Raw genomic sequence first — 143,763 nt, forward strand, 5'->3', positions numbered from 1 at the left:
ATCATCATGCCAATGTTGCAGTGCTTTTAAAATGTCCTGACATGTGCTTTACTATGAGCATCACTGGATTCTGGCCGGTTTCCAGGAAACGAATCTTCTCAGCAAATATTCTGCAGGGTGAGCATAACGTGGTCTGTAACACAAATGCAAAACACGGCTGTAGTTTACCCTGAGGGGGACACTGATGTGCTGATCTAAATGGGCCCTTCCAGCCCAAACTGCCAGGATTGTATAAGATCCTTGTGGGGAGGGCTGGGAGATGGGATGAGAATAATTGGGAAACAGCAATTAGCTTCAGCCAAGGCAATTAATGAGGAAAGAAAATTCTTCCTGCTATAACAGCCATGATCACCAGCCTCCCCTCCCCTCTCTCCCATCCCTCTTCAAGGAGACCCTACAACCCTGGCCCCATCCAATGACCCTTCCCAATGCCGAGGTGCTGGTTGCAGGACGGACCTTTTATTCTCTTCTACTGCATTATGAGTTTTGCTGTGCTGTGTTATGCCCTAGATTTTACTCCAGAGATGTGTGAGATAGACCTCTGCAATGTGGAGGGAGCCGCAGAGGGCAGCAGTTGCTGGCTGGGGCTGGCTGCAGGATTTGGGGCTGCAGGAGGGCTGAATTGCTCAGCCTGGAGAATGGTCAGAAAGAAGAGGGAGCCAGATCCTTTCTAGATGTGCACAGCGAAAGGGCAAGGGGCAACTTGCAATGAGGAAATGCTGCTTGGATATCAGGAAAAAAACTTTTTGTTCCAGGGTGGTCAGCACTAGCATAGGCTGCCCAGAGAGGTTGTACTGCTCCTGTCTTGGAGATACTCAAAACCCAGCAGGACGGTCCCTAAGAAACCTGCCCTAGCTTTGAAGCTGGTCTTGCTTTTAGCAGGGGGTTGGACTAGAGACCTCCAAAAGCCTCTCTCTCCCTGAATTATCCTCACCTGATTTTGCTTCACGCTTCACCTGGAAATATGCAAATAGTCAGGGAGACCCAGGCGGTTTAGTAAAAGACTGACTTGTGCTGGCTTGCTAGACGCAGCAGCAAATGTTTGGCAGTTTGTGGGTAAAGCTCTGTGAGCTACAGCATTGGTGTGGACTGAAGACGGAAGGACGAAGGGCAGAGTAGCTGGAGGCTGCACTTTTTCTCCTCTGAAAAAATGCATGCAGACCGGGGCCCTGAGGCCAGTTTCATGAGTTGGTTGTGTACCCACACAGTTGTCCGGTACCCGTGGGATGCCAGGTGCAGTGCTCAGCCCGTGCATCTTCAAGGGCCCGCTTCCTGAGCACCATGCAGCCAGCCGAGCATCTCCTCTCCTACTGAGTCCCCAGGATGTGTGGGAAACCCTGAACGAAGGTGGCTCCCACTGAGCACCACATTTTCCTCCTTTCTTCATCCTCTGTGGAGTGGCAGTTACACTGGGTGCAGTGACAAACCCCACGCAAGAAGAGCGGCTGCAGTGCTGTCACAGCATGGGCGCCAGAGGGTCCCCAGGGTCCCGGCTGCTGCAAGCAAACCCCTCTGGCCTGGATGCAGTTACAAAGCAGGTAATGTTTTTTTTTTTTTTTTTTTTTGCTTTTGTTGCTTCTTGGTGGTGATCTTCTCATTTCTGCATTTCTGTAACAGCCTCCTGGGTTTGTCACTAGGCTTGACTTATGGCCCACCTGTAGAAAACTACTAGGGGCAGAGGAGCGCAGTGGAAGGTATTTTCATTAGCGCACGCATGGCAAACGGCCAGATTTCACACCAGTTCCACCCACCGCTGTTACAGTAGGAGCCTCCTCCCTTCCAAGCAGAAAACTGCCGGGAATTCACCTTGAAAAGCAGCCGGGCAGGACCCTTTCTGCCGGGGGCTTCGAGCAAAGTAATGGGAAGCCAACGTTTCCCCGGAGCCGTGCTCAGCACTGCAAAGCCAAAGCTGCGGGGCGCCCGCAGCCCGCCCGTGCGGTGCTGGGGGAGCCGCCGTGCGCCCCCGCCGCGCCGGCCCCAGCCGGGGGCCTGGGCTCCCATCCCCGCCCCGGGCCCTGCCCGGCAGCTGAAGAGTGAAGCGGCCCGCAGAGGCGAGCGCCGGACGAGGTCCCGGGGCCAGGGCCCGGCAGCGGTGCCAGACGATCCGTCCCGCCGTTTTTTCGAGGGAGGCACGGGCAGCCGGCTGCAACGCGCTCGGCCTGCCCCGGGTTTCGCACCGGCTTCCCGGCCCGCCTCCCCCGCAGGACGGGGCCCCCCTCGGGCTCCCCCAGCGGGGACCGCACCGGGCCGCCGGGGCAGGCTGCCCCCGCCGGGCTCAGAGGACGGCGGAGGCTGGCGCGCGGCGGACGGTCCCGGCCCCGGCTCTCCCCGGGCTCCGCCTCCCGCCTCACACCGCCGGCTCCCCCGTGACGTCCGCCGTGACGTCAGCGGCGGGTGGGCGCGGCGGCCGACGTGGGCGCTGACGTCGCGGCGGCGGGCGGCGGGCGGGCCGGCGGCAGGTGAGGAGCGGCGGGGCGGGGGCAGGCCCGGGGGTGCCCGGGGGCAGCGGCGGGGAGCGCTCGGTGTGCGCGGTAGCTCGGCTGCGGGGACCCGCACCAGGCCTCCCCGGCAGCCGGGCCCCGTCGGGGTGTCCGGGCCCGAGCGGCCCGGTCAGCCCTGCGTGGGGCTGGGGGAGGCCCGGGTGCGGCCCGGGTGGGCTGCCGGTGCGTTTGGAGTGTCGGTGGGTGCCAGGGGGGCGAGTCGTGGGGTCTGTGCCTCGGTACGGGAGTGCTTGGGCTGCCCTGCCTGTGGCCAGCCCGGGCCAGAGAGGCCTGGTTTTGAGGTGGTGCTGCTGGTTCCTGATAATGCGAGCTTACGTGCTTGTTTTGAACAAGTTTATTCATAAAAGAGAAAACGAAAAGGCAATTAACAGGAGGACGAGCCTATCTGAAGCAAACAGGACGTAAACCCTCAGGATGGTCTAACACAGCAGCCACAGGCAACCCCGATGCAGCCTGACCGGCTGGCCTTGCCTGCCTCCCCGCCGCGGCCCTGCCGTGCCCCCGAGGCAGCAGGCCTGGTGTCCCCGACCGTTGCTGGCCTGGGGCTGCAGCAGCCCATCGCGCAGTGTGCATGAAGGAGGCAGGAGGAGGTGTCTGGCTCCCCGGCAACATTTTTGTGGTCATCCTTTACCCTGCATGTCTGATGGAGATGCTATCCGGGTAGGATCTGGCCTGGGCTCTTGGAGAACTGACTCCCCGCAGTTTGGGTGAGGTGTAGGTAATGTAAGTCTAGACAATGCCAGATTTTGGGATCCACCTCTGACTGCCATCGTGCTGTATTGATACTTTGCAAGTTGCTGCTTCTCTGCCTTAGTTTCCCCATGTGTAAAATGGGGAGTGCCCTCTGACAGAAGGATTGCAAAATCAAATTGGCATAAAACAGCACATGCTTGCAAGATTTAATCGTAAGTCTTGACAAGCAAGTGCCTGGCCCTTGATGTTCCTTGTTCCCCCACGGTTCACCCTCAGTGCGTCTCTAATCTTGCCAGTGGAACATAGTATTAATGCATTCTCAGCTCTTTGCTGGGGAATAAGAATGTTTTATGGGGGGGGGCAAAGTTTGTTAGCTGTTTCAGTTTTGCCCTTTGCTTTCTCAGGCACAGTGAAGCTTATGAAGGCCAAGCAAAGAGCTGAATGGTATTGTGCATGAGCAGAGGCAAGAAGCGTCCAGACGTGGGGAGCTACAGAGGCAGGTAACATGGCAGTCTGATACCTTTGAAAAAGTTAGGTCAGAGAAGGGGACTGTGTCTTGCACTGCTAAATCCACTATCTTCGTTTGAGCTGTGTTTGGAGTGATTAAATAATGATAGAGAAGATGTTTGAACTTGGTAGAGGCTTATAGTTACGGCCAAGAAAGGAAAGGTCACCTGTTAAAAATTATAGGGGGACCAGAGTAAATGACTACCAAAGATATGGGAGAAAATAGCTTCTCTTTCTCTGGAAATTGAAGACAATTTTATTGGAAAGTTTGTGAAGGTTTTTTTTTAAAGTGATTTCTTATACTGTAGGGGTTGTCTAATTTAGATGTTCTTCTTAACATGGCTTTTGTTGCTAATCTAGCTTTGTTGCATTTTTAATATTTGCAAGCAAATCTTTCAACAGTGAGAGTACTTATAAATTAAATTAATTATTATTTTTTTTTTTTAGCCTTGAGAGAATCTCTTGCTTGCTAAGAAAACTGTAGCTTGTCAGCAAGGAGCTTTATTACAAGGCAAAGCCTTGTCATTCCTTGCCTATTTAAATGAGACTTTCAGGCTTCTGGAGACAAAGTGCAGGTCGAGAAAGGAAGCTGTGTCCTTATGAGTTTGTAGAAAGGGATTTTTTTCTGCTGGCCTGTTGCTGTGTTGTTGCTCTCTCTCCTTTCTGTTTTTCCTCTGTCTGAACATAAATCAGCAGCAGTATTAGAGAGTGTTACAGCAACTTGTTACAACGGACAGACAAAACCAATCACAGTATAATAAAGTTCAGTGTAGCCTATGAATTTGTCCTGGAAATAAATCTGAGGTGTAATCTAATCCCAGAAAAGGCACTGGAGTCGAGATACCAGTTTGAGGATTTAGTGTATGGTGCCTTTTGTGCTTGTTTTGCTTCTTGTGGTCTGGGTTGTAAAACATAGTGCACCTGTGGGCAGACAGTCAGTCACAAGCCTGGTGTGCTCTAAACTTCCTGGGATGAGATGTGTGAATGGTGGTCTTGGGTTCAGATTTTTACACCTGAATGCATCAGACCTTGGTTCAGTTCCTGGCTTGGTCACAACGCTGCTGTGTGACCTTGGTCAAATCATGTCTTCCTGTGGCTTGTGAAATGGAGGCAGGTTTTCTGCCTTCTTGTGTAGATGGCAAACATCACAGGGCAGGGACTCTGCCTTATTGTGTTTTGGCATAAGACTGTAATGTCTCTTGGGCTTCTGGGTAGTTATAGCGGTATAAATAGAGTTAAGTGCTTAGATAAGCAAAAAATGTTTGAGTTTCATACTATTTGCTTCTCCCACCTATGATCTGTTTGTAGACATGGCTGTGAAGTGAGCTGTGGAGTGCACTGGTCAGAACAACATACTACATAGCTGGTGTTCAGGCAGCACAGAGCCTACCAATCTTGCCCTGGAAAGCGACAGCATTAAAGTTGTAGGATCCCAGCATGTTCTTAAAAATTTGAAAGGAATGGATAGAGAAATGGGAAGGGGAATATCCCACTTTGGGCACCCTTTGGAGATGTGAGTGAAGAAAACACAGAGAGAACCTCTTCTGAAGTTCAGGTTACTTGGTTTCCGTAGGCTTTCAGGCCAGGCCTCCCCCACAGCTTGAATATCCTCTGCAATCAGCTGGTGCCTTCCACTGCAGCCTTCATTCGCGCCAGCACAGCAGCATGACCTGATGCATCACTGTGCACGGTGCTCCCAGCGGGACCCAGCTATTGACGGTTTCTGGGTAGTAAATTGAGAGGCTGATATTCACTGCAATGCTAAAGATATATCTATTGCAAAACCACTGCAAGGGAGGATAATTGGCCTGTGCCCTTGTTTTGCCCTCTGATCTGCTGTCTTCATTTAGCCTGTGCCCCATCCCTGCCTGTCTGACACCAGCTGAGATCTGCAGAGCATTTGCCAAAGGTCTTCAGAGAAGCTTTCCTTAAGCATCCCTAGTTGTCCCCTGGCAGTCACTTGTGAGAGCTCAATGGGCTATTCTTCCTGCTAGGTGAACTAATGTGCAGCCCAGAGGTAAATATGGCCACTGAACACATCCCTGTGTATGTCCTTGGGAGTAATTTCTTTGCCCTGAGTTAGTCTGGTCACCAATCCACTATGAAAACCTGGGCTATAGTGAAACTTCTAAAAATCGCCACCTTAACTTGTCCGTTTCCGAGTCTTGATGTGCGTGGCTTGCTGTGGCGTATAAGCCACAGCATCTCTGCCCCCAGAGTGAAAAGACTGGACGCTGTTCTTTATGCATGTGATGGGTGGGGCTACTTCTGATCTGTGAGTATTTGGGACCATCGGTGTGACATCCCGAGACCTTTCCTGGCTGTCATAAGGCATGTCTGAGGTGCTCTGTTTCTTGGTGCTGCCCACGTGCAAGGAGGGTTGGCACATGTTAAGCTTGCGTGTCATTATTACTGGGCATGTCAGTGCTTGATGAGATGGGAAAGGTCCTTTACGGCATGGACCAGCTTTGTCTCTGTGGCCTCAACCTGATCCCTCATTCTCAAGGAACATAAGTGAAGTGATAGGACAGGAGAAATTCTTGGGTGGGAGGGATGATGTTGGCACACTTGTCCTCAAGGGGAGTTTTCAGTGGTGATGGCCTCCAGCCTGTGCGTGTGAGTGGCCTGGGATGGCTGGAGAAGCTCTGAAGTTTTGTACTTTATTTCAGTTGCAGGTAGGAAGATGAGTCCAAAAATTACAACAGAGCTGCTGAAGCAACTGCGGCAGGTGATGAAGAGTCCCAAGTATGTCCAGGAGCCTGTGCAAGCCTACATAGTGCCCTCTGGAGATGCTCACCAGGTATGGATGGATGGATTATGAGAATGATTGCATTTTCCTTCCCTACAAGAAATAAAAGCCAGGGATAACTAAAATCATCCTTCATTCACTTGCTTTAATGGTTCTAGCATAAAAGCTTGGGTAACCTGAGAAGCGTCATGTTGGAAAAAGTTTCTGGAGTCTGTTCAGGAGACTGGAGTTTTTATGTTCTTGTAACAAATCAGCATGGATGTTCCACCAGCAGCTTCTCATCAGATTGTCTCCAGGGAGCTCACGCTGTAAAAAAGGGAGCTTGCCAGAGCACTTGCTGTCCCCATCCTGGCTGTTGGGAAGAAAAGATTTACTAGGGGAGGAAGGGGCATTATCTGGGCTTTAGTTTCCCCATTAGCACTTCCTGATCAACGCATAACTCTTAAGCGAGGTGGCGAAGGACTGGTTGCAGAGCTTTCCCTTTGCTACATCCAGTTCTTGCTGGAATTGCTGTCTTATGCTAAAGCCCTCAGATTCCATGCAGAGGGAGGGGCCTTTGGAGAGCAGTGAGGTGATGTGTTGCAATGACACTTCTCTTTTGATGCTGCTCTGCATCAGCTTGTCTTGTGCACTAAAGACAGGAGGGAAGTCTGGGCCCAGGGTGGTAACCCGTGGCGGTAACTGTGTTGTGTGCAGTTTTCCACTGTTAAGATTTCTGTAGTCTGTAACATAAATTTTAAATTGCTGAACTGCCTTTTACCTTCCCCACCTGCTCATATGCTAGTTTCACTCTGCTGTTAGGAGACCCAAGAACTTCCAAGGGTTTTTCCCTCCTCAGCCATTTTCAGGAAAGAAAAGACCTGAAGCTTTCCTGGCTCACACCCAAAGCTCCCTTTTACCCCAGGGTGCACGAGAGCAAAATAAAACTGAATCAGGACCTTTGCCCTTGACTTTGCACTGGGGTGAGCTAGGTCCAGACTTGCCTGCGCCTTGGGACCATATGTGCAGCATCGTGTTTCCTCTTAGGGAGATCCAAACTTGGGCAGGTAGAGGGAAGGCAGTTTTCTGCAGCTGCTATTGTCTGCTGCATTCCTGCCTCAAGCTGCCTCTGTCCATATATAACTCTGGTTTCATTTCACTAGACGTTAAGTGCTGTCATGTGAGTTGAAGAATGTGACCCTCAGGACTTCTGGGTTTTTCTGTTGCTTTCTTTTCCTTGACAGAATGCAGTTAAGCAGAGAACCCCATGTTGCTATTTCCTGCCGGGCAAGTTGGTCAGGTTTCTCTGCAGAGCGAATCTATCTGAATGGAAACAATTACTAAAAGCTGATGATTCTGGCGCCTCTTGACTAGCTAGTGCAGGATTTTGTCTGTGAGGTTTGGGAATTGGTGCCATTTTAAGCATTGGTGGGAACCTGTTGATCCCGGAGCAGGCCTACTGATTCCAGGGAAACTGTCATGAGCTGAGGTTTGCAGCTTCCCCATCTTCCAGGAAAGCATTTGTTTATTGCATGCAAATAAAGAACTTTACAGCCCTGCAGTCAGATTTTGCTCTTAGGCAGCTTCCCTCCATGACTCAGAAGACTGTGGTTTAATGATACCCAAGCTTCTGGTGGCTTGAGCCATTTCCTCCCCACAACCCAAGCTACTTATTGCTGTCCTTTCCTCTCTCAGCTGTTCCTGAGGCTGTCCTGGGATCCACATCAGAGAACTTGTCAACAAAAAGGGCTTTCCCTCCTGTGGTGCTGACAAAGGGTTTAGATTGGGGGAAACTTTATTCCCTTCTTGGTTGCAAAGGAACCCCTGGATTGGTCCGATGCTGATACACTCTGATGCTGCAACTTGCTGACTAATTTCTCTTTGTAACACTGGGGATGTTTGGGGTTTGAGCTCTGAGCTCTGTGATGCTTTTCATATTGGTTTTCCAGCCAAGGCTAGAAGGCTTAGGTTGTAATACTGCGAGGAGGCTTGCCACCAGTTGTATCCTTTGCTTTCTATGCTTAGTTGTGTAAAGAGCTGAAAGACTTGCAGAGCTTCTCAAACACAGCTGGCTCTGACTCTGGCTTAACCAAGGCTCCTGTTACCTTGGACTTGTGGCTCTTGTAGCCATCCCTGAATGTTGGCTGCTTTGATTTTTGAAACTTTTGATGCTGGTGATAAGAAGTCAGAAGAAATGGACTGTTTGTTTGGGGACATGGGTGGTCCAAAGGCTGGTGAGAAAGGAGGGGAGTAACCAGCCAAAAGTAGGCTGAAGTCCATACAAAGAGCCCTGCTTCCTTACATGAGCGCTGGGTGGATCTTGTGGCTGGAGGTGTCAAAGGATCATGGAAGGGTGAAATGCCATGCTTTTGGAAATGAAGCACCTAAATCCGTTGTGGTTTGGTTAAAAATACCTGTCTGACCTTTTGGGGTGTTGCAGTGGTAAACACGGGATTCATTTTTGTGTTGAGTCACCCGGTTTACATTGAATTTGAAGTTTGCCCATATGGGAATATTCAGAGATTGGAGGAACTTTCTTCTTAATGGGAGGGAATGATGTTTGGATTAGGGCTTGGGTTTGGAGCCAGTCACAGCTTAACTGGGGCTGGCTTCTACCCCCAGGGCCTTGACTTGGTGAAAACAAATTTGGTCAGATCTGGCTGGTCTTCTGTATCAAGGAAGCACCTGCCCAGCTCAGGGCCCCATGTTTGAATTGGCAGAGATGCTGTCTTCTGCTCAGAGCTGGCTCCTCTGACACACACTTGTTCTGAGCCGAGGAATCAGTAGAGTTATAAAGCAAGAGACTATTTGTGCACAGGTTGCACTGACCTGTTCCAGTTCTTACCAATGCAGTTAGGTTCTTGGCAGTGAATACCGACCTCCCTCCAAGTACACAGCAGTGTTTGTTCTTTAAGGCATCAGTGTCATAGCTCTAAAGGCAGCAAGCTGTACTTTTCCTTGCTGATCTTGGTTAACCTTAGGATAGAATAAGCTTTTACATGTTAATGGCCCAACTGTGCAGGTTCTGGTGATAAGCACCACTTTTTTTTTTTTTTTTTTGTGGTTCCTCCTGGCTTAGCTGAGGGTTTCTGTGATGCAGCCCCCAGTTTTGTCTGCATGTCAAGGACTGACAGGTGTGGTGGAAAGCAGACTTGAAAGGCCTGAGGAGAGCCAGGGTGAAGGTCATTGGAGCTTCAAGACAAGCCTCAGGGTAATACCTTGCTCTGACTGTGCTGCGGCCTGTACTTTGTGTGGCGTGTGCAGGTGTTCCCCTTGTAATTTTAGCTCGTGCGAAACATGGACTTATCTTTGCACAGTGGGGGTTGCTGCATGGAACAGAACAGGTGGGCGTGCAAGAATTCAGACTGACAGATGAATGAACCATCTTCCTTTCCAGATCCCTCATACTCCCTTCTAAAGCCCATCTGCCTCATTGTAAACTCTTAAAACATTCCCTGGATTTGCCTGTGAATGGGACAGCATGAAGCATTCCCCATGTAGTCAAGGTCTTTGATAGTTTTAAATCTAGTAAAAGCTGACCTAGACTAACAGACTTTTTTTTTTCTTTCTTTTAGATTAAAAATTGTTTTAATCTATTTCATTGTTCTATGCTGTTAATGCAGCTAGCTCAGTGTTAACCCTTCCCGTGAATGTGAGTTTGCTTGTCTGCACAAGCAGACTAGCCTGTAGCCTCTGCTGCATTGGTCAAGAGAAAGGGAAGAGAAATTGCTGGTCTGATTTGAGATGTTCTTAGTGATACAATCCACAGTGGGAAATTTCCAGCATCCCCTTTAGGCGTTGGACCCTGGGAGATGGTATCCCAGCTTTGAGCTGAGAAGTGTAGGAGGAGGGGAGCTGTAGCAGTCAAGAGGCTGAATTAGGAGATGCTGAAATGGGGAATATTCCTCAGGTCCAGCATCACACTGCCTTCACGTTCTGTCTTACTGCTGACAGGCAGCCAGGGGAATGGGCGCTTGATTCTGCTGCTTGAATGACTTTGTCCTCTGTCTGCTGATGCCTGTGTCATTATTTGAATGGGATTGGTGGTGATAGTGGTGCTGTGGTGGGCTGATGTGGATCCACCCCATCAGCTAGAGGTATGCAGAGGGCAGTCATCCCTTCCCAAGGTGGGTATCCTGACCCTTCTCCTCCCCACAGTTGTTGAGCATGTGTCACAGCCCTTTGGGGCTGGACAGGAAGAGACACAGGGAACTGGACTGGCTCAGAGATGAGGGCACCCGTGGTCTCAATACCCACCCCATTTCTGCCAACTTTCCTTAGTGGTTGGATAAAATAGAAGATTTCTTGGGACCATATCCCAGGAATCTTCAGTGGCAAACAAAAGCAAAAACTACTCAGCCAGATCCTCTTTTGGTCTGTGGGTTTTTCTGTCCCAAGGCTTAGATTCAAAGTGTGGTGAATGGTTGGTAGCTGCTGCCTAGGGCATCTCCAAGGAGGGGAGAGATGTAGCTGTTCTGGAGGGGTGACCATGGGGTGACTGAGAACAGAAATAGAGTTGGTCCCAGGTGCTGCGATTGTGCTTCTCATACACTCCTGTGCTTTGAACCCTCTGCTGCCTTTAGAACAGTGAAGAGTACCATATCTGAAGGGAGTATTTTCTAACAATCAGGTGATTTGAACATAGCCCTGGCCAGAGACAGGGAAATGCAGTATCTATGGCAGTAGGAACTAAACCCACCTGAAAACTGGGCTGTGACTTCTCAGCTGGGTCCCTAAAATGTTTCTTTTGCCGCAACACAGCTGGGTACAGAGGAACTTTGTGGGCAGAGTAACAGAGTTTGGTTTCAGACCATTTGTAAGGTACAAATCCAGGGGTTTTGCAGCTCAAACATTGGCACTGTCAGCCTGGATTAAGCTGATTTGCTGAGTTATGCTAGTTAATTAACAGGTCTGCTCAGCAATTCTGACCTCTGAACTTGCCAGAATGGAATCCCATAAAAATGGTGTGTGGGCCACTTCAAGATACAGTTGTTCTTTTAATTTTGGCAGCTCCTGTGGATGTTAGGTATCTGTGCGTTGTCAGACTCTTCTTTAATGCTGCCAACAGACGTGTCAACAAACACAGGCTGTGATGGGTCTGAGATGAGGATGGACTAGTAGTCTTTGATTCCTGTTTACCCACCAAACCATGATCTGGTGGTTGCTGGTGTAGTTGGGTTTTCAGTAGGCAAGGAAGAAGTGAGAGGATCAGCATCTAATTATGGAAGGTCATAAGGGTTAAAGTTTTTACACTTTTATTATCTTGATGATTTTCTTTCAATGTCATTGATGTGGAAAACAAAGTTGTTTGTTGCAGTTTAACACCAGCTAGCAACTTGCAGCTGCTTACTGCCTCCCCTCACAGTGGGATGGGAGAGAGAATCGGAAGGGTAAAAGTGGGAAAGCTTGTGGGTTTGGATAAAGACAATTTAATAGGTAAAGCAAAAGCAAAGGAATTAATTCATCACTTCCCATTGGCAGGCTGGTGTTTCTGTTGTTTCCAGGAAAGCAGGGCTTTGTCGTGCGTAACAGTTATTTGGGAAGACCAATGCCATCACCCCGAACATCCCCCCCACTCCCTCTTTCTTCTCCCAGCTTTATATGCTAAGCATGACATCATGACCCCTTTGGTCAGTTGGGGTCAGTGGTCCCAGCTGTGTCCCCTCCCAGCTTCTTGTGCTTCCCCAGCCTACTCGCTGGTGGGGTGGTGTGAGGAGTAGAAAAGGCCTTGGCTCTGTGCAAGCCCTGCTCAGCAATAATGAAAAGGTCTCTGTATTATCAACACTGTTTTCAGCACAAATCCAAAACATAGCCCCATACCAGCTACTATGAAGAAAATTAACTCTCTCCCAGCCAAAACCTTAAATGTCAGTGAGGGGACTTCACTGGAGATAGTGAATTTTACAGATTTTATGTGCTGATTACTCTGGTCCCCAAGATCAAGGGGTGCTTCTGGTTTCTCTTCCTTTCACGTTGCAGCTTCAAAGGCAGCATTTGTTTGTTGCCTGAAGGGGAAGTTGAGTGTGAAATAAACATCTGCAGAGTACTTCAGTGTTTACAGATGTTTGTGGGAGAAAAGTGCTGCAGCTTAAAAAAAAAAAAAAAAAAAAAAAGACCCAGTTGGACGTAAATACAATATAATCACAGATGATTAAATGTTCCAGTGGAGTAGAGCCCAGAATTTTTAACTCCTTTCATTCTCTCTGTGGTGTCCTTTAGGAGAAAAAGCTTATCAAAATATTTTTCATCAGCTGATTTCCCCCCCCCCCCCCCCCCCCTGCTGCTATAAATAATTGCTGCCTCTTTTGTTTTCTAGAGCGAGTACATTGCACCCTGTGATTGCAGACGGGCGTTCATCTCTGGATTTGATGGCTCTGCAGGTACCTTTCCAGAACTTGGGTTTTTGCTAACATACATAATTCCCCTGTAAAGAAATAGTCTCATTCATGGCATAGAGGCGGTATGGAAAAGGAGACCTATCCAGCTTGTTTGGACTGTTTTCTTCTCATTTCAGCATCTGCAGAATTATGTCTTGGCTACCCACTGGAATTATGTAATATCAGTGCAATAACAAGTTTCCAGAAAATGTTTGACCCCTGCATGAACCTCTCATAAAGTAAAATCCTATTAACTCTTCAATGTAGTGCTTGTAACCTACAGTCATTTCTTTTGATGTGCAGCCAGTACGAATAGAATTTTGCATTGCCCATTTGGGCAGGATGAATAGTAAATGGACTTTAGCTAGCCTTTCTGTTTAAACAGAGCCAAGGCCAGTAACACTGCATTTGGAAACTGAACGCTGCGGAAAAGTTTGCTTATCTTGCCGAGACAGGATGTTTTCTTGGCTGTAGGGTAGGTCTGTGTTTCAAGAGATCTAGTTTTTAACTTAACTGTACCCTAAGCTCTGCAACTTACTCTGTTGTGTGATTGTTGGAAACTCACTTTAGTGTCTACTGAGGTCTTCCCCCTCCTGCCCCAACTGTAAATCAGTTTAATAAATACTGCTACCTATGTGTTTGGAGGGTCCATTCATCAGTTCCTGTGAACTACTCTGGGACCTCCTGTGGAAGGTGATAAAGCCAGGGCTGTGGGCTGCTGTTAATGGATAACATGAATCCTGTATTAATTTCACGCCTTCTGCATGGCCTCTTCATAACCTTCCTCTCTATTTTGAGCCCTTGTTATGTACTTGGAAGGTCTGTGTTCCCAGCCTAGTGCTCAGCATATCAGTGAGGCTTCACACAGGGGCTTATCTTGTGTTACTTGCTTCATCTTTTCAGGCTGAAGCAGTTTAAAATGAAGTTTGTGTTGGGGAGTTTGGTAGAAAACAGTGAATTCATATTTGAAACTCTGCTAATGTGGGCTCTGTCACCAGAGAGTATGGTCAAGATGCAGAGACTCAAAAGACTCGGATTCAGTTTCTGTTTGTGCTGTGGTGTTTTTGTGGGTTTTTTTTCTGAATCACTAGGGGCAAGGCAGCTAGAGTGCCTTGCTGAGATGTCACTGTCCCTCAGCTGTTTGCCTGCACCCCTCCATCTGGAGTCAGTGGAATGGGACAGGCACTGAAACCAGCAGAAGTTTATATTTGTATTTCCTGTCAGCCATCTCTGCTAGAGCTGTAACATTTGGGAAGGGGGTGCAGCTGACAGCTGGGAGTGATACCCATGTCTGCTAGCCTAGTAACAGCTGTTCCATGTGGATGGCCAGAGCCCAGGCTTCCTCCCCATGAGAAGATGGGATGGAGTTCCAGGGATGTCCAGTATGTGTTACTGTGACAACAGCCAAGTGGAGACCACAGTCTCTGTTACAGAAAGTCTGGAAGGTCCCATTTACCCAGTTCCACTGACTGGCTGAGATATGCTTAAGCTGAATTTATCTGAGGTGATTTGTTAAGCTGCATCCTTGTGCATACTGTCTCTGATAGGATTTGGAAGGTCATAGTGCAGGGTGAACAGTGAATATCTCCACTGAAATTGGACTAACTTTTGAACAGTGAGCAGAGCTGCCTTTTGGGGTGTTGGGGTGCATTTTAAACACTCGCCCTGCTGACTGTGGCTCTGCATGGTGACTGCCCACCTCTAAATGACTCCATCTTTCTGCCTTCCTGTCTAGGTACTGCCATAGTAACTGAACAGCATGCAGCCATGTGGACCGATGGACGCTACTTCCTGCAAGCTGCACATCAAATGGATAGCAACTGGACACTCATGAAAATGGGTACACAGCAGGCTGGGATACTGCTCCGCTGATAAACAATCACAGGCTATTTGGTCACTTTGCACATGTTACAACTTGTGCTGTAGAGATACCCTATCAAGCAGGGGCTTAGGGATATCTTGGGTACACTGCTGCTCCTGCTTTAGTGTCCTGTGACTCTTCTTACCCATGGGTCTAGACATTCATTAGTAGGTGTACCTGATGCATTAGCTTGGACTTTTTGGGTAGTGTGGGAATGCTTCAGTATGACTGCTTCTTTGAACCTCTTTTTTTCTTTTTTTTTCTTAAATCCCTGAAGGTCTGAAAGATACACCAACTCAGGAGGACTGGCTAGTGAGTGTCCTCCCAGAAGGCTCAAAGGTGGGAGTGGACCCTTTCATTATTCCGGCAGGTTGGTTTTACTTTATTTTATCTCTGGGTTGGGCAACTAGATTTTGCTTCCTTGCTTCTCTGGCTAAGCTGTTGTATGATGTAGCTAACGATGTTTCAACTGGTTTAAACTGTCAGGCAAAACAGGTTGGATTTTGGTTTGAGGCATGTATTATGAGAGCTCGACATCAGTGCATTGGCTCCAAAACACAAGAACTACTCTCTGGGCTTGCAGTGACCTTAGTTGAAAAGCAGACTCCTGAACTTCCTTTTGCCTGTGCTGTGGCTCGTCATGGGCACTTCAGTACAAAGTTGCTGAATGCCTTGGCCAGCTTGTAAGCCAGAACACCCAGGCAAAACTGACGCTGATACTCCTGCTTGGTGGTTTTGGCATCCCTGCAGCTTTCCCTGCAGAAAGCACGTTCCTGGAGTGGTACCATTCATATCAGACGAATGAATATCCATCTAGTCATGCTTCAGAACACGGAGCCCAATCCACAGGTCACTGGAGTCAAGGGGAGATATTTGCTTGATTTACATGGGCTAAGGATCAGTCTTGTGGCTATGTGGAAGCCCATCTCTTATCTTGTCTAGCTTAGGTCTAGTGTGGTTCTGCACTGGGGTAGAAGACACCCTTACAGCAGCCTCTGGGGTGGCTTCTTCCAGTAACTTCTGTCTCCCAGCTGGAGCACTTGTTCAGCTCAAGCATGAGGCTCCAGGTCTGCAAGGTTCTGTATGTGCTACTGGCTGTAGCAGCTGTGTTTGTGGAACTGTAATTGTAATAGCTTTTGCTTTGTTTTTAACGAATGGGAAGGAGAGGCTGGATGGAAAGAAGGAGACTCAGATTCTTGAGTATGCCCCCTGTGAATGGGGCTGTTGTTGAACCAGTGTGTGTTCTTCAAAGCCGTCACTCTTAATTTTTTTTTTTTTTTTCCCTTTGGTAGATCAGTGGAAGAGGATGTCCAAAGCCTTGAGGAGTGCTGGTCACGACCTTGTGCCCGTCAAAGAAAACCTGATCGATACAATCTGGACAGATTGTCCTCAGCGACCCTGCAAGCCTCTCATCACGCTGGACCTAAGTTATACAGGTAAGAAGCTTAACTCTCAGTAGACAGGAACTGTTTCTACTGCCCTGTCCCCTTTGCTTTCCTCTTACAAAGTGGTGAGAAAAGCACTACTGCAGCGCAATATGATCCACTATGAATAGGTCATGAAGGTGATCGGACCTCAGCTAATGACCCCATTGTCCTCAAAACTTCAAATAGCCATTTACTAGATAACTTCAAAATAAATCTATGGATGTGTGGAGGGCAGCTCGTTTGAGAGTTCGTATCGGTTACTAGAAAGAAATGAGGAGCACAAGCACAGTATGTTTTGGGTACCTCCAAAACCCAGTGCATTGGTTTGTGCTTACATCATCATCCCCAGTAAGGCTGGTGACTGTAGCTTTTCATACTGTGTTTTGCAGGGGTCAGCTGGAGAGACAAAATTGTAGCCCTTCGTTCAAAAATGGCTGAGAGGAAAGTCCTGTGGTTTGTGGTAACAGCCTTGGATGAAGTAGCATGTAAGTCTTTGCATTGCCTTTCTCAGTTCTTCCTACAAAATAAATGTCCTTGGAAAGGAGGAACCTTGCCAGGGTGAGAGGCACTTACGACAGCTAATGTGTTCGTTAGAGGTCACTTGTATCAAGTGCAGTGGTGGTAATGGGTCGCAGTGACCCTGTATTTCTACCTAGTGCCTTAATACACCAGTGCAGCTCCCGAGTACTTTCTTGGCCCAGGAAACACAGCAAATCACCACCTTTGAAAAACAGCCCAGGCAAAGGGAAGGGAAGATTATATATAAAGCCTAAGGCAGTTTGAAAGGGGAAAAAAAGACCTGTGAGATTTTCTAGCTGTAAAATATCCTGATGCTGCCATACCCTATGGGAAGATGGAGACTTTTCTGCTGTGAAGTCTGGGCTATAAACAAAGCAATGCAACATGTGGCTTTGTATAGGTAAGGTGAGGGTGGGGTACATGGCGTTCACGGTAGTCTTCCTAATTGTCACTACCCTTTAAGTCAGTCTCTACCTTTCCAGCGTTTGGCAAATGCTTTGGTTAAAACAAGTAAGTCAGGGCTCAACTTGTATTTCCAGATCGTTTCAACCCAGGGTCACAGAGTCCCACTGGAGTCCCCTCGGTGTTTGGGGCCCCAGGATGACCAGGTCTCCATGCCCTGGCTCCCAGCCCAGTGTGTAGGAAGCGAGAATGGCCAGAAACAGCAGTGGTTTCCCTGGGACTGTTGTTATTAGTGCTGTATATCCTTTGTGCAGAAATCACCAGTGTATAGACTGGTGCAGTGGGAACGTAGTGCTGGCAGGGTGTGAGTGCTGCTAATGCCTGTGTCCTGTGTCTGATCTGAAACGATAGAAATTAAGGTGGTGTGTTCCTAACTCCAGCACTGCCAGTGCAATGTCTCTGGTGCTGGGTGAAGCCAGCCTGCTGAGGTCTGCGGGCTCTCCTGGATCTGTGACACTGAGCAAAGAGCTTGTTTCATGAAAGAAGTACTTCTGAGAGTGGTGAATAGGACTCCTCCCTGGGGAGGCCTGTGTGAGTAGAGATTGTGTGTCTCACCTTTTCAGGTGCATCTCCAATTAAATTAATGATAAATTGGTGCCCTGAGGTGGTTTCATTTTCAGATGGAATGTCTACAGCAAAGCCAAGCTGGGTTATGAATCAAGGGTTTTAAGATGGACCAGAGGAGGTCATGAGAGAAGCTTATTGCTGGGTGCCTGGTTGATTTCCTGTCCAAAAGGGGGAGACGTTGCCTTTAATTTTATCTAATTCAATTCACTGTGTTAAACTCCAGACAAGTTTCTAGGGATATAGAGAGCCTCAGAGGAGGCTGTAGCCTCCTTACTGCATTGGGAGTCGGCTGAGAGAGGAAGTTTGTACCCATGCAGTAAAGAGTTCTTTGTGGCTCTTTCCTGCTTTCAAGTGACCTACTCCTTCCCTGGGGAGAATCAAACTCTATTTTTACTTTTGTGGCAGAATTTGCACAGTTCAATGAATACAGTGCTGGGTTGTGATTTAGGACATGTTGGTTCTTTTCCCAGCTGTCCTGCTGGCTGGCCTTACTGCTTTGAGTAACTCATTTCAGCTAATTGGATACCCTGGGGTTTTTATTTGACCCTAAAATCAGAGATTTGGAGATGCTGCACATCTACTTCCCCTCTTGACTTTGAAATTTTGTGGCATAAAACCTTTGTGAAAAACCTTAGTACTATGCAGTCTCAGCCTGAGACGTTGGAGGCACCTAAATGAAGGCTCTTTGGAGTATTTTAGTCTTGCCTAGGCTGTCTCCCTCTTCCTTCAAGTATCAAAAGGATTGGAATGAAATGGTAACTTGTAACATTGTCTCCTGGCTGTTGAGAAGTGAGCTTTTGCTGCATTACACAGACCAGAAAGGGCAAACACAATTTTTTTTTTTTTTTTTTTTTTTTTTAGCGTGTGTCCTTGTCTTTTTTTTTTTGCCTGTGTCTGGTTTCTTCCAAGCCAGCCCTCCTTTAGAAGTTAAACCCCATTTCTTTGCCCGATGGGAGAGTTTAAACTGCAGTTCTGGTGCCATCTCCTGGCAAAAACTTAGGATTGCGGGAAAAACAGCAGGACGTGGGACAGCTGGGTGGGAGCTGGACCCACGGCCTGTACCCGTGACGACTCATTGCTTGACTGTGTTTTGCTGAGATTATTTTTGGCTTTCTCTAATGTTACAAAAGATGAACCAGGACTGTGATTCTTGGCGTTCTTATTTTCCAGGGCTTTTCAACCTCCGAGGCTCTGATGTTGAGTACAATCCTGTGTTTTTTGCATACGCCGTCATAGGAATGAACACAATCAGGTGCTTGTATTCCCCTCTTCTGTCCCCCAAGATACGTTTTTCTGTGGGAGAGCTGTTCTAGCAAAGCATTTGTCTTTTCAAAACACCTACACTTGGGCACTTTAATGTCCTTTCTGAGCACTTTGTTTGAACATTAATTACTCTCCTCCCCTGAGCAGAGCTACAGAGGCAGCGAAGAGCTCTGCTGCACTCCTCAGCACCTTTGCTGTCTTGCTGGGTGACTGTGGGTATGATGGCTGAGCCCTCTGTCACCCTGAAATAATGCGGAGGGCCCTTGGAGCCCTGGGTGAAGTGTGGGTAAGAGCCAACACTGGCCTGGACATTGGAAAACTTTTCTCTAATGTCATTGATGAGTCACTTCAAAACTGCAGGGATTGTGTAGGAAAGTTTCAGGGCTGGCTTATGACAGAAGGCTTCTTTCCTGTGACTGCCCCATATAATGAGCCTCAGCAAGCATAAGTCTTTAGAAGAAAAAGAGATGAATCTGCTAGCTATATGCATCTGAGGTAAAACCTGGCTGGGTGAGTACCAGTTGTATGTGAAGGTGGAGCTGAACTTTCCAATCCAGTAAAAGCAAGAACAATGTGGTACTTGGAACAGTAGCTTTTCAATTTCCAGATGTTGCCCTTAAAAATTAGAGAATGGGCACCATTTGCCTCTCTTTATTCTCTGCTGCATGAAGCGCAATGATGGGATGCAGCCATTTTGAATGTGTCATACAAACAAAAATGTTACCAGCTCCTTTCCTCTTAGCAGGGTGGTATGTCTAAATTTCAAAGCAGGATTTAAGTTGTGTGAAGGGCAGTGGTTAAAACAATATAGGCCAAAGTATAGTGCATAATTAACTAACTCCTTTCTCCCTGAAATGTCACCAGAATGGTTTCTCCTTCCCTTCTTTACTCCAGTCACTATCAGATGTGGTCCCACCTATCTGTTCTGTCCAATTTGTTTCTCAGGCTCTTCATTGATGGTGACCGGATGATGGACCCAGCTGTGAGGGAGCACTTACAGCTTGACTGTACCCTGGAGCCTGAGTTTAAAATCCAGGTGATGCCCTATGGATCTATCGTGTCGGAGCTACAGGCTGTTGGTGCAGGCCTCTCAGCCAAGGAGAAAGTGTGGCTCAGTGACAAAGCCAGCTATGCTCTGACTGAGGCTATTCCCAAGGTTAGTAGCCCATGCAAGGGAAAATACTTCTCTCTGCTCAGCGTGGTCAGGAACAGTGTTAGTAAGGGCAGCTGGCCTCAGCTTCCCCTCTGCAAAGCATGGTGCAGGCTGCAGCTTGTGCAGAAGGGATCCAGCTATGCTGAGGTATCGAGAGGTTGTTAATCCTGGGGTTGCTCTCGCTGGAGCTGCCCTTCCAGTTTGCTAAGCTGATTTATCCAAAGAATTGTCAGCTTAAGATAAGACAAGTATAGTGAGAGAGGGGAGGGGGGGAGGAAACAGGGTGAATTTGGGTCATTCTGTCCATGGATGGAGCATCAGCCTTATGTGGACCAGCAGTGAGAGCTGGAAACTTGCAGAAACTGAAGCAGGGATGTTGAGCAGGATTTTCAGGAGGGGGCATCTGGCTTGATCTGAGCGTCCGAAGATGGTTCCCCTTATATCTTCAAGCCACTAAAGCAAATCAGGCAATATGTGGCATCCAGTACCGAAGACAGGAGGGACAGGGTGATAGAGCTGTTGCAGCAGGGAACCTTGCGAGGACACATACAACCTGCAGGCACTGGTTGCTCATGCAGTGAGTGTGTCTGCTGAGGGACAGTTGCAGCATCAGAATAATTTCTGTACAGCTTTATGTGCTATATCTTACCCTTGAACTTCGCTGTCTGGGAGTCATGCAGTCCACTTATTATTCCGGTAGTCATGAAAGGAGATACTCGGGGAAAGACACACCAGCAACTATGAGCAAATAAGCTGGTTTCCATGCATCTTGTGTACATCTCTTGTTTGCCAGAGTTCACGTTCCCTGGAATGCCATCCGGTTTACAAAGCTATTTAGTACCAAACACGTACTGTGAGTAAATATGGGTGGGAGTTAGGGACCAGTGAGTATTTTCCAGATGTTGCCTTGGAAGACCCACTGAACACAATCGGTGCTTGTGCTAGGTTACTAAACAGTCTGGGCTTCCTACCTGAGAATCGCAGGGCTCAGTTGAAGGAGTTGCTGAAGGAAGAACTGAATTGTAAAAAGTGTTTGGCTGTAGGTCTGCATTCACACACCACCAGGTTTCTGCTCCACCAGGCAAGCAGGTATCTCCTGCCTGTTTCATGTGCTGCGTGGTTGTTCTGCAGGTGTGTGTATGATGCAGCCATACCTGTGACAACAGAGCTAACTCATGAGGCCTGAAGGCTTTTTCAGTGCACAGGAATTCTAAGAGTGGTCTCAGCTTTGTGTCTTCCCTGCCTCAAGGAACTGTGCATTAGAAAGCAGGAGAGGAAGGACTGAAATGTCTTGATTAAAAATCACTTAGTCACTGAAAGAGCCAAACGTTTCCCAGTTCCTCATGCTGGGCCTTTTTCTCCAGCTGTACACCACTTTACACCAGCTGAAAAACTAGCCTGGGGTGCTTTGAAGAACCCCAGTGTTAGAAGTCCATCTACTGTCCGTCTCCATGAAAGCCAAATATTGACGCTGGCGAAAATCCAGTCCATTATTAACACAGATCTGCAAACCCTTTATAGATCTGCCTACAGCTGCATGTAAATATGCTTTTCACAGAAGATTAATAGAACCTACCAGACTCCAAAAAGCCAAGCCAATCTAAGAATCTGACTATTCAGAAGTTTTGTCCTGACTTTGATAAAAGGACTTTCCTGACTTGTGGCTTCTTCAGTGCTTTAGTTTCTGCATAGTATAGTATAATTGTCTTGCTATTTTTAAGAGTTTGGAAACTGTAAGCCGGTAGGATTTGTGTGAAATTGGTCTTTGCTGAGGGTCTGCCAGGCCTTTCCCATGAATTTGAGTGGTATTTATCATATGCCGGTGCATTGAAAATAGGAAAACAGCATGCTGCTTGGGCTGTGCTTGTGTAGATGCTTATCCCATCTCCTGATATATAATGGGTAGAGCAGAGAACTGTGGGGCAAAAGACATCGTTCTTGTTCCTTCTTCTGATGCTAAGGGTAGCGAGGCTTGGGCAAGTCATCGTAGTTGGTGTATTTCTGAAGACATGCCCAGAACCGGCTAATCTAAGGACAGCTGATGTTTGGGGAAGTGCACAGTGGTAAGGTAAGTTCTTAATGCAGGGCTGCCCTGTCCAGGCACAGGAAAGCTTTGTCTCGAACTGCTGATGTAAGTTTCTTTCAAAAGTGGATGGCATGTAAAGCTCATCTTTGCAAAGGCCTTTCATGTTTCTTGGGGCTTCAATGTGTTTGTCAGAGCTGCTGATCGTTAGAAGTGATGATGCTCAGTGCTGGAGAAGTCAGAGTCTTGAGGGGCCTGCCAGGTTCAATTCCAGTGCTTGGTACCCAGGCTGGGTTCCTTTTGCTCCTTGCTGCTTGGGGGTGACGGGTAACAAATGAAGGTGACTTTTTAGGTCTCTTTGCACAGCCTAAACTCCACCTTAGTCCCTGGGATTGGTGTTTCTTACTGGCTTTCTCTTGGCCTTTAGTGTACATCAGCAACATGAAACCCATGGCTCAGACATTGATATGTATGGTATTTAAGATATCCAAATCTTCACCCTGCTTCGTGGCAAGCTGTTAACTCTTTAGTTCCTTGGATTTCTCTGTGGCTGTTCTTTCTTCAGTCAGGGACTGTTTCTCTTTATTCCCCAGTACACTTTATCTGACTACTGGCAACCAGTATCTCACAGCACTGAAGGTTGAGAGAGACCGCCAAAGTACAAATTATGGCCAGGCTGAGATATTAAACCTCTAGGATTATGTAGTCTGACTAATCCACAAGTAATCCCTGTCCTTCTGCTGCAGGCTTACAGATACCTCACCCCATATACCCCCATCTGCATTGCAAAAGCTGTGAAGAATGCATCAGAAACGGAAGGCATGAGAAGAGCACATGTAAGTGAAGCCTTCAGAGCCTCCTTGCACATGACAACAGGTTTGCTTTATGTTTAGGGAAAGAGATTACATTCTCCTTTCAGTTTTAGTGTTTTGGATTAAAAAGCAGGTAAGAATTTGGATGGCAGGGTAAAAATGGTTATCTGTCAGACATCTGCCGTTGAAGCAGTTTTTTTGCTTGTTTAGCATTCCCTCGGGATGAAGAGCAACATTTGTTGCTGTGGGGTATTACCAACCATACTCTGTTGGAAGACTGTGCAGACTTGAGAAGTGTTGTTTAGATTATGGGTCCTCAAAGGGATGTTCTCTCCCCTTTGCCAGTTCTGTTGTCTTTCTCAGTGGAGCCTTCAAATTGTTATCACTTGAATAAACACAACCTAAAGAATGCAGAGAAATTCTTCGACACATGGTGCAAAACACAGGCCAAGATGTTCAGAAACAGACAGTGTTCTGAAAGCACTTTGGTTTTGTGTCATCATCGTGACGCTCTGGAAATGATGCTGATTTCTCAGGAGGCTTCGTATTTTCAAGCAAAGAAGCTGCCTGTGAAACAGGTTCATGGTGGGGCTGAAGTTTGTCTTGCTTATTTCCTGTTAATTTTCAAGCGGCAATTTTTGCAACACAAGAAGTATGCTAGTTAAAACAGGGCTGGCAGTTCTGAACTTGTCCCATGTTTTCTGCTAGCTTCTTGGGAACTGCTACTTTCAGTGCTTTTCTTTTCCTGTTACTTAAGGGAAGTAAAAATACTTGTACTGAGCAGAGACACTTCATTACTTGCCACCTGAGGACAAAATTGTGCCTTGCTCTTGTACACTTGTCTCTTGCTTCTTGCCTCTGCATGCTGCAAACGTGTAGAAAAAAGGAAGAAAAACAGGGGTTATCAGGCGAGAATGAAGCCAGGAGCTGTGACAGACTGTGGTGCCTGTGTGCCCAAAGGGCATGTTCCCCTGACACATCACCAGATGTGTTGTGTGGTTGCCTTCCACGATCTGAAATACAAGATCTTGTGTGTTAAAGCAAGAGAGACTTGAAAGTTGTGTAAGGTAAAGCCAATGTTTGCTAAGTACTTGGTAATTCTTCACAGTAAGATACTTCCCAGCAGTAAACCTTTATTAATGTTTATTTAGTTGTCCAGATACATTTCTAGTGCTTGTGTTAATTACAGGGTGCAGAACTTGGAAAGACCACTTAAATAATCTGTTAGTTTGTGTTTCTGAAACTTGCAGATTGAATTTTTTGCATCAAAACCTCTTTATACTGTGGCTTGATAAATCTTTATTCTTTCAATTCCCTTTTCTTGTGCTTATCTTAACATAGATTAAAGATGCTGTTGCCCTGTGTGAGCTCTTCAACTGGCTGGAGAAAGAGGTAGTGTATTAATTTTTTTTAACTTGGAGATTTTATTGCCATGTAAAACTCTGCATTAGCATAAACTTTTTGGTAGTCTTTATAGTGCCTTTGCTAAAAGTGGGGAAACAGTTGGGGTTTTACCTGTGTTTTTTGGGGGATTTCAATCATGCTTTCATCCAAAGCTGAATGAGTTGAAAACATACTCTCATTCATTTTACACAGACCAAAGCCAGAGCGTATGAGAAATGACCTGAACAGGCTTAATATAGTTTTAATACTATCTTGTGCTGGTTTGGTATTGTAAATCATGAAATAATATCCAATTTGATACAAAGAATTATTCTCATCAGTCAGTGTTGTCTGGCAGTATGGACAGATTTGGCGTTTATGAATGGAGAGGTGCAGTCATGCCCAGTGAAAATGCAATAAAGACAATTTACTCATGTTTTCTCTGGGTTACAAGTACACGGTGAAGGTGCAGAGTGCTAACTGTTACTCAGCAACTTAATAAGCTGTGCTCCTTCTGTGCCACTGCCTGTCTGAGTCTATTGACTTTACCTATGGAGATGGCTTGATGACTTCCAGAAGGTGCCTTTTTACATGTCTGAGTACCTCAACAAGTCTGCCTCAGGGATTATGAAACGTAACTCTTGCTCCCCTTTGCCTGCTGTCCAGTCCTGGGGAAGTTGTCTCACAGGTTTTAATTTATCAAATGCTGAAAGTAAAATTTCACATCCTTTTGTTTTTCCTGCAACTGCTTCAATTTCGGATTTTAAAGCATAAAAATTCTGCTAATACTATGGGCTGTTGGAGAGAACTGATTAAGCTTAGTGTAACCTGTCTGTGAAGAGATACCGCCTTATGAGGTGTTACCTTTGTATATATCTCAGTGAAGTTAATACTGCAGTAACCACTAACTGCTCCCTAGTCAGGGTTCAGCAGTCCTGCTTTGACCGTCTCTGCTTCCCACTTCTCACATGTGCTGCGAAGTATTGCTAGGTTTGTGTTTATCATTCCTGAGGAATGAGGACAGAAAACCTGGAAAGGCGCCACTTCGAGAATGGGTTTCATAATGCACAGACGAAGCCCAGTGCTTAAGCGTATAGCATTTTCTTTACTTGTTGGTGTACTAATTCAACCTACGTCTCTGCCCACTAGGTTCCAAAGGGAACGGTAACAGAAATAATTGCTGCAGACAAAGCAGAGGAGTTTCGCAGGTAAAAAGTAAATCCTCTGTGAGGGTGTTTTCTTGGTGGCTTTTTTATCCTTTTCTTTTTTTTTGTTTTAGTCTTTAGAAGTCTAGAACATGCATATATTTTACCTGAGGACAAACCATTACTACAGGATTTCATTGAACACTTAAAAGAGTTGTGGAAGAATTGGGTCTCTTGGGAGATACAAGCCCCAGCCCACTGGATCATACCTGCTTTCCTTTTGAGATAGCAATGAGAAGTGCTGCAGGTTAGGACACTTCAATACGAGATAGTTGCTTTCTTACTATGGAGGAATTGATGTAAGATTTTAGATTTTCTCCTCTTCTGATGGGAGAGTGAGCAGCATTTGTATTGAGAGATACTCCCATGTGTATGTCAATAGGACCTCTGAAAATGCCTTTGAGCAAATAAGTAACAAAGAAGAAATTGTTCAGGTCATCTCATCCCTGGGTGGTCTGTGGTGAATTTTTTGCTTGTAAGGAAAGGCTAGAGATGGAAGGCAGGTTTCCACATGGTTGGGATGACAGGGCTCCAATCTGTTCAGTTCTTCTACCTGAGTGCACTTGCCCACGTGGCTTTCAGGGCTAAGGGGAATGCTGAGGTGATGTGAAATTAAGGATGGGGCACTCCAGGTGCCACCGGTGCCTGGTGTACTCCTCTTGCTTGTGCTGTAGCGATGACAATCTTTTCTTTCAGCCAACAGAAAGACTTCGTTGAATTGAGTTTTGCTACCATATCAAGCACAGGTCCAAATGGAGCCATCATTCACTACAAGTAAGAGAAACGCAGCTTCTCCTTTCATCCTTCAGCAAACATAGTTGGAACGAGCTGTCTGGCTTCTTTGTGGAGTCACAACAGGGAGATGTAGTCGCTGTTGATTGCCATCTTGCTTTATTCCACCAGAGCTTCTGCACTTACTAAATAAAGATCTCTGCCTGCTGGCAGCATGCACGTACTATGATGCTGATCTGCTCAGGGGCCATAGAAAAGGGCTGTTTTGGGGGCAGAAGTCTGTGAAGGGTGAATATGAAGTCCAAACTGTTCTGAAATACATCCAGGAACAGATGTTGAGGGTTTTGCTGGAAGCACTATTTACTGTAGACAGATATATTCCTCGGTATGATACTTGGCTCAGCATGTGTGGGATTTCCATCATTGCCACAAGAAATCAGAGCTGACAATCTAAGCTGGCACTTAAGATGGTTTCTGGACTGCAGACGTGGGCTGGAGACCTTAAAACTGTGGAACAAACCCCTTTGTGTTTAACTAAACAGGCCAGTTCCTGAGACCAACAGAACACTGTCTGTGAACGAGATCTACCTGCTGGACTCAGGAGCACAGTACAAGTGAGTGGGATGAATGGTGCTGAACCTCTGCGTTTTCTGTTCCCAGTGACCACCTGCAGGGTCAACTCACAGCTGCAGGGGCAGGCATGGCAATGTTTAGTTTCGAGTGCAGTGCCATTTCACAGAGAGCCTGCTCACTGTATCCCCTCTGGAGGGCATTTGTGGGGTTCTGAATATAGCCAAGTGCATCAGTCAGTGGGTGACTGATCCATGACAGGAGGCCTGACCTAGGCTTAGGACAGCAGATGAGGGCTGCTGACAAGCCTTGTCTGGGGTAGGGGACGAGATCTAAAAGCACGGTTCCCGTCTGGGTCCCATTACCAGCATGATGGTAGCAGTGCTGTAGCTGGTGGTGCATGCTCCTGTCTGTTGCAGCTCTGCTCACCTGGCACATTGGTGTTAGAGCTGTAGGGAACAGGGAGCAGGCCTCACTGCCCTGGTTTAGCTGTGGGCTCCCTACACAGCAGCCTGCACAGCTGAGTGAGGCACCTACCCTGCCAGCATCTGCTCTGTGGGCAGATTTGACTGATGTTGAAGTCAGAACAAGGTGGGCAATGAAGCAGGACAGCACTGCCCTGTGGTGTTCTCTGCCTTTCCAGAGAGGCAAGGTTTCTCATCCCAGTGGCCACTTGGGTCTCAGGTGGTTTTGGAAAGGCATCACGTCGGTTGACTCATTCAGTGCTGTTTTGACAGTGCTATTCAGTGGCCTCTATCTCTGAAGCTGTTTACTGTGGATCTCTTGACTCCGTGGAAAATAAAAGAGGTGATGTTTTTAACCAGTGTAAATAGATGAGAAATGGCTTGTTCAGAAAGATGCAGGACAGGCCTGCCTGCTTCTTTGAGATGAGCTTTGTCTTTAGAGCTATGCCTTATTGTTATGTCAGTCAGTCAGTCAGAGCTTTGAAAGAGAACCATACAGACACTGTTTGGTAAGAATTTACAAGGAGATCAAGGAGATATTTTTTTTCTCTCTCTCCGCCCCCATCCCCCCCCCCCCACCCCCCAATGGCCTAATTAACAATTTCCTTAGTGGCACTATGAAAATCAGCCCTTTGAATACGATGTAAGCTGGACATCAATGGCACTTAGTACAACATTATGACGGGGATGTTCTACTTGTCCCTGCTGAGAAGTTAAACCATGAGTTCTTTGTGGCCGTGGCCTGTGTGTGCTGGGGAAAAGCATAGTCACTGGAGTGAGTGTTTCAAAGAGAACTCGGTATTTCCAGAGCCTCTGTTTTTTGACAGCAGGCTCAAAATGATATTTGTAGAAGGAACTCGGAGCCAATTTCTGACACCTCAGACTAACCCCTATCCAAATGTTGGAAAACCTCTAGAAATCTTAGCACAAGACATCCTGAGGATGAAAGGGACATTATACCCCCTTATGCTTCCCTTTCCTGAGCTGGTAGATGTCATTTGTGCGTAAGTATGTATTTTTAAGCTGCTAATGAATCATCTTCCATACAAATAGACTAAATATGATGTTCTGTTTTCAATGGGTAGGTATCAGTTGCTAAACCTTAAATTAGCAGCATTTTTATGAGCAGTTTAGATTCTAATTTGTGAAGACTTTGGGACGCTTATGGATGAAAGATAGCATTTTGAATTGTAAATCATTATTGCTACATCTGGGACGTGTGTTCAGGAATTTTGAGATTAGGAACTGTTACATCATCAGTCTTGTGTGGCACAGAGCAGATGACTTTACCCAATTACAAGCTAGGTTGGTTTGCTGCAGTGTGACTGGGTTTTCTGTGCATTCTCATTTTGATCTCTTTTCTTCCAACTCTCGCTCCCACCCCTTTGCCTCTTGCATCTTCGTTTGCCTCTGAAGGGATGGTACAACAGATGTGACCAGGACAATGCATTTTGGCACACCATCAGCCTATGAAAAGGTAAGTTGGCATCTCAGTGTGGTTTGCAATCTGACTCTTACGATTAGAGATGATTAAACAAATTAGTAATGTGCCCTACTGCTATATAGACAAAGTGCTTTATGGAATATCATGTATTTAATGATATGTGACAGCATTTTGATAAAGACTGGAAAGGAGGCTGTCAGACTTCAGACTTCCAAAATACAAACTAAGTGATTTAGGGAATGGCACCTTTCTATCTTAAAATGCACACCTCTCATCTGAGAAGTGGCATGTCTGCTCTAAGAAACAATAAAATCAGTGGGCTAAAGATAAACATTACTGGCTTGCTGAGAGTTAGTGGGGTTTAACGTAGTGCAAAGCTCAGTGTCTGATGCAAAGCTGCAGTGGTGGCTTGTGTCTAGTGTACCATATTAAAAACCAGTCTCAGACTTACCTGAGAAGGTAAGTGTTGGAAGTTCAGCAATGTAATTTTGTTGATTTGAAATTGCTTCTTTAATTAAAACTAATGTCATCATTATAGTTTGCTCAGTGATGAAAATATGCTGTAGGGTATGCTCAGGAAGTAAAACTACAGCCACAAAGACAATCACTCATGTAGGTCAGGTGAACCCTACTGCTAAACCTGCACTCTTGAGTTTGTGACACGCTCCATAATTAGCAGAGAAAGATCTTGGGAGTCATTTAAAATCTTTCTGCTCATGGTTTGCTTTGGCATTGCCAGCCATAGGAGAGCACGAGCAAGTCTTTCCAGATCCTCCACGATTTGCTACAAGATGCAGTCTTCCTCTCCATTGCTGGGGAAGGCAAAGTTTTTGCCTCTCCCTGTTTACTTATGGCACACATTTCTTTGACAGGAATGCTTCACCTATGTCCTGAAGGGACATATAGCTGTGAGTGCAGCCATCTTCCCAAATGGAACCAAAGGTGGGTTGGTGAGTTGGAGTGTTTTGACCCACAGCAGTGACCTCTGAAGAACCATTACGTGGTCTGAGAGCAACATTATGGTTGACAGGTCCAGATGTGTTAGGCACATGTTGATGTAACTATCTGTCTGTTTCCATCACAACATTTTGGATTCTGGATTACTGATGCCTTCTCCCTCATCATCAACCAGTGCTGAAAATTTTGAGGAGGGAAGTCTGAAGGGTGTTCAAAGTGCTCTGGTTCTAGGATGATGCTGATTTTCAACAGTCAGTGGCACTCCAACACACCTGTTGCCCTTCTGTGCTTGGAGGTTGTCTGTATGCTTTAATCATGGCCCCATCAAATCGAGAGGTCACACTCCAGCTTCAAAAGGACCAGCCAATTCTCTTCCAGTTAATGTGGAATCTCTTTTATTTGTGAGCAGCATGGGAAAATGACACACAAAGGAGCTGTTTTGATTTTATGCAGGAGAAGCTGTGACATACACTCAGTCCTGGTGAATTTGTTGCAGAGCTATTTTCTCCCTGATAAGACACCTTACGCGAAGGTGCTTCTTTTTAGAGTTTTCTGCAGTTTGCATTCTTGGAAAAAAAGTGAGGAAAAAGCAGCCGTGTAGTGGTACCAAAACCCCAACTGAAACTGGAGGGTGTCAGAACTTGGACACATGGGCTTGGTGCTCACATGCAGGCAATGCAAATTCTCTGCATTGTGGTTGAAACAATCTGCAATGGCTGGCAATCCAGGCAAGAAGTCTGGCTGATTAGTTCAGCAAATACTATTGGCAGATCTACTTTTTGTTCGCTTAGTGCAGCTACCTTTAAGAAAGGTGCTGAATTCTCTGTGGGACATTTAACCACTCAATGCTTTCCTGAAAACCCCAGTGGAGCAAGCAGCAGTGCAATGTTTCTTTTACAGACCATCTTCTGAGAGCTGGGTAACAGGAGAGAGAGAGAGTGAGGGGGCTCCTTAGCTGAGAAAGGGCTTGAATGTCAGGCTTGCCAAATCTGCCCTGTGACTTCTAACAATCCAATTAATTCCTTTCTTTGTTTTTTGGTAGGTTTTTTGAGGGGGTGCTGGTGGATTGTTTTGTTTATTTGGTTGGGGTTTTTTCCCCGTGTTTTCCAGGTATGAGCCTTCAGTGTGATTATCAGCATCTCAGAGGGAGCCTGACTTGTTCAAATTCTCTCTCCCTGTCTGTCTCTTTTCCTTGGCCTGCAGGTCATCTTCTAGATTCCTTTGCCCGCTCTGCCTTGTGGGACTGTGGTTTGGATTATCTGCATGGGACAGGACATGGAGTTGGCTCTTTCCTAAATGTACATGAGGGTCCTTGCGGCATTAGCTACAAAACCTTTGCAGACGAGCCTTTGGAGGCTGGCATGATCGTCTCTGATGGTATTTAGCATTGGTGATTCTCTCTGGTTGCTGGGGGAGGGACCAAGCTCTTCTAATGTGCAGGGGGAATAAATCTGACAATGGTATAATGGAAAGGTGGGATCATAAGCTCTGGTCCCGCCTCATGTTATTTTAATTGTCGTTTAAGTTCTATAGGTAAAGACCCTCATTTTGGCTCTTTCTCCTTCCATAAAGCATCTTTGCAGTTGGGTGCTGCAGGCCTGCTTCCTGCTCTCTGCAGTGCAAACCTCAGCAGAGCTGTGATGCTGACCAGCCCAGCTCTGGCATGCTGCCTCCTGTTCTGCTGTGGAAGAGCTGGCTACAGTACAAGGTGGACACTAAGTTTTCAGGAGATAATCCTGTCTTTGCTATGGGCTTTTTGAGGCAGCTGTTAAATCTTTATGTGCCTTACTCTTCCAGTAGTCAATTAACAGCCTGCTGGGGTTTGCTGAGAGACTTACGTTCTTTCAGGGCTGCAAAGTCCTCTCAGGGAGTCAGGGGAATACTCTCTAAAATAAGTGTTTTGGGGAAGGGGTTACCCGCCTGCCTTTGATAAAGACATTAACATTTTCAGAGTTTCTGGTGTTTGGAACTCATGTACTCTCTGCTGTCTCTTGACTTGCAAGGAGACTCTCTGAGCTCGAGGGCTGTCTGTCTTGTTTCTCCTGTCTTTGAGAACTTTTGCTGTCACCTTGCTCGGGGCTTCTGTGCAGATTAAGTAGAGTCAGAAATTTGTTTGCTTCTGTGGATGCCTGATGTCAAGATTGCTTAGTGACTTCAGTGGACTAAAGCCATGTTGGGGAAGTTTGGCCATAGGGAATAAGTATTTGCACAGTGCAGCTGTGTGGCTTAGTTAATTGCTGTCTGTTTCTGCAGAGCCTGGGTATTATGAAGATGGGTCCTTTGGAGTCCGAATAGAGAATGTCGTGCTTGTGATCCCTGCTGAAACCAAGGTGAATGACCTGCTCAGGATACACCTTTCTTCATGACTCACTGCTTATAAAACTTAAAGTACTGGAACTTGAGATGGGACTATGCTTCAGACAGTTGAATCCTACTCAAGACTCCTAGTCTCCAAAACCCTGCTTTGGTGGAGAATGATTCTCTGATTCTAAGTCTCCTTTGCTAGTGGCAGCACAGAAGACAGTTCTGCTTCTCCAGAGTTTCCATAGGTTGAAATTTGTGTGTGAGAGTTGTTCTGAAATGTTTCCTGTCTGGATGTCAAAGACCAGAAGCATCTTTATTCAGCCCCTTGGAGTCATTGCTCTAGAGCTGGTTGATCTTCTCAAGCTGTGATTTTCTTCTCTTGATATGGTGGCAGCAGAACAAAAACTACAGACAGATTTCGACATTTTAATTGCCAGTCTGGCTGAGTTATGCTTTTAGAAATGCCAAACATGAAACTGAGTCCTGTACAATTGTGACCTGGGACATGGCCTTTAAAAAGTGACCACTGAAAGAAATAACTAAGGTTTATATTGCAATTCTTTGCTTGAACTGTAAGAAAAATGTTATTGTAAGTTGCTGCCCTTTTGTCTGAGCATTCCATGGGTTGTTCTGTAGTGATGACATGAACTGAGGAGTAAGTGTGATCTGGCTAGAGCTGTTTCTAAAAATCTACAACCCTATTTTTCTTTCTGCTGCAGTACAACTTCAAAAACAGAGGGAGCCTGACTTTTGAACCCTTAACCCTGGTTCCAATCCAGAGGAAAATGATTGATGTTAATTTACTGACACAGAAAGAGGTAAGTGGAACAGCAGGTTTGCATTGCTTTCTTTGCACTAGAATGAGCTTGTTATGTTCTGTTTACAAGAACCACTGGTCTCTGTTCTGTTTCATACATCCAAAGAGCAATCCTGACCAATCTGACTTAATTTTAAACTTGATCCAGCTTTGAGTGGGACGGTAGACTAGATGAGCTCTCCAGAGGTCCTTCCAATCTAAATTATTCTGTGATGAAGGCAGCAAGGACCCCTCTGATGTTTTGGTGGTTCCCTTGATACGATATTTGCTGTTATCATCTCTTCTCTTCTCCTACTCCTGCATTAATTTGCTTCTGTCAGACCATCGTGCTGTGTCCCTGGAGACATGCTAATGTCTGTCCCATGTTCTTGTCTGTATCTACTTGTGACCAGTCCCGTTCAGCCACACCACATTCTGCAGTGCATATGGACTCCGAGCAGACATCACTGATGCCTGCTCAGCAGCATTTATCTCCCTAATAGCTTTATACTCTACACTTTCTATTTATGTCTCCCACTACCTTCACCATGGTGTGTTTCATTCTGTTTTTCTACCATACTCTTTATTTTGCCTCAATCCATCCTCCTTTTCTGAGTGATAATCCTGTTTGCATTTCCTTTTTCTGAAGAGGACTGTGAAGAGTACCCAGATCTGCCATAAGGTTACTTGTTCAGATCAACAGGGCAATTGTGTCTCAGGACTGCATTGTTCAGTTACAAATTTGCAAAGCTATTTACTAGACTATGCTAAAGTAGCTCTTCTGACTTGCTGGAGGCAGCAATTTGCAGAGACTTTGAATATGTGTCAGCTGAACTGAACCTTGGCTCCTCTGAAAACCCGGGACGAATTGCTCATCAAATTTACAAGTCACTTCAATAGATCAGAGGTTTGTCTTTTTAGGATAGGATCCCATCCCAGGCTAACAGCTTGGTCCTAAAGGGCACGGGGGCTTTTGGCTTTGTACTGTGTGACTTTGGCTGTACATAACTTGTAAGGGCACCAGTTCTTCTGTGGTTATGCTGAATGTCATACCTCTCCGTTTCTCTAGTGTAACTGGGTGAACGACTACCATCAGAAGTGCAGGGAAGTAATTGGAGCAGAACTGGAGAGGCAAGGCCGTCACGAAGCTCTTCAGTGGCTCATCCGGGAGACGGAGCCTGTCATCAGAGTTCAGTAGCAGCACAGTTGTCTGCGGTGCGTAAAACATCAGGACTGCTCGGTGTCACAGTAAGGTCTTCTTGGCCCTTGACACCACTGGGAGAATGTTCTTCAATAAACCTTTGGAAATCAAGAAGGGATTTCATGTGGTGTATCTCTCCCTGCAACATGTGTGGGTAGTTTGGGGTAAGGAGGGTTACTGTCTGAACAATTCTTTGTGGGGAGGGGTTGAGAATAGAAAGCAAACAAAATAAATAAGCGTGTTGCCTTTGAAACAGGCGTCTTACTGAAATAATGTTTCTAAGAGGCAATACTGGAATATTTTATACTGTCTGGTTTTTCACTGTGAAAACTCAGTATTTTTGCATACTTGGGTTTCTGTTGCTAAGATGCTGCCCACACAGCAGGACTGATTACTAAATAAAAGATTCCAACCCGCTGTTTGCTCCGTCTGCCTTCTCTTGCAGTCAGTGATGTCTTGGGTTTGATAGCTTGAAGAAGGGCAAGAACCAGATAATTCTACCTTTATATATGCATCCAGCTCAGACAGTGAAGAAATATGTATAGGGCTGCCCTGTGCTAGGCACTGGGCAGATGTATAGAGAGGCCTGCCAGGAGCAGCCAGTTCTGCCAGATTGTGGAAGGGATGTGAATGACACCAGAGGTTTATGTGTTCACACCACCCAGGCCAGTACTTCTGTCTATTGTTATGGCTTACTGAGTACTCTTATAATCCTTGGCAGCGCAGGATGTGAGGGCAGTATCATGGAATTAGAGGTTTTCCTGGATACAAAGCAATTATTAAGTGGTTTGTTTTGGTTTTTTGGTTTGTTTGTTTTTGTTTTTTTTTTAAAAAAAAGCCTGCAATGGACAAAAGAAGGCCCTTGCAACTTTGATTCAGAATCAGGCTGGCTTTGGTCACCAGGTGTGCTCTGGATGGCTGAGCAGCACACAAAGACATCTCGTGGTTAAGTGAGCTACTGCAAGTTAAACACTGGTAGGAGAGCTTCCCTGCCCCGGAGTTCTCTGCTCTGTGATCTGAAATTCACTGTGTGCAGGTGCATCAAAGCATTCTCCATGTTACAAGATGGGGAAAGAATACTTTTACTAAGTAGTCATTCTGTAACATTTACACTGAAAGTGTTCTGATCAAACCTCAAGTTCAATCTGAGATCTAAGAAGAGCAATTAGGTAACAGCAACTCAAATTCCTGAGGTTTTAAAGAAATGTTCTGTGCAAATGGATGTGTTGGTATACCTCATTTTCTTCCCCCCCAAGAAATTCTGAGAGAGAAATAATAATCTCCGTTCTATGGCATGAAATCAGTATTTCCTTTGAGAGTTCTGGAAATTGGAAGCAGTATTGTGTAGCCAGACAAAAGGCCTAGGAAGAGAAACACAAGTTGCCTGGCCTTCTAGCTATGTTATCCAAGAAGGTGATAAAACAAAAGTGCAGTAAGTGCTTTAAAAAGGTCATTTTCACACCCCAGCCCCTGCAGATAGGTATGTGTACTTAAATCTCCAAGTTGTTTCCCACCGCTGCCTGGAAGTACTAGCTTTCACCTCGGCTGTGTCTGTGGGAACCCAGCTCACACGTCACCCAGTCTCGTGAGGATGTGCTATCAGCTCGAACAGATCGAAGAAAGCATTTCTACAAAAGGTGCATCTTGCCTCTGTAGGTCCTGACTGTGCCACAGGATCAAAGGATGAGCGAGGGATCTCCGAACAGCTTGTGCTGAGACGGGTCGGGACTTTCCCAGCAAAATCGATGTGCGTGCAGCGAGGCTGAACCATCATGGAGGTGTCAGCTGAATGCTGCAGCCTCCCCCCGCCGGCGGGAGACCTCTGAGGCTGGCAGGCAGCTGCTCTCCGAGGTGGTGGTGGACGTTCAGGCAGATAACTGCTGGTTGGTGTAGACCCGTGGGGGGGCTGCACTGCAGATGTTCCCAAGAACGGCGTCCGGGATGTCCTGGCAAAGACCCAGCCTGGGTAGGTCTCTCCTCAAACTCAAGGGCAAGTGTTTCCCACGGGAAGGCAGGAGAGGAGAATTTCTACCAAATGGTGAAACATGACAGCCAGGGGACCTTTTTTCCTCTTGACACAAAGCCACTGTGGTTGGCTCAGGCACCTCAGCGGGGAGACACGACACTGAAAGTGATTTTCTGGGTTTGAATGGTCTTACTAGACCTTTTCCCCACCTTGATTCCTTCTTTGCAGTCAGACGCCAAGCTGGGGTCATTCCCATCCAGATCCCAGAAATTCATGGCTCCTTCCTGTCCCAAGGTCCCTTCCAGCGCACAGGGCCAGAGCTGGGGCAACCCAAACTTGTCTTCTCCCTTAGGCACCAGCTCAAAGAGCCTCAGCAGATACCTCCTGCCCATCACTCCCTAGCCCATCCCTCCAAGCCCTGCGGGCTTTTGTTGCAGGGAGTCTGCCACTGTATCCTGGTCACAGCTTGGAGATCTTTACCCCTTTCTCAGATTTAGCACCTCAGCAGAGGGAGACAGGGGGCTCTGCAGGGCTGGCTGACACGCATTCCTGGCTCGAAGGCATTTGTGTCTCTCCAATTCACTCCTAGAAAACACAACTACATGTTACATCCTTTCTGTCTGAGCTTCAGGTTTCCAATGGGAACTAAACTTGGCTGCTTCTTTTTTCACCTTCTTCCAGGCGTTATTCCATTAGTGCCTGTTTTTCCTGGGTGGTCTCTACCTTCCTCTCTCCTGTGGAAGGAAAAAGTTAAGGAAGAGAGGAGCAAGGAAAAGAATGAATGGAAAGCAAGTTCCTCTCAGGTTTGGGTTTTATTTTTTTATGAGTGTCATCCACAGAAATGACCATAAAATTATGATGTTCAAGGGAAAAGTGTAATTTGGTTTGATTTTTTCCCCCCCGTAGAGGCTTTCCTTGTTACTGTTGTGGGAAGGAAGGGGCATTTTCAGTAACAACATGCTTAATGTCTATTTTCAAGCCATTCCGTTCTGCAGTACTTTTAACCCAGTGGGCGTCTCACAGTTTTAGATCATGCTGCAAAGCACGTTTCTGCTCCTTGTACAGCCTCTCTTACAGGGGTGCTTACTGGGATAAGCCGGTCTGGTCCCATCACTTCATCCAACCCAGGAGCTCAGTGGGCAGTTGTACCTCACCACCACCTGATCCTGTTTCTACCCATGGGACAGGACTTCAGCAAATGCAAACCAAACTCAAGTTCCATGTAGCCAATCTGATTTACGTCACCAGAGTGCTTTCCTCACTGTCCCCTGCCCAGCTGTTTGTCAATGTTTGTGCTAGAAGTCTCCAGCTATGCTATTACCGTCTTTGGGGGCTCTGAAATTCTTTGTTTCCCTTGGAATAAAAATGTTACAGAAGGAAACAGACCCTATTTTTCAGAGAGGAAAATCCATATTGGCTTTACTGTTCAATCCCCTATCATGATGTGTGCATTGGCGGCGTGCCTGTTGGTGTACAAGGCTTTAAAGGCAAACAGACCAGTTCTCCTTGAGCAGAGGCGTTCATATTCATTCATCACTAGAAACAAATGCACCTTCCCTCCATGAGCCAGGGGACTGCTTGGCTTCTCCACAGTCACCCCTCCTTCCTCAGTCTGTGGGTATTACCTTAAGTGTGCCTGGCAGCTGTAAAATCCAGTTGGGTTTTTTAACTTAAATGGCTCATAACTCACCTGTAATGGAAACCTCACTATTGTTTGCATGACTATTAAACCCATCATTTTCCATGACAGCTATTGAGGCATGTTTTGATTTACCCCAGCCCAGCCCTAGAAAGAAAAATAAAACTTCTGAGAGTGTCGTTGCTGAGGAGTTCCTCAGCAAACCCATCAAACCAGCCTGACATTCTGACTGCACGTGTGAATTAGTTGCCCAGTAATGATGAGGGGCCAGGGTGTGCTGTGGGGCACGAATCCTTATTCCTGTGGTTCCTTCTGCTGATGGTGAAAGGGAGAGCCAGGTGGATGAAGTAGCCAGATATTAAAGCTGTCCTGAGGATCAGCTACCTCTTCTCTGTTGCATGGTGCTCTGTGGGGTCTCCTCTGGGTGGTGTGTGGCTGAGGACAGCATGGAGCACACCTGCATTTGAGTGATGCTTGTGAGAGGCTGAATGAGACTCCTCAGTCATGCAGGCAACTGCCTGACCAACACCTGCTTGTTGGCACCTCATGCCTGGAAAGGACCTGTCTTTGCCCAATGCTGTCTCCTTTTTGCACTCAGTGGGGGTGAGCTGGCTGCTGGTGCTAAGTACTGTTGGCATTTATTTTTGTTGGCTTGTAGCAATTCACACCTTATTCCTGGAGTCCTTTATTTTTTTGGGGAAGTAACTGCAGGCCCGGGCATCTGGCAGAGGTGTCTAGATCAGGAGTTAAATAAGTTGCTTGGTGTCAGTGCCCTCAGCTTGTTTTACATGATTAGGACAAAACTCCCCATGGCTTTAGATGTAGTAAAAAAAAAAAAAAAAATGAAACAAGAGCCTCTGGAGGGTAGAAATATGAACCGGGTTAGTGCTTAATTAAGTTGCCTATTAACAGTTCTGTAGCAGCCTGGAAGAATTTTAATGTACCAATTAAAGCAAGGAGCTATCTCCTCAGCTTTCCACCACCTCTGGGGACGCTGTCAAGAATGGGGAGCTTGCAGATCAAGTCCTGTTTATTTTGCTCCTTCCAGCTTGTTAAAATCGTTCTAAATTTGGGATGTGGCTGATGCCTATGGACATGTTTGCTTCCGTGAGGCCATAGAGTGATGTCTGTCTGATGAAGATTAGCATGGGAAGGAAATGGGCCCATAATGCTGTCTGACCCCATAAACCCCCTCCTGTTTCTTATGGTTTCTCTGTGTTGCTGCATGAGGAGGTGGGGGTTGGTGGCTGTAGGGTGGCTCCATGCCGACAGTGGGGATGTTGGTTTGGCATATACAGCCCAGACAGCTGGTGTGGGCTCACAGCGTCTGTTTGGAAGGGTTGTGCCAAGTTATCCTGCCTGTTTTCTGGCTGTCCTGTCACCATGTTGCAACACCCTTCAGGAGCTTGTCTGGCTCCATCATAAGGTGCAGAGATGGGAGGTCCCCCTCCAAATGCACCTTGTGCGAGGTGATCAGAGAGCACGGCTGCTCTGATGACTAGGAACCTTCTGTTTTACAGCCAGAAGGTACTTAAGGCCATTTTAGCCCTGTTTGCTCAAATTGCTCTTTCTTCCTGCTTGTTTCCCTCCTGAAGACACTGCTGAGCAGCGCCTGTACCTCCTGCCTCTGACCAGTACGAACAGGCTGTCCTTGTGCCATCACTGCGCCCCAGCCCATGCCCATCCTTGCTCCAGGAGGAACTCTTGAGAGGGCTTACTAGCAAAATCATAAGGGCTTTAATCTTCACATTCCTTGAAAGCTGGATTTTTGGAAGAAGAGGAAGAAATTTAATCCCAGGGTTGGTGTGTCATGTTATGTTCTCAGACATTTGTAATGTATCTTGAATTTGGACAGGCCAAGCTCAGCCACAGTGCCCTAAAAAGAAAAGACTGAGCAGAAAGGGTAGATGAAACCTCACTCTCTGGTGGAGAAGGGGCTCAGGAGAACAAGAGCCATTGGTCTCCTCTTGTCTGTACATTACACAGTCTGGACCTCTCCACGGTGTCTCTCAGAGGGGGGGAAGTCTGTGGGGGGAAGCAGCTCAGGTGCTTGGCCAGGAGGAGAGGAAGGACAACCAGATCACTTCAGCCCTCGGCAAGACAGCAGGGTGGCAGAGCCTCTGTGGGCACCCTGGAACTTTGGATGGGAAGCGAACAGCTTTCCAGCCACAGCCCTTTGCGGTGGGCTTGGCCAGGGACACAGGGACACAGGCAGAAGGGTCTGAAGGAGATTCACGTTGAACAACCCTGCTTATGGACAAGGCAGTCTGCGGCATCATCTCTCTTCTGCTGGCTGCTCAGGCAGGGGCTGCAGGCAGGGGTTAGGAGAGGCAGCAGCAAGGCTTAGAAACTGGGGTCAGAAAAATGTGCAGACAGAGTCTGAACTCCTTTAACAGGCTGTCAGCCTGATGGAGAGGGGATCCCGCATCTCCCCACTCCCAGCCCAGGGCTTGATCCGGGGGAGAATGTAGTGCATGTAACGCTGACAGTGATCCTGACCACAAACACACGGGAGCACACAGAGCCAGCAGAGAGCAGGCTAAGTCACATCAACAGACAGAGAGAAGCCCCCTTTTTTTTTTTTTTTCTTCATTTAAATTGCTTACATTTTACTGGCCTGAGGGTTGGTGAAGGCTGCAGGGGAGTTTGGTTCCTCGAGGCTGCCCATCACCAGCTCTCTTGGGAGCACGGGCTCCTGGCATGTTGTTGCCCTGCTCCAGTGATGCACTGGCTGCAGAGCAATTTCCATGCTCAGATGGCATTTGAAGAAAAAAATTCCAATCCTATCTATTTTTCATGTACCTGCCAGTGGCTTGCTCTGGCCCCTGGCGTCATGGGAGCCTTTTGCCTGTAGAGCCTGAAGGCGAGTCACCTCCCGTGTGAATGCTCAGCTGTGACCCCTTTCTTGCAGCAGTCTGGGGCAGTTTATATGGGCTGGCAAACGGGTGAACACAGCGCCTGGTCCCTGCGACTGCCACCCATAGAGCTGCACTGGATGGATCCTGCTTTAAAACCCTGTTGTAAACATCCCCCAAAACAGTGCATTAACCAACTGGAGAGGGTCTACCATGAGCCTTCAGTATCCTCCCCATCACTGAGCATCGTATCAAGCAGCCCTGGCTGGGCATCTCCAGAGCTGGAGCAAGCCCCTGCTCACTGTGCCCCATCCCTCTGTACATCCTCTCTCCCACACAGATGTTGCTCCCCGCTCTGTGGTGTCAGGGGACTCGGCGAGCATCCTTTGTTTCCATTTGCATTTGAAGCACATCTTCCTATAAACAGCACCACATTCCTCTTGAGATTTTAATACAAAACGAGCTGGGGAATTTCAGATGAAGGTAGCGTTAGTTTAGAGTGCCACAGTCTTCTAGGAGGGGGTTTAAGGAGCTTGGAGTGGTTGTGAGAATATCTCTGCTCAAATCCAAACAGGCGGTTTGGTAAGTGCAAAGTTGAGGAAAGTGTCCTCTTCCTCTTGTATCCCATTAATATTTAGGGCTGGGCTTCAATTATGCATTTCTTCAGGGTGTGCTTTTATCATCTCAGTGCTACAGGATTAGCTTGTGCACCTTCTCTGGGTGCTCAGAAAAGACCTTTTCATAATATTTGTGAAATTACATATCTGAAAGGCTTTTTGCAAGCAAAATATATGCCATGCCATTAGTTGGGAAAAGCAAACCTTCCCCATCCCCACCTGGAACTTCTTTAAGACTGTACAGAGCTGACCCTTACTAGATACACAGGATCTGGCCTTGGCTGGAGATGGCCTAATCCAGCATGACTTGGTTAGAGGTTGCGTCCATGATGTCTTTTTTTATACAAGAATGAGGAGAAATGTGATAATATATAGATAGAACCAGACCAGCTTCCATACACATCCCTGACCCTTGACACAGCCAGCTCGTTTGTCTGACCTGTGGACAAATCCAAGTATGCTGTGATTAAATACTCCAAATTATTGACATCTGTGCTATAAATACCTGACTTGTTAATAGCGCATCTTCCTGCTGCCTCACAAAACCTGACAGTCAGTTTGCTAAAATGAGGATAATCTGAGCACAGCTTGATCAGGGCAGGGTCTAGGGAGAATTCTATTTTTTTTGCCCAAATATTCTTTTTATTTAATTAAGTAAAGCCAACCATGGAATTAGCATTCCCTTTCTCCCTTCAGGAGCCCGAGTGCCTGTGGGAGCTCAACACCACAGAAATCACTGCAATTTCAGTTGGTTGAAATAAGGACACCAGGAAATATTTTTCTCCCTTTTGAAAATATTTTGTAGGGTTATTCTGTTCTAGGGTGAGATGATAAGGTCAGGATAAGGCCATGAAAAGTTTTGATAACCAAAAACCTGGAAAAACTACTGAGCTGAAAGAGTGATATCCATCAAACCATTTAGTTTTCATTGGTTTAGAAGAAGTTTTGTAAATACTGGCAATCCTAACGGGATTAATTTTTAAAGCAAAAAAAAGAACCAAAAAACCAAAGTAGAAGTTGGGAATTTTCCATTTAGAACTTGTTGGAACAAGGCAGTCTGGTGATTTTTGAAACTGTGTTAAAATATTTTCTGACACAAACCTGATGAAACCTGGCCCTAATCCCCCGTGCAGATTGAATTTTGATGAACTTGAATCTTTCAGATAAGAAACACAAACCCATAAAAAAACCCTTGAAGTCAAACATTCTGCTGAAAAATTCCTGCTGCAGTGATTGAACTACTCCTGAGAAACAGGAGTAGCAGCTAAGATGCATCCAAGTGTGTGTTCGTGCTATCAAACAGAGCTAATACCTTGTGTTTGCTTTCTGTAGTCAGTGCAGAGAGACAGGTAACCCCAGATACTTGTGAGCTGGAGCATCCTTTTGGGGTTACAGACTTCTCCATTGACTTGACAAGCAGACAAGGCTTCGCTCGTGGTTACAGTTAGGTAGAATAAATAAACCTGTGTTCAAGCAACCAGACTCAGAGTGACATGCAAACCTCTCCTTTGCTTCAGGCAATGCTTCCCACTCAGGACCTTCACTGACCCCTCTCTGGGCACAATGCTGTGTTATCACTTCTGAAGTGCTTGCGTAATTTACAAAGTTCCCAACTATTTGGATTTAAAAAAAATGTTTAAAATCCAGATCAACAGCACTGGGCAGCTGTGAATCAATCAGGGTCTGCACACAGCTGGGTGAGAAATGCTGAGCCAAGTGAGCAGCTTGATGGACCACGCTCGTGGCCGGTGGCTGACTGGGCATCGTTGCTGATGCTGAGACCTACTGTGGCATCCATTGCCAGGCAGTACATGGGCATGCCAGTACAGGGTAGTGAGCAAACCACGTCCCACCTCTGCTACCCACATCTGAGCAGTGATAACGTGCTTTTTCCAACTCTTGTCTGGATTATGGCAAGGCAGTTTAAAAAGGCTCACCACCCAGGGCAAAGGCGTCAGGTGCTGTTACCATTTTTCACAGGTTTTTCACAGGAGAATGAGAACAAGCATTTCCACTTGGCAAAGCAAATAACCCTGGGCATTGATGCTTTTGCATTTTCTTTGCTGAAGGCCATGGGTGATGGTGCCTGTGCACCTTGCAGTGCAGAGGATGTGATAGAGATGCCTCATGGACTGCTCGCTAGTCAGATGGCATTGCCTTGCTTCTGCTGCAGAGCAGAGGTGACAGGAGGCAGGTGCCTGGGCCATTGCTTAAAAAATAGCCCCTCTTCACAGGTGCACTGTTTAAAAATGCTTTTTATTATTACCACAGGAGCAAAGTTGGCTGCTTCCATATCACTGTAAGGCAAACATCATGTACTTACCCCACAGCAAGCCGCAAGTCAGCAACACAAGCTCCTTCCTGGGCAGGAAGCAACAGGTAAGACTGTCGCTATTTTGGGATAATCAGCCCCTTAGGAAGCCAAGCTGAAATGTAACATCTCCTGCAAAAAGCTCCCCTGAAAGCATTGCTGGTTGTGGTAGTGTGAGCAGCCTGATGGAGAGATACACAGCTCCCTTGCCCTTCCTCATAGGGTCTTTCCACCAAAAGCTGCAAACCCTTTTTATATTAAAGGCTTAGCATAGCTACAGGGAGGCTCAATAGGACTCATTTTTTAATTGTGAAATATTGATAGAGACAGCTTTTTTGCATGCTGTCTCTTGCTCCTGCAGCACTGGTTATAATTTCTTATCAACCCTGGACTCTGCAAGCAACCCCAGCTGAGCACCAGGGAGGTGCCAGCATTAAAGAGGGGCACCGTGGGCCCTGAGATGGGGGTGGAGAGCAGGAATGGCAACTGGCAGTAAAAGCAGACAACCAGAAACTAATGCTGCTTTTAACTATGAACTCTCAGTAAAAATAAACCTTGAATCCTACCAGGCCCAGCTGTAAAATCACACAGATTTTGCTTTAATCATCAGCTGAGCACACTGCACTCTCTGCTGCTGTCTTGAGGAGGACACTGTAATGCCTGCCTGGCTCATTAAATGTGCTGTGGGCTGAAAGATGGAGACTGTGTAAATCCAACACCCTAGCAAGGGGTGTTGACACTGTCAAACTGTGGGCTGTTCGGGAGCAGCCTTGCTCAGGAGCTCATATCAACATGGCCTGCTATGTCCTGCCACTCCTGCCCTGGGATGGAGGATGGGATCCAGGGCAGGGCTCACCCATCTTCCTCTGCCCGTAAGCCTTCCTCCTGAGCCATGTGAGCTGTCTGAAGAAGAGTTGGGATATCGGTCTTTTCCTGAGCCTGAAGATATGAAGTTATCTTGCAACATGTGTGATCACAGGCTGTTGTACGTGATCTGGATAAAAGGGAAAGCTCCTGAAAAGCTGGGAAGCTTTTCTGCAGGGGCGGAAAAGTTGTAATAATAATACAGAGGAGGATCTCTAGAAGAAGGCATTCTGGCTCCTTTTATTGCGTTCTCTGTGTACAGAGGGACATCGCTCACTTGATCACAGGTCAGATAGATAATCTTTGTAGGCTGAAATATCTGGGGCACCATTAGACCTACAGCACGAAAAAAGGGTGAACTCTCGACGCAGAGTGGAAGAATTGTATAAATCTAGAGAAGATGCAGCTGCTGAATCAAGAGATGTGCAATGGCACCAGGAAAGCAGCAGAGTCACAACTAACAAGGTAGTGATGCTGCAGTAGAGCAAGTTCCCATTATCTTTAAAGAACAAAGCAAGTGAGCTTTTTGCTGCTATGGTCAAGTGTTTAAAAGTGCATTTCATATACATAGAATTTTTAATACAAGCTACCCCACCACTAATAGCAGTCTACATAGCATTAAAAATTGTACCTCAGTTGCATGATTTTGCCAGTTTTGAAGCATCAGCAAGTTTAATTTTAATCTGCTGTAGAGCTAGAAATAGTCACTGTAAGGATGATACTGTTTTGCATTCAGTACATTTATTGATATGAGAAAACTAGCAAGCATTAATTTAAAGTGATTAATTCAGGAACATGCAAATGTGAAGGCTGTATGGAAACACATAAACCATGTGTTGCAGACCTGGGGTTCGGTTCCTTGGTTTCCCTGGGTTCACTACCTCACAGCAAGCCTTCTGGGCCCAGGTAGAGAGAACAGTCTGAAGCAAAAGTGCTGATACCGATGAAGGATCCAGGATGGCTTTTGGGTTGGTGCTCAGCAACCTGGGTGACAGAAACCCAGCAAGGAGGGGGACCTACAGGTGGTGGTAGGCAGTGAGTTGGACATGAGAGCCTGGCCAGGTAGGTCCGTGTGGTCTGGAGACTTCACATGCAAGACACCTGAAACAAATCATACCCAAAGAGTGTGCTGGGGAGCTCCTTGGATGAGGAAGGCAGCATGACCTATCCCGGCTTTATACATTGCATATGGAATAAGATTTTCAGCTATCCATGACATTTTTCACAGCACTGTGAAAGTGCTTTTGAAAGTGAGGAAACAGCAGAGGGAGCGTAGCCCTTCGGCAGCAATCCTTGTTTGCTGGAGAATGGTCAAGGTGCCTACACCATCTCTGCCCTAGTGAATGGGGCAGAAGCAGATTCAAACCCAGCACAAATTGCTCCCAACTAGTGCCTGTCCCCAGGCTCAGATAACTTCTGGGAAGACGACAGCTGTAAGGCTCCTCTGTCTCACTGGGGAGCCCCACAACGCTGCAATAAGGAAGCCACCGTAGTGATTTGCCCTCCTCTTTTGAGAACCAAACATTGGCTTGGTCTGTAACACACACATCCCAGCTGGCAAACCCGAACTAGATCATTAAGGCAATAGAAACAGTCAGTGTACAGAGGGACATGAAAAAATGACTCTGAGATGCATTAACATTTTATGCATTTACTGGGATAAAACCTCATGTCTATAATATTAAAGCAGAATGTCAAAGAGATAGCTTATGCTAATTTAATTAAAGGTAGCATGCTGGTGCACGTGGGTAAGGAGCTGAGTTAATATTGAGTACCACCCACAGATTTTGCCTGCCATGGATGTGTTTAGTCTGGGTCATCCTGATGTGCTCACGGCTCTATTTGTTTTTCTGGACAGGATGAGTATTCCCCTCATCACTCTACCAAAATTAGACAGAGTCAAATTTTGCACTTTTTGGTCACAAAGGTGGCAAACTGTGGTATAAATGCCATCTCTGGGCACCTGGGCACCAGTTTATCCATCTGTGCTAGAGAGGTGGGAGACCTTCTCTGCCTTTGCTTCCCATGGGGGGAGAAAGAGAGAGGTTTCTCAAGAAAGCCTGAAGTGCTGTGAACAATCCCCAGCCTTTTGCAAAGTATGAAACAAGATTGAACTCTTCTGGAAAAAAACCCAATTTGTTAATGGAATTTGAGGCGTCATAAAGGTACCATAGGCCTTCAGCCTCACCCTTTATACGTCTATATCCTGATTTTTTTTTTGAACATTTTCTTTTCCTTCATGTGTGGGAAAATCATCCTCCATGAGCTCTAGTATGGTATGATTTTGAAAACCTTGACCTTTATGCAGAGGCCACAAAGGAGCTTCGCTAGGCAGAGACAGGAGGTGGTGAGATCTGTCTGCTGTTTGGGTGGAGAGATGCATCCTCCCTTCCCGGCATGTCCTCCCACTTCCAGCAGTTAGAAATGAGAGGGGTGGATGTTCCTGTTATTTATATAACAGGAACATCTTCAGTCCTCGAAGCATAAACAAATACCTCGCCTCCTTATGTGCTGGACCTTGGTAAATAGATGACTCTTTGGGAAATTGTCTCTGGGCCCAACTCAGACACCACCAAGCTAATGTAGAGTTTTGGTGGATTTCAAAGGGTTATAGATCAAATGTTTTGCTTGTCCCAGAGCTGGATGCAGAAAAAAGCTTATGGCATCGTTGTGATGGGCTGAACATAGAGAACGTGTTGAAGTCCTTCAAAGTTAGCTGGTAGCACCAAAGCTGCCAGACATCTTCTGAAATGCTAGATCCTCTCTGCTTCATCTCTGGCATAGCCGCGCTTGTGAAACAAACTTCATTTCTTCTTTCCCAGCTTGGGCCGGGAAAAGGGAGAACAGGGAGTTAAAACACTTTTGGGCAAAACATGGTATCAGTCCATAACATTGATTTCACATGTAGATCTTCAAATCTTCTTACAAGGAGCTGTTTGAACGCTTTTGCCCTCTGCAAATCAGTCAAGGAGCCTAGGCCCATTGCAGATGGAGCTACACAGTTTGGGGGTGAACCTGTAGCCTAACTTGAGTCCATCAGAATCAAAGGCAGTCTGTCTGCTTCACTGGGGCATCGGCTCTCTGCTCCGAAGAGCTTGGTGGTTAATAAGGGTGCCAATAAAGTGGAGAGTTTCATTGCTAACTGTGAGAATTGTGGGGAGAAATGCATCTCTGAGGGTATAAGGATTGCCTTGCTGGGGAATAAGATGGTCGTTATAAGCAGGACTGGATGCAGTTTTAATGTGAAGAAAGTAAAATAGGAATAAATTGCAGCATAAAGTTTCTTAGTGCTCTTTTTCCAGGCAGAGAAAGTGCTAAGCACAAGCAGACTGAATGGGCAACAGAGCTCCAAGACTGCAGCAATACCTTCTGCTGATAAGTAATAAGAAGAGCAAACCATTCGCTGGATGGCACCTGTAAAATGGCATATGGAGTGTGTGAATGCCTTTGCAAAGAAAACTGCTTGTGTGCTGAGGTGTCTGTTCTGCAGCAGACTGAGACACTTGGTCATGAGTTTAGCTCTGTCCATGAGCTATGAACGTGCTGAAAATTGTTATAATGGAGTGAAAGTATCCAGTCCCACACATGAGCTCTTAGAGGGTCCATGTGTCAGTGAGAAAGAGGGAACTTTGCCACCCTCGGGGATATTCAGACAGGACCCTTCTAGAGCATGTCAGTGCCGAAACACGAGCAGCTCCATTTGTGTGGTCAGTATAGCTGATATTTCAACAGAGATTGCTGAGCCACCATCCTCACTGGTTTATAAAACACCTTGCTGCTGCCTCATAGCACTGGCAGAAAGCTGGCACACTGCCGTCCACAAGGGTGCAGCTGCAAACATCTGTATTCTGCAAACAGAAGGACTAAGAGACGGACTTTTCTTCTTCCATTAAAGCTGAGCTTCTCGACGATAAACACCTACTTACGAGAGCTGGAAAAAACTAAGATGCCAAACTAGGCATGAAATCTGCAATAGTTAGGACTTGGATTTAAGCTTCGTTCTGCTTCCTGCTAAAGGGCATGAATGAAACAAGTTAATAACTTACTTGCCTGAGGAGCTGGAAGGACTGCTCTCATCCCTTGAAATTTCCCACTGGCTACCAGGCATTCTTTTATCATCACACCTTAAAGTGAAGGCACTCTACATTTTTGTTGATGATTGTATTGCAGAACATGACTTGGGAATAACCTAACAGGAAGGTCTGACATTGCTTTTTTCAAAGGCTCTTTAGGGGAAAAAGCAGACATGACCCTCTGCTAAATTACACCTACGTTAAAGTTAATGCATTGCCACCACTATTGACAGCATCACACCAGCGTGAAAGGAGGACTGGGACCAGCATGACATTATTTTCCACTTAGCAGAGCTGCTAGGGTCTCCCCTGAAGCCAGGGGGCCTAGAAATACCTTCTTGGATCTGACCTCCTTCTCCCAGGTTTGACAGGTCCTTAGAGATAGTGAATCAGCCATAGTGATTTGGGGGATTTGGAATGTAAATAATGACTGGATTTCAATTTCTAAAGAAGATTTCATTATTTTGGACTACATCGGTGGGAATGTGCTGTAAGTGATTTGTGAGAAAGGTATTTGAAGACAATTCATTGGGTATGAGCTGCTGCACTGCAGTGATCAGAAAATCACTTTTGGTCCATCCTCTGCCCACTGCACTAAGATCATCCATCCTTTCCTCGTTCTGCCTTTTCTTCCCAAAATGCTGCGTGTGCAGGAGTTTGGGCGATGTGACTGTGTCCCTGCTTGCTGTGTTGAGGGTGAGGACTATTGATTCATTTCCATGAGCCCAGGGAGGAACAGTATTTCTTGTTCATGAAAGTTCTTACTCTGTTCAAAGGCAGGTTGTCTGGCAGCCTGAAAAATCTGAGCACAGGCACTCAGAGGCAGTGCCACATTTTGCCTTTGAGATGTGACCTGCTGCCCCCCTCCCTGCTCCGAGGTGGAAAGGGAAGGATGCTGTGGGGCTTGCACCACAGCCGGCACTGTTACAGGGACAAGTAATCCTGTGTCCCTTGACGTGACCCCAATAGGCTGTGCACCACCATGGGATCAGATCCAACACAGCCACCAATGTACAGCCCATCTTGGAATCGTAGGATCATTTAGGTTAGAACATCAAGTCCAACTGTTCACCCAGGACTGCCAAGTCCATCACTAAACTGTGTCCCTAAGCACTGTATCTATGCATTTTTTAACCACCTCCCTGGGCAGCCTGTTCCAATGCTCGATGACTCTTTCAGTGAAGAAGTTATTCCTAATATCCAATCTAAATCTCTTCTCGTGTACCTTAAGGCTGTTTCCTTTTGCCCTATCACTTGTTATCTGGGAGAAGAGACCGACCCCCACTTGCCTACAACCCCCTGTCAGGGAGCTGTAGAGAGCAACAAGGTCCCCCCTGAGCCTCCTCCTGGCCAGGCTGAACAGCCCCAGTTCCCTCAGCTGCTCCTCATCAGCCTTGTGCTCCAGCCCCTTCCCCAGCTCCGTTGCCCGTCTCTGGACACGCTCCAGCACCTCTGTGTCCCCCTGGAAGTGAGGGGCCCAAAGCTGAACACGGTGTTCCAGGTGCGGCCTCACCAGTGCCCAGTACAGGGGGACGGGCACTGCCCTGGTCCTGCTGGCCACACTGTCTCTGATACAGGCCAGGATGCTGTCGGCCTTCTTGGCCACCTGGGCACTGCTGGCTCACGTTCAGCCGGCCATCAGCCAGCACCTCCAGGGCCTTTCCTGCCCGGCAGCTTCCCAGCCGCTCTGCCCCAGCCTGTAGCGCCGTGTGGGGTTGCTGTGACCCGGGTGCAGGACCCGGCACTGCTCCTGGCTGAACCCCATGAACTGGCCTCGGCCCACCGGCCCGGCCTGGCCGGCCCCCCCGCGGAGCCCCTGCCCCCCCGCAGGTAACGCCCCAGCCTGGGGCTCGCAGCGCGGCGCACGGCGGTGGGTGCGGCGGGGCAGGGCGCCCCGGACCCGGGCTGCGCGGGGGCCGCCGGCCGCGCTCGGTCGGGCCGAGCCGGAGCCGCCCCCCCGGCCGCGCCGCCTCCCCCCGGCAGAGGGACCCCTCGGCCCGGCCGTGGGCCCGGCGCGGCGGCGGCAGGCGGGGCCCGGCGCGGCGGCTCGGCGGTGCTGCCCCAGCCCCGGGACAGCGACACAGGGGATGCCCGAGCGGGCGCGGGGGTGCCGGGCGAGCTGGAGGCGCCTCCGTCCCCGGCCCCGCGGCGGCGGGTGTCCCTTAGGGAAACCTGCTGGGGGTCCCGCGGCCATGCGGCCTGTCCCGGAGCCCTGCGGCGCTGCCGTGGCGAGCGTGGGAAAGGCCTGCGGCTGAAGGGAAAAGAGAGACGGGGGAAAGGGGAGAAGAGAATAATTAAGTTCTTCCGGTCACCTTCGGTTTGCTTGATGCTTTTTTGCTGCTGCTGAGTATTTGGAATTATGAAGGTAGCGGAGTCTGGATAAAACAGACCCCTGTTGCTACCATACATGTTACGCAATAGTCTTGTCCGTGATTTTGGTGGCACTAAGACACAAACGGGGTGGTTATGTGTGGCTTTAGGTGAGAGCAGAAGTCTGGTCTCTTTTCGCGGGGAACACCAGATGCCTCTGCATACGCTGGTGGCTCAGTGTTGGGTCAATGTTAGCCCCCCTCCATCCGCCCCCTCCAAAAGGAAAGGAATGCCCCACAGATTTTTCTTGACAGAGTCACAAGGGTAATAAATTAGCAATAGGAAAAAAGCAGAGGAACCGAAGGGCATCTGCTACATCCTAAGAAACTGCTGGGCTCCATTATGCTAAAAGCTGTAATCGTTAATGTAACAGACAATGAGGTTGATTTGAAACCTTAGTGAAGCCAGCTGTAGCATTTTTTCACCCTTATCGGGGCTAGAATTTGGGTTAGGGCCTTGCAGAGAATGTTTTTCCTCAAAGCAAGCGCAGCCACTGGGTCTGAAGGAGCACACGAGCTGCCCGGCCCCAGCGCACTGGAAGGGAACGTCCCTTTGCAGAGGACTTTGCTGGGCACCGGCGGTGCAGCGCGATGGCTGCGTGCCTGGGCTGTGCCAAGGGCTCCCCGGGTACCCCTGCCAGTTCTGCCACTGAAAATGCTTCAGAAAGTTCTTGCCTTTCTGCTGTCCTTCAGAAGCTGCCAGCTAGAGGGGGAAGACTTTTGAGTGTATCGGTAAAGATTTTTTTTGGGAAATCGAACACTGTGTTGTGTTCATCACTCTTTCCTTTTTGCAAAGGATTTCTTACTTTCATAATTGCCAAATGCAGTGCTGCGGGAGCGTCTAGGAGATGCCAAATGCGGGTAGACAGACCTTAGGCCGGAAGCTTTATATCCAGCTGAAGTGGAAGGATGGGTCCCTGCCCCGGCTGCTTCAGTCATCTGTATTCATCTTTGCTACAATAATCATTCCTGCAAAGCCAGCCATGTGCCTTCGGTACAGATGCGTGACTAATCCTTAAGTAATCGTTTATTTGGGGAATGTCACCTCTGGGTGTGCTATTTGTTGGTCCATAACGGTACATTTTGAAGGGAGCAGGTTGAAATAATCCAATCAGCATTTCCTGAAGGGGGATATGACCCCTTCCCCTTTTCTCTCTGTCCCCAGCAGAGTACAAGAAGCGCATGGTGTGCATGTGAAGAGATGGGAATGCAAGTCTCAAGGAGATGAGGGGTGTCTGAAGGCCGATTGCAGTGTGAAGGGTAGACTGGGGAGGAAACACAGGGTGAAACAAGGTGGGAAAAGCTGCTTTGCCTGGCTGTTGGAGCTGTCAGCTGTAGGGCAGTTAAGTTGCAGAGTCCTTGTTGAAGACATAGTGGGAACCATAACACTGTACCTCATGGTGGGGTGCTCTGTGGCTGGAGAACATCTGGGCTTCCATGTCTGAAGCCACGTCATGGCCACACTGTGCTGTATGAGTTACACACAGCACAAGCATTTCTAGTACTCCTGACATGTCTAGGTCGTGATTCTCTGGGGTGCAGAGTTCTCTAGTGCTAGTCCCTCATAAGGTTTGGTGGGCTGGAGGAGTGTAGCTGAGGCCAGACGTGTCCCTCCTGTTGCAAGCAGGTACATTGTGAAGGTCACAGCACAACCAGCTAGTCTTTATGGGTGCTGGCAAGCCTGACAGCTAAGAAGGTCTTGTTTGGAGTCAGATCCCATCCCAGCAACCCCCATGGAGTAGAGAACCTGCCTTCTCAATGGTTGTCTCCTCAACATAATGTTTCCACTTCCATGTACTGCTTAACTCCAGTGGGAAGAACATTTTCAGAACCAATCCCTCCTGGTTTTTTACTTTGCGTCTTTTTATTTTTCACATATAAATCAGCTTAGGAACTCAGCAGCTTGAAGAGGAGGAGGAGGGTGCCGAAAGTTCCTGGGGAAGGTTCCTTGCTCTGGCCTGCATCCCAAGACATGGTCTGAGTTGTTGGCGTAACTCAGGAAAAATTCAGCCCATTGCAGGACTGGTTGCTATGACACTTTGTAGATCACCGTGTTGGGAGCTGTTGGTGCAAGAGTAACCTACATTCTGCCTTGTGTCTGATTAAAGCCTTTTTGACAGGAACTCTATGTGTTTGGCATGAATATGGATGATTGGGGCTTTGCGAACCAGAAGCATCTCTATTCATCCAGTGGTGATGAAGGATAACTCCTGTGGGACAGCTCTGGGGTCATTATGCCTTTTAAGGAATAAGTTAAAAATAAAGCTATTTTTTATTCATCTATTGCTTCCTTTGGTGATAATACTCACCGCTTGCATGTTAGTATAGTGATGAAGAATTTCTAGGTGACAATTTGATTTGGAAAGTCAGAGTAAATGCTTCTAGAGGAACTGATTCCTACAAGATGAAGAGTGGGCTGGCTTTTTCCTCTGGTATAAGATAAAGAGGTCAAAACCAGGCATTTCCAGACAAGGCTGAGGGTATGCTCCTGCCCTGCTCACTAAAAACTAGAGGTAGTCAATGGGCCATTGATCAGTTGGCCCTGGGACATTAGATACAAGACAACTTTGCTAGCTTTTAGTCAACCTCCTTAACACTGCTGCAGGGAAAGAAAACAAAGCTGGTTCAAATGAGGACCAGGATCTGGATGTCTGGTTACAGGAGCATTTTTAGGGCAATGCAAATATTTCTTAAGGCTATTTTTTTGCATTCTAGTTGAAATTGCTGTCTAATCCTGTCTAGCATCTGGTGCTAGCTGGAGAAAGGAAAGGAAGAATGAAATGAAACCTCCCTGTAGACCCAGAAATTCATGTAAACCAGTTTTTCTCATCTTAAACAAGATTAGCAATCATTAAAAAGACAACTCACATAAGAGCAGCGCTGGGTTATGGTCATTTCCATGAAGTTATCAATATGTCCTTAGGCATGAAGTCTTCATTTTCAATGCCTTCTATTAAACACCAGCTCAACAGGGTCATCACAGTGTCACTGGCATTACGTGAATTGGTTACCTTTCCTAGCTGATGCTCATATTTATTTTTGGCTTTGCCCTTTGGCTTGCCTTTGGCACTTGAATTGTATTAACTACTAGCAATATGAATCAGTGCACAGGACTGACAGTCTTACAGCCACTCAGGCAAGCTGGAGATGTGCCGGATAAATAATCAAAAGTACTAATGAGGCTGCATAATGCTGGGGGCTTGCAGGGAACTTTCTTGCAATGTGGTCGTGAGTGTGACAGTTGTTTGAGAAGAAGAGGGAAAACGTTTGTTACAGCAGAGAGGAAATATGACTAGAATATTTTAAGTTGAGTGAGTAGCACCTGTGGTGTTGTTTAGATTTTCTTGCCACACAGTTGAGTGTGTTCATTATTTATGACAGCATTGTTGGAGCTGTAGTGGTATGAGCAGAAGGGCAAAATGATTTTTTAAAGAAGTTACAGCTCTTAGTTGTAACAAAAGCTATTACCATTATCTAAAAAACCTTATTTCATTGTTGCCATGTAGGTGTCCACATCTGGGAAGTGATTGTGCAAATTGTGGGAGATCATCGGCTTTTGAGGCTAGAGGAATTGTTCACTAGAGCATTGTGTTAAGCCATTGATTATTGGCTGGGATTTATGGCAACCTACTGACCTGGTAGGTCCACTAAGGAAACTGCTGCTTCTGTGCTTCGGGTTTACCAGGAGAGAGGAAAGAAAGGAGATGCAGAGCTCACATGCAACGTTGGGAACAAACTGTAGCAATCCTCAGTAACCTTTGCCACTGGAACCATCTTTCCAGATGTGACAGCACACTTTATGTAGGGCAAACAGCTTGCTATTACAAACTACCCCTGAGCACATCTTTCCTCATCTGGCCAGCCAGTTAATCTCTGTCTGTCCTTGGTTTTGTGCAGTCTTGCTGTAGGTCATGGCCAGGGAAGGAGGAGTGAGTGGGAAGCTTGTTCATTGCTGGCCTGTGCTGCAACAGACATCTTTAGCCTCTTCTAATCTGCTTCAATAAACTGGAACAGTTTGTCAGGTAAAAACCCGTGAGATGTAAGAGAGAGCAGGAGCACTTCACCAGTTCTCTGTAGGAACTTCTCATCACATTTTGAGTATTTCTGAGAATCCTTTCCTCCTCCCCCACCTTTCTAAATGCTGAATTTGCAATTATTAGCCTCCCCTCACAAAAACCCAAAGGTGTGCGATATTGTCCCTTCTCTCAATCTCTTCCATTCTGCAAGTTTTTCCTTCAATCACAAGGGCTGTCATCCCTTGCCCACCTCGCTGGGAGCCCACTGCAGTGCTGTGACTGCTAAATCCACCTTGGTGTCTCCATGTATTGGGAAGGAGCAAAGGACGTGACACATGGGACAGCATCCTTGGTCCTTCACAGTCCCAGCTGCAGAAGACCTGAATACCATTATGCCTGGCTGACCCAGGACATGTTGCCTTTGGGAGCACCTTGTGTAGCCCACACTAGTGAGGCAGAGCTACTGATCATTTGAATCCTCAGGCATCTTTTGCAGAACTCAATTCATTATGCTCCAGTCTCCAAAATCGTTAGTCAGCAGTGGCCATTTTTTTCAATTACGGGGTTTAAGGGATTATTGTGAGTCATTACTCGGAGGTATTTGTATCTGCATTGCTCCTGAAATGGTTCAGGTAAGGAGGTGGCACAGCAGCTGCACCCAGGATGGCTGGGTGCTGGGAGCACGACTCTTTCTTTTAGTCTCCAGGGCAGAACCGAAAGGAAAATGTGCCCTTGTGTTAAAAATTCAGCTAATTCCACAAGCTTTTCACTTTGTCTCTTGAGGGGTCAATTAAAGCTTCACGGTCTTTCCTGCCACACTGGCAAAAAACACCCAAAGAGCTTCATCTCTCCTTCCTTTGATTAACTGTGTTGTTATAAACAGGTGACGCTGCACAAGCAAGGGAGCTAATATGCTTTCCCTCCTAGCTGAGGTCCTGGTAAATGCATCAATTAGTTTAAATCAGTGCACCCCTGTAGCTGAAAAGGTGCAAAGCTGGCACACAGCTAAAATCCTGCAAGTCTCAGTGCTGTGAGGGGGCAAGTGGCCTCAGATATGGGAAGCCACCCCTGGGCACAGACTGCACACACGTGCTTGGGCATGGGCTTGCTGAAGCTGTTTACTGCTGCAGATCCCTCCCTAAGTTTAAGAGAGATTCTTGGCCTTTTAGTTCCATGAAAAAGATGCTTGTAGCAGGCATTTAAATTTTTATGAAGTGCTTGCTTTATTATCTTAATAAATCCTTGTTTGGTTTGCAGAATGCATCCCCATTGAAGTTAAGAGTTTATATGAAAATTAAAACGGCACTATATCTTCTTAATTAGACAAATGTATAGATAAAAAGAAACAAATGTCAGCTGGCAGTGGAATTTAGCTGTGCTGGGAGGGCTCTTTTTTATTTCTCTCTCAAGATGCTTGCAGAGGTTAATGCTGGTGCTGCAGGCATTCAAAGGGGCAGCAAAACTATCCCTTATCAGCAGGCAAAACACGGGCACAGCCCATTCTTCTGTGTTACGCATCTCATTCTTGCTGAATTATTTACTTCCAAAAATAAGTTACATAATTATTATCACACAAAAATTAAGCAGGATTTATTTTTTACAGGTGAACTGCCAAGGCTGAGCCCATGAAGCCTTTGCTCTTGCATATTTTTTAAGGTACACTAACTTACAGGCTTAATTGGCAAAAAATGGTGGGAGAATATTGATCACTGAATTTTTTATTCAGATTGTTTTGGCTTTCAGAAGCAGAACATTTCAGAAGCAGGTCATTATTATTTCTTCCATCTCCTAAAGACTGTAGCTGTAAATCAAGGGGAGTCATCCGATGTTCTCTACAAGACATATTTTTTAAATTTTTTTTTTTTAAGGACAAAAAGGAAATTTTAGCTGAATTGTGGGAATAGTTTTGTTCTAGCTCAGAGCTGGCTGCAGGGTGGACCTCAGGCTGCGTTTGCTGTCTTAGCTATGTATGGCAGAAGAATTTCTGGTTCTGAATGAAATTTAGTGGTAGAAACTACTGTGTTTTGAAGTAAACTCTTGCAGATGCTGGCTCTGATGTCCAGAGTTTCGGTAATTGGTTTTGTTCCATGTAATAGGTTGGGATAACTGCTGCTCTGCAGCACATCTAGTGCAACAGAGATGGCCCTCGCTGTAGGGCTCCTCATCTTCTTTCTTGTGTTGAGGTGGATGGAGACTTGACAGGAGGCATCAGCCTGGAGATCTCCTACCAAAGTTTTTCAAGACACCCCAATTCTTTCCCGGCTGTAGCATTGCTGGCTGCAGCAGCTATCTCCTCTCCCCTTTTTTCTTAAGCAGGCCAGTACACCTAAGAAAGCAGCGGCTTTGGCTTTGCAAGGAGCGCACTGGTTTCATAACCCTGCCCTGCAGCTGAGTCCTGGCAAAGCTGTCACTGCAGTGGCTGGAATAGGGATAGAAAGCAGAGGAACAAAACCATAATACAGAGTTTAAAACACTGCTGCCAATGACCTCTGCTTAAAAGGTTTTTCATCTTGATTTCTCCTGCTTCTTTTAAAACTTTTTGAATTAGGGAATTTTTTCTGCTTTTAAAGGGAACATGACAGACTCAAGAAGTCTTTCACACTTATCGAACAAAACCAAGACCATCAAAACAAACCCCTTGGTCAGGGCAGTCTCTTTGTCTATGGGAAATCACAGATGGGAAGTTGAAAGCAGTGCTGATATTGGCATGGTGGGAGGAGGCTTGCAGACTTCACTGTGCCACCAGGTGCATGGGTAAATCATCAGCCTCTTGGGAACTGGGACCAGTTCCACAAGCGCTGCGAATCTGTGGGCGCATCGCATTAATCTGCCAGCGTCTGGGTGCCCCTTGCTTTGCTGATGAGTTGGGTCACTGCCGTGCGGGTGAGCAGGGGCTGGTTACTGCTGTGCCTGGGCACAGTTCTGCTGCAGGACATGCTGCCAGCCTTGGGTGTGCATTTGGGTGGCAGCATAAACGTGCTTGAGGAAGTTTTTGCAGGACAACAGCCCAGATCAAATTTTGAAGCATTGAGCGGTGACTGCTTGAGCTGGGGCTGGGCAGGAACTGAATGTGTTTGCTGCCTGGGTTATCTGACCTTCATCTCCCCTAGGAAAGGCAGGATGGGACCAGAAGGCTTCCTAGGGAGAACAACCTTTTGGGGGAGAATTCCTCTCCCAGGCACACAGCAGCAGCCATCATGAGTTATGTTGCAAGTGTATCTTCCAAATGCAGAAATCAATTCTGAATATTTTATGGATTTAATTACACTACCCTGCATGTGATGCAGCAAATGGGTTATTAGGCTGCCGGATGCTAATTTCCTTCTAGGATGAGGACGTTTTTTCTCATGCTTTTCCTGCTTTGGATAGCAAAATATTGCATGCAAGAAGGCAAAAGTTCATGGCAGCATTGAACTAGCAGTGAGGCTCAAAGCAAGAGCTGGCAGAGCAAAAAGCCTCCACTCATTTCCAATACAGCTCAATAGCTGGGCCAGCAGCAGTATATAGATTTCAAAGGGCAGGGAGGAAGTATTTATCAGAAAGTCATTCATATCTGCTGCCAGATAGATTCTTCTGCAGTTCGATCCCTGGGTTTCGGTCTAACGCCCAGGACACACGGATGGGTGTTCAAGAGCAGATAATTCAGGCCAGGGATCCTACCTGGCCCTGCAATATCTGGTTCAAAGAAAGGGACTAAGCTTATTGCTGTGAGGTGCCACCAGACTCACTCTTCACAAGCACAGTCAAAGCCTGGATGTTGGAGCTACATGTAGGGCTCAATTTCTACCAGTGGAACAACAGCGGTGATACTACAGCTCTCACCTCCAGTCAGGGTCTGGACTTGCCTCTTCGTGCTTTCTAAGCTCACCTGCAGCAGGTCTGTTTATGCAGGCAGGTCTGCAAGTCTTTGAGAATTCAGGTCTAAGGAAACAACCAAGACGATATGAGTACAAACCAGAGCCTTGATAAAGAGTTTGGCTTTTCCCATCTAAGCCATCTGTCTTCCTCTCCCCTGGTATTTTTAACCAGTACTGATCTCAGCCATTGATCTCAGGTTGTAAGGCCTTGGCCTATCATCACATCAAATCTCATAAACGAAACAGGACTGAGCTGCCTTCATCTTAGCATCTTCCAAGGGAGTGAGGCTGGTGATTGAAGGAACCATATAGTCTCTGCTGAGACTGAACTCGAGGTCCTGGGCAGCCTGAGAGATGCTATGCAAGTGCTTACATTTGTTCTGAGATTTCCAGATGTTAAAACACATCTATACATCTTTGGGCAGCCATGGGCTAGGGGATCAACCACATCCCCTAGAGCACGGTCCATGCTTTTGGCCAACGTGTGAGTACTGGAGCTGCTCTCATCTCTGAAAGAGGTTATGCTGCTGTACTGAGCTGTTTAAAAGATCCATGTGCTGCCGTGGCAGAGGCTGTGTTTCAGAGGTCGTAAGTTGCACTTGGTTGAATTCAGAAGAACTGGTTACAGCTGGAAAATAGCTTTCCTCAGTTCCATCATTTATCAATGACAGAAAGTACACACATTCCACTTATCTTCTTTGGGACTGGATTTATAGTCTGATAAAGTCAATGGCAGCCTCTTCATTGACTTAAGAGGATTTTTGGACTAGTTTCTCAGTTACCACCCAGCACAGTGAAAGTATACTGCCTTTGCAACTCAAGGGAAAATAATCCCAGTTACACAAAATTTTACTCTCTTGAATGGTTTGCATTCCTTTTCTGGCACTACTTCCCATAACCATGCTGTCTTAGGAAGTCTGTTTTGTTATGGTGCAGAAGAGACCTCTTCTTCTCCAAATCACTTCCAAATACACATTCGAGTTGTGGTTTTTTGCTCTTCAGTGCAGCTAAAGGCTTAATGCATGTCAGTTTTCAGGAGATCTGCCTGTTCAGGACCTGCCTGGCTCCCTTTGTGAGTATTCTCTGTGGAGCAAGGAAATGACACTTTTGGTACAGCACCTCCCATAGCAGGAATTTCTGTGAAGTTTTGGGTTCTCTTCACTTTCCATTAAACCTGTGTGCCCTCATAGACCCCTGCAAATACTGAGAAATTCTGTGTGTAAATCAGGCATTTCTCATTCACCTCTTAAAAATCCTCAGTCTTTTTCTTTTTCCAAATGGTATTTTTTCAGGAGTTCCTGATGCTCATGTGTGAATTTGCTGTGCATTTGGAAGGTGAGTTGAAAAGCTTTTAGTTGAATAGATGTCTATCAACTCCCAGTCTGAGCTTCTCATCATGGTTACAGTGTTGGTGGTGGGGAGATTACAGAGAATATTATCAGGGAGAAAAACTGGGAAGTTTTGTGAGAAGGAGCCTGAACCAGTCTCTTCCTCCCATCCTTCTTCTTACTTCTGTAGGGCTTGCTGCTTTGGTGTCCATGGGAAAGCCCTGGTTATTATTTCTTACAAACAGGGAATCAAGGCAAGAGGGTGGTCTGGCAGCTTTCCTTATTCCCAGAATCACGTAACTTCTCTTGGGTGTAAAAGAAAAGATTGCATTTCCCTGTAACTCTTCCCCTCTGTTCATTGATCTCCTGTTGCAGCAGAGCCAGGGGAGAGGAACAGCTGCATTTGCATTGCTGCAGATCATCTTCTCATATCTTAAAGATTTTTCCATCCCAGCAGAAGAGATGATCTCTGTCTATGTTTATCTTTAATCTCATTCCATTGCCTATGCTTCCTTATGTGATTTCTTTAAGTGTCCCTTATGCTTATCTTGGAGAAATTTAGAAAAGCACGGAGATATCTGTGTGATGAGAAGGTGATGAGAAAGTGTGCTCTCAGAGGTACGTAGCAGGTAGGAAAGAAATAATGATTGCAAGATATGTGAATGCTATTGCTATGGGGGTCAGAGTTAAGGTTAATTAAATGTCTTCATTGTGCATTGTCTTCCCCTTAAGGTGTTTGAGAGCCTTGTAAGAGAACCATTAACTCTGAACAGCCAAGGTTTTTAATGAATATTTTTATTGATTTTGCTTGCAACAGGTTTGCTCTTAACTTACCTACAGGTACTCTTTGTGTATTTTGCCTTAAAACTATGTTTAAATTTCCCCAATTCAGTATTACTAACTGGTAAATTTTTAATCAGATATGGCATGTAAATATTCTTTCTTTTTAAGACAAAGCCAATAAAGTTCATACAATTCATTTTTTTTTCAATCTTTCTACAAACATGATATGAATAAAATAATCTGAAAATTACATGCAGCTAACTAATGTGGCTACTACTGAACTAGGCAATTAAACCATCTGAATATGAATGGCTTGATTATATGCAAAACTATATGATTTAGCATTTCATACACTATACAGGATTTCAGATTAAAAAGAACATTTCTGCATCTAGATAAAGATCTGAAAATTGTTAAGTCTCTTGTTTATAACCTGAATCTCAGTATAAGAGATTTAGACGGATATTAAGTATGAGCATTCGTGATTCATTTCTTCTATATGTATGAGCATTTCCTTTCAACATGCCTGCTTCTCAGCTTGCATGAAAACTGCTGTTTTGCTGCCATGGAAATGAGAAATTGTGAGAGTTAATGGAATGATGAATCTCCATTGCTTGAAGACTTTCAATCAAGGCTGGCTGTCTTGGAGAGTTATTGTTCTCATTGTAGGAGGAACCAGAGGAGGTAGTGACCTATGTCTTTTTTTAAGGCCCTTTTCAGGCCTTAATATGAAGTCTGTGATGCAAATTGCTTTTTTTTTTTTTTTTTTTTTTTTTATACTCAGTCTAGCCAGATCTTCTGGAGGTCTCAGCTCCTGCTGATGGTGCTGAATGTGTCTTTGGGAATGCTCTTGACCTGATAGTGTTAGAGTTCACTTGCAGCAATGCTATGGAACTCCATGATATTTTGGTTTCTCCCTTTCTGCAAATCTTCAAGCAATCGTTGTCCATGTTGGGACTGTGGGGCAGGTGAACTACACAGAGGTCTCCAAAGTCCTTGTCTCTGGTCCTCCAAACTGGGGATCCAGCTGGAGCATCCCTGCTGGATTCAAAAGACAGCTGGGCTGGGGGACAGGGTGTGTGCTGACACTGAGTTGGGGCGTAGGCTGGGAAGCTTTCCTGTGTGCCCCAGGTTAGTCACAATCATGACTTAAATACACTAGCACCATCTTCTCCATGCAGTGGTGGCATGTCATCTCCATGGGAGTTAGGGTGATGCAGACAGCTGCGTGTGTGTGTGGAGTGGATCCCAGGACGGTGCACGTGGCACATTCTACACAGGTATGTCCCTTCCGCACATACGGATGCACCTGAATCTGGAAGCAACTTAGTCCTTGAGGAAGCTCCTAGCACTCATAGATGGGGAGGCTCACTCAGAGATGTAGGGGAGATAGATAGGATTTTCTACCCGTACCTTTCCACTGGGACAGGGTGGAAAACCCAGGCTGGAAACCACCAGCTGGGTGCTGGAGGAACCCTTGGAGGCTGGTAAGTGTTTACTGCACAGTCAGCTGGTCCCCCCACCATCTGCAAAAGACTATATCCACTAGGCGGAAACATCTTTTGTGCTGGGCTGGCCTCAGATGGACACCCACTTCAACCTTATTTAAATGAAGCACCCATACTTTGAGTAAGGCTGAAGGATGAAGTAGTCCAACAAAACACAAGCAATTCTGTGCCCGCTGAGAGGGGATTTACTCAGCCACTGCTTATAAGGAGTGAAAGTCCAGTCTCAGGAACGATCACTGGTCTTGCTCGGTGTCTCTGGTCTACTTTCCATGAGTATCTGCCGCTGGCCACTGGTAGAGACCAGAAACTGAGGGAGACCAAATTGTGGTCTGAACTGTAATGGTGTCTCTAATATCCATACTGGGAATTATTTTTGACAGCTCATGTTTTACCACTGCTTGTGTGGGCAAAGATTTAAGGTTCCTACAGGTCGTGACTCATTTCATCTACATCATGTGATACTAAAATTCCAACTCTAATATGTAAGGTCCAAATGGTGTTTAGCAGCAGGTGGGAAATACTCAGTGGTTTGAATTCATAGCTCAACAGCTTCTTGGGAGTCAGCCTCATACTTGGAACAATGACCCTTCACGTGTAACATACGTGAAGCAGTGGATTGTTCACCTCATTAATAAACAGCTGAAGCAGGCAAACTGGAAGGGTTCAGCAGGCTGCATGATTTAAAACCTAAGCTGGATGTCCATGCTATTCTTACATTTGTCCTGCATCAGCTCACAGATGCCTAGCTTACAAGAGACTTAAGCTCGCTAGAGGTCTTCCGTGCCTTAGCACTGCTTGTTACTCATCTAACAAGATCTTTCAGGTCTCTGTTTTTACAAAAGGACATGTTCAGTTCTGCTCCTGTTCAAACAATCTATCAGCTCTGTGATGTAAAATACAACAGTACAGATCCGAGACCATTAGTTAAAGACATAAAAAATCACGCCCAAATTGTAAACATAAATTTTTGTGAATTATTTTTTTATCGACGCGTGTTTAGGAAATTTGCATATAGATTAAGCCCTAAATATACCAAATGTCGGTCTGTTTACATCCTGACACCTTCGCATCGCTGCTGTGTATGGATTGGGTTCAGAGCTGGAGCTCTTTCCTCGTTGCCTCCAACTGCAACACCGCAGCAGCGAGGGTTAAAAGCCACCCTTCCAGGCCACAGACATGCTGGGGAGGTGTCTGCGCTGCTTGGAGTTTGGTATGAACTTGTCAGAATTTTAATGTATCTTGCCTAAAAAGCTAATGAGCCTCCACCTGGAGACATATAACTGATTACAGGGTCAATTATTTCTCCTACCTGAACAGCTCAGTCCTTTGTTCATCCTCACTTCTATAAAAACAGCAGCAGTGACTACTCCTTGTCGGAAGGAGGTTATCTTTGCTGAAGGCATTCCATGGGTTTGTACCCCATACAGGCAAACAGCTCATTTCTTTTTTGCTTTGTCTTTTTTGTCCTCTAAATCTCATTTCTTGAGCATTTTAAATGCCTCCTCCCTCAAGGTGTTCTTGTAGTGGGTAGCGGTTCATCAGGATGGATGTATAGATAATATCGCTATCCTTGTCTTCACGGACGGGGCAGTATAATCTAATAGCTGAAGCACCCAAGGGGTCAAAACAGTGGGATAATGTAGAGTGATCACTTACTACTAAAATATGATAGCACTGAAGGAGAAAATAAAAGCTTGTGTAGCAAAAGAAGGCAGAAGGTTCATTTGAATTGTTTGGATAATGATATAACACAGCAGGAATATGCCCACAAAACCTTACTGATAGAGCCTGCCTGTCAAAGCTAAGGATTTGAAATCTGCCTTGAAGGCTTACTGTTTCCTGCTGCAATCCCCTTCTTCCATCTTTCTGTCTTCATCTGGAAAAAAATAAGTCAGGCTATGATTTGTCTAAATAAAGGTCGTGCACAGCGCCTGGCTGTGTGTGAATTCGGTGTCATTTGGATCTCCGGGTCACTAAAGCGAGGTTGAGCAGAGGTGACAGTTGCTCCTTGACTACCTGGAGCACTTCACTGCAGAATTTGGAAAGCAGAAGAAATAGAGAGAATTCCCCAAAATGTAATAACTAATTTGTGAATTTCAGTTGATGCGTTTATTCCTCCATTAGTTTGAGGGCTCAGTTTTTATGGGCACTTTTATTTTACAGAGTACCCACCATAACATTTTTCTTCCTCTCCCTTTTGCTTTATTCCCATGAGCTGAAGCCAGCCTGTCAGGGGTGACCAGGGTCCTCTCCAGTTCAATGGGGGCAGAATTAAATCAATTCTACAACGAACTGGGCAGGGCTGATGTCAGCCTGTTCTGTAGGATGATACCAGGATCGCCGAACCATGGGTGATAGGCTGCAGTTAGCATCTGCCTTGAAGTCACGCAGTAAAGATTAGAAGATCTGTGTTCCCTGTGAGGGAACAGGATCTGAACCCTGATGAGCCACATGGTGGTGAAGGCATTAGGATCTCCACCCTGCTTCACAGGAATGTAAAAGTCACTTTTGCCTTGCTGGAGACTGGAGGAAAGTATATGGTCCAGGCAATAAGTACTTTGAAAGAGATGCAAAGGAGTTTTCCTTGCTTGGCTAAAACATCCATCTGAGGTGGTAACTACCCATGCCTGACTCTTGCAGGCAGCCAGGGAAATGTCCCCAGGTCTTCAGGGCAGCTGTGAAATGAAAACTTTCTCCTAACATTTGATACATTCCCCTTATTAGTTGCAGCCCGGTGGCCACTGTCAAACACATATTAATTACTCCTCTGTTTTTTCCTTTTTAGCACCTGCAAGAAGCTTTTCCCTTCCATAAGCAGCTCTTTATTGACCAGCAGTTTGTTATTGATTTCTGTATTCAATAAGAAGTGTGGTAAATGGGGACATTAAATTACTCTAGAGCTCTCATTTTTAAGAATGCAAAGGAAAATAGGACACTATGGTGTGTTTTGCTAACACATGCAAGGTAGAGGGAGAAAGTTTGCTGGGGAGGGACTGCCAGAAGTTTGTCTGTTTTGGTTGCAAACAGGCAACATTTGGTCTGTCACATGTGTGAGTACCTGTACATATATGTGAAGTGCAGCTTTTCCTCCTGAGAACTGGAAGTTATTTCTCATTTGAAACCCAAGTCCATTCATTCTCATTTGGATGAAGAATTCATTGTGAGGCCATATTATGATGTTCCTTAGGCAGAACTTTGGGAACAGTCCCTCAGAATGGATAAATGTGCACTTAGCTGTGAGCTGAAGGCCTGGGGATTGGATCTTGGCCACATGAAAAGATTGTGAGATGTGGGAAGTGGTGGGATGCCCAGGTTTCCAAGTCAGTGACCTCAGCTTTTGAGAAGCTCCTCATTTCAGCAGATGGCTTTAGAGTTCTTGCAGACAAGCGTCTTGAGGTTGAGCATCCTTCTCTGCTAGAAGTAAGTGTATAGTGTGTATGATAATTTGCTTATACACAGCTTGCCCTGACCTACAACAAGCATGAAGTAGCTTTAGAACAGGCATGTGTGGTTATAACCTAGCTAGTGAGGGTGAAATTTGGTGTGAGGATGAAGGCAGGAGGCAGGTTAAGTCACCATGAAAGTAAATAAGATACCAGTCCCTTTTGTACACTGGGCAAAATGAGGCCTCTTTTTTCCTGAAGTTTCCTTTCAATGTGATTTGCAGTCCAAAGTCTCTCTAAGTGCATCTGGGCTGGGCTTGGTTTTCTGTATGATTTTTTTTTTTTTTCTTCAAACAGGGAGATGAAAACTGGGTCAGGTAGTGTAAATGCAACTAAGCAATCTGGTCAACGGGGGAGGGCAACTGCAGGACTGGGCTGTCTCTGGAGGTTTCCTTGAATGCATGTCCCAATAACTTTATGGCCAGAGAAAGAAAAAAAAAAAAAAAAAAAAAGGCATTGCTTTACATCTGCTTGACTTCTTCCCTTTTAGTGCTATAATAAATAGATGTGTGACTCCTGATTCTCCGTCCGTGCTGGTGGAAGTCAGGACAAATTGATTTTGAGCTCTGTGGAATTATGTGGGGGTGGAGCTGGGGAAATTAGATGTTTCTTTTTCTGCCTGCTCTGCTCTACTGTAATTCTCCCCAGTTGCTGGATGCTTGGCTATAGGTTAGGGAACAAGCCATAGTGACCTGGCTTTGCTGCTGCTGCTCTCTTGTCTGCAAAGAGAGCTAGTACGGCTATGCTGTGAGTACAGCGTGTCGGCTGCTATCCAGCTGTGTGAGCTTCATATAGCAACTGACTTAGCCTATCGTAGGTACACGCATTTCTAAACAGAACTAAATGTTGGCCGTGATCATTTATCCCAGTGGCTCTGAAAAGTGCCTAGCACAGTGCTGTTGGGGTAATGACAACAGGAAGAACCTGTCCAGTGGGTGCCTCTGAACAGTGACGGTGCTGAGCCTGTGGATATATGAGCACTTTGCTCACGGTGCTTTGTTAACTGGCTACTCCCATCCAAAGTTTCACGGGCACCTTTCCTCTCTAGGCAGCTACATTTCCAGGAACACAGAGGTGTCCCAGTGGCAGGCTTTGGAGCAGTTCTGGTGGTACCTGAGGAGTGGTGGGGACCATGGTTGCAGGCATCTGCCCAGGTTGCCAGTCTCCAGTGGTGCACACTGCTCCGGTGTGGCTCTGCCCAGGAACAGCCTCTGCTTTTTGGGGGGTGTGTGATGCCATGAGAAGGGCAGAACAGGGCTGAGCAGGAAGAAATTTTTTTTTCCAGGCAACCTCTCTCTCTGCAGCAACAATCTCTGCAGTCTGAGAGTTCCTCAGCTCTAAGCTTGTGAACGACGCTGTGTCTGCAGTGTCGCATCAAGTTGGGATTTGAGCACGCTGAGGGTCAGACTCCCCTGTTAGCTACCCCACTTAGGTGCTGGATTTGGCTTTGCCCCAGTGCCTCAAAGGAGAAGGAGGAGAAGTGGGGAGGAACTGGGTCAGACTGGGCTCCCACTGAATCCTCTCTCCAGGCAGTAGGGATGCAGGCTGCTGAATTCTGCCTTTCCTGGGCACAGACGGTGAGGCACCAGAAGCAAAACTGAAACCCATCTGAAGCTGTAGAAACTGAACCTGGCAGACCTGAAGGGAGGAAAATAATGGGCAAAAGCCTGCTCCGTTATTCCTGTACTACGTGGTGATGGGTGTCGTGGTGGGCTATTGAGAGATTACTGGGACTGAGCTGCCCTCTCAGCAGGCGTTGAACCCTGTATGCCCAAGGTTTGCCTTGGCAGTATTTGGGGTCTGGGGAAGAAATAGTGGGTAGAGGGTTACACCTCAGCTACTCCTTTGGTCACCAGGAGGGGCCCCATACAGCCACGAGGAGGGAAAGGGCTGGGGCTCCCATGGCAGCACCACTGCTGTCATGGTGGTACTGGTGGCATGGGGAAATGTCTAGCTCCCACTGATGCATCCTCTCGCCCTGGAGGCAGCTGTGAAGGGGGAGAAACAAGCCACAGTGCCTGGTCTCGAGAGATGCCTGTGCTTAGCCCAACGCCTGCACAGAAGTGGGGAGAAAAAGTGGGCCTTGTGCCCTGGCACCTCCACAAGCTCTGCAGCCCCAGCACACTTTAACCCTCCCTCCGGCAGCTTGCACCATGTCTCTGTCTTTCCTGAATGAGCAGGGACCTTGAGTCTCTTGGTCCATTTGTCCTTTTTTATGAACACGCCAATTCACTTAAAATTCTCCCACACTATCTTCCTCCCAGCTCTCGCTCGGTCCATTTAGTTGATTGCCGCATACTCCTGTTAGTGCTCTGTTGGGCTGCTGATGTATGTTTAGTAACTCTCCATAGCAGACTAGTTCTAAAAACATACAGTGTTAAGAATTTTTGACACAGCAAGCTGAAAAGCCAGGGATACCTATTTCAGGGGGAAGCCCTGCTCTCTGCCTCCAGCCCTCTCACTGACATGGCATGATGGGATTGACAATAGAAATTTTTGGTCCGTGTCCCTGCATTAAGGTTAGTTAAACAAGGTTGGGTGGTGGTGGTTTTTTCCCCCCCAGTTAATTATAGTTTGGCAATCGTGCTTTGTGGTGATTGGAACAGTTCTGCATATAATAGATGTACTCAGGTAATTACCGTGTCTGTTTAAAAAGGCCTCATGGACAAATAAATTTCCCTTTCTCATTTTTTTTCCCCTTTCGGAGAGGAGGGGAGGAGAGGAACGCTGAACAAACAGTGCATGTGTTCCGAAAGAGCCCTGACATATATCACACACAGGCACACAGAGGGGCAGGTCTCCTCTCTCCTGCGCTGTGGCAGCATGGTTGGACCCAGGATTCCCACCCTGCAGTATCTTCGCGCTACAACTGCGCTAAGTAATAGCAAAATCTTTTAATGGGTTACGCTTGGTGCTTTCGTTATATGAACCCGTCAGGCTCTATCTCCTTCCCACACATATCGTGCTGTTTTACAGCTTTCTCATGCCTTGGGTGAGAAAAAGCTTCCTCTTACTTTCAGCTTTGGCTGGAGAACTCTTTTCTCCTGCCCTGGCAGCTCTCCCCACACGGCAGCTCCCTGCCAGTCTAGGGGCAGCCCACGGTGCCCAGCGATGAGGCTGGCTGTGGCGAGCGATGCTGGAGGCTGCGCTTGACCTGGTGGCAGCGGGGGCACAAGCACAAGGGGCTGGGTCTGCAGGCACTAAATAGGGTCAAGCTGCACGCTGCTCCTGCCGAAATGATTGCTCTGCTGGTGGTGCAGGGAAATTGCTCCAGATTGGAGTTAAAAGCGAGCGAGCTCCTTACTGCTGTGGGAAGGAGCAAGTGCCTCGCTGGCCAAGGTTACCTTTGAAAGGGTCGACCCCCACCGACAGGGGCTTGGATCCGGTCACATTCCTATCGTGTGGCTAAAAGGCGCTGCTGAGTGACAGCAGTAGTTATTCGCAGAGTATGCTTTAATACAGCACCTCGCTTATCTTACACCTACTACCTGTGGATTGCCAAGGGAGTGAATCAACCACAAATGCTTCCACTAATTAACATAATATGCCGTTTTCTACATACAAGATAACCATAGATCCAAAATTTTACATCTGGGGCTAGAAGGAATTGTTTGCTGGATTTCCTTACGATTAAATTTCTAGTCTTGCAGTGTCCTTAGGAAAAGGAATAATTATAAGAGGTCATTTGTTAAAAAGGGTTCATGCATATGATTAATTTATTGCACTTCAGCAATTTACCACCAGATTTCAGCTGGAAGAGGAAGACTATTTGCATGTCCCTAGCCCTAGGCATATATATGGGGCTAGGCTAACATATTATTTACATGACAATATATTTCTGTAGGATGAACTTTCAAAGCAGTAGTGAAAAAGCCAGAGATTTTCATGGAATTGCTCATATTTTTGCCAAGCCTGTGCTATTACTGTACTGTTATTCTATTACAGAGCTCAAACTGTAACCTGGCAATATTTCCTAAAGGTGGTAGTACTGCTGTTGGAGTTAACTTCCCTGGAAGATGCTTTTCAAGTTGTATCTTACTAGCAGATAAGGTTCTGCCCTAGCCCACTTGAACTCCTCGGGTCAGGGCAGCCCTTGGAGCTGCCAGGAAGGCCGGGAGCCACCAAATGGTTCATTCTCGGTGGACTTGGAGCCATATTGATGTCAGGGAATGAGAGACATTATGCATTTCCAGCTGATAATTTTTTGCCTTTCAGAGTGTTGATTGCTCTTATGTATTTATATTGCAGCAATGATTAAATACCCCTTAGTACTAGGAGGTGACCCAAACAATTTACATTCTAATAAGTAAAACAGAGAAGAGGAAATATGGTTATGCATCTTCTACAGATGATGAACTTACTCATAGCAAGTTTAAGTGGCCTTTCCACTATCATGCAGAAAGTGAATAATAAGCAAGAAGTAAACTAAGATATCCAGAGCCTCAGGCTGGAATTTTAATCACAAGATCATCTTTCCTGGTCTAGTTCATCCCCAGAATTAAAGAAACTTTGGCTAGTACATTTAGACAGGTCAGGACAAATTTGTCCTTGTCACTCTGTAAAGGGAAATATTTACACTCAAGGGCTTCCCTTGTATAGGGAGGAGGTGGCTTGGGTAGGAAGAGGAATCTCAGCGTGGGACTTTTTGCATCCTCCTCCTTGAATTTCTCATACAGGAAAAGGAAAAAATAACCCCAGCTCTGCAGGGTTCTGCCTTTCCGTTCTAAGGATTAAAAAAGTAGCAATGTGGGGTCCTTACAAATTGGTGAGGCTTAATTTGTTGGACCTGCCTGTGGCCCCACAGGGTGGGAAGCCCTGACCTGAGCGTTGGACAGCCATGGGCACCAGGGCTCACGAGCTGCCCTCTGCCTTGCTGCAGGTCTGCAAGCTATTGTTGCTCTAGTCATCTTTCTTGTGCAGAAGGACCTGTGCTTCCCAGTAGAAAAGTACTTACCGGTGCCTTAAGCCCAGATTGTTGTTCTTGTACTGAAATGTCATCAACAAAACATGGGTCAGAAAAGACTTCTTAGGTTATCCTGTAATTGCTGCCTTTGGAAAGACCATTACTGGATGTGGTAAAAGCCAGGAGAGGCTCTCTGTCACCTTTGCTCCTTTTGCCATGTCCCCTTCAGCAACCAGGGGAGTAAAGTGAGAGTTTCATTCACTGACAAGCAAGAGGGTGGGGAAGCCTCAGGTAGAACCTTTCTGGGACTCAGCGCAGCTGTAGCTTTTCAAGCAGTCTGTAAGATGTAGAACATCTTCTTTTGAGCTTTTCCAAGCTTGACCCAAGTGGGAAGCGTTGCTGATGTAAGGACTTTTTTACTGGTCCTCTGACAGTGCTCATACCAGTTTTTATTATGAAATAATTTTGCACCATTTTGGAGTTGACTGGAGTTAGAGCAGGACGTCCAGTAGGAAGGTGTTTAGATTTGATCCCAGCTGGTGAAATAAACTACATCCTGCAGTGTCAGAAATTGCTTGCATAAAAAGCGCTGCCTAGGGCTTTCTGTTCCACTCTTTGGGCTGGAAGGCCAAGGAAAAGCATGCACAGACGTGTGTGTGTGTGTGGCTGAGAGGACTTTGCAGAGACAGGGTTGAGTTCTCAAGGGTTGAGAGGTGGCCCCATGCAAACCTCATGAAGTTCAACAAGGCCAAGCACAAGGTCCTGCATCTGGGTCCGGGCAACCCCCAGTATCGATACAGGCTGGGCAGAGAATGGATTGAGAGGAATCCTGAGGAGGACTTGGGGGTGTTGATGGACAAAAAGCCCAACACGACCTGGCAATGTGCATTTGCAGCCTAGAAAGCCAACTGTATCCTGGGCTGTATCAAAAGAAGGGTGACCAGCAGGTCGAGGGAGGTGGTTCTCCTCTTCAGCTCTCGTAAGACCCCACCTGGGGTACTGCATTCAGCTCTGGGTTCCCCAACGTCAGAAGAACATGGACCTGTTTGAGCAAGTTCAGACGAGGCACTAAGATAGTCAAAGGGCTGGAGCACCTCTCGTAGGAAGACAGGCTGAGAGAGTTGGTGTTGTTCAGCCTGGAGAACAGGAGGCTCTGGGGAGACCTTATAGCAGCCTCCCAGTACCTAATGGGGGCTTGTAAGAAAGCTGGGGACAGACTTTTTAATGGAGCCTGTGGGGATAGGGCAAGGGGCAATGGTTTCAAACTAAGAGAGGGTAGATTTATATTGGGTATTTAGGAAGAAACTCTTCACTGTGAGAGTGATGAGGCACTGGCACAGGCTGCCCAGAGAAGCTGTGGGTGCCCCATCCCTGGCAGTGTTCAAGGCCAGGCTGGATGGGGCTCTGAGCAACCTGGTCTAGTGGAAGGTGTTGGACCTGGGTGATCTTTAAGATCCCTTCCAACCCAAACCATTCTGTGATTCTCTCATGGTAAAGACTCCCAAGGACTTTCTTGCCAGGACAGTTACCAGGTCTTGTTCAGTGAAGTCAGTAAGGGTTGCTAGATGGCAGTGGCCTTTTTTTGCTGTAAGAAATGCTTGCTTCCCTGTTTATTGCTATTCATTTTTTGTGTAGCAGAAGCCAAGTCAATTAGTTAGAGAAGGCCAGCAGCCTGCTGGGAAATCTGCAAAGCTAAAACCAGCGTTAAGAGAGTACTTAGATAAATTGCTGAATCTGCGCTCATTAACACATAACAAAAGTGCTTAAACATGAGTTTAGGCATGATAAGCTTAAGGGACTTGTTAAATAATGTAAACTCTAGGATTTCACAAGCTCTGTCTCTGGAACAAAGATGACTGTGAAGATACCAAGTAGACAATTTTATTAAAGTTTGTTTGTTGCTTAGTCTAGCTTGTATCAGTCAGACTTTTTCTTGAAATGAAAAAGAGAAAGAAATTTCAGGACCTTTTGATTTATATTTTTCACACTTCAGAGGCTAAACATCCATTTTCTAAAGTAAAATCTTGCCTTTCAAAGCAAAGTATGTGAAGAAGAGAAAAACCTACAGTCAGGATTTGCCAAAATCTTTTGAGGGCATCATAGAGCTAATGCCAGGCTCAGTGGTTTTCAGTTTCCAGTACAATTTTGCGGATTGAGGAAATATGAATAGTTCAGAGATGTTTGAAATCCCTGCATTATTGTATTGGTATTTCTTCTAAACCAGGTCCAAGACCCCTGTAAGCCTTTCCTCAACAGACAGGGATGGTCTGAGGTCTGCAGTTATGAGCAGATACAGAGCAGCAGAGCTGGAAATTAGGTGGCTCTGTTGGCTGTCAGCATAAGCTTGTGTTCAGTGCAACAAGCACATTCTTCTCACCTTTTTCTTGGGAAGGGGTATCCTCATCTGACCATGAGCAAGAGGATCAGAGTACATCATTGTCCAGAACACTTTACAGGTAAAATGCTCTACTTACTGCTGTGGCTCCTAGGGACTAGTCAACCCAGGCAGAGCCACAGCTGGGGCTATAATCCAGGCAACTTGTTTTCAGGCCAGCAGGTGCAGCCAATGAGGCATTCACGGGATTAATGATAAAACAAGAAAGGACCATTAAAGGCAGCACATAGGGAAAGTCTACAGGTTCAGCTGGCCCCTTAACATTAGTATCATGATAATGTTTTGCACCTAGCTTCTGGGGCTATCAAAAAGGTATGCAAGAGAAGTGTTGCCAAGATAAGAAAAAGAGACAACAGAACTTGCTCTCCAAAACACAATGAAACAGCTTTGAAACATAATGAACCAGCAAATATGTTTGTGCATATCTTCCAGTACTAATGAGCATCCTCTTGCTTGCATGTTTCTCTCATAGTCTTACCTCAACTACTTACATGATGATACAAGGCCTCGTCAGGAGGGAGGATCACACAGCAGTTGGAAGTCACCATCTGAATCTCTTCACTGTGATAGATTATGGTTCTGAAGTTAAGAAGATATACTCTAACAGGCATGTGCCTTCATTTTAACCTTCAAAATAAATAAAACACAGAGTAATATTCATAGGCTTGCAGGTTTTATCTTATTTCAATTACCTGTGGTACAAGAAAACCCCTCTGCCATGCACAAAGCATGATGATGTACCTGCTCACGATCAGAAGAAACATTTGTCTGTTTCGTTTCCCCAAAAGCTCATATAACAACAAATATTTTGGTCTGCCTGCTATGTTTCTATGTAAAGACATGTGTGCATATTTGTTTTTAGAGCTGAGTAATTGGAAACAAATCATTTATTTAACATGTTTTCCTTCAGCTAAATCTACAAATAAATGCAGTGTAATTGGGAAAGCAGCTCTGTGCCTCCCAATGCAGAAAACCTTTGAGTAGGATTGATATAAAAGTTGTCAACAAGTCTTTCCTGAAGAAAGCGTCCTTCATTAAAAATCAGGGAAAAGAAACGCGGCTTTTGTTTTTTTTTCATTCAAGAAAAAGACTTCAACTAATTGACAAAAGCATCAGGGACAAAGGAGTGGGAAGCTTCTTTTTCAAAACAATTTACTTTCAAAGACTGGGGCAAGGATCTGTTACACCAAAGAAGAGAGGACTCAACTCCATAATGAAATCCCGGACAGCCTGGAATTTCTGTGTGTTCAGGACAGGCTTTGGATCTCTGTTGCACAGTTATCAACCCACCAGCCCTGCATCAGAGTTCCTCATGTGTGTACGGTGGGAACATGACCTCTGGCTCAGAATACCACTTTTTTCTGGTAAAACACAACCCAGAGAAACATCTCCCAGAATAATAAATTAATTATAGAGCTGAGGAGGAATATATTTGAAAAGAAGTCACCGTATATCACTGCTGCCTATGACACAACCAAGTCAGCTATTTTTCTGCAGCTCTTCTGAGCTCCAGTGGATCATTTTGTACCGGGAATTAAAACTCTGTCCCACACCAACAAACACCTGCTGTTCTTTGATAACAGGGCCATTCTCCTGTTTCACTGCCAAAAGCTGCTGCAGGAACCATTGGCTGTGTGGTCTTATCGAGACCTGAAATGTGGAGCTCCACAGTAAGTGCACAGACTAAACGTGATTGCTAATTCAGTATATCCTCTTGCTTGCAGCTTCCTCTGTGTTGCCTTTACCTGGTCATGGTCCTTCTCGTCTAAGTGGTATCAGTTCATTACAACAGGACAAAATACATATTCATCTGTTTAGGAAGTAGCTTACCCCGAGTGTGTTTTCTGCATCTCACTGAAAGTTAATGGACATGAACTCCATTGTCTGAAAAATTTATTTGGAGTGATGATTATGATATTGTCTCTTGGGGTGCATTTATCATTCATGCTTCTGAAGTGAGTCCTGTAGAAAACAAAGGTTGACGTATCTGTTTCCCTGTTCAATTAGCAGCATTAGTTGCTCTTAAAATATTAATCTTTCAAGCAAAGTTGCAAAAGAATTTGTGGAAAGAAGACAACCCAGGGCTACAGGGATGCAGGAATGCAAGATCTCTTTGCAGCAGCGCTATAATCCAGAATGAAAGCATTTTTAACAATAAGTATGCTGCAGTTCTTTGATACCTTTTGTCTTGGGATTACAAAGCATCTCATAAACCTCAAACCAGTACTAATGTTCTCCTTAATGTTGCGAGGCCACATAGAGATAAATTACAGATTCCAGATGGTTGGGAGAATCAGAGGAGTTAGAGGCAGTAGAGTCTGGTCTCCTTCTTCATCAGACTCACTTTTCTTGCACTCCCTGCTGTTTATTACTTGAAAATATGCCTGCTCCCTCATTTCATCCTAACCTGTTCTTTATCCCTTCTACATGTGGGACTTCCTGGCCAGATATTCAGTTGACTTTCCAGAGGGTATTCAGGGACTGTGGCCTGCTGTCTGGCTGCCCACAGCTGGGACATCAAGTACAGAGTTTGCTACTCAAGGTGTTGGGACTTCAGAATGTGGTACTCCGAAAATCAGATTCCTTATTTATTAGACCAAAAATAGAAATGCCTTTCTTACATAAACAGCACTATAAATGAGTTTCATCATCTTAGGCATGGCTTGAATGCATCCTGCAAGCCCCAGCTATGTAGGAGCTACAGTTTACTTGGACACACACACTCAGCTGGTGGGTGGCAGCAACGTTATGTGATTCAAGTCTTCTGAATACACATGCTGGTGCCTGCTGGAGTTGCGTCTCTGCTCCAGGAGCCACTGGCAGCGGCACCCTCAGCATCTTAAGACACAGACACCAAAGTCAGGATGCAAGTGCTAAATTTAGGGTACCGTTCTCTGGTTTTGTTTGGTGGAAGCCTGGCAATACTGAAGCTCCAGATGTGTTGAAAGCAATGTCTCATTGCTGATCCAGATGGTCCCTTTGACTCCTTATATCCCTCCATTTTTTATCTGTTGTCTTACCAAGGAAAGCACTGAAGGCAAGAAACAATTTTTGATTCTGCATTTGCAAATGACCCAATAAGGGCATGGCTTATGAATGAGCCCTCAAGTCACTGCTGCAGTAACGTAAGTGACAAATAGCAATAATTATGATAATAATGGAGATGGCATCTATTAGCAGAGACACTAATAGAGTTCTAATAGGAATCACAACTGGGTGATGCTTTTTATTCATAATTAATGACATGTGTTGAAATATGTTATAGCAGGATGCTGTTGATTCAACAGCTGGGTATCTAACAATCTCAGACCTTTCTCTAAGTAAATTTGGGCCAAAGGTAATTAGTTAGATTATAGATAAGGAAATTTCTTAAAACTGCAGTTTCCTTTGGGGTACATCCATCTATGTATCTATCTATCGATCTATTTATTATTTGGGTGTTAGAATGGACATGTGAATGCATTATTTGCCACTGGAGGTGTTGGAAGATGCTAATACATGTGCATTTTCTCCAAATTTGTGTGCATGTATCAAGCATGAAGTGTTTAGGCATGTTACCACAGCGTCACCATCCTCTTAAAACACTGAAACACAGGTTGGCCTGAAAGTGCCACTGACAGAAGCTATGCGCTAAGCAGATAACAGTCAGGATCTTCTATGTCAAAGCAATCACTGCTAGTTAGTAAAAAATAGTAGTAGCAAATGCAAATCCCTATTTTGCCACTAGCTGACCTGCAGCTCATCACTTAGTACAAAGCTAGGAAGATAAAAGAAGATTTTGCCCTTTTCTAAAATCTCCAGTATTTTGTGGACATGTACATTCAAGCTCTGCTTGGGAGGAATGACCTACCAGCTCCTCCCTCCTCATACGAATGGGAGTGCAGCTCCATCTTCACCTCCGCTAGAAAAATTGCTCCAATGTGGTACCTTCCAGAGCTGGTGACTGCTGGGGACATTACTGAGGTCAAAGACCCCTGTCTCTCGCTCCCTCTGGATATCTTGTTGTACATGGGTGCCCACGGGCCAGCACAGTGGCTGACCTAGGAACCCTATTGCGAAGGGCTTGCCCCAGGGCTCTGCCTAGGAGGTGCTCTCTTCTCTGACTTTGTGGTGCATGTGCTTGGTCTCTGCGCTGGTGGCTGCTGTCACCCCTTCGCGCAGGGGCTTGCAGCCTCCTGCACCAGGAACCCCTCTCAATGCCAGAGGCTAGGAGCCGGTGGATGTGGGTCATTCTGCAGGGGATGATGCTTGCTGGGATGTGTAGTGCTGGAAGGGGTGGGGAAGAGGTTCATGGTTCAAAAGCAGTCATTGCTGAAACAACTGGCTTCAGAGTCACTATGGGTTTCCTAGAAGTGGAGGATTTCAGAGGACCAAGGATAGCTCCAAAGCAATGAAAAGGTGTCATTCCCTGGTGGACAGATGTCACAGTTCCTCTGGAAAGGTCTAAGAGCAAGGGACATGTCTTGAAACAAGAGAGGACTACCTCGTAGCAGTATGAGTCAAGATTTTATGTGTTTTCTTCCGAACGTCACTGCTCACTCTAGTAGCATATTAGCACCGCACATCACGTGTGCAATACCATTAAACAGCAGTATCAGCATCAGTGGAAGGTGGTAGAGAAGCGACTGCCTGTGATTGATTCGCCCTCCCCTTCTCAGGGGACTGTCCCCTGGTCTTCAATGGAGAACACAAGGATGTCGCAGCTGTTGTTCCTCCTTTTCTTTGCTGGCTGGGATATCCATATAGTAACCTCTGGTCTCTGGTAGGACTTCCCTCTCAGTGCAAAGACTGTGTCGTCGATGGATCACAATGCCTCTGTGCTGTGTCTCTGCTAATGAGCAATCACGAGTTTCGGGTTGTAAATCTCCTCGCATCTCTCCTTAATGATACTGAGTTTGTTACAACCATTGTTCTTCTGACATCCCATCTATTATGCCACCATTTATTTAGCATTTTTTTAAAAAAAGAAAATAATTATTCCACTCTGTTCTTGTTCCAGATGGCTTCTATAATTAGTTTATTACTTTTGCAGATGTTGTATGAAAACTTCAGGATGTGAGCCAACAATGGAGAGATGAAGCTAATGAAAGTGAGTTTTCAGTTGATTATTCACAATGTGGAAATAAATACATTCTGCATGTCAACTAAGTGCAATGCAGAAAGCAAAGCACGCATCTGGAGCGTTTGATTCCAAATGGTGTGTGTTGTATCAAAGCCTCTGGTATCAAAACCTTCAGGTCATGTTCTTGTCCCCTGCTTTTATGGGCAGGAGTCAAGGAAAAACCAGGGTCTTTTCTGCCCAAAAGACTTTGGTATCATGATCAGGAATAAGACCGCAGAGTCCCATTTCCAATCCTCAAATGCTGTTTTTCAACTGTATCTGGATCCTTTCTGTCTCTTCTCCAGTCCCCGTAAAGGAAGGTGTCCGTGCTTGGTTTTCATGTCTACTTTCCTATACTTCACTGGTTTTTACAGCAGCTGCACCGCAGAAGCAGACCTCCTGCCCTCCCTTCATATGGTAATGAGTTGATCACATATTTACTAATTTTCTGGGACGGCAGTTATTTCATTAAGGGCAATTATTCATTCCCCTTTTGGATATAGATTGCAATTTAAAACAAAAAAAAAAAAGACTTCGGAGAACCTCCCTTGCATTGGAAACCAGCATTTCCCTATCAAGAACGCCAGTACACATTTATAAGCCCTCCTGGATAGGTTTCAATGTTAATATCCTTGGCTGAAAATGCTTGGTGATTAATAGCATTGACTGGCTAGTTAAATACATGATCAACTTGGGAGCAGTCATGCTTCTCAAGTAACAACAGTAATTGACAGAATGTTCAGCAAATAAAACTAGCTTAATGGTGTACTAATATATAATTAAAATACCTGTAACTCTTTCCCCCACTGGGGATACAATGCCGCCACAGAAATGCCAAGTGTTTCAGTTTAAAAAAAAGGTATCAGATTTAAAAAGATTTTTCTTTCTGAAGCCTCCCTCCCCCTCCACCCCATAAATATCCACAGTGGTAATTTTGTATGCAGAGGTGCCAGCGAACACAAGACCGTTCCAGTTTACAGTTGCTCCCGCGCATTGTGCCTGCAAACAGGAGGCGATATATATTTAAAGAGCCGATCTTGGCCTCCTCCCTTTCTGCCTGAAACCTAGCCCACCTACAGCTCAGGGATGTGACTTATTTACTGCAAAATAATAAAAAAAATAAAAGCGAGAGTGTTTATCAATGACACCCTGGTGGTGTGAGTGGAAGTGGGAAAATACAGACTCTAGTGTACAGCTTCTCCCCCTCCTGCTGGGCTGGTCCTTGCTGGCCAGCCCAGGGCTGAGCACTGCAGAGGATTCTGAGCAACCCATCTGTGCCCTGCAGTGCAGGGACCCTCCTGCTCGTATGCAAAGTGTCAGCTTCGTATTCTTCAAACTTACTGTCCTGCCTTCAGTCTGCTCCCACCCCCTCTTCAGGCACATCCTAGAAGGGATTTACTGGTGATGCACATTGGGATGTAGTGCACGTCTTGAGCTTCAAGTGCTCTGCAGTGCTGTGGTCCAGATCTTTTGCCATCCCTGAAATCAGGAGAGGCGGGGAGACATTAACCCTGAAACTGTGCATTACACTGAGCTGCCAGACACAACTAGAAAACAAAGCAGTGTGATAATCTTCTTTCCCCTACTGCTGGCAACACATCTTCAATTACAGCAGAATTACGACATGTAGTTCCCCCATCTTTGCTGGCACTGCAGCTGATAGTAATCAATGTATGTCATCCATCAAACTATTTGTTTTATCCAGATATGTTATTAACCTTCTTTCCATCAATGCAATGAGGTCCAGAACTGTTTGGAAGTGTGTGTGTGTTCACTGCTTTTACAGATGGTATAGTAAAAAAATTAAAACTCCATAAAACATCAGGTCAAATTCATACCAGTATAATTCTTCTGCAGCTGGTGTAAAGGCCAAAGGAAAGGCTTCCTATAGAAAAGCACTAAACAACATGCTCAGTTTTGGAGCTCTGTTAGAACAAGAAAAAAGAATAATTTTTTTACCTTTATTAATTAAGGTAGCTAACAGGACAAAAATATAACTAGAATGCAAGCAATGACAGCACAGGGCTATCAATGGCAATATTTTGTAGTATGGAAGTAGGCAGAGGAAGCAGGAGCAAGAAATGGGAGTATCAGAAATCTAAATGTATTGCGAAAATATAATAAAGCATGGGTCCTGTCCTAAAGACCTTCTAGTCTTTGGGTAGAAAAAGAGGGATTTTTCTCATAGTTTTTCAAATTGGGAGACATGATTAGGATACAGTGACTTACTACAAGTCAGACTGTAGGATGCCCATGACTTATCTCCAAGTGTTAGGAATTGTCTGCTTTTTTTGGAAGACTGACCACCTCTTCCTCCAGAGGGAAAACAGGCTCAGACAGAAATAGTTATCGGCTGCTTAACTGGAGAGTACTGGGAGGACAGGAAGAGATACAATGAAGATAAATGACTGCAATAATGGAAAGTGAGATATTTGATTGATTTTATGCAGTGATCAGCTCACTAAGACTTTGGATTACAGTTAAATCTTCATATTGCGCAAAAAGTGAAAAAGATTTGCTTTATTATATGTATGTTCACAAATATATTAAATCACAATTACAAAATACTCTCCATTTTACAGCAATTCCTATCTCAAACCAACTCCCTTCCTCTCTTTTTATTATCACCATTCTCTGGCTGCCGCTGGGACTCTTTGTGCGGCTCTGTTACAGAGCTGACATCTGTTGTGGTGCATCTATTCTTGTAAATAGGCCTATCTCTAGTACCAGGCTGCACCTTTTTTTCTCATGCAGTTGTTCATATTGCTGTTTTCCACTGTTTTTACTTTTTAAGTCAGCAAAACGCCCAGAAAGATGTCACCGAGAAACTTTGCAGCTGGTTTGCAGAGTTATGTTATTGTGAGTGTGCTGGTTCGGGGCGGGAGAGGGGCAAAGGATCTATTGCTACAGGCCCAGGTGTGAGACAGATGCTGAAACACTTTTCTTCTCAGGAAGTTTTTCTTCACGGTCCAAATCAAAACCAGTCGGACAGAAAAGCTGTAGGGGGACGACGTCATACCAAGACACTGCTGCGGCAACGCCTTCCCTGAGTTCAGAGTGTGGTTTAGCTGGTTTAGTCTCTTGTGCTGTGGATCAAACGCTTCCTAGCTCTCATTCCAGTCCAGGGCCATTGCTTAGTCCTCTGGAGTTTTGTACAATCTTTCCAGGCTGACAAATCTTCTGTGCACTTGAACTGGTCTGACACACCGATCTGTTCGTATCCACCTTCTAGCTCAGGTCTTAGTGAAAATTGATTCTTCAGCATTGTCATGTGCTGGCAGTGGAGACCTTTCACTTGCCACTATCATCCAGATGAGGAATCTGGACCAGCTGCAGGCATCTGTGGAATAGTTGCAAGCTTGGGAACAAATTAAAAATGTGTTAGGGGATGAAAAAAATGTGTTAGGGGTCATCACGGTCACTCACCTTCAAGTCTGACAAGCTGTGGAAGTTTAATCTGCAAATTCTCCCGTTGGATCAGTATCACCTCACTGATGAAATCTGGTGCATGGTACTAAAGGGCTGGTGCAAAACGATCCTTTTCAATATCTTTCTAGGCTCAGTGTACAGCCTTGCAAAACCTCTGATTAGCTAGCATTAGCTGTATGGTGTGCTACCTCTTTTAGACAGATATTTTGTGCACTCAGATCCTTAGGACCCCTTACTTGCATAGAGGGTTTTTCAAACACCAGGTAAGAGCTGATTATAAGGCAGATCCACAGCATGTCATTAGCAATTTCAATCTTGAATTATCTTAATGGCTGAACCACTTTTAATGCTAGAGAGGGGTCTTGGCTAACAAGTTAGGTCAAGGCTGATCCTAAACCTTGAGGAAAACTGCACTCACGTCTGAATTTCATGGCTTCAATATTGACTTTATGGGCCATATGATGGCCCCTATCATGCATCATTCACTCTTTCACATTGGACTTGCTCTACAGTTAATGGCTTAATGCTTTTGAGTTGGCAATTTTAGTATAGGGGATTGTATTTCTCTTCACATGGCTCATGAGCAGATAATCAGAGCACTGAAAAATACAGCTCATCATCTATAGGCATTATCTTTCTAAGGGAGAAAGTCTGTGGCATGTTAAACAGCTTTTAGGGATAGTCTCTTCTAATATGATATGGAGTCTTGTTAAGTGATCTACGTCTCCAGTGGACTGGTGTTTTTGTTGTATAATTAACCTGAATCAGAAAAATAATAACCTGATCAGAAAAAAAAAATCACACTACATCAATTCCCTGCCTAATTGGTGATAAAAATCTCAGAATCAGGCCGTGATCCAACATCTGTAACTGCTATAAAAGGCTGGTGCATTGTGGTGCTTTTAGTGTCATGAGCATGGGATCTCCATTTGATCTTCTGCTCAGGTAGTAAAGTTGAACCTTTCTACTAGGGAAAAGTCAGCAAACCAAAGTGACACAACCCTAAAGTGAAACCAAAGGTAGAAATACCAACGTGGTATTCTACTGACCTGTACTCACCACATGAGATGAATGAGCAGATGGAGGGACCTTAAGAAAAGAAGCCAGGTTCTGGTATTTGGGAATTTTACATTTTGGGGAGGTTGTTTTAGAACCTAGGAGAAGGATTTGGTCGTGGACCGATTAAAAGCTGAGGCTTGAAAATTGTTTAGTGTTATGTATAATTACTTTTCCAACGATATCAGGGAATTATTTAAATGCAAATTAAACTATGCTGCCAGAAGGTAGATGTATAGTACTGAGTAAAGCTGGTTTAGAAAACAATGTAATTTTAGGAAAATTACCTCCCTTGTCCTGAGAAAAAACAACGGTGGCTGTGGAACTAGTGGTACCAATAATGTATCACTAAGATCAGTTAAACGTTATTATTCTCCAGGACTTGGGCTGCTATAAAACTCCTCTAAAATGAGTAACAATGGTTGCCTGAGTCTGAAAGGGGACTTTTGAAGTGAAACAATTTCCCCAGCTTCCTTGTAAAACAAAGCATATACCACTTAACACCAGCTGGTTGGGAGGGTGGTGGAAAGTTGAGAGGGTCATAAAGCTTCAACTTCTGTCCTTCTGGTTCACAAAACTAGAGGTTTTGTACACGCCAGCCAGATGTGTCTAACTTTGCAAGAATACTGTGGAGCTGCTTGCCATTTTAATTGGGGGGATCATAGAAACCCCCCAGGTCCCACGGTGTGCCTCTCTGAGCCGCTTTGTGAAAGCCACAGGAGGTCCTTCTAGGACCTTCAAAGGGAGCCAAAGAGAAACACCACACCTGAAAAAAAGAAATTAACTCAGATTAATGTAGAGGGAATGCCACAGCATACTGGAGGTGGGGAAGTAATTTGTTTGGCTTTCATGAGAAGTCTGAACTCTATTGATTCTCCCTTTCCATCCATTAGGCTTTCCTGCAGGACTATTGCAGGCTCTACCACTGGTCCAGCAAGAGTTGTGCTTGTTTGATGAGTCCAGGAATTGTATACTTGTGACACATTCAGACCTTCCTTTGCTTTACCCTGGGATGTTAAAAAGACAAAAAGAATGTTTTATTGTAAAATGACACGTTTAGGGGATCAAGACTAAGCAATTCTGTTGACTTGCTCAGCCTGCTTTTGTACCAGCTTACACTGAGCATGGCTGGGTAACTTAGTGTTACAAAGTGGGGTTTATGCACACAAATAGTCTTGTGAAAGAGAGAGTCAAATGATTAGGTAGAAATGGTACAAGCATGTGTGGAGAGGTGATGGTGTTAGCTCCCGCCCTGCTGGGCTTTTTCTCAGTCTTGCTGGGGCAGGTTTTGGTAATAGCTTGGAAGCAGGTTTCCACGTGTCCAGAATCCATCATCAAGGGCAAAATCTGAAAAAGATTCTTTTGGGATACTGTCCCCCACATTTTTATTTTTTAAATAAATTAATGGGGACCAAGGAATGCTGGAAACTGCTGTCCCCACAGCCTTTTTGATGATGCTCTGAAAAGGGGGACACAGTGACAAAAACAAATGAAGTCTTCCCTGAGGACTGTCCCACAGACTCCAGAGCTCAGTGAGCTTCCAGTGGTTTAACACTTCACCTGACACACTTACGCTCAATGTCTAGGGGTCACTCATGGGTACAGGACGTGGGCAGGGAGACCAGTTCCTGGGAACTCTGAATGTCTGAGAAGAGCTGAGATACACCCCCTAGGAAAGGGAGATTCAGCTGGCTGTAGGAATGGCACAAGGCAGGAAGCAGCAAGATGCAAAGCAAGGGAAAATCAGACAGGGTTAAAGACCTTGCTTAAGGCTAGCATTTCCACCCCCTTACTCTGTTTAAGGGAGCTGTCAATTGTATCAGAGACAGGCTGAGAGGTGAAAGGGAGAGTAACTTTGTTATGTTGCTAGCACCCAGCGTGGACCCTCTTGCACGCTGGGTATGTGCATCCTTGTGCAAATACATACGGCCAAATGTTTCTCGGGGGTGCGTCATAAAGCACATAATTGCAAGACATTTCCTACACCTCCTGAGGAGCCTGCTGTGACAGCTGCTGGAAGACAAACGCCAGCAGCAATCAATGCCTGGCTAGCAATATTTCAAGCAACTGTGTACCCAGGAAAATGTTCCCCTGTTGCCTGTGGTGCCACTGAATTCCAAAAGCAAGAAAGCCAACATCTGAGATGAGACCTGTACCTTGAAACCTGAGGGGTGTGTGTGTGTGTTCCTTGCACCAGTGTAGGGGGGATTTGGGACCAATCTGCTTTCTCTCCCCTTCTGATTTCCCCGTTTCCACCAGCCTGCACCTGTGTCTCCCTGGCACATGAGCAACCAGAGGATGTGGGAAAGCGGCTAGCTTCATGTGTGCTTGGAAAACTTCCCGTTCCTTATTTCTATGGCTTTCGAGGGCCTCTTGCAGGCTCATTGCATCAAGAATGTCTTTACTGAGGGGACTAAAATCCGTTATAAAGAAACAAAGCAATAAATGTTGATCAGGTTAGAGCAGCCAGGTGTACACCACACGCAAAGAGCACTTACTGGAGACAAAAATTTAAAATAATATGTTGCATATAAAACAGCCTTGCAGTATGCTGAGGTCACGTTATGTCACCCTGGTAGCAGAAAGAAGCTTAAAACCATTATTTTGCTTAAAGAGTGGCCTTGCATAGGCCGTGCGTGCATGAATGCTTATTCATAGTTGAAATTAAACCCCCTAACAGTAAGGGTTTTGCTTTCCAGGGCCTGTGGAAGTAGAAGGTGAGACAAAGCTTCTCCAAGGGAACTTGAATTTACTGCCAGGGGGCTGGGGGGACTCCTGCTGCACTGGGGGGCAGGCTGGGGGGCCGTGTTTTCACATAAGCATTGCTCTTCCCTCTTTTCCTCAAAGGATTGTGCTGAAAATGAGATCTTCCTACCCTCCAAGAAGGGTTATGTGGGAAATAAAAGGCTATAATGTGAGGACATGGGATCACTCAGCAAAAGTCTGTCAGCAATTTGGCCAGAGGAGCATTGAGGCAGGAATCGAGCTCCCTGTGAAATGATGACTTCTGTTGACAAATCATCTCCCTGTTGGGGATTTTTGACAGCGTGGCCCTGGATGCCGGTTCTCACAAGATTTTTGTTGTGTTGTCTTCTGGCTCTGGCCTGAAAGAATTGGCAGAGGAAGGTCATGTTTACCTAGCAATATATAATTTATATAACTTGAATCTGAGGGGGACTCTTTTGATATGAAATACGGATTTTACTGCAAAATCTGACAAGCTGTCACAGTGGAGGAACGGACCCTGTCCTTTGTTTAGCTCTGCAAAAAATTCCAGCAGCATTCGGGTGGGATGGTGATAAACATGAGATGCGTGCTGCCTCAGGCAGAAGGCTAGATGGAGCATTTCAAAGGTGTGCCCAAGGGTATTTATTACAGCTGAGCTGAAATCTTTCTGCCTACATGCCTAGGACACCTTGGTACCACCAAGGTTCTCTTCAACCCCTATCTGTAAGCTTCTTGCTATGATGTTACGCTGCTCAGGTACCTGTTTTTAGGCTGCTCATTTAAAAGAGAGTAGAAAAGCTGCCAAGCCAGCCTAACCATGGAGGCATTTGCACCTAGGGAGAAGCTATTATTCCGCTTTCTTGGCATCTTCTTTCTTTGCCAGTAACAAGAAATAGAGAACATGGAAGTTCATGTGGTCCTTTGCATTGAGTGGGGCATAGTAACCGGGTGATATTCATCTACCGATCACTGATAATGTGTGAAGCTCAGGTCTGGAGTGGTATCCACAACCTATAAGTCATTTGGTGAAATTGTTACTATTGCTTAATCAGTAAAGATATTCTTTATTGACCTTCACATCTGAGAGGGAAAAAAAAACCACCCCAAAACAGAGCAATGAAATAAGTCCTCTTAAAAGCTTAATTAAAATATGAAACCTTTGATTTCAGGCAATTAAATGAGACATTTTCTGCCTTTAAATTGAGTGTTCTGATACTCTCTAAACAGAATATGCTTATGGCTGGAGCTGTCTTCAAGATTATAATAGTCCAGATCAGTAGTGCTTCAGATGTGCACCTCAAAGTAAAACTGGCTGCAGAACAGAGGCAGAGATTGCTTTCCAAACACTAATGAGAGCTGAAGATGCTCTGCTGGTGGCTGTTAGTACTGATGGCTGCTTATGAGGCTGAAGGACATATGTTAAAAACCTATGGAAAATTGGAGAATTTAAGTGATGGTGCTTCTCCGGAGTTAGATGGCTGAGTATAGGTGCCCATAAACTGTCCACTGCATGTTTGGGAGCAACGTGAAAAGGCCACTGTATGTTCAGAAGGAATCTGAAAAAGATGCCTTTTTTCCAGCTAAGCCATTCATCTGTTCAGCCTAAGGCATCCCTCAACATTTGCATGAGGGCAGAGGGAGAGGATGGGCTTGATTGTCAGCCAAATCTCAGCTTCAGAAAGTAGCTTTTACCTGCCTAAATCCACTTTAATTGCACATGGTTGGAGCTTTTGCTTTTACACCGTGCCCTAAAATATTGAACAGCAGCATGCTAGGCAATTAAATAGCTGTCATGCCTTCTCCCAGACCTAGCAGCACTTTGGGGATATATATGACACATGATTTGTACAATCAGTTAGTGAAAACTTTGTAAAGCACTTTGGGATTCATCTGAATGAAAAGTACCACCATAAATGTAAGATCATTCTCATTATCATTAATATCCTTTTATGAGGGACCTTATCAAAAGCATTTTGAAAACCCAAGTAAATTATATCCACCAGGTCACCTTTATGTACTATTTTATTAACTTTTCAGATGAGGAATGGCTTTGAAAGAACAATATTTCCTTCCGGAGACAGAAGTGAGTTTGGTCCCTATTGTCATTTATTTGCCTCTGTTACAGTGACATTACAGGCTAGAGCTGAGGTTGAAGCCCCGTTGTACTAAAAGCTGCACAAACATGAAAGACTGGTGACATTTTGGAAAACTTAAAATTTAGATAAGCTTGCTGGTTTTTATCCATGCTGAGATCCGTGCCTTCATGTCCTGCGCGGTACCAGCTGGATGGTGGTTGTTCCCAGGGATGGGGCATCATCTCCCAGCCAGGGTGTCTCTACAGCTTCTGGGGTGTGAGCGAGCCCCAGGGACCCTGCGCCCTTCCCCACAGATCACTGCACTGCCTGGATGGACAGTATTTCTGCAAGAATCGCAGAGTACTGCTTCTGCATTAGCTCCTGGTGAGTTTTTCCTCGCTGCCAGTGTGCAATAGGAGCCGGCACTGAATCTCTTGCTTCGGTTTCAAGGGGGCATTTCACCCCATAAAGTGAGGGGGTACCTTGTTTGACAGGCTCACTGTTGTGTAGTTTGTTTTCTCTACAGCCTGGGCTAGGTACTAGCTAGTCCGGGTGATTTACTGCCCTGGTGAACTGGCAGCTGCATAACTCCTTCCTTGGGTCCTGTTCACCTTCCACAGGGTTAAAATAAATCATTACTGAAGTCACCTTCTTAATTTCCCACAGAAAGCGGCACAGACAAGGAATCTCTTTAGTTACATCTGTACAGATAACTCAGGCCAAGGGTTTCTCTCCTGCTTCAGCATCATCTGATTTTCAGCCTCCCCCTCTCCCCACAAAGACAAAGGGTTCTGCAGAAGAAATGCCTGCTTTTGTACATCTGATAGCAAGTAAACACAAAGAGTGATACCTTCCAGCAGATACATATATTTGAGTTAATTAGGTACAATAAAGCTGTCACATATCAACAGCGCTTTCTAAGTTTCACTCATTACATGCCTGGTTGGGGGTTTAATTTTTTTCTTCTCCACTGTATCAAAAATACCTTGAATTATTTTTTTTTATAGTCCTGTGTCTCTATGTCCATTTCCTTTCTAGCTTGTGTGCATTTACTCTAGCCTCTGTTCTGCTCTTTAGTCAGATATCCCTTTAATTTTTAAAAGGATGGTTTTATTTTTTTCAATAAGCTCTGCTCAGCCATGCTGATTCTAGCCTTCCTCTTCTTATTTTCAGCTCAAAGGTCCAACCACCATCTGCTTCTCTTGCACAGGTTCTTAAACAGCCTCCGGACTGATTACATTAGCCAAACTCATCCTTGGTACAACTCCTGGGGCTGCTGGAGGAGTTACTCTAGGAACAGATTTGCTGCAAGTTGTTACAGAGCTTCACTATGCCCTTGAGCCTTCTGTTAATCATTTTTCTCATAGTTTTAAAATCTGGCCTTTTAAAGTTCACCCTCACTGCATTACCCCTAGGAGAGTAACCTTCTATTATGATATCAAACCTAATTGCACAGTGATTATGATTACCCAGTGGATTTCTTACTCTCACCTCCCTTAACTCCTGTGCATAATTTAGCACAGGGTTGAGATTCAGTTCCTCCAACAAAGGACTCCCCTGAAAAGCAGTCTTTAAATAATGTCAATTAATTGGCTTTTCAGACCATGGGTTTTTCAGCTGATAGGCAGCAGATGCATGGAAGCCATAGTCCCCAAAGCATCAGCACCCAGTGGTGGTCCTAAGAGACATCCAGGACTGATCTCTAGTGCCTTGTGCTGTCCCCCCATGGTCACTGCAGCTTACCCAGGTGGCTTTGGCACCTGAAGAATAGTGTCATGGAGAGGGAAGACCCCCCCCCCAAAAAAAAAAAAACCAAAAGTAAGAAAACCAAAAAAGCATAAGGTTTGGAAATGCAAAATCTCTTTATGTGATAAGAGAAAGGAGGGAGGCCGTGGGGTTCAGTGGACTGGCAGTTTGGTGACTGCAGTTCTTACAGCACATGAGTGATGTACCTTAATACAGCTGCACACCTCACCAAAGCCTCTTGGAGCCTGTGCATGCACTCCTGATTTTCCCATGACCCTTTTTAATGAGCATGATGGCAGACCAGATCAATTTGTTTGGTGGTTTCCGTGAGCTAAGAACAAATGGAGCAATCTGGAGAGAGAATGTTGCTAATCTCAGCAGGTAATAGCTCCTGGTGACTGTGCTGGATTATTACAAAAATGTTTACACTTCAAGGGCTTACTGGAAATTCAGTGGAAATATTTAGGGCTGAGTACATGACAGAGGTATACTGGTCTTTTTAGATTTTTGAGTTGGAGTACTTTAGCCGAGGCTCAGGCACTCCTTTTAAAATAACAGTTAGAAAATACAATTTGCATAAAAAAAATTAACACTCATTTTCTTCCTAAAACAGCCATGGTAGCTGTGAAGAAATGAAGGAAATGAGAACCAGCTCATAAAGATTAATTCATCACGGGAGAATTTTTCTCTATGAGAGGCAAAGTGTGGTAGGATTCTAACTGTTTGCGATAAACACAAATGAATATTTTCTGTTTGCCCTAGTGGCTGTTAATATACGTATTTATCTTAATGCATTTGGAAAAAAAATTAAGTAAAATAAAAATAAAGCTCAATGGCTTGTTCTAAATGGATTCCCAACGTTGGCAGAAAAAGACGTACAAGGCACTAAACATGCCTTTGCTAAATGCCGTATGAGTATATACCAATGGTGCTGAAAACAACATAATGGGCTATTGCCTTCCAGCTTTGTAATTGTGGCTACGTGGTGTTGTTGGGAAATCTCCTGCTTTATGAGTGGGACGTGCTGAGCAGAGACGGGTGCTGACATCGAGCCAAGCAGTAGCTGTGCTTGGATTGATACCAACCCCCACCTCCCTGCCTTTCACCTCTCCCTGACGTGAAGTCCTCCCTGCTGATGGTTCATAATTTCCTTAGAGATGTGAGATGGTATGACAAGGTAAAGCATTCACAGAAACATTTAGGAGCTGCAAGCCTTTGGTTTTACATGGATCTGATATGCCGCTTGAGTGTCCTCTCTGTTGCCTCTGGCTGACAGTTCAGTATTGCCCTGGCCATTTTCTTTGGCTGTTGTTTGCAGCACTTTGCTTTTCAAAGGTGGTCATGCAAGCGTTCTTGTTTGTTCAGACAATCAAATCAGTCACTCGGTGGTCACTCGAACTTTCTCTGTGCTCCCTTTCCTTTCAAATAATTTCTTCACTGAGATACATCCAACGCATTTACACAAGAAACTTAGGTACAGATCGGCTGGATTTCATCTCTGATATAGCAGGAAAACACATTCCCATCTTTAAGGACTTGCGTTGTTGAATGCTATGCAATAAACATAAGAATAAAAATCACAGCATCATTTAAGTTCAGCATAAATAATAAAAAAAATCCCACTGATTTAATGCACCTAAAGGCTTCCCCTCCCTGCAGTGGATTTTGTTATGAGCACTGAATGCGAAGAGAAATCCAGCCTGGCAACCTCCACGTAAGTCTTCATTTTGCCATGCTCAAAGCATCTCTACCACCAGCATCTACAAGTACAGGACGATATGAAAGGAAATAGTGGACAGGTACCTGTGATAAGTCACATCACACCCTGCCCATGCCACCAGGCTGCCCCAGGCTCTGTGTGAAGTGGGTGCCACTCTGGGGGAGGGGGATTACATGGGTCTATGACCAGGTGGTACTAATGGGTGAGCTGTGTCCCCATTAGGTAGATAACGCACTCCTTGCAAATCTTCCTCTCCTGAAGCCAGCCTAGCCAAACCTGAACAGACTCATAAAATCAATGTAAGAGTTTTATTAAGGACTGAAGAGTGTACCCAGCCTGTGCAGTGGGGGATAATTTGAACAATCAGTGGAACGGAGGGCAGGACTGTGTCTGAACCAGGAAGCCAAAGGCAATAATAACTAACATGTATCCATAAAAAATTCATGGGAAATTTCATCTTGGGTAAAAGAAAATGAATAACTATGTTGATTAAGTATTAAAAGTTCATTTTATTTTTAGAAGTACTCAGAAAATTGAAAACATCTGGGAACATTATGCGATTCTTTTTACGTAATATCTTCCATTTACATTTCATCAGTGCCGTCAGTTTAACCCTGGCCTGTATGCAGGCAACCCACAAGACCCAGGTCTATTTCTTGCTGGGCTGCAAGAAGTGGCTGAGTTCAGACATTTCTTTTGCTGTGGAAAAAGCAGTGTGTGTATAAATGATGGTCTATATCAGAATGTAATGGCCAAGCCCCTCTACATGTCTGACTTCTAGCATCCTACTAGCAAAGAATGACAAGTGTAAGGGGTAGAAAAATGTCTTAAACTGGTTGATCTGTTAAAATGTTGAATCCCTGGGAATTTGCCATGGAACATCCCATAGGACTATCTGTGGATCCCGTTAAATCACAAGCGAGAAGCTTCCAGAGAAAACTTTGATTATCAAAGATCTTTTGATAGGTAGTGCCAGAGGTTGGCATCTAGAAGGTAAAGTGCCTTTAAGGGTCTACTGCCACTCCTGCAGTGGCAACCCCAGGTCTGCTGATACTTAACTGCAGGATCTTTTACTCAGGAAGTGCTGTGACCTTATTCTTTTCATTTTCCTTTAAGGAGGTGAGACGCAGAACTGTTTGGAGTATTAACAATGCTTAAACTGTGCAACTAGCATTGTGTATCCCCTGGAGGAGTGACGACTCCAGAGAGCAGCTGGGAGTGGGCAGGGCAGGTGATGTGGAGCTCCAAACCCTCCAAACCAGAGAGGGTCCTCCACAGGTCTCTGGCGAAGAGTAGAGCAAAAGGACAGCAACATTTGGGATCACCTTCCTACTCCAGCAAGCATTCTCGCTTTGGCCCAGATCTCTGCCATTTCCATCAGGTACAAATACACCAGAGCAAATTTTGTTCCTGCGCTGTTAGAAGGCTCATTCACAGGCTTTGCAGCACCTCTCTACATGGTGCTGCATGTAGAGGCAAGTCCCTGTCCTACAGAGAGCTCTGTTCCACGTCCCACAGAGTAATCACCTTTCAAGGACAAGGCTCGTCATTCCCTCCCATGCAGAGAAGCTGCCAGCAGGAGGGACCTGGTTTCATTTGTGTGTGTTGGCGAGATTATGGCATGAGGTTAACTCATGTAGGATTTACCAGATGTCTCTCTGTGGAGTGGGCTGCTTTGGAGAGCAAAAGAGTTCTTCAGCCGATGCCTAACTGGAGGAATGAGTCATACACCTGTGCACGCTCCTTTCTTTCAAGGACGCGGTGCCCTGTGGAGGTGGGGGTGTTCCTTTCTTGCCTGGAGAATCTCACATCATCACAGGCAGAATATCAGAGGAATGAGGAAGAGATGATGCATTGACTTTGCTTTATAGCCTGCCTCCTTCTTAGTCTCTCTGGTGGGTCAGATAAGCCCTGTCTAATCTTGCATTAAAAAGTTTTACCAGTGCTCGCAGCTTTTTTTTTTTTTTTTTTCCTTTTCCCTGTTTTAGCTTCCCTTGCTACTTGCTTAGCTAACAGAAGGTACTGCACCCTTTAAGTGCTTGCAAAAATGTGCTTCTCTGGCCAGTTTCTAGGCAAAGAAAAGTAGATGGGATGAACAGAGAACTATCTGAGTCTGAGCAGAGGCTGCCTAGAAAGTCTAATTGCCGTGGGGCAGTACGGCTGGCCACACTCATGACACGGCACACCAGACTGATGCTTTCTGCACCTGCCCACAGACAGGTCAGACAGCAGAATTTTCACTGTCTGTGAAAGATGTGGACCTGATTTCTAAAAAAGGCCCTAAGAAACAGCTGCTAAAGGAAGCAGATCAGGAGATGACCTGCCTTTGGGTCAGACTGGAGGCAAGCAACTCATTTCTTGTAGTGAAAGGAAAGCAAAGGATGGGCTGTGCTTTCAAGAGTCCATATCATTCCTATGACAAGTCCAAGACTAACGTTGCTATCCCTGTTAGCTACTCTACAATAACGAAATGGATCCCACAGGGAGGTACTCAGCAGGACAACAGACTGGCCAACACAAGGCACTAGTGCATGTCCTGCTATTCAATATAGTTAGTAAATAGTGCGTGGAGGCACTATTCCAGGGCAGAATGCAATGCAGCTCCCATTTTGGAATAATAGCATGATATTAAGTTGTAATGGTATCAGACACTTCTCAGTGACCTGACATTGCCCTTCTTGAATGTGGCATTAGATACTTTGGCTTTCTCAGTTTTCAGACACTACATGAGCATGGAAGGAGTGGACCTTAAGGAGGAATGGCTTTTACAACAGAAAGTAAGAGCTGTCTCCTAGGAATTGTTTGTACCAATGACCCCTTGTTTCTTTGTGATTTCCTGCCACCCCCCTGAGTCAATACTGAACAAAATGAAACGCGAGTTAATAATTTTTAAAACTCAAGCAACAAATGCTATCAGGCTGCGACATGGAAGGGAAAGGATAAATGCACTGGATGAAGTTTAATATTGAGCCTCTGTGTAAAGGTTAAATGTTTAATTTCTGTCCACTGATAATCTACCTATTTTTTTTATATCATGGCTATAACTCTGGAGGAATGAAAGTTCAAATGATTGACCATAAATCGTAGTACAGTCCACTGCTAGCAAGGTTAGAGTTAATAGATTATCGATCAGTGTAACGATGAGTGGAAAACTAATTTTTTCCCATCAACTCTCTTACTGGCTAGTTGCTTTCTAGGGGCCAAAGATGTAACAAAACTTTGCATGGAATTAGCTCAGAGAATTAAATAGTACATACATCTGGTGGATTCAGCCCAGGATACTACCAGAGACCTCTGGGATTCCTGTAACGATACTGTTGTTCAGACATATTTCAAAGCTATCTTTTTCTTTACCATTGAGACCGGTAAATCCTTTGTTGAGAGCTGAAAAAGGTTTGCAAACACTGAGATAAGAGGACTGTATCTCCCTGTACCATCACCCACCGACACCTGTTTGCACTTGACTAGTTTTCCAATTATACAGAATCTGTTCAGCGCTGTGAGGGGGTGTCCCTGGAAGAGAGGTTGCTGGTAGTCTTGTGGCACTTGAGAAGGTATCTGAGTATGTGACGGAAAGCAGCTTTTGAAGCACCAACTGCTAAAAATTTTGTGCTTATAAAGAAGATATTAATAGTACTTGAAAAATCATTTTTCTGTGCATTTCTAAGAATTGAGCGACTGAAAAAAATCCCCGCTCCACCACTACAAGAACCCCTTGGACATTAAAAATGTCCTTGACTTACCCTGCTGTGTTTGTATGGCACAATATCATTTACAGCTTCCAGTTTTTCGGATGAGGAAACTTAAGCTTGTTAGAGCATGCAGGAGATGGGGAGCTCAGGAGAGGGAGGGAGGGCTACCTGGTACCACACAGTGTAGTTAGTTACCTTGTGAAAAAGCATCTGGCTCTTTTTTGGGACCTCAGGACTTAGGTGGACACCTGCCACACTCTGATCCTATTACATTGATTTGGGCTGGGTACCAAAGGCGGAACAGGTGTCCAGCTTTGATCACCCACTGAAAGTGAGATCAAAGCTTGAAAGTCTGATGTAGAAGAAAATAATTTATTCCCTATACTAAAGTGTCAATATCAGATCTTGATTTGCAAAAGCTTACTCTGCTGACTGGATGCATTAACACCATGCATACACACAGAACTCTAAGGCAATGTATAGTTCAAAATATACAGCTTGCTATGCCATCCATAGCAGTGGATGGATGTGAGATATATTAACAGAAAGAATCTATGGAAAGTAGCATGGGAAATCAGCAGTGACCCTTGCTCAGCCAAAGCTCAGAAAGAAATGTTTTTTCATCCTTGGAGAATTTTTCTGTTGTAAGACGGAATGAAAAAATCAAAATCTTGATGTGTTTTCCCATCAAACCAATGAGCTGTAAATAAATACATAAAAAGATAATTTCAAGCACTTCATTTTGAGCTCTTGACATTTTCCAGCCTTTAATTCTCTAAACTACAATTTTCAATGCAATAAAACTTCATCCCCTCTCCCTGTCCCCCAGTTCTTCAAATTACATTTTGTTGGGAACTTCCTGCCTGGCTCTGTTAATGAGGAGATGTTAATTAGCCACCTCAGATGTAACCAGCAGACAGAGAGCAGCCATAGTGGTTTGCACGGGGTGGGTTTAGCTTCCTTCTCCCGTGTGTAAATGTTGGGATCCTGTTGCCGAGCCACCCTGCCACAACAATGTGAAATGCTGATGCAAACCCATTTTTCATCGCTCTGCTGGAGACACTGGTGGGAAAAGCGGCTCTGGCTGTGGCTGCTGGTTTGTCGCCAGTTTCCCCTCCAGACAGATTTTTCTGGGAGTTGGCAGCCACCCCTGGCTTGTGCCCCTTTGCCATACAGGGTCAAGGGCTGACCCCTCTCCTGACCATCTCTCCGGAGAAGGCAAATGGTCTGGAGAGAAGACAGCTACTTGCGAGGGGTGGGCCAGCAAAGCAGATTGTGAACTTCTGCTCGTGAGGTTCCTCCTTCCTCCTCTGGCTCTGGGTATCACCACAGTCTGTACTGCGGGCGACAGAGGTACCGTTGCTCAAAGGGTCAGCCATCTTATTTCGGTGGCATGCAGTTTTACTAATGTAAGCAGGTGTCTCATACACACATATATGCACATATACACATATTTGAACATAAAATTCGTGTTTAAGTTTATAGCATTGGAACAGGTTGCCCAGGGAGGTGGCGAAATCACGTAGCTGCGGTGCTTAGTGTAGGGACATGGTTTAGTGATGGGCATGGCAGTGCTGGTTAACAGTTGGGCCTGATGATCTTAAAGGTCTTTTCCAACCTGAACGATTCTACGATTCTATGATTTGTGTTCATACACACACAGAAGAGAAAGGTCAGTGTGTGTTTTGTAAAGACACAGGGCACTTGTTTGTTCATGAGGCGAGAAGAAGAATCGATATGTTTGGGTAGGCGGAATGGATTATCTTTAAGCATTCTGCACAAGACAAAAAAGTTTCTATTTGATGTTAATGTGAGTCTTTCCTAAAGATAAGCCCAATCACACTACTTTGGCTGGAGCCAGCACAATGAAGCAGTGCCTTCAAACTTTCAGAAGTATGTATGTATTGTCCTGCATGTTACTGGCTTAAATGGAAGTTCACCCTGCGGAAGTAGGTAGGTGCACTTGGCATTTCTGAATAAAGATTAATACTTTTTGTTGCAGCTTCCATTTATATCTTTCCTTTAAAGACTTCTTTTCTGGTTATTCTGGTTCCCATACTGCAGGTTCCTAGATAATAAAAACCCACTCTGCCTTCATGCAGGAGCAATGTAGGATTTTTGGACCTAATATTTTTCCTTCTTTTAAACCCCACTGTATACATTTAGTGTGTGGAAAAAAAATGGGGTGTGTGTGCACACGTGTGTTTTTGCATGGCAATTCCCTCACTGGGAGATGGTCCAGATTTAAACCCCAGTCCTGTTAGTGCAGATAGCTATGCAAATAAAACAGTGTCTACATGGAGTAACTCCATTAGCAGACAGCAAGCGTTGGCTCAGATCTTCCTTCAAATAACACTGAAAGGGAGCATGACATGTGCTTGAGAGTGCAGACAACCTGGCTTTCCCATCCCAGACTAATTTTTGAAACAATTTCCCCGAGTAATTTCAGATAAAAAGGTAAAGTCTTCAGCATTTTAGTGAACTGATAAAATCAATTATTGCTGCAAGGCAATTGGAAAATTTCATTTTTCAACATTTTTTTCTTTTAGATTTCTGACCCCCCTCAAGTAATGTAATTTATAAAGGATCAGTTGTTTAACACCTCCCAAGTGAAAAAAACCCAGACCTCACAGCAAAATTTGGGCTGTGAAATTATCACAAATATCACTGAATTGGAGATGAGCTGCCTTTTCCTGGCACCCTTTGCACTTTCAACAAATTCACCAGGTATACTGAGCTGCATGTGCATGGATGAGCATATTTATAGAAGTGACGATGATGCACATGAAATCAGCACCACGTACAAATCTTTCTGTTCCTTATTGTACTTTTGAAATTCTGCAAAGGTGCTACAGACTTTTAAGGCCCCTTGCTGCACAGCACTGTGACATGGCCACATCATCCCTAGCATTTGCTTCCATAAAATATATCCAGATATTTGCCTTGTGGCAAGGATGGGAGCAAGCTGAAACAGCAGTGAAATAAATTTTGTAACAAATGAAAAACCTAATACCTTGTTCCCTTCTTCAGTCCCAACAGTTTCGTTGTTTGCTTTGCTTGACTTGAGTCTGCAAGAAGGAAGCCCAAAAGGAGATTTTTTTATGAAGTGTCCAAAATTGATACCACTGCCCTGACACAGCAGCAGCAGTAGCGACATAAAAAAGAAGTAATGCTTAGCTACGGAGTTTTGTTTTCAGGCAGATAATCAAAAGGGAACTCAAAGAGATATTCAATTACAAGGAGACCTGGTGGTTTGAGCAGCATCCCAGCACGACGTGCCCCCGCTGCGGCTGCAGGCACACGAGACTGGAAAGCGCTGGTGGGGACGAGTGACAGTTTGTGGGGGATGCCAGCTTCAGCAGTGTCCATCGACAGCTCTGCTGCTGCCCGGCCACAGCATCTGATGACAGAGGCCGGTGGAGCGAGGGAGAGAGGAGGGGATGTGGGAAGATCCACCACACGCTGGCTGCTTGCCCTTCTCCCTGCTCCTCTGCTCGCATCGTGGGGTCCCGCTCCTGCCACACGGACTAAGGCAGAATTTTCTGAGTGCGTTACAGAAAGTCTTAAAGCTATGTGAAGTGACAGAGATGCCTCCAACTGTGCCACACACAGATGAGAGTGCCCAGATATATAATTAGATGCCAGCGGTGGTGAGGTGCTACGCAGCAGCTGACGCAGATGTCTTACCTGGAAATCTATTATGGCTGGGACTCAGTGTGTTATCACATCTTTGCAGAGAGGCTGCATTTATTTGAGGGAAATGATGAGACAACATCAGTAAGATCCTTTAAGTTTTTCCCTTTGCTGATGTTCATGCACCTGAAGTAAGGAGGCTGTGGCAACTGTGACCTGCTTTTCCCACCCGGCTTGAGAAGTCTAGTCGGAGTGATAGCCCAAAGAAATGGTTCTCCAGGAGTCTCTGATAAACAGAGAGACATTGAGTGTTTCCAGGGGAGAGACTCAGGAAGAAACTTACTCTCAGGGGAGACCTCACTCCTGGCTTCAGCTGCCTGACGGAGGGTGTAGGGACGGCAGAGCCAGACCCTTCTCAGCAAAGCACAGCAATGAGGTGAGAGGTTGTGTATACAAGTTGCAGAAAGGGACATACTGGGATGTTTTTTCCCCCCAATGAGAGTGGTCAAACATGTGAACAAGGGCCCTAGGAGGTTGTGAAGTCTCCATCCACAGAGATATCCAAACCTTGACTAGACACAGCCCCGAGCAACCAGCTTTGAGGTGGCCCTGTCCTCCACAGTGGTTTGAACTGGAGACCTCACACTCCACCACCATCATGCAGAACAGCATTAGGCTCCTAATCTGTCAGAATTCAGGTGAAGTTTTGCAGCAAACAAGAATGGCAATGAGAGCCTTCTCCCCTCTCCAAATTTCCTTTGTGAAGATATTCCATAAACTTTTCCTGGAGAGGCCAGGATAGGCTCCACGTGTAGCCTTCTGGTTTTCATTCTACAGAAGTTGCAATCCTCCTTCAGTGCCTGTAAACCATTGGCTTAATCTGTAGCTCCTTGGTGACTGTTCCAGATATCACCAACTCAGTCCTTGCTGAGTTAACCAAGACAACATCCAGCACAAAACCACCACCTGAGTCTCCCTCTTCCAGGAGTTTTTCTGGTTGTTAGCAGGGGGCTGACATTCACCCGTGGCCTGCAGAGTCACTGTGTTATTTAGTTACATTGAAGTAATCTCCTTAGAAAGGAGTTATTGATGACTTATACTCAAATGTGCAAATAATATGCTTGTAGAACATTAAAATGGCTCTAATAGGGTCATAATAAATTTCTTTTTTCAATATGGATGATTAGAAACTTCAGTAGTTAGAAGCTATTAATGTACTCACCATAAAGCATGAAAGTGCATCCTCATGAAACCCTAAATGAGAGTACTGCCTATAAATTTTACTGGAGGTGGAAAGAGCAGTAATTATATGGCTGGCATTAGATGTAGCACTTTCCGCAGAGGTACCAGTGGCAGATCTTTACCTCCTGTTGTTAAGCACTATTTTTGGGCATAGCCAGTAGGCAGAGTACACTGTAAATAATATTGTTTTCGGTGATGGATTTCTGCACAAACAGGAAGCAAGAAATTTTTTATTAAAAGAAAAATTGGCAAACAGTCAAGTGTAGATGGCTTAGAGATTGGCAAGGCAACAAAGAGCATTGAGCATCTGGTTCAGTGGTGTCTGACTGGCCTGTGTGGATGGTGCTGACTGAAAAACTCATTAGCTGCTGGCAGAGAAGTGAGTTAGGGATTATCGTCCAGGCACTGGCATGGATGTATTGCAAAACCACCGACTCCTTTGGCATTCTCGCTGGCAGGAGTAACGGAGCAGCCAGGGAGCGGGTAGTCTCATGTGGAGGCTAGTTTGCACCCAAATAATTGTCTGAAACACCAGAAATTGAAAAATGTTTCTGAGTTTTTTTTCCTGCTTGTCCCAATTGGGCAGTGAAATGAGATGCAGGTACTGCCAGCGTTGCTTCCTGCCTCCCATGCAGCAATTATTTTGCAGGACCAATGACACAGGCTTTTCTCCTCTTCAGCCCTCCTTTGAGGCTCCCATCCAAAGCAAGCCCACCTTGTGTTCAGTATAACACTTCACCAAAGTATTTCCGTCCTTCTCCAGTTTTATTATTGCAGTGTACTTCTTTCTAACAAAACATGTATTTTTACTTTTGCTTCTTGGTAGGAGTTCACTGGGGCAGGGCAAACTATTGTACTTCTTAGTAGGACTCCTTGAGTAGCAGGACCTAATTCTCAGGCTGGCAACTTCAAGTGTTTGCGACACAGATTATAATAGGAAGCAGCTAGCTGGCAACACCTTCTGATTTCTCATCAAATAAATGGAAAATATTAAACACAATGTCATACGTTTCTGCTAGAGCTAAAAATACTAAGGAACATACACCTCTTCTGCCATCTGAGCTATCTGTCTGGTAGCCTTTGATCATGTACACAGAGCAAAACAAACAGAAAACAATCTTTATTAGGCATACAAATAGTTGACTAATGTGATATACAAAACAATTTGGTTTTGCATATCAATCTTATAAACTGTTAAGGTATGAATTACTCAATTGAACAAAAAGTTTTATAATAAATTTAAAATTTGAAGATCATGAAAGGTTGGATAGAACTGTCTCTGCATATGAAATTTCTTAGGCTATATGAGTAATTTTTTTTAAATGTTGAGTCCTTGTTCAGCACTGAAGTTGGGAGAGCTGTTCTTGGGCACAGAAGTGATTTTTGAATTTTCTCTTGAAATCTTGCGCTCCAAAACTTTTCCTGTGACATCATTATAACATCAAACTCCACTGGCAAAGCATTTGGGAGGATTAAGGTCTTCTGATAAATAGAATAACACAAAGGAAACCTCAATAATTTCCACTTGGAAGCTCTTTTGCAGAAAGCATAGATGTGGGCATGGTTCATTAAGCCAGCATATCTTTTCCTCTGTCTTCTGCATCACTATTTCAATGGTCAAGTTATATGGTGCAGACCTCAGCAATAAATGTTTTGCTCAGAATTATTCAAGCATGTAGCAGAGAGAACGTGCAAAAACTCAGCTCAGAGAAATTTGATTTAAGGTCTTGATTTCCTTATTCTAGGAGAAAACTCTCTGGTGAGCAGTAAGAACTGGCAGTTTTAGAAGACATGTGAGCAGGCAGAGGTTGGGGCGTCAGACTCAAAGACTGTTAGGACTTGATCAGAATTTAGAAACATGTGAGAACCTGCTCAGGGTGAAGGAGACAATACTGATCCCTAAGGGACCACAGGGTAGATACCTGTTTGTGATTTATGGTTTATATCTGCCTGGGAAAGTGCTTGTGTGTTGCCCTAACCCTAACCAGCAAAACGGCTCCCCATGAGGCTTTGCATTACTGTAAATTGATGTAATGTATGGTGGTGTTGGGGCTCTTGCTGTATTGAATGATTATACTGAACTCTGAAGCAAGTGGAAAAATACTGAAGAAATAAGACGAGGTTACGGCCAGAACAGTGGGATGAAGAAAAAGGAGCAAATTGCAGATGTTTGCTCAAAACCAAGGCCAACGGGACGTGATAAGAGGAGCTGGGAAACCGCAGAAAGGAGCCTACATGCCAGAACAAGCAGAAAACAGAAATCTTCCCAGTAAACAATTGTTAACCAATCATATTATTATACGCTTGTAAAATAGCCAACCACATTATTGCACGCTTATAGAATGCCTTATAAAAGTCTACCTGGTTTGTACAATAAACGGATCAGATCTTGAACTCTGTGAGTATTTGAATCTGACTCCCGCTCGCCCGAAATGCCCGCAGCATGGTGGCACTACATAACCCCTTTTCTTCTGATAATCACTTTCCCCTTTATGGTGAAAGAACCTTCTCATGGGCTGTTTCTGACATGAAGAAGGCCACTCACATTGATTTCCAGGCCAAAAGTATCTTTCTCCTCTCCTGGACCACTTTGTCCCTCACCTGATAGATTTCTGTTTTAACCTGCAGTTGTATTTATCTCTACAGAACATACTGGGAGACGGTTCACGTAATGACACTTTAAGCTAGATGAAGTTGGCTGCTGCATGTTAAACACAGCCAAGACCATGCCAGATGCCTTTAAGAACATCACATGATGTTTAGTGGATAAACGGGTAGCTGATCTCAGCCACATGAAGCAACACAATCTCCATGACCTCAGAGCCCTCGTGTCACCAAATGTCACAGTGTACAACATGATTAAATACATGCAGCAGCCAACACACAACTCTTAATAAAGGTAAAAAGAAAGCACCCGCTCTTTTCAGTATATGGAATCTGTCTCACAGGGCCATGTTTAAAAGATCTGATGCTTCATCAGTCTTTGCAAATACATTGATTCCAGCCTGCCCGGAATTAAATATCAGGGAAAATGTCCTCGTACCACTGCACTGGGAATATCACAAGCTGTAATTAGTTAATGGTCCTAATGTTTCAAGTCTCTTTGGATGAATAATTTCCTTGTTGAAAATTGAAACTTCATATTAACCAAATTATTCCTATTTGGCTGAGGATTTTTTTTTGAAAAAAGAACAAAAATGTTTATTTTTATATGCACAGAAGGCATCAAATTTTTAGTTTGATGGGAACAACCCTCACTGTGCTTAACTTAAACCCAAATAAAAGTAAAGCAAATAACATGAAACAAATTATTCATTTTCTGGGTAAACAAAATATTGTACTTCACCAGACAGCTTGTGAAGAAAAACAATGTCTGGGATCAAGCAAAGGAATATTTTGATTAGATTTTTTTGGTATGGTTACCATAAAAAAAAATGCTCACAAAGCTGTGGGTGCTGGATCTTTAGAGGATGTTTCTGGAGGACAGGGGCTCTCCCTCATCTCCTTAGCCAGTGTGTCAGTACAAGTTGCCTGTGTTGGGCTCACCATGGGTGTTGAACAGCTGAAAGACTGCCTCATAGTGAAGTTAAACCTTTGCAGCCTTGCAGGTCCTTAACAAGTGCAGAGATCAGCAACTAGATTCATGTCAATTTAGTTTTCCAGCCTCAGCTACTAATACAGACTTCCTTTACAGTCAGTGGAGGGAGGGAAGAAACATTTCCAAGCGAAGATTTATCTCAACCCAAGACAAGTACCTAAAAGAGATTGGATCCTTCTTGGACATCCCTTTCTGCATCTACTATGTAAGGTGCTGGGACACATCTTTTGGATGGGTAGAAATGCCTGAGATGAATTTCATCTTTACGTATTACTCCTTATGCCATGGAAATTCTGTGCCAGATATTCCTCCTCATTATTTCTACACTAAGAAAGAACACCATTAGCAAACTGACATTTTCACTGAGAGGATCTGGTTCTCTTTTTACTCACACAGATATAGAAAAAAAGTGCATCTTCATTACAGCCAACAGATTTTATCTACTGTAAAGCTGGTGGAAGACATGGGAGGTCTTTTATGTTCTCTGCACACATGGTATGAAGAGTGAGCACAGCCTTGAAGGTGTTAAGCACAAAAGGCGATTCATCCAGATACCTGTGCAGGCTACAGCAAATAATTGTTTCCAGCCAACACTTGAATTCATTGTGCGTATGGAAAGATTTGGGGTCATGTAGAGGAATGAAGGCAGTGGGTTGATTACCATTGATAATGTGCAGCTGTGGCCTTGCCTCGAGGGCAGTGGGTTGGTTGACATGGATGATGTGCAGCTGTAGCTCGTTCGCTAAGTAGTTAAATAGCCCTGAGGACGGGGGTGTGGATTTGGATGGAGAGGAGCAGTGTGGTCTGGCCTCTGGAGGAAGGAGAAACACTGTGGACAGTAGAATCTGGCTGAGGGTAAAAACCTTGTTGCAGCCTACTAGCCTGCTTGTGCTGTGACAATTGGTGCTCTGTGTGAGGCGAGCTGAGTTGGACTCCAACTACAACAGAGTCAGTGGTGGGTTTTGTTCTCATTTCTTGCCATACACTGCATGGTATATGCAGTGCAATTACATCATTTTCTGACACCATATGGCCTAGAATTTTTTTTTCCCAACAAGAAGCTGAGGTTCTTGCTTTAAGCAAATGGTTGAGAAGAAAACAAGAGGGTGCTGTACCACTCTGTAAGCTTTTCAACCTGTTAGCATGAGATGGAGAAAAGTTATAGAATGTCTTCTACAGCATCTTGCCCTTAACAAGTGATGATGGTGAATATGTATGCCACAAAAGTCGTGGCAATTCAACCATTTTGTTCCCTTACTGTGAGGAGTGTAGTGAAATGAATGAGTGAAACTGCTCTGCCTTTGTGAGGGAATAGCCTGCCTGCACAGCCAAGAAAACACCAATGCCAAGGTGAAAGCCAGCAGTCCACCAAGTCAGGATGGGTAAGCTGTATCTTGTTTCATTGCTTTTCTCTCCCTACTCATCCTTTTATTTTGTTTGCTCTTTGGGAGCAGAAGCTATTCCTGGCTGTGTGTCTGCATGGGGCATTAATGGGCTCGTGTCTGTTGGGTTTTTTTGTTACAACAGATAGACCTCAGTGAACAACAAAAATAATAATAATGCAGGGCAGAAATGGAAAATGATAGCCTTTTAGGACTGCATCACTGAAGGCTCAAAGCTTTCATTTCTTGAGGACCCACCTTGCAGTCCTATCCTTCAAATGGTTACTCAGCTGTGCATCACAGGGGTTTTGTGCAATGATTAAGAGCTGAGGTGTACACCAGGCTAGTTACACTGTTGGTTGTGGTCCATTGATGACTTAAATTTGCAACTTATTAGAGAGTTTATTGGATTGCCAACCCAAGCATTTCTTAGAATAAACAGTTTTCCCTTAATTTTGCTGAACCTTCACATGCTTAGAATATGATGGTTAAAGGCAATACAATTTCAGCATGTTAAATATAAGCTTTGGATGTTCAGTTAAGCAGAACTAATCTAGTTTTAAAGTGGAAGGCTTTCCTCTAACACATGGAGTTTGCTGAGGAAATCAGTCCTTAGTCCAGCTTGGAAGCAGAGGGAGCATGACAGATTTGGTGGTAGTGCAACACCCAGATGATGCTGGGGACCTTGGCACCTGGGCTGTGTCTGCGGACAACACCTCTTCCCACAGCAGCTCCTCTGCAGCACCATTTGGGTTGGCACAAGGGAAGAAGCCAAGTGTTTCTGCTCCTCCTGCATCTGAGACTCAGTTTTAACCTGGACTGGGTTCAAACTTTGTTGGAAAGAACAAATCTGGGATTGGTTGTAAACCTGTGAAGTCTTCTGGGTATGGGATCTGATTTCTAGCTGAGCAATAGGAAGTGAATTCTGATCCCATCTGCATATCTACAGCTTTCTGTGGTTCAGGAAGAAGTCTGGTCTTATTATAGAGAAGACTGAAAAATGGAGTTTCCCTGGAGGAATTCTGATATTTAGACACTTGTTTTCATTACAAATTGGGATGAAAAATTAAAAGAGCAAAACTTTCAGAAACAAAAGCTTCAAACACGTATTGATCTATAAATGTCAAGTTGCATTGTTTCAGCATGTTTTATTCTATGATGTTTTGACTGTCTCTCACAGAATTTACTTTAGCATATTGACACTTAGGGATTAGGTTATTGGTAACCCCTGCACCTGTTTTGTCACGATAACTTTTTGTGGTGTAAGTCCATACTCCAGTTATGCAGGGCTGGATCTCAGTGCCTCGTGGGGCTTACAGTCCAGTGAGGGCAAATAACCTGCAATGAATACGGAAAAGTCATGGGGATTGCTCGGATTACTCAGATGCAGAGTTTTAGGTTGACTTGTTCAGATCAAACATTAGCCTTAACTTTTAAATTATTTTATATAAAGATTTTTTCTCCAGAAAATTTAGACTAGGATGGAACAGATTTTTCTGAGGTAAAACCTTCAACAGGCTTTGTGGCTAATGTTGAGAATTCTTATACCTTTGCTCTGCAGTTACTGCATTTTCTTCAGTGCTGTTTCACATATCTATTTATTTTGTGTTTGTACAAGAAGTGAAATAATGTAGTCACTAAGCTGCCAAGATTTTTTTTTCTAATTGGGATGCTGTGAACTGATCTTTCACATTTTGAAACGGATGTGGGTATAATTTTTGCTTTAAGCCCACCTTAGTCTTGCGACTTCCCTCCTTTTTAATCTATCTGTCAGATTTACAGTGGGTATTGATATCAGCATTCATAACAGACTTTTGGAGCTACTATAATCATGACAAGGCTTGCAAGGGCAGGCCTTAACTTCTGGTAAGCTAGCTGATACAACTAGAGAAGCAGAGAAGCTTTCAGCCCCCTCACCCACCAAGGCATGTTTTGTTTTTCAGCTTAATCAGTGGGTCTAATAAGATAATTTCTTTCCCTCTTTTCCTTCTGCAAGAAACCTGCATAAGGACAGCAGGGCTTGGTTTGTAGCCCATCTAGTAAGATGTCAGATGCCATCCTGACTCATTGCAGGCTGTATAGCATTTGATATATTCCATAATGATATAGACCATTATGGAAGTGGAAGATTTAGGATATTTCCTTCTGTTGTCCTAGAATAAAAATGGCATCAACGAAATAAAATCTCTCTCTAAACAAGATTATCTTCTGGGTCAGTTATCTATAGTTCCTACCCCACTTTTGTCTTGTTTCCAGAAAAAATATCTGCCCTGATGGCTTAGGCTTGTCTCAGCAGATTTCCAGGGGGATGAGGATACCAAGCTTTCACATTTTCCAGGGAGGCAGGGACCTGAGCATAAGAAGAGGGTCTGCAGAGCTCATCCATGTTGAATGCTGAAGGATCTATGCAGGAGAAAGGCAGCACAAGTGTTTTGAGGTGCTTGTCCCTTGGCAGGCATCTCGGGTCCTCCCTGGGGCCATCTGGGAGCAGTGGGAGTCTCACACTTAGGAGTGCCTGCTTTCCACTGCTGCTGCAGGTGGCATGAACTGGCCTCTCCCCGTCCACTGTTCAGACACCCTCTGGGACCAGCAGGCTGAGATATGTAAATATTGGACAGATAATGTGCAGAGAGAGGAATCCTGCCCTTTCAACAAAAATCAAGCCAGGCCCAAGCTTTCTCTCTGACGAAGGAAACATTGCTCCCCTGTGCCTTTCACCAAACAGAGGGTTTGCCCTGAGCCTGGTGGTATTTGTGACCCCTCTTTGGGGTGCCAGGATTTGGGCACTGTGCTGTGGCCAAGGCTGAATCGTCACTCCTGGCTCTGCTTCTGCGTCTTGATGCTCTGTGCTTGCTGTCACATTGTAAAGTACGTTTCTTATTCGGAGTTAAAACTCCTGAGTACAAGTGATCTGTTTTTATTGATTTGAAAAGGCTGAACTTTAAATAGCTGTTATTTAAAGTGCTGGAATATTAATATTAGATTAGAAAGATGTCCCTGACTTGTTGTCCTGAACGTCAGAAAAAACATGTATCAAACAATTCTGCTCTTCCAGGATCATTTGTGACTGTATTGTCCTGCAATAATATATTAACACTGTGGTTAGGGTTCCTTTTGCTGGGCTAGACAAGACTAGAGAGGATGATCCAATCATTCATCCCAGCTCCCCTCAACCTCAGGAAACCATAGAACAAAGACTGAAGTCAGAAGCGCCCACAAGAGCAAACACCCTGTGTCTTAAGCCTAACACAGTCCAGAAAATGCTTGTCAGCACTTCATGACACACTTAAGACCTTTTGGAAACATTAGACCACAACTGTCAAAAAGTCCTCTGCATCACAGAAGAGAGCAGGAAACATCATAAACCGCTGGTATGTGTTTAGTATTATCACCTTTTTTCTGGTCCAGTAAGTGCACATATATATGCAATATATCTACATGTGCGTCACATGGATATGTACGTTTGATTTACACGCATGCATACTCACATACCTTTTTAGCTGCTCTCACTTTTCAGTTATTTTTTTAGTCAGTAAACTTTCTGATGGTAGGAATGTGGCTTTTAGGTTTTATTGTGAAATGTTCTTAAACTGTTCCAAATCTCCATTTTCCACTGTCCCCCAGTTCAGATGTTCCCTTCTGGCTCATTTGGCACATAACAGTTTTCAGTGCAGAGCGATTTATTATACTACTTTTTAAAGCAGCAGGTAGATAGAGTCCTGGTTTGGGTTGTGTATTTTCTCTGCATATGGCAAATGTGATCAAATTAGAGTTACTGCACTGTGTCACTAGCTAACTTCCAGCTGCTTGAGGGGTTTGTCTTTAGATGTTGCAATGAGGTTTTATATTTGCGTCTCATAGATGCAACCCCTTTCAAATTTTCCTTTTTGCACAACATATTATTCTGCTCACCAGATAGTAACTGTTCCAGCAGTCACCGTATCTCATGCAAACTCTTTCTAAATGTCATCGGTGACTGTAATGATCAAATGAAAGTAAATTGTGCTACAGAAGGACTTAGCAATTAAAAACCCACGACAACAAACACCTCCCAGCCAAGCAGAACTGCAAACAACTCATTATAATTATTCCAGCCTGTTTGAACCTGCCTTTTGCTTGCACACTCAGAGCTGCAAGGCACTTCTTCTCCATCAGGGCTGAATCACTCTTTTGCTGACTTCTTATAATACAGTGTAGATAAGAGCTCTTCAGTGGTAATTTGCTTGAGTTCTTAATAAGGAGAGATTTTAGAAAGCACAGACTAGTGTATGCAATAAGCTAAATGTATCCATATCTGTAAGCAAGCAGTTCAGAGTGCTATTTCTTTCTCCCTTTCCCTTCCTTGTGCTTTAGAAACAATTAAAAACAATTAAAGGGTTTGGGTGCATTTTTTTCTCTTGGTTATTTAAGCTGCATGCCCATACACTTTGCAAGCTGCTGTTTTCACAGCTGTTCTCCAGGATTTGTGGTTGTGAACCAGGTGGTACTGCAAGAGTCCAAGGCTGCATGTCGTGCAGTGCTGCTGCTCTGAGGGACCCCAGTGGCTGACTGAGGTCCAGGCAGAGTACCCCAAGTGATTTGTAGTTGTTATAACATGTTTGACATGCAATTTATGTTTGAAGGGTGCAGGTAGGTGAATTAATATTCAGTGTACTGGAGTGCTGTTCTCAGCCTGAGCAATGGCTTTCCAGAGATACCAACAGAAGCTGCTCAAGGGGGGAGCTCATGGATGAGTTTAAGGCTGGGTTAGAGAAAGGGATACTTTGCCCTCAAAGATAATGAGTAAAGTGATACCACAGTCAGAACCTCCTTTCCAGGGTTGTAAGATAGTTCAGATACCAAGGGACTCGTAAAAAGTGAAAGGGGTGCTTGAGGGCAACATCTTGGCTCCATTGTGTTATTCACAAAGTATCAGAAATCAGTGGTGTTACACCATGACAACAAAATGGGAAGGTGTTGCACCCTGTGTTGCTGAGATATGGTGGGGACATGTCTGCAGTCTGCTTTGTGAACAGCACAAAAGGCAGTTTGACACTGATCTTTACAACAAATCATAGCCAGCAATAAAAATATTTGGGGGAGATCTTGAATGGAGGCTACCAAATGATGGCAGTTAGGACACACTGAGCAGAAACTTGGATGTTCATGAAGTGGTCTGCACACCCATTTTAACAGGGACAATGGGGAAGAACGGTTTAGGTTGTGCACTTTCATGGCTGGGCTGAGGTGAGCCAAAGAGAAAGATGGGCTGGTTTTACAATGAACTGTGCAGTAGCTAATGTGCATCCATTTCTTTGGAGACTGCAGGGGAAATTCATCAGAAGGCCAGATAGGATCTATGCACCAATTATATCCCACTCAAACCTTTGTGCACAGGAATGAATTTCACCTTGTCTGACCCATGAAGATGTGTGACTACTTATCTCCCTTTCCTTAAGACTTCATTTTTACAGTTTCAAATAGCTAGATTTTTCTTTTTCAATAGTAACTTTCCTTGATGTACATCTGTTTCCAGTTTAATACTTACCACTAACTCGACGTGAATGGCAGACATGTCTTTTGTCTGCAGTTTAACATGGAGGCAACTGAATCATTCACTTGTACAGAGTGAAATCCCTTTCTTCTCCAGTCTTCTGCAACTGAGGTACTGTTTGCAAAATGGTTTGAAGATTAAAAGTACAACAGTATATAAATATTAAGTATTTTATATCTTCATCATCGATGCTTTTAAAATTAACATGAAAAAATCCTATGAATACCCAAATGCCCAGTAAAATGCCTATCCTTCTAATCTTAATGCTTTATTTTAATCTATGAATCTTCTTAATCCTTGAAATTAATTACCATGATTAAAAATGGGAGATGTGTTTTCCCAGAACAATCAAATTGTTCTGTTGCAAATTTTCATATTTATTTCACATCATTATTTTAATTTCTTTTGATATTAAAACACACACACTCTCACATTCCTGGATATGACACCTTCTCTCTCTTTGGAGTAAGGAGGAGTCTTATTTTGCTACTTGCTCACTACAGCCAAAGGTGACCCCATACAGTGGTAACCTCAGAAGGAGAAGGGGGCTTACCTTGTCTGCCTCAGGGTCTCCTGTATGGGCAAAGGCCACAACTGTTGGCTTGTCAGCCAGAGCTCCAGAGACTGCCTTCATTCATCCACCCATCCAAAAGGACTGACTTACAAAAAGGACGCCTTCAACAGACAGGGTATGTTCACACTGCCGTCTGTGTGCCAGTGGAAGGCAGTCATTAGTTACAGCAAGACTTATAAAAATGGCAATTTAAGTGTAGCCCGAAGTTCTGTTTCTTTTAGTTCTTGTGAACTGTCTGATTTCTACTCCAGTGTTAAGAGAACCAAATGTGAGAGTACTTTTATTGTATTGGGGAAGCAAAATGGAACAAAGACTGATACTTTAGTGCCTTACTGGCGAACAGGGGCAATGCACGTATTTCCTGACAATCAAAGCAGGAGGAAATTCTCCCTGTGGTTGGGTTGTGATCCAGCCTTCTCCAGATATTGCTGATACTTGGATCCAGGTTTGTGTCTCATTTCTGTTCAGTGCCTACTGCAGTTTTGCACACCTGAGCCCTATTCCCTATTAACTGTTCACAAAGAGAAGAGGGAAAGTATCCAAGTTCTTACACTGTCCAGATTTCCTGACCAGAACCAGTGGGAGAGAAAGGGAGAGAAAACTATTTTAAAATATTAGTGTCAGTATGTGTCAAAGAGCCTCTACATGCAGCACTCACAACATGAGGCTTTAAGGAAGTCAATTGAATGGTTCCCTGGGAAGATCTTGCTTTGATATAACACAGTTTCTTTTGTTCCAAAAATGGCAAGAAGAAAGGGGACAAAATGTGTGAGCTGAAAAGGAAGAGAGACTGAAATGGAGTCACATCACAGGTGCTGAAAATGGAACTTCTATTGTAGATCACAACAATACAGAATTTCTAATGCAGAAAGGACTTGAGAATAGAAAAGAAGTCATCCAGTGTGCAAGGAAGGCACAAGAAGATACGTCTTTTATTGCCCTTTAATTTTTTTCTGCCCCTCTCATCAGAACAAAGAGGAAGGTCAGGCATGAGATGTGGAGATTATTTTGGCAATACAGACACTATTGTAGTGATATATGACAGACAAAGCAGGCAGATCATCCACATGGAAACATCACAGAACAGATTGTTGGTCCAGAAAATGGCCACTTGGCTGTGGAAAGAGGTGCGGGGGTGAGGGGCAGGGGAAAAAAGCAATCCAGTTTAGCCTAAAATGGGAAGAGAACCAGTCATGTGAAGAAACAAGAGCTGAAATGGGGGAAGCCTGCAAAGTGGTTAAGGTGAAGGGACGCTGAGAGTGTGGAGTCACAAAGCCAAATAGGATGGGGACAGCTGGTTTTCTGAGGGTTACACACACACAAAGTCTTTAAAAAGAATCAAATAGCTGTATGTTTGTGGTCTGGGGGATCTGGGCTGGAGGCTCAGCGCGGCTGGGAAATGGTTGGTTTGTTCTTAAAGAGTCATTGAAAGAATGAAAATTCCCTTCAATCTACAACTTGCAATCAATTTATTTTTTCCCCCGAATGGATAGTAGCAAATCTTGGATACTGACTGAAAATGCATGGTTTTGAACTTAAAAAATAATTTAAATTTGAATTCCACGTTGAGGAAATCCTGATTTTCTTCTCAATATTAGTTACCAACTGCAAGTGACGTAGAACAAAGGCTTTCCACAAATGCCCTGCCTCTGGATTGTGATAAGACTACTGAGTTTCTTTGGCCATGGCCTTCTCTGTCATAGCACTGGCCAAAGGCCGGGGAGGAGCTGGTTGGCACAGAGGATGGTATGTGAGGGTGGGTGTGGCTTGAGAAATGCAGTCTGGTGAAATGTTGGAGTGCCCACCAGGAGCAGGGTGGAGCCCTGGCATGTAGGAGTGCTGTTGAGTGTCCCCGTGTGTCAATGGAGGTCTCCAAACCCCATGCTCTCAAGGGAGGCTGGGCAAAACAAGAAAAAAAGGTCCATGTGGCCAACACATGGGGAGGGATCTACTCCTCCAAGTGTCCAGCAAATAATGTGGTGCCAAGGGATGTCAAGGGTTGGTGAAGGAAGGGAGTCCATGCAGCCATGGCAATTTTCTTTTTAGTTATGGAGAGGGAAGAAAGAGTGGGAGTAATCTGACATTTCCACATTTTCCAAAGTAGAAAGTTCCAGGTTACCCTCAAAGTGACAGAGCTAGTGATCACAAAATTGCATCTTGACCTCCCTGCCTGCCTGCCTGGCACTGCAGAGGGAGGATTAGCTGTAAGATCTGATGCCGTGGTCAGTGACTGTACTCACTTTATTGCTTCGCCTATTTCCTACTGTGGCTGTGGAAAGTAGAGAAAAGCTTTTATGTAATGAAAGTTAGCCCAGGAAAAGGATCTGATCTGATGAGATTCCCCAGAAGACAATACCAGCTCTAATTCCTTGAGTTTAACTTTCTACTTCCAGAGGATTTGCCAAGGAAGGAATTTAATTTTTTTCCCTAGACAAATGTATTAATATTTAATAAAAAGCAAAGCCAGATGACACTTCTAGAGAAAATAAAGAATTTACATAAACCTTTTGCTGTATTTGAACAGAACAAGATAAATTGAGGCGGTTTAACTCAGATATTTTTTCTATTCTAGAAAATAATAAAATACCCAAAAGGCTTCAACTTCAGAAAATGTTTTTTTGTGTTACTCCATATCAAGTCATCTTGGGATTTAAAGAATGTATTATACCCTCTTCCCCACTAATTTGTCTCCTGATTCTGTCTTGTCTTCCTAGCCTGTGCTTGCCCCCAGTACCAGGCACTGGGAGAGATGGCTTACCAAGAAAGCGCTGAGTCGAGGGAGGTTTTTCTATCTCGTACTGTCTCCTCATACCCTGCCTGTGTGACCGAGGCTAAGGCCTTTTATTTAGCCATTTCTCAGCATTTTCCTTCATGAATGTTTGTTTTCACCCCCTTTTACAAGAGACTCCCTCAGACCTGTGTCATCTTTTTCAGGTTGTTGGGAGTCTAGAAGTTTATATGGATTATTTTTAAAATAAAAGTTTACTGTCAGGGAAGCAAAAATGAACTGTGAATCTTTCAGCAGGTATGTAGGTGTAGAGGAATGAAGGCAGGGGGTTGATTGACATTGATAATGTGCAGCTGTGGCCTTGCTTCGTGGGCAGTGGGTGGATTAACATGGATGATGTGCAGCTGTGGCTTGTTCTGCTAAGTGGTTAAATAGCCCTGAAGAGTCTGGATGGAGGAGGAGCAGGATGGTCTGGCCTCTGGAGGAAGGAGAAACAGTATGGGCAGTGGAATCTGATGGTAAAAGCCTTGTTACAGCTTGCTAGCTTGCCTGCGTGGCAACAACTGGTGCCCCGTGTGAGGTGGTGATGGCAGTGCCCGGTGTAGCTGGGACAGGTGGGGAGAGCCTGTGATTCACTGGGAAAGGCGAGCTGTTGGGGACAAGGAGAAGGGAGCCTGACCACTGTTAACTCAGCGTCTTGTCTGCCTGATGCCAAGCTCACTTCCCTTCCCTTTGGTTTTCCCTCAACAGCCTGTCAGTTATGATCTTCATCTGGATGCTGGGGCATGCAGATTTCACCACAACAATTGACAGGGACCACAAAAGTCATGGGTGCCACAATACAGCATCTCCAGCTTGGTACACTGAAGAAAGGTTTGACTTTAGAGTGACCCCACACTAACCCATTTCACTGCTTTTCTCTTCCCTCCACTTGTACGTATCCCCTAGAGGTGAGAGCATCAGTAAAAGACTGCTCAGCTAGAGATCACTTCCCTCCCTGCTCACCGTTTTCCTTGAAAGACTGCACAGAGACGTTTGCTAACTCTATTTTAGAAGGATATATCAAGTCTTCGACGAGGACCCTGCACAGTCTTTTTCAGTATCACTTCACTCTCCATTGCCAAGCTTTTAAACAAAAATAAACCAAGATAATGTCAATAAATCATCTTTCCTCCTTTTCAGCTCAGCACCAGTGGAAGACTGTGGTAAGTTATCATGTTTTTAACTATGAACCTGTCTGGCTCTTCGTCATTTATCTTGCGTCTCCCACTCTGGTCTGGCTCAAGGCTGAACATTAGCAAATGATGAATGCGGGGCTGTCTCTCCTGGTTTGTACTGGCATTATTAACCCGTATTCTCATGAATATTTCATACCATTATACATTATTCATGAGTTGCTGGAGTTGTGGCAATTGACTCTCGGGTTAGCTGCCCTGTGTGTGGGAGCAGGACAGAAATGTTTGCTATTGACAGGTAATCCCTGTTTTGCATTCTCAGGGATTTTCCTTACCCCTGTGATTCTAAGTATTGTAAAGCAGATTAGTTAGTGTAAATTGGCTATTTGACATGTATTTACACCAGTATCTGTCCTAATGATGTTTTTTCAGGTGGCTATTGTATTGTATTTTGATTTATTGTGATTCTAAGAACCCCAAGAACCAACGGTGTAATGCAACAACTCTGTGTCTGTAACACCTAGACAGCTTTCTGTTGATTAAGTAACGATCTATTATTTTTCCTTTGTTCCCTTATAGTTCTATTATTTTCTTATTTTTTCAGTTTGTATTCTTTTTTCCCCTTGATACCTCACCTCAGAAAACAGCTGTTACATACAGTCAGCAGCAACAGAAAAAGACAGATCTTGTATTCCTCCCAGACATGGCCCAGCTTGCATGAGACAAACCTCTGGAGGTTCAGAGTTCACTAACTGGGCAGTCAGAGCTGGACTCTGGAGGTGTGATAGTTTCTTACTGTGTGTGTAGGAGGCGAGGTATTCGAATTCGGTCTGGAAGTGAGTGAAGGGCCACCTTTGCATCATACTGTGTTTTACTGTCTGTTTAGGCGTATGTGTCACCGAGCAATAGCTTTATACCTGATGTTTCTGGAGGAAACCCCTCACTGAGAAGCAGCTCATAGCGAGTGCATAGGCTGGGGTCTTCCTGGGAAACCGAGCACTTCTCTGCTGATCTCCTGACCATGAGGCAGGCTTCATTTTCAGATTGATATATGTGTCATTCATATCTATAGTGATAAGTGAGTGTAAGGACTTGAGAAATGTTGACAGTTGTTGCTTGTCTGTGGGCTTTAGGCTTTCTCGTCTTCTCTTGCTGTGTGGTTGCTGGAGTGGATGACCGATGACTGTGGCAGATCTCCAAACAAACAACAGGCACAGATTTCAGGTTGCTTATTTCAAGGACTATACCCTGCGTTTTGTTCCTTTGGGGGCGAAAAAAAATAAAATTGTGAACAATTTTGACCCTCTTTAGGCCAAGAAATTCTCCAGAACTTGTCCTGTTTCTTCCCTTGAGCTCCTGTACTATGCTAGAACAAGGTCCATACCACCACTGTCTTCAACCTGCAGAACAGCGTGATTTTGTGCTTCTAAAAGATAACACTTAGACACCCTGGCAGAAACTAAGGGAAGGGCCATAAATCTGTGCTGCTAGCACCAGTCTAAGTAGATATGGCAGAAAAATGATGAGTTGGGAAGCATAAGTACTGAGAAATGGAAAGATGTTCTAGTATCCCTGGTCATATGCAGCAGAGGTGGCTGCACTTCTGTTGTCAAGGAAATACAACCCCAAAATGGATTATGTTGCCTGTAACTGTTTGCATATGCACAAGATAATAACAAAGAGATCATCTCCAGGAAAGCTCAGGGTCATGGCTGGAGGAGCTGCATTTTTCTGCAGAACATCTGCAGATCCCCCTACAGTGACGATTACCAACCTGTGTGTCATGTAACAGGGGGCTAAATATAGCTGGGACTAGAGACCCTGTAGGTAGATGGCTAATGAGGTGCTAACTGGGTAAGAAAAAAGAGAAAGAGGGAAATTAGTAGAGGGGCTTGTGTATCTGGTTCAGAAAAGCTCTGAAGTGTGGAGTCATACAGGGTATTCTTGGCTTCAGCATGTATTCCTTCCTTCTCACCTGCAAAGGAGATGAATCTTTCCTGTGACTCAGCTGGAAACCTCATTGTCCAGCATGACCGCTCTGCTGGTGTGTAGACATGGAGCTCACGTACCATTTCATCTTGCTGCAGCTTAGCTGCTGCCAGCTCTGCCTGTGTGGAGGAACAGAGCAGCTGATGGGGTGAGTGTCTGGCAGGAGCCCCTGAGACCTCACTGGTCCTGTGCTTGAAGTTAACTTATGATTGGCTTGCTTACAGATGCCCTCTCCAGGGGTCCTGGTGTCCTCCTGACTTTGGGCTTTAGTGAAGGATGAAGTCTCACATGTAGGAAGGGAAGGGCAGGAGGGATCCAGGGGTCAGGAGTGTCAGCGCAGAAGCTTTTGGAGCTGTGGTCACATGCCTAAAAGGCATCAGAGGTAAGCTATAATATTCTGTCCCACCCCGGACAAATTATTTAATCTTCCTATTATTAATTTGACTGCCATGGCTGCTGAACATTGACATTTGTTAATGACAGCCAAGTCTAGGGGCTCCCAAAGGAAGGTGGTGTAAATGGTTTGAGTCTACATGAAAATCTGTCCACTGCCACCTTTTCTCTGCCGTCAAAAGGCTCACACACTGGCAGCTGGGCAAGAGATAATCTCATTATCTGATTATTCCCGTTGCAGGAAAGACCACAGATCCTTGCTTCTGACCAGTGGATGGTATCCCAGTCTCCAAATTGCCCAGTGACTCAGTTAGTTATGGGAACCCACAATACCCCGTTGCTCTGTAACAAGCCTCTTCCCTCTTTCAGCTCTGATGTGAAATGTTCTTCTTGCATCCCTAGCTTGCCAAGACACTAGGGAATTACACACGTTTGAACAAGCCCCACTCATTTCCTTCCTTCTTTTTTCCCATGTTGTCTTTTGAAAATGGTCTTTATGGAAATATTTCACTTGAACATCATCAATTTTTATATTAAGACATTATAAACTGTATGCTAGTGGCCCTCACTTTCTCAATATTATTTAATTTTCTTTGATATGTTTTATTTTAAATATAACTATGGACTAAAACCTAGCAATTTAGATTTCAGGAACAGCATTGATTCAGACTTTTCATACGCCATAAATCAGTTCCTGCAGTTTAGTTTCCCTTTCTTTGAAACAGAGACCATGTTACAGCCCTGGTTGTTGCAAGGTGGGCAGTAAGATTATGGTAATCAGTGATCATTCTTTGATTGAATGTGGATGCCCAGACACATGCAAAACGCTAGTGTTCCGTATATTCCTGGTGTCTATAATTTCCACCCGCCTTTCAGGCTGAATGGCGCTGAGTTGCTGTTCAAAACACATTTAGATCCTCTGGGTAAGCAGGATTTTCAAGGTCTACAACCACGTGCAATGAAAGATGTGATAAATGCTGAAGTTGTTTCCCAAGTGAAATGAAGAAAACGAAAATTATACCAGTGCTGATGAAGGTGAGCGGCAAGCCTTAGATTTAAACAGGGAAAATGACAGCATTATCAGTCAGGTATCATGGCAACCAAGTAGCCTAGAATTTGCTGTCAACTTTCCAATCATATTGTCTCTTTACCTGGCATAACAAGGTGCATTTTCCTTTGGGAAATTTAGTCCCTTCTCCACTGGAGGTCATTCAAATGTTTAAGACCTGACTGAGCTCAGCAACTTGAAGAATTCAGATTGCTCCTGGATACCTGCACCTATATAGTTGTATAGGCAAAAAAGGAAAATAAAAACCAACCCAAAAAACACTAGACAGCTCTGTGAAAGCCAGGCAGAAAAATCACTGTTGTATAAGACACCCTGTTTGTTGTTGCTACATTTTGGTTGATATGAATTTCATGCTCAGTGTTATCCAGTGGCTGGAGTTAAAATACTGTAAATCCAGGTCGTCTCTAGAGACAGCACAGGCATTTTTTGCACAGTGAGCTGAACCAAGGATGCTAGCAAGACCAGAGGTCTACCATGGAAAGTCACCTTTGAATGACACGCTTCTCTTCTTGTAGACTCATACACTTGCTTATGTCTGCATTACAGTCTGGGATAAGAACTGCAACAGGCTTTAGAAGGATGGATTTAGTCAGGGACGACTTCTTTGTGGTGCATAAATGAGATTATGATGTAAAATAAATCAGTATCAGAATGAGAAAGTAGAAAGTCTGAGATCTGGAATACTTAATCCTTGACCTGTTGCTCAAATGACGGTGAGAGCAATCAGGCTACTCTGGAATCCTCTTACTGAGTGTGTGATGAACATGTAATATATTTTGAAATTATGAACTGGAGGGGATTTATTCAGACTTGGTTTTCTTTTCTGTCTGAGATAAGGACTAAGAACAACAGCTGCAAGATATAAATGTAAGACCATGGCTGATGCAGATGAGAGTACAACCTTTTCCTAGCAGATCCAGGAGAGAACTAATTGCTTCCTTCAAATCATATGTATACACAATGTGTGCAGTTTCTTTTATCATATAGGCATCAGCAATAGGCCAAGCTATGACAAAGGAAGTTCTTTGGTTTTCCTGATTGAAGGACTGTATCCAGCAGTATATAATACAACAACGTGATACTGTGCTGTTGCTTTTATGCAAAGCTTTTGAGCTTAACTGTATGGCCTACACATGACCTTTACTCTTTCATTTCTTTATTGAATTTAAATCACAAGTCTGAAAGCCTTTGCGTTTTAGTCAATTTCTTGCTTGCTTTTAAAACCAAATAGAGGATGGATTAAATACTGTTTGAAAACAAAAAGAAGTGTTTGATGTATGATTATTCAAAGAGTCACAGCAGGGTTTAAATCTGTGTTTATACTGGACACATTACTAGTCCAGAGGGAACCAAGCAGATTTTTCACCCTGCTGCTAAATTTCACTGAGTCTGAGAGTCACAGAATATCATTCAACCAGTATCATCCTAGGCTCATCTTTTCTCCAGCAAGACAGAGAACTGGGACAGGACTTTAGACCTAATTGCATGTCGCCATGGAGAGGTCTCTCACAGAAGCTCTCTGAAAGCCAAACTCTGATGATTAAAGTGGTAGGGTGTTTGGAGTAGTGGCTCTGTTTGATGGGATTGCAGTGTGGTTATCTACGCCTGGGACTTGGAGATGCTCATCACAGCATAATCATCTGTTTCCAAATCTCTCCAGGGCTACATATGTGTGACACAGAATTCAAGGCCCAGTTCAAGCAAAGCGGTTCTGCTTTTGCTGAATTTCAGTGTCAGCAACCTGTGCGTGTAGCCTGTGCTCAGCTGATCCTTTGTTTGGAAGTTACCAAATGTCACTGTATTTCTCTGGCACAGTGCTTCAGGTGCCTCTGAGTCTGTTTCTGGGTGTGCCTAGATGTACTTTAATGTGGGAAACAATGTATTTAATTCTCCTCCCACCTAAACATGAATTTGTCTATGATCTGAGACCTTGCAGATGGTTTGAGGTCTGAGGATGGGACAACAAAAGCTGGAGGAGTTTGTTTATGCTGGGTCAGTGACAGAAAAGACTGTACTAGGAAGGATGCTGTTTGGAAAGGAGACAAACATTAATGACATGAGTGGTTGTCAGACAGTCCCTCAGGGCTATTTTAATTAGGGCACAGTGTCCCATAGCCTTGCACCTGTTGCAGTTCCACTTCTTCCTCCACAACTGCACTTTGGAGAGAGGTGTGTGTAGGGAAGAGGAGGATGGGAGCTTTGCTGGTTGTCTTCCATGTGAGGGAAATCCATAGCTGCTACTCAGCAGTGTTTAGCAGTCGTCTTAGGGCTGCTACAGTGACACAAAGAGGATTTACAGAGGAGCAGAATTCATTCCTTTTGGTCCCCCAGACTGTGTGAATCTGGCCTTTGGGTGTTATATCCTTCCATGGAGAAGATGCCCCTTAGTCTGCTTCTTGTTTGACTTTTTTTCCTCATCTTTATTTAAGATTCTTTTGTTATATGATATGTTTATTGCCAGAAGTTATGTAAAAGACAGTGAAAACGTTTCTACTTTAAACATAATTATCTCCAAGTCAGAACTAAGAAAAAGCATGCTGTCCTCTATATATGTGTTGCAGGTCATGTAAATCATGTTAAATGTTGGAATTAGATAGGGAATCTTGCAATACAATGTGCTATGTATAATTTGCTGTTTCAGACACACATATTCTCTTCAAAAGCGGAAAGCAAAGTATCTCTTCTCCCTGCCTCACTTCAAAGCCCTCCCCAAACGGCAATCTATTCAATGCTACAACACTTGCTAAAGACATTAGTCAGGTCGGTGCCTCAGTGAAATAAACTGAAAGCAGAGGAGACGACTTCTTGCTGGTATGAGAAATATTGGACTGACATAATTTAACAGCAGACATTATGGAACTAATTCCGCATCTCCCATTTTTTGACTGGTATAGCAAACTGGCAGCTGCCAGACATGGGAAATGATTTTCTAATGCGATTGCTGTGAACCATCCTGCGGTTGAGAGAGCTACTTTATTTTCTATTTTTTTTCAGAGACACCTTTTCTGCATTGGAAGATATGAAGTATAGGAAAGCCTTTGCCCTGAGTTTGTCTTGACTGATTGCCTTCTCTTTGTGACTGATTTTAACTGCAGTGAGCAAAGGATCATGCTTATACAGTTCAAGAAATCAGGCTGAATTGGCTGGTGAGGGAGACGGAGGATGGATACTCTTCATTTAGAATCTTGACTGTACCATCCCCTTCACAGACTTGTCACAGGGGAATGAAGGAGGGTAACAGAAAGCCTCCACACTTCTTGCAGGGAGGCTAGTAGATGGTATTTTAGCAGAGATTTATGCTATCAACTACATTTTTCCTTTGAACTCCTCAGAAACTCATACAAGGATTGCTAGCTTGTGCTGTTACTGCTGCTGCTGGCACATGGTAATTCCTAGGATGTCTACTCATGGCTGACAACCTTAACATGCTAGGTGCTGTACAAACACCAGCCTTCAGTGGGTGAGGTTATAATTAAATGCATTCCCACAGATCGTGAAATATAACCTGAAGAGATTTAAAGTGGGCCCTTCCGCCCTGAAATACAAGTCTGACTCATCTCGGCGCAAGAACTAAGCGGAGCTGAAAGCAGGCCTATGCCGAGGGGGTTGTGTGTTCCAACGGGATGGCTGTTAAGCTGCAGGTGCTTTCATCTCCCACAGAGATGCGTCAAACTCCTCCATCACACTGGTGGAAATCAAATCATGTCAGCTCAAAGAGAAGGAGGTGGGTATGCCTATTGCTGTCTCCATCCAGCTTCAGTTTCCATTTTGACTTCAGTGCCTTGCCATCTGCATGAAGCAGAAGGCTGTAATTTATCTCCCTGGTGACTAGAAATTCAGCTGCAGTTGTTCTTACCCTTGTTCTCCACATCCTTTTCATTTTCCTTCTGTCACTGCGGCCTCCCTCCCTTCATCCCACCCGGGGCCTCCCATGATTGCTGTTGAAGGAAGACAAACTGATATGCTCTTGCGTGGATGGGCTCTCCAAATTACTGCCAACACTCCCCTAAGTGTGTGTTCTCCCTGGTTTGGAGAGTCCTGTCTCCCCTTCCTCCTCCTCCACTGGGGAGAGGCCAGGAAGGTGGCAGAGGACCAAAGGTGGTTGTTTTGAGTCACAGTGGCTTTATCCAGCCAGTAGTGGCTGAAGTGGGTGGTGTGGGATCTAGCAGTGACAACCTGCTGAAAACCTGGAGGTTTCTGTCCTAGAGGTCACTTTCAAGTAGCGATATCCCAGGTCCTGGGGCTGGGCAACCCTGGGGTCTCTTCTCATCCAACAGTGTGTTTGCTGCGCTGAGATCCCTGTTGGAAAGGCACGGGGATTTTGCTGCTGTTGTTACAATCAGGCCTTGATGGGCATTGACTGTCACAAATGCTATTGCTGTAGAGGCTGGTGCTTTAGCTCGTGGTGCCATGCTGTCTGTAATCAGGTTGGAGGTATTTTCTGCTGCCTCTGCAGTCTGACTTCCCCTTCCAGGAAGGGATGAGGATGAGTCAGTCTCTTTCTCTGCTGAATTTCAAAGAAGTCTGTATATTAGCTTGAAAAGGGTTCCCAAATTCGGAGAGCTCATGTTAGCTGAGCAGCATCCCCCCATTTGGGACAACCTCATTAATTTATGGGCTGCTAATTTCCATGGAAGTATCTTTCATGAACAAAATCTCCCCCAAGGTTCCTGCCTCTTTGTCAGCAAGCATCAGAAGCTTGTAGCGAGGCCTTGTATTACTAAGATTTCATTACTTACACTATACTCCGGAGCATTTATTAATGTACTGTAAAGCAAAAGGAATAATTAAAAATAAACTATGCTTGTCAAAGAAATAAAGTGCATCTTATGCTGCGTGATGCTGGCTTTTTTTGATAATTGCCCTTGTTCATTTTGCCATTAATTCAGGGAGTGAAAGAATTGCAGTGCGATCTGCAAGATGTTAGAACAGTTAATGATGCTTTTCTTTAATGAATAAGGAACAGCACCTTCATTTTCTGTAAGTGGAGAGCCAGTGACAGCACCCCTCAAGTCTTTTACGTCAGAGTTTTAATAGAACAACTGATTTCAAGAAAAGATTATGAAGCCACTGTACGCAGCCTACCTGTTTGAAATAGAAGCAGTACTAAAAACATTTAGTGATCTCTCTCCAGGTAGAACAGGTGCATTCTGTGGTAGGTTAACCTTTTTGCTTCTAAAATGGAAGCTTTTAAAACTGTCATTTGTAGCTCAAATTGCAGGTTCCTTCTTGGTAAAAAATCTTTTCTGCCGTTCTGGCAAGACAGTGACCAGTAGAATATAAGGACAAGGTTAAAAGCTGACATCTGGAGACAATATTCAGAGATGGTCACATGTTCCCCTGGCCCTAACACGACATCTTTAGAGCTGAGCCTGTACAGAAACAAGAAATGCATTTTAAATTCAATCAAGCTATTATTGTCTCAACCTGTGGAACAGAACTGCACTTGCTTATCTTCCCCTCGGTATCTTTGTCTGACAGGAATATAGGAAGAATTGCCTCCAATCCCATTAATGCACCCAGGCCCATTCAGTTGTTTTGTTTTCCCAATGGAAAATTAGGGAAATAAAAAAAAAAAAAAAGTGCTTATGGAAATGCTGCCAATACATGCAGATGGAATTCAAGAAAAAACATCATTCATATATAGTAGCTGTTGGGGTTTTTTTTGCTTTTGTTCAAAATAGACTTGCTTCTCATTTCTGTACTCCAGGGAAAGAGACATTTGCAACTAAAGATGTTTGCAACTAGAAGAGTAATTAGGAAGAACAACAGCATATATCTCAGAACTATCAGTACATTTTGAGCTTGTTCTCTATGATGTGGGTTTTGTTGTTTTTTTTTAAATTATTTTTTTAATTTTTATTTTTTTTTTTGTTCTGACCTAATGGGATATGTTTCTCTGATGTAAATGGTACAGAATTGGGGGTTGTTTATGGAGCAATTGCTTTCCAGAAGATGTTTGTATGCTAAAATGATACTCCACTGGTTAAGTTTAAACCATTAAGGAAGATAATAACCCATTCTATCCATAAAGACAGGCCTGAATGAAAACCTGTGATTCAAATGCCCTGCCAGCTCTGTGTCTTTTTCTGCCCTTACCAGCTGAATTCGTGTGTTCTATTCCTATTTTACCGGTGTATTACTGGATGAGCTTGAGGAAATCCTCATCCCTTGTGACTCCACCTGCATAAGATCACCCTCCATTTATGAACCCTTTTCAATACTCTAAAAGCATGTTTTCAAGGGCAGTGCTACCTATATCTTGCAGAACAATTTTCACCAGCAGTCATCAAACTTCCTGAACAACTAACGTAGGAAAAATGATGGAGAAATTATGTGGAGGAGGCAACCCCAGGTGATCCCAAGGCCAGAAGCAGAAAATAAGCACATCTCCACTAACTGGAGAGAGTCTTGGTCCAGTAAACTGCCTTGCTGAGGTACAGTTTGACATCTTTCTGACGCTGGGAAAAGGCCTCCATCGTTACCCCCCATTCAGTCTCCAAGGAGAATTTGCCTGGCCTCCCTCCAGCCTCTGCACAGGGGTTGGATTGTTATTCCTGGTGGTCTACTCTTGAATGTCTTTAGCTCTGAACATGACCAAATAGGTCTCATGGACAAGGGAAGTTTGGCACAGGGTTTCTCATCCTTGCCTTGTCTGACTGACAGAGGAAGGGTGGCCTCATGTTTTTGATCCTCAGGTGGTTCTTAGGGGCTCTGGAGTCACAGTGCAACCTATTTGCTGAAAATTCCTTTGTGGACTCACCACCCTTCCCTGTGCCTTGGTTTCCCTCTTATTTCCCTCCTTTGACACTTTGCCTTTCAGAGTCTGCTTTAACGTGATCTTTTCCAGCAGAAACCTGCTCCATGTTTGCACAGTACCTTGCATGGTGAGATCCTGAGGCAACTGTAGCTGATAAAAAGAATAAAATCCTTTGAGAAAGGGTAGCAAATTTGTTTCCATGCTACTGAGATGCTTCTTGTTAAACCTTGAAATCTTTTCACCTATGGGTATGAATGAGATTCTGTATTTTTAGTCACAGTTCTGTTAGGATGAATATGGGTAATAGTTCTCGTAAAATACTGGTACCTTGACAACAGAGTAATCCTAGTCCCTTTCCAGCCTTTTGTGTTTTGAAAAAAATCAGGGTTCTGAGACGCTGAGTGACTTTTATTTTCCTTGTGCATTTATTCTATGATCTGAAGCCTCAGATAGGAACAGAGAGAACAGAAGTTGGGAGACCCATGGTTGTATATTTAAGACAAAGTAACAGAATTTTAAAATGTTTTCTTTTCTAGGAAATCAGATACACTCTTTTTATTTTATTTTTGTAATTGCAGCTGCTAGTTCAGCTGGAGGAAGAGGTCTGCACTGGGTTACAATAAAGACAAAATAAACAGCTATCCTAATATCCAAAATAAACAGTGCATCCCGATCAGATTTTCTTGACCCTAAGAGGGAAAGGACTTTAAACCAAGGGAGAAAATCTCAGCTGGGGTCAGCATGGGCACAAGTTCAGGCTTTTAATTTTGGCTTCTCCTATGGCCCTGCAGTCAGGAGTGATCCAAAGTCCCCTTCTCAAGGCTTCTTGAGCCTGCCTCCTTGTTTAGCCGGTGAAGAGCAGAGCCTGGAGTGTTTCAGTGACGTACATGTGGCATGGACTTACGGCACGGCTTGCTTCTCAATGCGCTAAGATGGTCAGACATTCTCCAGTAGGCAGTGAAAGGAATTTCCTGAAAACATCTTGAACCTGGGTACCAAACTAGCCTCCTAAAGTCTGTGCTTGGCTTTCCGCGCCAGGGCTAAAGCAATTCCTTTCCAGAAACCTTCTGAATGTGTAGGAAAGGGTTGCATTTGCTGGGGGAAATGCTGATGTAAGCAGAGAGACATGGACTTTGTTCATAGTGCTGGCTTGAGAATGGCAAAACCTTTGAGGAATGAGTGCAGAAGCAGCCTGCAAGATTTAGACACTGCCAGGATCTAAGGTCTGCAAGAAGATGCTCAAGTCCTTGATTGGAGTTACGGGCAGCACAGCTGTGAGATTTGCAGTAAATGAGAAAGGGGATGACAAGGAGGGTGTGAAAGGCAAGCTCTGCTTTAACCTGTGTTTGAACTCATGCTAACAAACAGCCAGACAGGAGAGAAGGAATGGCTGAGGCGCAGGCTGTGTGAGTGATGGTTGCACTCTTTTAAGTTTCTCTTTTGAGAAATCAGTGGAGACCCATGCAAAGATAGCAGTGAGGCAGGAGGAAGAGAAAAAGCAGAAAAATTAATGCTGATGAAGAAGAAATGGAATTTCCCTAGACTTGTGTCTGGGACTCAGTTAAGACCAGGTTAATTTTAGAAAGAGTTAAAAAGTTCCCGCTGCAACATGTCCAGGGGCCACTGGAACGAGCTATATTATTCAGGTTATTTGATTTCCCATGGATTGACCTTTTTTTCTGCATTATATATGCAAAATATATACCTGTCCACACAGTGGGTATTTTGAAGGTATAGGAAGGATGTTCCTAAACATGTGATGGCTCAGCTATTCAACTTAAGTGATTGGTAGCCCCAGAGTGCTTGCCTATCTCCAGAAAGGAAAGGTTCTTTTTCGCCCTGTTTGCAAAGGTTTGCCCTGTTGTTTTTGTTCAGACAACATAAACCTAAGTTCACCCCTTAGCTGGTGGGGAAGCCTGAGAGGATGCAGCAAGGAAGGAGCAATGTGTTCTGCAGGCTGCTTCTGGTGGTTCATGTCCTGCCTGCCAAGTAAACTGGTGCTGTTACAGCAGTCTTCATACAACAGTCACAACTGTGCTGTACACTTTTCCTCATTCAGCGTGGATGTGATAGATGAAAGCACCTTAAGTATTATCACTCCCATTCCAAGACCGCTTTGTGTAAGATACCTCAAGAGGTAAAGTATTTCTAGTCTGCTCGGTTGCATGACAGTGACTTGTACTGCCCCAGCCAGACACCTTGACTCCCACAAGACCAGCAGCTCTTTCTTACTGGGAAGCCCCTAGCCTCTGAGCATAATGGTTTTAGCTGGGGTTGGTGGTGCTGGAGAAGGCTGAAGGGCAGGAAGGAAGCCCTGGCATCTGCTGCAGGTGTAATGCCATACGCCCTGGCTGCGGTTTGAGATTTGTGAGGAAGAGACAACCATGGTCTCCTACCTGAGGCCTGAGTCAGACCAGGTCTGCTGGCTGGCTGGCACGCCCCATCCCACCCACAGCCGTGAAAGCTGTGGCCTGTGGGCATGGGTCTCCATCTCAGCCAAGGCGACACTTTTGTAAAACCCAGGAACAAGAGTGAGAAGGACAGATTCTCGCTGTAGGAAGTGACTTCCTACAGTGGGGCTGCCTGACCCCATTTGCACAAAAGGAGGAAAATCTTTGCTTGTAGAATTTAACCTACTCTCATGTTATCATGGCCTGTACAAAATCTTGCTTCACATGAGCCTCTCTGGAAGAGATTTATGATTTGAGAAGTTATGTTGTAGTTGGTAATTTAATAGTCTCACTTAACTGCAATGATATTCTTGGTTTTCTTGCCTTAGAGTCAGCAGATGACTTTCACTACCGAAAGCACAGCCAAAATTGTATGTCTTATTGCTTTTTTGGGGAATGGGTGCTGTCAAGATACATATTTCCAAACTGATATAGATCACATTTTTTCTTTTCAGACCAAACCCTGTCTCCCCATGTCCTTGCAAACAGCTGGGAATATAAGACCACCGACACAAAGAAAAGTCTGTAGCCAATGCCACATTGTCAAAGTACCCCATTTGTATTGTATCGATAAATCAGGCAGGCTGAAGCCATTTGTCAAAAAGACGTTTGAATCAGATTCACTTTGTGTGCAGAGGATGGTTGGGAGGTTAGTACTTGCTGAATAATTAATCAGCTCATGATTTGTTTGAAATACAATGCAGAAACAACAACAAGAACAAAATGAGGCTTTCAGCTAAAGTGGCTTGAGCATTTGAAGAACATTTAATTATGTCATCCTTTGATCAACACGTGCAGACTTTAAATATAGACAGAGAAAAAGACTTTCAATGGGGTGGTTAATAGCCTTCTTGTTGACTCATACACATTATTAGGAGAGCAAGAAACCTACTAATTTCTGGCCTATTCTTTTCAGGATGGAAAGCACTGTCATTTCTTTGTCTCCTAAATCCTCTGATGTTTCCAGGCAATATTTCTTGTGGTCTTGGAAAGCTGTGACAAAACCAACAGTGGCTGTAGTTCTAGTCTCTGACACAAAGCAACTAACCCCTACCATAACATTGAGTGGCAGAAGCAGTCTCTAGGAGACCTGGCGGAGCAGACTTTGCATATCCATTTGTTCCCTCTGAGAAGTTAACGATGTTTCATGGCCCCTTGGGTTGGCCAGTTTGTCTAAAGCTACAGCTTCCACAGAGCAAACCAGGGAGCTGGGAAGCTCGGTGTTATTTTGAATTTTAATGTACATCTTGCTCGCAAGGCAGTGTGACTACACTCCCCTCTCAACAACAGTTACTATTTAAGGAAATAGCAGGGAATCCATCTTCTCTATAGCATGAGCGGAGAAGCCATCTGCTCCTGTCTTTCTGGATGGACAGCAACATCTCCTGGAGCAGGCTAATACCAGTTTCAAACTCAATCATGAGTAAAGGGTTCCTCACATTTATAATTTTTATCAGATTTGAAGTAGATCTGTACATTGTCCTAGGCTTGTGGAGCTAGGGGACACGGCCCTGTAGGAGTGCCATTTGTTACCCCGACTAATGACTCAGTAGGTGAGGTGCTGGTTAAGCATATGGGCCTTGTCAACATCCCATTAATTCTGCATCCCACTAGTCCTGCTTCTTTACAGGATCTCTTTGCTTACCGCAGTGTGTCACATCCAACACTCTGGCAGGAATGACAACATGCAACATTTTAAATTCAGTCCATAAGTTTTTGGAGAGTGGAGGATGTCAATACTGTAAGGAAGATTCATGGTCTTCTAGAAAGCCCTCACCTCAGAGATGAAAATAGCTGGTGGGGTCTCACCTTGTCATCAGTTGGAACAGAATGCCTTTTGCTGGTATGTTGGAGATGTCATGTCTAAGACTTATAACATCTGGTCTGATGGTATTTTGAAGGTATTTTGAGGGGGTTTGGGGTTTTTTTTAGATTTAAGAGACTTTTCAATCTGAACCTACCTTGTAGGGTTACAGGCTAAATTTAGGTGATAACTCTTCATGGACAGTTCACGGGTGGTGCTAAATATGGTACAAGATCCTTCACTATTTAAAGGTACTGAATAGGGGGGTTCCCATGGGAATCTGTCTGGCATTTCAAACATCCTCATATTTCAACACTTGTCATTTGTATGGTAGCCCACCTTTTGTACTAGATTCTCAGAGAACATCATAAACATTTGCTATAGGCAGAGTCAACACAGAACTTACTTGAAGAAATTCGTATGTCCATTTTATAGGAAGAAAAAGTGAGTTTGAAAGAGGTTAAATGGTTTGTCCACGGCTTGAGAATAAATCAAGGGCAGAACCTGGGACAAGACCCTGGAGTGCTGACATCTATTCCCAAAAGACAAACATGCATTAAAAAAAGGAGCAGTAAATTGGGCAGTGCTTCCAAGTTTTCTTGATTAAGGAAATGATTTGTACAGGCCATTTTCTAGGAATTTATTGCTGATTGCGGCTTCCTTTAATGTACATGGAAAAGTGACTTCCACGCTTACTCAGCAGCAATTAAATGGCATGAAATATCAAACTTTAGAAAGTAAGAGGGAATGCTCAAATCGATAAAAAATCCATGACTTTTTGGTATAATTAAGAATGTCATGAGGAGTATTCATTTGTGTGGTTGGTTTTTTTTTTTTAGTTTTTGGAAATATATTTTCATAAGCTCTTTGAGCTGCTCAGCATGCTGCAATTTTTTTAATTTCCTCTTTACCAGGTTTATCAGCCTTAATTATAGCTGAAAGCGATCTTTGTCTCAAGAAGATGAAAACTCTTTGTGAAAATACGTTGATGAGGTTTGTTTCCAAGCCCAGATATATTTCCTAATTAGATCCTTGTTGTAATAGGTTGCATAATTAACAAAAACACGGGGAAATATTCAAAGTAATAATTTTCTTTGAACAAATGTATATGAAAAGGAGAAAACTAAACTAGTGCTTTAATTAACCTGCTTTGGAAAAGCACTGTCAACATCAAACTGAGTATTAGTCCTTCTGGGCCATGCAATATTTTATATCTTACCTGCCTGTTAATCTGTTTAGCCTAAAGATCTGACACCCCCAGGAACAAAACCTCTTATTTAAACAAGATAAACAAGGTCAGGCTTAATTAACTTAATTAATTCTTGGATAAGAAAACTTCATGGGAAATCCCACATTTCCATTTGTTCTGATACTTCTGGGATGCCTGTTTCATGACTAGCTATAATGACGTTGGCCAATGTCAACAGGGATCAGCGGGCTCCAGTGACACCTTTCTACTTTTTCCTTGCAGCAGTGCTGGGTGTCACCAGTTCAGCTTCTTGATCTGACAGAAAACTGGCAGTGGAGAAACTAAAAAATAAATACAACACTGGATATGACAGTGCCCTCACAGGGGTGACTTTGCAGTGACAGGGTTTGTCCCCTGCCACATCACCCCTGGGCCCACCTCTGCTGATCCCTGGACCACCCACCAGGCAGCAGATGGCATCCATTATTTGGTCCCTGAGACTGATGTTTGGTAGCACTATGGGACAGAGCAGGGTTGTGTGTTGATGTGCCAGTGGGATGACTGATCTTTTCTTGGTCAAGCTTCAGCTTAGTTCTAAGATCTTCCCTGGTCTGGGGAGTCTTCCCTGGATGACATTCTTCCATGTCTCCATTGTTTCAGATGTGCTGAGGCACTATTTGTGTACTTCAAAATTTGCTGCTGTCCATGGACCACCTGTTGTTTCAGAAGACTGATACTGTGGTTAAAGCAAGTCCAGGGCTTTCAACCCTTGTCTCTGCCATGGATTTGCCTTAGCTCAAGATAATCCCCCCCCTGCCCTGCCCTGTTTCTAAGTTAGTCTCTTTTCCAGCATGTGCTCTTAAAACATCAGCTTGCCTCTTAGGGTTCGTTCAAGGCACCATTATTTCTTATTGCAAAATGCCACAAGACTCTGATAAAATAACGTCCAGCAAAAGGAGCTGTGTGACTTTCACAGCTACAATACAGCAACTGGCGCCTCCTTCCTTCCTTCTACAGCAAGGACGCCTCTCTCACTGCTCAAGGGGGCAGCAAGGGGGGTCTCTTGGGAGAGGGGTGCTGTTGCCCCGGGTTGAGAGGGATCATGCAGCTCCCTTGAGAGCCAGAAAGGATAAGATGTCAGCACCCTGCAGTCTGCAAATACACTCAAAGTATTATGAGCTTTTCTTGGACATGGTATAGAGTATCTCCAGGGAGCTTCAAAAAGAGCATCTGCGACTCCCTGCTTTTGATCCTTGACCTCTGAAGGTCAGAGTTGACGTTTGATTGAATGCCATGCATTTGTACTGCCTTTATTACATTTATATCACTGAGGCACTATTCCTGAGACAACTGCAACATAGATTAGCAGTTGCAAGGTCTGCAAGTGACAGATAAACCTATTCTTTTTGGATAATGTACCCTTCTGGTCTTGCACAAATGAGAGAAGTGAAAGGAATAGTACTGTGTATTTTGTCCTGGCCTGTTGTATAAAGCAGTCCTGCTTTCTACCACACAAATATAAGGAATATTTAACACAAATCAGAAGAGAAACCTAGCCAGAATACCCCTTCCTACCCTCTCTTATGAAAGACTTCACCCTTCCCTGAAAACCAGGACATGATTCCTGACTGATGACAAAATAAAGCAAGAGTTCATAGAATCATAGAATCACGAAGGGTTTGGGTTGGAAGGGACCTTACAGATCACCTGCTTCCAATCCCCCTGCCACGGGCAGGGACACCTTCCACCAGACCAGGTTGCTCAGAGCCCCATCCAGCCTGGCCTTGAACACTGCCAGGGATGGGGCACCCACAGCTTCTCTGGGCAGCCTGTTCCAGTGTCTCACCACCCTCACAGTAAAGAATTTCTTCCTAATATCTAATCTAAATCTACCCTCTTTCAGTTTGAAACCATTACCTCTTGTCCTACTCCTACAGGCCCTACTAAAAAGTCCCCCTCCAGCTTTCTTGTTGGCCCCTTTAGGTACTAGGAGACCACTATAAGGTCTCCTTGGAGCCTTCTCTTCTCCAGGCTGAACAACCCCAACTCTCTCAGCCTGTCATCACAGGAGAGGTGCTCCAGCCCTCTCATATTCTTCATGTCCCTCCTCTGGACTCAATCCAACAGGTCCATGTTCTTATGTTGGGGGCTCCAGAGCTGAACACAGTGTCCCAGGTGGGATCTCATAAGAGTGGAGTAAAGGGGACAAATCACCTCCCTTGACCTGCTGGCCACACTTCTTTTGGTGCAGCCCAGGATACAGTTGGCTTTCTAAATTGAGAGGAGGTAAATTAAAGGTAGTCAACTTACTTGGAAGCTTTTGTTGTTGTAAGAATTTATGAACAGTGGAAGGGAAATGAATGCATGGTTGCATTTAGATTCTGAATTCCCCGTTGCTATGATGACATTAAATTTTCAGGATGTTTTTGCATATATAAAACACAACAGCTGTCCTATGGGAAGTATAATTACAATTAAAAAAAAAGGAAAGAAAATAAGTTATGAGTATACAATCAACCCTTGAGGAAGGGAGACAATATCTGAGAGAAATGATAGAATTGAAGCTGCCTGAAATCTTTTCAGGCACAGCTTAGCAAGTAGTTAGGGAAGAGAGGCCAGAGCAGAAGTTTCAAAAACTGAAATACTAAGAAATATATTAAGAAAAAAATAGTAGCAGAAGTGGGTATAAATATCTGGAGAAGGCAGAGAGGGATCTAGTGTTCACCACCTGCTTTGAAATAAGAGCAAGGAGCCAAAGACTGGGAGCTCAAGCTCCCTGAAGTAGTGGGAGTCAGATTTAAAAAAAGCGAGAAGAGCTGGTTCTTCACAAAATTTGTGGTAGACCTGTGTAATTCATTTCCTGGGGATATTCTGGAGGCAAACTTGCATGTGTTCAAAGGAAGTCTGGAGAAATACTTGGAAAAGAGAGCTTTTGGGGCTTATTAAATAGGCAGGCCACAGGAGGCTTAGCGGAAATATCATGTATAATGTACAGTTTTACTTTTCCCTAAGGGCTTGTGTTCTGGATGGTGTCAGACAGTATGGCCATTCCCATGTTTTTTTTGCAAAAGTTGGTTGACCTTTAGCAGCATGAGAATCTGGAATTTGGGTTCATTGCCATTGTAGAGAGAATGGCAAAAGACTGTTCAAATATCAGCCCTTCCCTATCTTCCCAAGTGTTAATAACATGGCACATATGAATGATATCCATTTGTGAAACTTTAAAAAATGGTAGAATCAGATAATTTTTTCCCTTTTTTTTTTTCCTCCTTCCATAAAATTGTTAACTCCTCTGCCTTCAGTAACATTGTTAACTCCTCTAAAAGGTCACCACTTAGATGTGAATAGCACAGCGAACAACATAATGTGCTTTTCCCAGGTAGCAGAACTGAAATAAAGGCTGGGAAGGGCTGCAGGCAAGGCTGCAGGACAGGAGACAGATATCATGGCTTTCAGTTGTCCATCACAGGTCCCAAATAGGATAAGGGACACAACCTGTGAATAAGCATCTGAAATCCCAAAATTAACAGTCTGGCAGTGTTTGTATCTCATTTTTCAGTCCTTCACAGTCCTAAGCAGGTTGAAACGGAGGCACAGAAAAAGCACTCCAATCACCTGGCAGCATCATAAATTCATTAGGAAGAACTAGACAGTACACATCAAAGCCCCAGTAAAGGCTACTATGCTTTCTCAGCAGCGTTCACTCACTTTTGGGGGGTACTTTACCCATCTCCAAAGATCTTGCGGCCATTTGATATTTTCAGTCCTTGTAGCTGCCATTTAAGCAAGTTTAATCCTGTCCATTTTCTCTGAGCTTGGACAACCTGAGCTAAAAAAAAAAAAATCGGCAGACCTGTGATCAAACACAGTTCAGCAACCAACCCTTGAGATGTGTCTCATTTATGTCTCTGCTCCTGGCCAGGGATCATCCCCCCTGCACTATGATCCATCTTCTCCAGGCAGCCCTACAGAGGCAGGACAAGGCAGTGGAATGGCTATATCTCCCACCCTTGGACACTGAAGGAAAAACAGGTGTGCGTTTTGGCCGGTAGATCCCCAAGTGACAGAAACTGCTGGGTGGCTCTGCAGAGACCAAACTCATGTCCATGCAACCTTGTCATTGGTGTGCTCCCTTTCTCCCAAAGTCCAGGTGTAGCCCTTGGGGCACAGGACAGCCATCCTGGGTGTTTTGAAGAGTTAAGTGCCTGGTGAATGGCTACAGCTTCAGGGAAAGGACATTTATAAAGCCAGAATCCAGGCTTATCATACTGACTGGCATCAGACAGGATAGTAATTTGTCCCTTCCCTCCCCTCTGGCCTGTTTTTCCCACCTTAAGCTGTAAACACTTCTCAGCAGAGACCATAAGATGACTTTACGTTTGTAGACCATCTAACTCAACAGGGTCCTCCTCTCGATGTATTCTTACAAAACATGAAATAATAATGGTGACTTTGCTCTGGTGTTTAATAAGATGGAGCCTTCCAATCCTTATTGCAACCTCCAGCTGTGTAGAGTGTAGGGCCAGGAGGGATGATTAGATTATCTAGCTTAACCACCCATAAAACACAGGATGCAGAATTTCATTCTCCATCACAGCACAAATAATAAATAGAATAGTCCAAGGCAAACTCTAATATCCAATTTTTAATATCAACTACAATATGCACGTAGAGGGAGACATTAAACAAACCCCTGTGTCTACCAATCTACAACCCCCCTGGCAGTACTTACACATTTCTTATTGCTCACTAGCTTATTTACTGTGAAGGAACAAAGTTAATGCTGAGCTCTGAAGCATTTCTAATGTGAACCAGTTTTGCCCTGTGGTTTCATAATGAGCCCCACCCTTCTTCATCTCCCTCTGCTTCCCCTTCTTTCTACTTTTCCTTCTTTAATTTAAAAATAAAGTGAAAATATGCCCTTTCTATGAGGCAAAATTCAGATTAAATTCCTTTAAGTGCTGTTTAGTGTCCAGGCTAGTAGCTTGAAGCCAGCCCTGTGAATCACAGGTTTGATTGCCCTGATAGGGCAGCACAGAATGTCTTGCTTAAAAAGAAAGGATGTAAAAAGATATTAGCAGGACTGGGTATTTTTTTTTCAGGAGGAAAGAGAAAGACAAAGTTTTATGGGAAAACTCTATTAAAGTCATCAACTTTCCCTTGCTTCAGGTCAAAAACTGTACAGTACCACTGGAATAATACGGTTTTAGAAAATTTCTGTACAGCCTTTATTCTTTTTTTTTTCTCCTTTTTCTCCTTTTTCTCTTGTCATGTTTATGCCTGGGGTCTTTTTATTTGATCATTGCTCTATTAATGGCCTTGAATCGATGAATGAGCAACTATCTACGAAGTAAAACAACATGCAAAAAGGTGGGGAGCAGGAGAAAATAGATGGTGTGAACAAACTACGTGCCATGGGGAACCATGCTTACTTACCAGTGAGCCCTGGAGGCAGGAGAGGATGAAGGGGATCTCTTGTTAAGGGAGACCTGGCAAAATTAAGACGACTGGGAATAAAGTAAGACACAACGGGAGATGGCATGTAAAGTTGTGTGGAAAAATCAAATCTGTTCCTTCTTTCTCCCAACATACTGCATAGCTTCAATTTGTCATTTGCTGCCTGCACATAATAAATGCAAACTGTTTTACCCTAAGGCTGGGCTTTGAAGACAAGTATCACATTTTGCCATTAAGACTGAAGAAACCTGGGTGTTATCAGGGTCTGAACACAGCCCACCATGGGCACAGTGAAGTATCTCGTCAGCTGTAGGAATAATGAGCCAGAGAGAAAGAATTCACATACATAAAATTGTTAGTCATTACACTTACTATAGTGAGTTTAAAAATTTGTCCCTGGTCTGTCATTCACAGCAATCCCCTAACCCTTGCATTCACATTGCTGTTCAGCAATGTCTCCTTCTGTAGCTCAGGGAAACTCATCTCATATCCCTTTCTCAGCTTTTCAATCTGTAAAATGGGAGGCAATGCTTATCTTGTTTAGAAGCACACAGCCAAAATTAATAATTAGCACCTTAAAAACACTATGGAGAGTCTATGTATGATTTATTTTCAATAAATAGGAATACAAAATGAATGAGGGCTTTGTCCTACAATAGTCTCACATTTTAAGCAATTTTATATGGAAATTGTAGCATTTCACACCAGTAGGACCGGACACTTCATATTCTGCATTTGTAGATTTATATTTGCTTAAAAATGAAGTATATCTTCTTGTGGTAAATTTTAGGGGATTAAGCAGGATTAGGCCTTGATTTTGCTAGGTGTTCTACAAACATATGACAAGGACCTCTTCTTGCTAGGGTTTATAATTTTGAACTTTGATCCCACTCCCAGCAATTTTAGAAGTACAGAGATAAGCGCTAGTTTAAATACTTTCAATGCCATCATATTCAGTGAAACAACCATGGGCTTAGCTTCCCAGCATTTGTATAATCACAGCATAATTTTTGCTGTTATGCAAAAAAGTTTGAGTCTTTTTCAGGGGGTGAGGGTAGAAACACTTCAAAACCTTGCACATAATGTGAAACTTGGAGGGTAATACAAACTTTCAGCTGACCTTTACTGATGCAGCTGATGCGTGGTAACCTCTTGTCTCACAGTTATGTGTCTGGATGGTCAAGTCCATGATTGCATGGCCCCCAGCCAGCTCCCACACCCGGAGTCCCTTCAGCTGTTTTGGGGCGCTTCACCTCTTGCTTCATTGTGGACACAGGTTAAAAATTTCAGCAAAATGCTGTCCTTGCTGTCAACAGTGCAGAGGAACAGGAGGAGAAAAATTTCCCCAAACCAAGGGCTGGATTTGCTGCAAGTGAATGTGGTGTTTTGAGTAGCTTGGTGGTAGGTGGGAAGGAAGGAAAAGAAAGGGAAAAGAATTTGGTTCTTATATTTTCTAAGCCCTTTGACTGTAAAACAAACACCTGCGGGGCAGGGTGGGGTGGGTGGGGGTATGGGGGCGGAAGATTACTTGTTGATACAGAAAATTAAAACCATTTCTTTCAAATCACGGGCATATGATGTAGTAGTTCCCACTACAGCTTTAGTATTAGCATAGATTACAATGTGACCAAGGCATTAACAGAATCAACTCATTTAGGAGTGTTCTCTCAGGGATTCTCTGACCTATGCCATTCCGTGTCTGATCTTCCCCTTTGCCCCCTGGTATTCTCTTTTATTTTTAAGGCCAAATTGAGTTCAACAACACAGAAGTGTAAAACAGAGGAACCTATTGCTCTGCACACATGGAGCAGTGAGTGCCGTGCACTGCCTGCACAGGTGCTGAGTGTTAAACCCTGGTGCCTGGGGCCCTCGTTCCTGACACCAGCTTGATTAAGTGAAGAAAGGAACTTGTCTAGGCTGAGATGCACTACGTTCTGCTCTTCCTCATTTCATGGAAAACAGGCCCAAGCACAGATGAGGACAGATTATCCACCTGTCCTGGGAAAAGGGAAGGTTTTCTGTGGAACATTCGGTCTTAATTTCCTAACATGCTCCCATGCTTTTCCCCCATGTTCTTTCTCCAACAGCACTACTCAAGACACTCTTCCCCCATCTCTAGTTTCATCTCACAGTGCTGATCCCTGCCTCCTTTCAACACCCTTAAATTAATGCAATCTCAACATTTGGAAACTGTATTCCTAGAAAGAACAGAAGGGAAACCCAGGGACGATAGTCTCCCAGAGTCCCCTGTCAAGGACTGTGCAAAGTCCTTGTAACTCCTTCTTTAAATAGATGCTGGCAAATTACAGCAGTGTCATTTGGTCTTCTGCTTAACAAGCTGTGTTCACCCTTTCTTACTGTCAGTTCTATTTTCCCAGGGTTTATCAGTTGTCAGATATCTGCCAAAAGGAGCAGATGAAATCTCAGCTCTCGGGGGAGATGTTGCTCCCTCACCTCCCTCTAAACCCTCTCCCCAACTCAATTTTCCCGTTTGGCCAGTCTTTATTTATAAATCGAATTCGACTGAAATTGTGTTTGAGGAATTGGCCTTTTTCTGTGTGTGGGTTATGAATAAAGCATGGTGTGGGCCTTTCAGTTTTAGATGCCTCTTGTTTTTTTCTGTCAGCTACGAAATGACTCAAGACTGGATTTAAAAGGAAAGGATCACTGATAAGTCAGTGCTGGATAGGCTGCAGTAGTTACGGCTCTATTGAGAAATGATAATACGCTAGAGGGCTGGCATACACATGGTTAAAACATATTAGCTTGCTTGAGCAGCGCATTATGATTTCATAAGAGGTTCGGGTTATTGAGACTGAGGTAATTAATAGGCCAAGCAGAGTCTGCAGAGTCGAGTCTGACTGATGGTACATGCAAGATGCATCTCACAGCTTTTGCAGCCCCTAAATCCCTCTCAGGATTAGGGCAGTTCCAAGAGGTAACTTTCCTATCTAGATTTTCTATAAATACTGCCTAATAAGATCTTCTACCTGCCCTAGAGGAGGGATTTCGTATCTTTAAAGAAATTAAAAGAAGGATATTTAATATCTCAAACTATTCTTAAGCATCGAAATTCTAAAGTGCCAGGAAAGTAAGTGTTATGAATTTAGATGAATTTGGACTGGTTTAGCTCATATTCACAGATTGTTTAAAAACTGTAGAATCTACATTATTTTCTTCCAAATCGGACAATCTTTTTTCTCACATTAGAGTAAAATAGATTCTTGCAAATAAAAATATTCCTGTAAATCAAAAGATAACAAGAAAGGAGGATGTATGTTATGACATAATGGGGACAAGGTTAGAGGTAACTGGGATATGGCCTTGAGTATAGTGGCTATTTTGACTTAATTCTTTGCGAGACGCAAAATATGGAGACAAGGTTAGGGCTTCTGCAGAGAATGGGTGTAAATGAAATGGAAATCATTATGTTTGAGGTGGAGGCAAGAATTCAGAAGAACTCAGTATGTCTGAGCTTTGGGATATCTGGCACTCACTTGGAGAAAAGACAGACTGGTACAGAAAATGCACTCATGGACTTTTAAAGGAAGAGAGTGTTTCAGTGCCAAGCAGGCAGCTACTGACACACATGGTGTCCAAAGGAGGGTGGGCAGGGAGAGGAAGGGAGCAGGCAGCAGGGTGTTACTCTGACCTTGAAGGTATGGAGAGCATTAGGGCAAATCTCAAGGAAAGAATAATTTGAAATCTGGAGATAAATGGGAAAATAATACAAAAAGGTAACTTGGGTTTACCAAAGGTGAGTGCTACAGAGTAGTGGGACCTAGTTTTTTTTAAGCCAGAGAAATGCAGTGGAACTAGTATGCCCAGACTGCAGCAAAATGCTGGTTCAAGGCTGCATGGGGCATGAGTGGGCAAGCCAGAGAAGAGGAGGATGAATAGGTGAATTGCATGTGGATAAAGAAACTGATGAGGCAAAATGTGTTGGAAGGGGAGCTAACTGGGTTGGAGTGAAATTTTTTCAAGGATCATTCTGGGGATCAGTCACATTTGATATTTCCAGTAACGGCCTTAGTATGAAGAGTGAGTCCGTGTTGGTGAAATACAGATGGAAAGCTTTGCCAGTATTCAGGAAGCCTGAATTTGTCTTTTGGAACAACCAGGCTAAAATAATATAATGGCATGAAATGTAATTGCCCAAATTGCAAGGTCATACATATGGGGACTAAGGAAAGGTATTTCTTCCTTTGATGGATCTGTTGGGGAAGTTACTAGCTGGAAATGAGAGGGAAAGAGAAAGACCTGGCTGTCTTAATTGCAGGATCTCTATAAGCCAGCAGTGAGATGTGCCTATAAAAATGCAAATGCAAACCTCTTAGGCAAGGTTTTCCCAGAACCTTTTGGAATGGATTAACAGAGAACCCTATAAGGACCCTTATCTGGAGCATCCCAGATGCCAAGGAGGAGAGGAGAACTTAGATGGGGTCTGCACAGGTGACCACAGGAACGCAAAATCTGTTTTACAAGAGAAAAAAGAAGATTCTGGTGTGTTTAGCCTCAGAAAGTGAAAGATGCAAGATGTGATTCACTGCAGTTGTGGTTTTTAAATATCTTATATACATGGGCACTCCAAGTAATTACCTATAAAATAAAATCAGTGCAATGAAGAGAATCATCAAACAAATAGATGATGTTGTCCAAATCAAGTGAACAATGAGGTGTGTGTGTGTTTAGATTAAGACATAGCTAGTGTCCAGTACCTACCCATGAGAACAGTTGTAATGAACAAGGGAGGTACCTGCTGCCTTTCCTTCTCATAACGTGATCACAGTGACAAGAATAACCCATCGGTTGCTTTAGTGTGAAATGGAACAAAAGAAAGTAGCTGTGTATGTGGTTTGAGATCTGTGGAGGAGATGCTTGCTGGGATTTTGGATCTGTCTCTTTTCCCAGAAGTCTGATTCTTGGAAAAATTTCAAAACAAGACAATAAGAAGCTTACCAGAATCAATACAGTCTTGTCCTCAAAGGGCTGCATTCAATCTCTGGTTAAATATTATAAAACAAAGTACGTCTGGTCCTATTTTAATGCACAAATCACAGCAGCTGACGCCACCACTTTGTATCTGGGAAACCACATATAATTTTAAGTCAGATCTAGCAAATCATAACTCAAAACCAGATCTAATTTCTTGCTTGCTCCTGGGCCGGTTTGTGAGACAGCCAGGTGTCCAGCTTTTCATCAGCTGCTACCAATGTGCCAGCAAACACTGTCACCTGGGCAGGTGAACTATAGAGTGAGACAGATGCTGTCAGCTCAAGGGCACCTCCACAGTTTTTTGTAGGCCCCCACTCTTTTGTCCTAACTACTGTTAGTTCCCAAATCATTACAAAGCAAAAAGAAAATATTGTTCCCCCAACCAAAATTGTTCACTTGAGCACTGAAGAGCACCATGAGCAGCACCTTCGTGTATATATGCATATGAAAAAAGAGATTATGACTGCACTGTTTTTAATGTGTTTTATTTGGTAGAGGTAAGAAGAGATAATTGAAATAAACATTCTGTTTGAACCAGAGGAAACCGCTTGCAACTGTCTGGGTTCACACTCAAAGCTGTATTTCTTCTGAATGTGCAAACCAATCAGATTTTTAGGGCAGAGTCTTTTCCTATGAAAAGAAACATCCAGTCCTTTACCCAGTCCTTGGCAATTACCACAGAAATACTAAGGTGTCTTTGTGTTTTCCCAGGAATAAATCCTTACCTCAGTTCCCTCAAAGCCACTCAGTTATGGAATATCCTAAGTGTTATTGTTAACCATTCAAAGTGTATGAGAGAAAATTAATGAAAAAACAGCTGAAATTGCTTCCGTTCAGGGAACATCGTCCGTCTCAATGCCATTCTTACTCACAGGCTTTTACACCTCCTGCAGTAATTGATTTCACGTCTGTCTTATGCCTTGTATCTCATGTTGGGGCTTTGGAAAAGACAAAAGTGTTGGACCCCAGGATTTGCTTTTCATGTAATGTAACGACTTCAAATCGTGTGTGGGGAACAAGGACTGAAAGAGGCACCCACCAAGCCCGCAGTCTCTGCCTGTGCTATTATGAACCCATCCTCTTCTTTTGCTTTCTTGTCATCCTTATTAAGGAGTACTCTAGACTGCAAGGATTTTTTTCCTAACAACACATTTATTACTTCAAGTTAATTCCCATTCTCTTCCTAGTGACTTTACTGTTTGGCATCACTTTTTAAACTAAGCACCTGCCTTACTCATCCTAGATTTATTTACATTAGCAGAGACAGAGCTAACATTATTTTAGATGCAATATTTTCAGTGCATCCCTGTGCAAGGACATTTATGAAGTTTCCATTTAATACTTCAACTCTTTTACTGTCCTTCCTAGTAACTTCATTTCCAATTTTTTTTCCACCACAATCTGTCTTCCTGTAACATCCCTAGGTTTTCCAATGCTGAAATATATGTATATGTACATACATACATACACGTATATAAACTCAGCCCAGTTACAGAATTGGAGCAAAGCATTTAATTTCTTTCTTCAAATCATTTCACATCATCTTTTCCAGCTCCCTGAGAACTAACACTGAAGATATATTCTTGGCATTTCTGGGCCTTGAACTTTTATCAGGGGTGCCTTTTGTATCTGGGACTGTTTAGTCCTGAAAGCTGTTCCAGTCTTTGCTGGGCATACACATCTTAAGATTTTCTTGTTCCAGACTAAAGATGTTTTCCAAATTAACCTAAGAAATAAACTGCATGATAAATAGCCTGTTGGACATATAATCTGGAAGTTTATGATCTCTGAGCAGAGACTGCATCATGCTCATCCAACATACTTTCATCTACTACTGACTCTTTCTGTTCCCTTTTTAATTGGCTTCTTATATAGTCTCCTACTGTACTTTTGGGTCTGGTTTCTCAGGTATTTCCAGTCTTTGGGTTGATGTGTGCATTTTGGAAGTAATTTTATTGGTGTGGGAGATTTCCTGAAGAATCTTGGACAGACAGAAATAAAGAATATGGTAAAAATCAGAAAAGAAACACCATGCACACACAGAGTTTTGCTTCCACTAATTTCAGTGATGGAGGATCCTCCCCAACCCAGCCAGTATATCCCCATGTTACATATTTGCCATGATTTTCCCTAATCTCACTCTGAAAAGTCCCATGTGGTGTGGCTGCCTCTAATTGAAATTCTACAGCAATTTCCTTTGCAAGATTGATGGACAGGGTGAAAAACTGATCAGTCCTCTCTTTCAAGTCCCCAAACTGAAGAATAATGGTTCATTTGATTAAATTAATGGCTTGCAGGTTTCAAAGAATTAAAACATAGTCAGGCTGTGAAATCCACTTCCCTAGGAGAGTCACTGAGTCAAATGCTGTTAGTAGATTTTAGAAGGGTTAGAGATAGTGCTACTCATGTTAAAAGCACACAGATAAGGTTTACTTGGAGAGGATGATCAGATCAATTTTGTTTTCAAAAGGTGAAATTCTCTACTGCTGGGGGCTCAGAGGTGTTCTTTTCCCCCTCTTCCTCAGCCTCAGTGTCATTTGGTGTTGGATTTGGTGGGCAAATCTTACATTTTTGACAAAGTGACTGTGCACAGTCCAAGGTCTCACTAACATAACCTTCTCTCATGCCCTGATCCAGCCACCTCACATAGAGTAGAGATGCAGCCATCATACCATAGCAGCACTGCTCTGGCTTGTTTAAACGTCTAAGGGCTGGGGTATTTTCCTAGACAACTCCCCATCACCAAATATATTAGTGTCCTGGTAGCACTGGCAATAATGGCAGCTCTTGCTCCCTTCTTTCATGTTCACCCTCAAGATACTGAAGCATTGTCTGAAACCTGGTGAGGGAACTTGGACACCCTACACATTTTTCTGTCCCAAATGCTCCCTATGGACAGGGTAATCCTTTATTTCCTTCTTCCTGTGACTACTTTGGGATATTATGACTGTTCCCTCTATTTCACCATCAGCTGTGCACCCAAGAAGCAGGGCAAGAGCTATTGCTAGTCAGGAAGCTATTTAGATACCTTGCACATGATCATCTTCATGCCAACTCACAACTCCAAGGAGCATTTTATGGAGACTCAGTCCCATAGCAGGGGACAGGTAGTTGACAGCATCTCCCCAGCCCCTCTGGAACTCTTTTGCACCGGTTGGGAAAGCATTCAAAACCCATGTAGCTGTGGCCACATTGTGCCCTGACCGTGCTCCATCAAGCAAATAATCTCATGGCCTAATCTTGCACCTTGGATGGAAAGCTATGAAATTATGTTGCCTTAAACCATTTCAGTACTAAATCTGTGTCATCCTCCTCTGTTTATCCTTTGTGACTTGACTTTTCTCTTATATAACAGATAGGGTCTTTTCAT

At 44.5% G+C, this 143,763-nt stretch overlaps 1 protein-coding gene and 1 long non-coding RNA gene across 4 annotated transcripts; both read left to right on the plus strand.

Moving 5' to 3' along the window:
• The first annotated feature begins 2,327 nt into the window (after window positions 1–2,327).
• On the plus strand, window positions 2,328–34,366 carry XPNPEP1 (X-prolyl aminopeptidase 1). 3 transcript variants are annotated; one of them, XM_056351862.1, is made up of 21 exons: window positions 2,335–2,459; window positions 3,599–3,694; window positions 6,371–6,501; window positions 12,746–12,809; window positions 14,542–14,646; window positions 14,945–15,037; window positions 15,960–16,103; window positions 16,484–16,579; window positions 18,813–18,894; window positions 19,851–20,061; window positions 22,828–22,917; window positions 24,235–24,285; window positions 25,426–25,484; window positions 26,178–26,255; window positions 26,756–26,827; window positions 28,664–28,724; window positions 29,564–29,633; window positions 30,852–31,025; window positions 31,902–31,978; window positions 32,672–32,770; window positions 33,818–34,366. In XM_056351862.1, the coding sequence occupies exons 3-21, from the start codon at window positions 6,385–6,387 to the stop codon at window positions 33,944–33,946; spliced, it is 1,872 nt and encodes a 623-aa protein (XP_056207837.1). In that variant the 5' UTR covers window positions 2,335–2,459; window positions 3,599–3,694; window positions 6,371–6,384; the 3' UTR covers window positions 33,947–34,366. The 3 variants fall into 3 exon arrangements, with proteins under 3 accessions (XP_056207836.1, XP_056207835.1, XP_056207837.1); XM_056351860.1 differs by lacking the exon at window positions 3,599–3,694 and having other exon boundaries at window positions 2,334–2,459; XM_056351861.1 differs by lacking the exons at window positions 3,599–3,694; window positions 32,672–32,770; window positions 33,818–34,366 and adding an exon at window positions 31,221–31,356 and having other exon boundaries at window positions 2,328–2,459; window positions 31,902–31,950.
• Window positions 34,367–34,797: 431 nt separating this feature from the next.
• Window positions 34,798–73,448, plus strand: LOC130155603 (uncharacterized). Its single transcript, XR_008824123.1, has 4 exons — window positions 34,798–35,915; window positions 36,597–36,718; window positions 43,298–43,405; window positions 73,349–73,448. It is a non-coding gene; the product is annotated as an uncharacterized LOC130155603 (long non-coding RNA).
• The last annotated feature ends 70,315 nt before the right edge of the window (window positions 73,449–143,763 follow it).

The sequence above is a fragment of the Falco biarmicus genome, chromosome 9 (genome assembly GCF_023638135.1).
Source record: "Falco biarmicus isolate bFalBia1 chromosome 9, bFalBia1.pri, whole genome shotgun sequence".
NCBI lineage: Eukaryota > Metazoa > Chordata > Aves > Falconiformes > Falconidae > Falco > Falco biarmicus.

What these genes read in the sequence shown, in the direction of transcription:
- XPNPEP1 (XM_056351860.1), top strand. Translation starts at nt 6,385, where the DNA reads ATGAGTCCAAAAATTACAACAGAGCTGCTGAAGCAACTGCGGCAGGTG. An exon ending in CCTCTGGAGATGCTCACCAG is followed by an intron (nt 6,502 to 12,745) that starts GTATGGATGGAT and finishes TTTGTTTTCTAG; the next exon opens with AGCGAGTACATTGCACCCTG. An exon ending in TGATCCCTGCTGAAACCAAG is followed by an intron (nt 31,979 to 32,671) that starts GTGAATGACCTG and finishes TTTCTGCTGCAG; the next exon opens with TACAACTTCAAAAACAGAGG.